This window comes from Mesoplodon bidens, assembly GCF_964165515.1.
Source record: "Mesoplodon bidens genome assembly, chromosome: 20".
NCBI lineage: Eukaryota > Metazoa > Chordata > Mammalia > Artiodactyla > Ziphiidae > Mesoplodon > Mesoplodon bidens.
The window spans coordinates 30,979,566-31,113,866 of record NC_138181.1 but is presented as its reverse complement, the minus strand read 5'-3'; the positions used below and the strand labels follow the sequence as shown (position 1 = coordinate 31,113,866).

Genomic DNA, 134,301 nt, shown 5'->3' with positions numbered 1-134,301 from the left:
TAGCCCCCGCCCCCCCAATGAAATAATGTAATTTAGTGTTTATGATTTGGAAAATTAGGGATGATGCATTGTTGAAATATTTCGTGGTTAAGAAAACTGCCTGCATCCTTACAGACTCCAGAATAAAAAGGAAAACATTCAGAACACCCAAGTAGAGGAAGCGCTGAAACTTGTTCTTGTATCTGGAGACGTGGCCCCCACCAGCTCCAGGTCCCTGCAGCGGGATCGGGGCGCAGGGCGACGAGGGACCGCCCGAACCTCGAGCCACGGTGAGAAGGAAGATACCCAAAGACCTGACAGCGGAGAGGGACGAAGTGCCCTCCGACCTGGGCTGCTTTCTGTTCCTGCGCACAGCTGCTTCCTGCCGGGTCAGCTCTAGTTAAGACCGGACCCCTGATGGTAAATGCTATTTTTAAAGGTTTCATGAAAAAGTGATTAAATTTCCATAGGCACAGAGAGCCTGAGCCTTTAGTTCTTTTTCTTTTTATAAATTTTGCCTTCAACAGTCTCTGCCAGTTAAATGTTATGGGCCCTTCGGTTTTCAGTACCAGAGTTAATACCCTGAGAACATCCTTAAAAAACATCTTTGTTTACTTGCTAAGTAGAATACATCAAGATTTGGGTTAAAGGAAGCAGAAACTGAGCAAACTATCGGGAAATAACTTTTTTAAATGATTAGTTAGGGACTTCCCTGACAGTCCAGTTGGTTAAGACTCCGCCCTTCCAATGCAGAGGGCACGGGTTCCATCCCTGATGGGGGAATGAAGATCCCACATGCTGGGTGGCCAAATAAATAAATAAAATTGAAAAAATATATATCAGTTAACTCTAGCGGAAACAGACCTTTTGGAGGCTGAAATAATTCCCATCATGCGCCATTTTTATTTTACCCATTGTATGTCAGAAATATTTTAGAATCTACTGGGATATTTTCAGTGCATCTCTCTTTACCTTTTTACATGGAGACCGCATGTAACTAGCTTACCCTCATGATTTAAAGATGTCTGGAGGGGAGTTTAAATGCATTTCCCCAGCACCTGTGCCGTCTTTTCAAGAGATACATTGCGCTGGCCCACAGCATCAGGGCTTCATCTGGCCTCCCCGCCCACCTTTGTGGATAAGCCTCCAGTGACCACCCAGCTTTCCCCAGTCACAGGTGCTGTCCCCACAGAGGTCCTGGTCGGTCCTCTCCACCACTCTGCCAGCTTCCAGTGGTCTGCTAATAAGTCATATTTAACTTCTCTTCCCACTGGATTTTACAGTGCTTGGCATATACTAAGTTCTCAATAAATATTTATTGAAGGAATGAAAAAATAAATGAATTAACTTAAAACATCCATGCAGCCTCTACACCATCTAGTAGAGGAGTGTGGGGAACCCCATTTATTTTCAGACTTTAGATGTTTTATTTTTAAAACTGCACTCTGGCCCCAATATGGTCAATGGAAACTGCAGAGGAACATGACATTTAATTAGGAGTTCATTCAAATGCCAGGGACCTCTAGATTTCCTGAAATTGAAGCTGGGGTATAAAAATGTCAAGAAGAAGGACTAGCTATCTTAAGTATTTTTTAAAAACATCCATTTCAAGAGTATTTCAGGGGCTTCCCTGGTGGCGCAGTGGTGGAGAGTCTGCCTGCTAATGCAGGGGACACGGGTTCGAGCTCTGGTCTGGGGGGATCCCACATGCCGTGGAGCAACTACGCCCGTGAGCCACAACTACTGAGCCTGCGCGTCTGGAGACTGTGCTCTGCAGCGGGAGAGGCCGCGATAGTGAGAGGCCGCACACAGCGATGAAGAGTGGCCCCCGCTTGCCACAACCAGAGAAAGCCCTAGCACAGAAACAAAGACCCAACACAGCCAAAAGTAATTAATTAATTAATAAACTACCCCCAACACCTTCTTTAAAAAAAAAAAAAAAGAGTATTTCAAGAAAACTATTTTACTGTTTAAATCCTCCACAGCTCAGGGAGAGCCTGCTCGTGCACGGTAGACTTGAAGCGTGCAAACATCGCCACGCGACACTGTGCCCAAAAAATGGAACCGAAGCTCATGGAATCATCCTGGGCGTGATGGTTTACAGGCCCCTGAACGCAGAGTCTGGGGACCCGGGTTCCAGGTTCGGGGGACTCTGAAGCTGCCTGGAGCAGTGGAGAGAGCAAGCCTTTGGAATTCGGCCGGCTGGATTTCCAACACCAATTTCACCACTCCAAGTCCTGTGCATTTTGGACAAGACACTGTGCCCACTGTCCTTCTGTGTAAAGTGGTGGTATGGCTGCCCTCCCCACGGGACAGACCGAGATGATGGGCACAATGCACTTCGTGCCTCGGGTCTTAATCTTGGGGGAGCACCACTCACACTTGTCGCTTCTGTCACTGCCCCCCTGGGTGACCTCCAGCAGATATTTTTACCTCCCCAGCTGTGTGCCCCCCATAGAGTTTGCATCGTGCGCCCAAGGGGGACTGCTGGTAAGTCGCAGCTGCTTGTTCCGAGCCCCGTTAGGACCCTGGATGGTGTTTTCCTACGTGTGCTACTGCCAGATAACAGATCATTTCCCCAAAGTTTTAACAGCTCATAAGAGTTCATGCACCACCCCCACTCAGCCTTCCAAAGGGAAAAAAAGAAAAGCAATTAAATTCCAGTAGCTGTCAGGAATTGATCCAACTGCTACAAAGCACTTTGAGTCTCTTGGCATGAAAAATTAATTAGAATATCTGTGTGTTGTCGTGGAAACCGCATTCCCTGGTTCATCCTACCCATTTTGTACAAAAGGAAAGCCCTCTTCCCCCCAGTGCCCCCCTATATTCACCCAAGCCCAGCCTGACTACTCTCTTCGGCTCTGATGAACTCTGGGTGCGTCTGCATCCTTTCGTAAGCTGCTCCTGAAATACTGGAAGCTCTTTTTCTCATGTCTGAGTGTTTCCAAGTATCTTATAAGCCGGTGCCTGAGAACCCTGTGCTCAGAATAGAGGATGCTGCCCAGCTCTCTGGAACATCACGGACTCTGGACTGCTAACGGTGCACATAGATGGCACCGTGCACCGGTCGTGTCAGCACAAACATTTCATATACACAGTCCCTGGTCCAAGCTAATGCCTTAGTTACCCTGATTGGAACAGGACAACAGAGGCCTGTCTATTTAGCCTCATGCAAACGGCCAGTACTGTGATGGGGCAAAGTCATCCTCAGCCACTGCCAAATCAGTGATCAAGTGATGCCTCGTTGGGCTGAGCGCCACTCTCTACTGCGCTGCACCACAGTCTGCGTGGACTCCATCAGGCGGTCCTGCACGCACTTTTCCTCAGCAGACTGCAAGCTACCAGGAGGTGACAAATTCTCGTCAATGAGTCAATATTACTATCATTAAACGGCCAATAAGTTTATTAGTATCGATCCTAGTAAATCTTCTTTTGGAAGAGAAACAAAAATTGGGTAGTTATTTTAAAGTATTTTCAAGGTATGCATTTATAACTTTAGAACAAGTTATCTGCAATTAAATATGACTTCACAGAAGTCTCTATATAGTGTATCTATAGGTAAGTGTAGGCAGAGTTCTGCAAACTACTAGGTGTAGACACACACACACACACACACACACACGCACGCACGCACATGCAGGACCCCAGGAGGAGGGGCCTCCTCCCATTTGACAGCTGAGGAGATTTAACTCTCAAAGGGTGTAATGTAACTCTTCCATTCTGTGTGAGGTGGCGCAGGAATTCCAGCCCATCCCCAAAGCCCTTGCTTATATTCACAGTGAAACACTGTCCTTCCAAATGAATGAATGACTCCACGCTTCAGAGAGCAAATCCAGAAGGCTTATGAGCACAAGAACCATACTCCTTGTCCCAGGAATCCGTGTGTTAAAAATAAAATTGGTGTCCCAGCGCATCTTGTTGCTTCCTTTTACCACACTGACTTCCGCCCCGAGCCCAGAGAGGTTTTGTGCTGTGAGTTAAAGGTGAACCTGCAGGCTTACACTGCCCTTGGGGGGAGGGGCGCTGCATATGCATCTTGAGAGGAGTCTTGCCCTAGATGTCATTCGGCTCAAGACTCCTACTTCAGACTGAGCCTGGAGGAAGCTTCCACACAGGAATGTCATGATGCTTGCCCGTAACTCTAGTAGGAGACAGAGTGGGACAAAAGATGCTCCGGCCAAGGGGCCAGCACAGCCTGCAAACCTGGTGCTGATGCTGGTGGGGCTGGAGGACCCCAGGACTCGGGCTGCTGCTGTTATGCCGGAAAGGGGGTCCCCAGAACCGGGGTAGGTCTTGTCGTCAAATAATTCTGTTCTCAATCACACTGCTGTCAGCTAGTAAGGGATATGAGTGACGGCTTTGATGACCTGCAAGGTTACACAGGACAGAAATCCAAAAATCAGAAGCTGTGCGCTGTGTTACTGAATGCCCCGCTGATTCTACAGTGACTGCAAAACAGTTTTAATTTTTCAAGTCACCTTTACATAGTAAAAGCCTAACTAGTAAATCCTTCAAGGTATAAACTAAATAAGCACCGCCACCTGATAGCACATTCTGGTTAACCCCAACTGAAAGGTTCCTACAGGTGAACTGTGTCCCTCTCCCCGCCAAAAAATAATGTTGGAGTCCTAACCCCCAGGACCTCAGAACGTGACCTTATTTGCAGATGGAGACTTTCTGAAGGGAGCCAAGTTAAAATGAGGTCCTTACGGTGGGTCCTGATTCAATAGGACCAGCGTTCTTATAAAAAGAGGAGATTCAGGGCTTCCCTGGTGGCGCAGTGGTTGAGAGTCCGCCTGCCGATGCAGGGGACACGGGTTCGTGCCCCAGTCCAGGAGGATCCCACATGCCGCGGAGCGGCTGGGCCCGTGAGCCATGGCCGCTGAGCCTGCGCATCCGGAGCCTGTGCTCCGCAACGGGAGAGGCCGCGACAGTGAGAGGCCCGCGTACCACAAAAAAAAAAAAAAAAAAGGAGATTCAGGCACACAAGAGACACACGCAGAGGGAAGCCGTGTGAAGCCTAAGACGGATCTGAGTTGTGTGGCCACAACCAAGGGATCAAGGACATCAAGGATGCCAGCGAACGCCAGCCCCTGGAAGAGGCAGGCAGGACCCTCCCCTGGACCTTCAGAGGGAGCGTGGCCCTGTGACACCTTGATCTCAGACTTCTGCCCCAGGCTGGGAGAGGATACATTTCTGTTGTCTTAGCCCCTGTTTGGGGTGCTTTGTTCCAGCAGCCTTGGGCAACGAATACAGAGGTTTTGTGTCTTCTCTACATAAGCACTGCTTTTCAAACTGTCTGTTGTAATGAATCAGTTATTTCTTTCCTGTTTTCAATCTATTATAGCCTGACCTTTCCAAAATACAGTAAAAATGAATTTCTAGAAAATGTTTTAAATGACATGCAAAATGCAAAGCCACATTCTTAGTGTTCAGTTAGACACACGATCTTTCTGTCCCACTGCTGTACACGTTTCCACACACTGCTTTCAGTTTTCGTCCTGGCAGGGGGTCGGCACACGGGCAGTGGGCCACATGCCACCTTAGCAGGCCAGCTCCAAGGACGCCTGGGGATGGTGAGTGGGCAACTGTCCCTGGGAAGCTGATGCTTTTTCATGCCCCTGCTAAGACCACAGCACACAGGGTGAGCATTTCCCTGTCTTCCCAAACAATGTCTTATTGTGGAATTAAGCAATGCACCTGTGAAAAATTAGTTGGGGGTTGGCCGTTAAAATGTTTGAAAATGGGCTCTAAACTACTTCCAATAAATCTACGTGGAAATCTAACAGCCGGCCAGGCGGGCCTCTCTCTCCTGCTGATCTGGGATTCAAATGGGCGCCAGGAAAACACTTTTGAAAAACCGCTAACATCAAACTTGTAGGGCCTCTCTCTTTGAAACCCCCAGGCCTTCTTCCAGGAGGTGGGGACGCCCTTGATGTGTTTACAAGAGCGCTGGACACGGATTACTTGCTGTTTCCCTCAGGCCCCCAGCTTCTGCTCTCAGCCTCCTGGGAAGCAGGCCGGCAGCTCTTGGCGGGGAAGGATGGGCTCCCCCGACCGGGGACAGCTGCGGGCGCCAGGAGTGTGTCCCAGCAGCCACTTCCCCTCCGCCACCCCACCTCCACCCAGCGGTTTGCTCTGCAGCAGAAGGTCCAGGCGGCAGAGAGAAGGGAGGGCCGGCTGGGCTGGGGCTCCCTCAGACCTCAGAGCCCCCGGCCCATCTCCTGCTGTGTCTCCCCCCTACCCCAGGGGTCCTGTGGCCTCGAGGTCTGAGGCCACAAGGGCAGAGGACTCGGTTGGTGGGAGGGGACACGGGATGGCTTGTCTCCTCACCATCCTGGATAAACAGATAAAGGCCACCCTTTCCTGCCACCCCGAAGGTGACAGTGCCACCCAGCCTGACCTGTTCTCCCTGGAAACCACCCGTAATCCTGTACATGCCGCTGCACACTTTCAGCAAGGCCCTGTCAGGTGCTTTCCAAGCCATCAGATAAACTCCTTGTTTATCTGAACTTTCAATACAGAAAAGAGGCTTAATCTCGTGGTGGGGGCGGGGGGAGGAGGGCCGGCCTCGCCCTCATCCCCACCCCCATCCTCCACCCCCAGGGAGCATCTCCCAGGCCTCATGGCCCTTCTGCAGTCACCACTTCTCCCAGCGGGACCACCACCCCAGGGCCCAGCTACCCTTCTCCCACCTCTGCTCAAGGCCCGCCCCCTCGGTGAAGCCGCTTCTGGGGGCTTCCCACCCGCTCTGTGCCCACATCTCTGTTCAGAGCTTCACTGCTGCATTGGTGCGCCGGCCCAAAGCTATCTGGTTCCGGGTCCGTCCCCCCACCAAGGTCTCCTCTGCAAACCCAGCTCCCAGCACACAGGTGCTGCATGGACAACACTTTTTAATCCGTGTTTGTAGCTGCATATCTACATCACACCCTCTCTTCGTCGGCTCAGGCTGCGGTAAAATACGACGGTTTCTTCTCGTTCTTTCTCACGGTTCTGGTGGCCAGGACCAGGGTCCTGGAGGTCTGGATGGCACCCTCTCCCTGTGTCCTCACGCGGCAGGCAGCCAGCACACTCCGGGTGTCCTCCTCTTCCTCTAAGGACACAAATCCCATCATGGGCCCCCCCTCATGACTTCACCACCTTCCTGAGCACCCCCCTCCTGACACCATCCCACTGGGGTACGGACTGGGGGACACACACAGGCCATAGCTCAGCTTTAGAGAAGAGCTGAAGGTCGTACACCATATAGGACCATCTCTGCCTGAGTATTTTGTTCTCTGTGCTTTTTCTTATCTCCCCCTGAAAGTATGTGGTTTTGCTTTTATCACTGGAAAGAAACAGTAAATGTGCTTATTTTTGACAGGTTTGTTTGGAGAATAAGCCCCACGGGAACGCTGCTGAGCATCCAGTCCCTCAGCTGTCACCACTCCCCGAATCAGCCCCCAGTCAGCAGGCCTTGCCTTACGCCCCGTCTAGGAACCCCTCCTCGGGTCCTGCTGCTGAGCAAGGCCTCCCCCTGCCCAAGACAGCAGCCAGCCTGTCCTTAGGCCCCCCAGGAACTGGAGAGTCCATAAAAGGACCCACTGGGATCTGACAGGCCCCCCGGGGTCTCCCTGCGGGTGAAACGCAGCAGGCGGGGCTGCGGCGCTCAGGGGCTGGGGGTTCGGGAGCCTGGGCAAGCTTCCTGATCACACCTCCAGTCTCAGGGACCTCAGCCTGCATCCGGGTTCTGGCCTTGTCCTCAGGCACCGGACATGGGCAGGGCCAAGGGGAGCTGTGTGTGCCCGGGGGCAGGGCTGGATGCCCTCGGGGTGCCCTGCTGCCCTGGGGCCCCCACCCCCTTCCTCGCTGCAGAAGGCAGGAGGGTAGGGAGCAGTTCCCGAGCCTGGAAAGACCCCGGCCCACGGCCCACGTTAGCAGAGATCAAGTGAGCCGCCCCAGGTGCACCTGTACCCGCAGGTGAAAGCAGCCCCCCATCCTCAGTCTTCCACCCGGGCCTAAGGAGGACACGTCGGACAACGTTTCCTGGTGGCAGGCCTCCCTCCACCCTGGCGGGTTTCTGTTCTCAGCAACGGTGCAAAATGGGGGCGGGGGCTTCCCCAGAGTCCCCGGAGAGCGGCCCAGTGTGGCCCCGCTAACTGCCCCTACATGGTGTCTATTCCTATGGAAACGAGACTTTTTCCTTAGTCTACAGGACTGTATGGTTCCCTGTGGCTGCTCAGACAAACTGCCAAGAATTCAGTGGCTTAAAACAAGATAAATCTATTCCTTACTGTTCTGTAGGTTAGAAACCCAACACGGGTCTCATCGGGCTGAAATCAACATGTCGGCAGGGCCAATTCTTCTTGGAGAGTCTGGGGAGAATCCGTGTCCTTGCTTTTCCAACATCTAGAAGGGCCTGTAGCACCTCCATCCGTATCAAAGCTGGCAGGCAGCACCTTCAAAGCTCTCTCTGACTTGTTCTGTCATCAGGTCTCCTTCTCTGGCCCCGACCCTCCCGCCTCTCTCCTATAAGGACCCCGGTGCTGATACAGGACAGCCAGATGGCCCAGGATCAAATTCTCATCCCAAGATCTGTAATTAGTTGCAGCTGCAAAGTACCTTTTGCCACACAAGGTAACATATTCACAGCAGTGGATGACGAGCATGTGGACACCTTTGGGGCCATCATTCATCCAGTGCAAGAAGTTACTGAGATGGGGGTTGTTCAAGAAGTAAAGTGAACAGCCCAGTGGGGACAGCACGTCACCCAGGTCAGGGAGAGGCCCACCTGCCCTGAACACCCAGCACAGGGACTGGCCCACTGCACACAAATACCATGTATGTGTTGAAAGGGTGAAAACATCTAAATAAGGGAGAAACGGATGGGCTCATGAGGATAATCGTGAATTATAGGACCTCAGGTCCGGAGGAGAACAGTATGAAGAGAAACAGCTGCGGGGCTTCCCTGGTGGCGCAGTGGTTGAGGGTCCGCCTGCCGATGCAGGAAACACGGGTTCATGCCCCGGTCTGGGAGGATCCCACATGCCGCGGAGCGGCTGGGCCCGTGAGCCATGGCTGCTGAGCCTGCGCATCCGGGGCCTGTGCTCCACAGCGGGAGAGGCCACAGCAGTGAGAGGCCCGCGTACCTCAAAAAAAAAAAAAAAAGAGAGAGAAACAGCTGCTACGTATTGATACCGACTGTATGCCAGGCACTGAATGAAGACCCTCCAGCCGTTGTTTCATCTAAATCTCCTGCCAACTTCATAAGGCAGCTTCTACTAACTCTGTGTGCAGATGAGAAGACGGAGGTTCTAAGAAGTAACGAGCCCCTGGCTGGATGTACAGTAAACACAGCAGTAAAGCCTGTGCTCTTACCCCTGGTTTGTGTTTCTAGAAAACTAACTGAAATGGAATTCAGACGCAACACAAACTTCACGCACCAGGAAGGTGGCTTCACATAGTTTCCTGATCATCAGTTTGGACAGTGGGATGGACCTTTCTCCCGGGGGGGAGGGGGGGAGGCGGGGGCGGGGATGCAGCACAGAGCGCGGCGGTCGGCATATTCTTTCTGGAAATTCACAGCCCCTGATGTCAACCGTGGACCCTGGGGAGACACGAAGTCTAGGCAGAGGATCCTCGTCTAAACACGTTCTGTGCTTGAGGAATTCAACAGCGCGTCTGTCGTGAGTGTGAGTATGTGGGCAGCCAGAGCTCACATCCGTCGCTTGCGTAAATCTGGATACGCGTACGCTGAGCTTGCTTAAAATATCGTATATTAAGGTGTCTCCTGCCAACACGGGTTTCTCTTTCTCTCTCTTGGCCAAGTATGAATCCATATCTTCTTCAGGCTATAGAGTAGCCATTACAGTGAATCTTGCTTAAAGACTAATTTAAGTAAGGGTGTTTGAATGTGGGCTGTTTGCCCCTGTTCACCCCTGTTACTCTGTAGGAAAAGTTCTGTTTCAGGACCTAAACAAGGTATTTTTATACTCAAATTAGAATAACACTGCTCAAATGAGACAGACCAGTGAGAAGTCGGGGACATCTGGGAACAGAACGGGAATCCTGTGTGTTCACATCACAAAAGACACCACACTGTGTGATGTCTGCAATGGGCCTCAAGGAAACAAGGAGGAACCTCCGGGACCTGACCTCAGCCCCGGGGATGTTCGGGGCGTCCTGTGCCCTGCGGGGTGCCTGGCACCATCCCTGGCTGCTATGCTCTGGATGCCTGTGGCACTCACACCCGCACAGCTGGTGACCAGACACTGCCCCATGGCCCCCGGGGCGGAGGGCCAGTTCACCCCGACTGAGAACCACTGAACTGAAGACAGAACAGGAATCCCATATGTTAGCACCAAAAAAGAAAAGAAGCAATTATTTTCAATGAGCAGAAGAAGATAAAGGTAACTCCCCATTACGTACGGACTGGAGCATCACACGCGCTGTCCCCTTCCTTGCCTGGCGCAGGTGTCCGGCCCTGACAGCTCACCTGCGGACGCCAGGGAAGAAGGCTTCCTGGCTGCTTCTCAGAGGCTTGCACCATCCCTTCGGGGGCTCCGCTGGCTCTGGGCAGGCCCCCACCACCTAGGCCTCAGCTTTGCTGCCCCCAGCCTGCTGCCCACGCTCCACACACGCCCTGGCTTTGCCGTCAGGCAGCAAACAGCATCCCGGACACTCAGGAAGGTCATCCCCTAAAAGGCAGCCCTACATCCTTGGCTGTACATGCCAGACAAGGTGGTCAATGTGACCCTGACTTACCAAGACCCCCTGGATGCAGGTGGACGCAACCGGGTTCGGAATTTCCAGGAGGCAAGCCGCGCTAATGGGTGCTCGATTATCGCAGCAAGTGGAAGGAAACACTGAGGGAAGAGCTCCTGGATCCCTGATTTCTGTGGGCGGCTTTTCTGAGGTCTGTGCTCCCAGCCCTTGGTCTCCCTGCTCCGTGCCCTGGCTGGGCTCCAGGCAGCCGGTCACACAGTCCTGGCCATTCCCTAGCCTCCCAGTAGAGGCTCCAGCCCTTGTCTCCCTCCTTCCTCCTCTGTGAGTCCAGCCCCGTCATCCAAGATCTGGTAACTTCGGGGAAGCACGCGGGCCTATTCCAGCCCCTCTGCTGGCATCTCCTGCAGCCTCAGTGCACCCGCCAACTGGCCTCCCCGCTGCCCGGCCCAGCCCGCTGGCCCTTCTCCGAGCCGGTGTCCATCTGCGGGGGGACGTGAGCACAGCGGTCCTGGCCCCGTGTCTGCGAGGCTGCAATGAGCTGCCCTGGGCCCCGCACTGCAGTGGGGCCCGGGGGACAGGCGAAGCTCCAGGGTCACAGCCTTCCATGTACAGGTGACAACACCGAAGTTTCTGCCCTGACTCGGCCCCTGTCTACCTCGGAACCAGGACTCGGCCTGTTCTTACCAGAACCAGGCAGAAGTGTCACCAGATACGGGCCTGGAAGGCGAAGGAGGCACCAGGAATCCACCTGGAAGGACCAGGATGGCATTTCCCCCATTAAGATGCTGCAGAAATGTGCCTTCATCTCCCAGAAGCTGTCAGGCAGCAAAGAACTCACTAACCCGCTTTGCAAGGGTTAATTCTTTCAGACTCTGAGGGCAGCCCTGCCAGCCCAACAAACGCGCTGCTGGGGCCTTGGGCGGGGGCCACAGGGGTGTGTGTGCCCGCCCGCAGGGTGGCGGAGGGGATGAAGGGAGAAGAGGTTTCCCAGGGAGCAGGAAACGCCCTGGGCCTGGATTAGAACCGACACACGGGTAAGGAAACCTCCAGAAGAGCACCATGCAATCATCTACTCATTTTTATTTCCACATTCACTCAGGTTTTTTTTTTTTTTTTTTGCGGTACGCGGGCCTCTCACTGCTGTGGCCTCTCCCGTTGCGGAGCACAGGCTCCGGACGCGCAGGCTCAGCGGCCATGGCTCACGGGCCCAGCCCCTCCGCGGCATGTGGGATCCTCCCGGACCGGGGCACGAACCCGTGTCCCCTGCATCGGCAGGCGGACTCTCAACCACTGCGCCACCAGGGAAGCCCTCACTCAGTTTTTTTTTTTAAAGAAAATAAGTGAAGTGGCTGCAATCTCCACACACTGCTTCCCTCAGGAGCCGTGACTTGGCATCTGATGGCGGTTCTATGTCAATGCAGAGCTCCCACTACTTTGAAAGCTTTATGCCTGAAAAATGTCCCGTTTTATGAAATGCTTTCATGCATGTATAAATCTAAAAGCCACCCAAAAAATGTGCAGTCGCTAGGGCTTAAATTATGTCCATTTGACAGATGAGAAAACTGTGGCTATAATTATCCCTCTGTCCCCAGGATCTAGAACATTTTTATCAAATTCAATATATGAAAATATTTACAGAAAAAGATACTTTGGGACGTGATTTAGAGAATCAAATCAGATGATTCCACTTGCAAAGAATCCCCTTTCCTGCAGCGTGTCAGAGAGAGAAGCAGTTACATGTCCTAATTCAGGGAGTCCTCCAGCCCAGCATGAATTCTGTTCAGGCCCGGAGTCCTGTCACCGGAAAGAGACCGTCTGGAAGGAAACCTCCTCTCCGGGCTCCAGGGTCCGGACTCCTGCTCTGAGCACTGCAGGTTCAAAAGGCACAGCGTCCCTCTCCCACGCTGGAGCCAGGGGCTCTCAGCAGGGCCGGGTCCCGGAGTGACTGCTCACACTTTAATTAGAAGATGGGAATAGAATAAAGTGATGTTGAAAGCTTCACCACACAGCTGGAAAGTAAAAGCTGGTAAAGTGACAGATGGGCGTGAGTGACAGCAAGGCTTTCCTAAATACGTCACCAATATTACAATGTAAGTGGAAACCTCGGCTGGCACCATTTTTATTTTTTACTTATTTATCCCATAAGAAAATGTAGTAGTGGTAAGTTGAGTTTTTTGAGGTATTGATGAAGACCGAACAGTCTTTGAGCATCAAGGTTTAAGTAAAAGGCATATCCAAGTACTTCTGTTTTATGTGGACACTGAAAACATGGAGAAACTGTATATTTTTAATCAGTGCAAACAGTACGGAGCTGACTTTAGACACTTCTCTTTATATTTTATATATTTTAATATATAATATATATATTTATAATTTAAATATAAAAAATATAAAAATATATAAAATATATATTTATATATTTTATATATTTTAAACTAATTCAACTCATGATGTCACTCAAAATAAAAACAGGCAAGTACACGCGCCTCTAGAGAGTTTCTCAGCACCGACTTGGAATTCAAAGCACTCGTTCACACGTACATTGTGCCCGTCTCTGGAATCCACACGTAAACTCCCAAACCAGCACGTGGGGATGCCACATTGGAAAGGACCACCTGACCGTCCCTCGAACCTAACTGCCCCTTTGCGTTTCACAGGAAAAAAGGCAACTCACAATATTGTATTTTTAAATAAAAAGACTTTATTCATGAAGTAAGATAGCAGCTAATAGTTTAAGGAAGGCTGGGGGAGATATTTCTTTCACATGGGGGCACACATGCACCTTGGAAAATATTTGGCAAAGTCATAAAATTAGCATTTTTAGTCACCTGTAAAGTGCTGAGACATTCATCTCGGGTGGACCTGCATTGTTTATTTAAACATCCCGTAAGTAGAACATTGATAGATAACTACACGTGGAGCATAGCGAACTCACGGATCACTCGTGCACGACGCCCACAGACGGGGCCCTAAGTGCCCGTCTACCGACCAAGGGCCACCTTTCCTGTGTCCTGTGTCCGCCGCCAGCACCGGCGCCCACCCTGACCGGCACCGTGCGTCCTTTAGAACATGCATTCAAAGCTAGAAGCGTCCCCGGTCGACAGATGCAAACACAGCAGGAAAGGATGGACCAAGACACCTTCTACATCTCCTGAGACACTAAAACACACACATCTCCAACGTGGATATTTTGGCATTGACGCTTGAGTCTAAATGTTGATAGGCACAGAGGATTTTGGTTCAAAGCAAACATTATTTGTGAAATGTTACAGATAACATAGTGGCTAAAACTTCGTTAATTTTTTTAATAGAAAAATGCGATATAAAAATACTACTTTGTTAAAAATATACAGTACACGCATTATACCACTTTGGAAAACTCAGTTCAACTCAGAAAGCATATAACACCACCTGGCCTGGTATGTGTTACCTGGCTTTCCTCATTGTTACAAATTCTATTCTGGAGTTAAAAGATATACAATATAAATAAAAGTAGTGAATCTGAATCAAGTACAATTACTTTAAGAATTGTTAATAAACCCCTCCACCAGTGAATATGCTGTATTTCCCCATGAGCTCTGAGTCTGCAAGCTCTCTAGGCGACAGGCTACGAGAACAGGTCTGCAGCGTCCTGTGTTTATTAAGGACCACGGGGGTCAGAGGTGCAGCATCCTCCCGGGACCCCCACCCACTCAAACACGGCGTCCACCCCCCTTCCTCATGCGCGTTCACACGGGGCTCCCCTGCGTGGGGTGGAGGGAGGCGCTGCCGGAGAAGCCTCCTTGACGATATTGCACTTTTCGGCCCCGAGACGGCTGGCGATTCATGCCCAGGCAGCGCAGATGTGGCAGGACCGCTCCGGGTGTGTGACTTGGCTGAAAGGCCACCCCCGGATCTTGACCCTGGCTCACACATTCAGCAGGGGAATCTGCCAGACCATGACGGACGAGGCCAGCTCCTCCGGCCGCTGCTGCCTGGCCTTCCTGCTCACCCGCCGGTGGCCCTGTCCCCCGCAGGCCACCAGCACGGAGCTGGCCTTGGCCTTCCTGGCCCGCCGCCCTCGGCCCGGGGAGCTGCAGGGGAGCCGCAGGGGGTCCTGGACCAAGCTCTCCTCTGAGCGGGGCCCCAGGGAGCCTGAGCCCTGGGAAGGCGTCGGGGACCCAGACGTGGAGGAGACGTCGCTGGCCTGGGCGAGGGAGCCAAGCGAAGACCCCAGCCAGCTGGCGTCGGGGCCGCTGTGGCTCGGGCAGGGCCCGGGCCCCTCACCGGGGAGCGCGTCCCTCTGGTCTTCATCCTGGGGGTCGGCACCGGGGGGCGAGCTGTCCCTGGGTTTGTCTCTGTCCGCTTTGGGGGCGGCTGTGGCCACGACCAGGAACTTGACGGGCCCGTTGTGAGCATGGTAGGAGACCAGGCCTCGTCCTGAAAGGGCACAGCGCTCAGCAGGGCCCCGCATGCCAGGCAGGGCCCCGGGCACCCCCCATCCACACGGTAAAACCCAGCACTCGACAGCTCAGAGTGAAAACAGCTTCCAGACCACGTTCTCGTGGATTTCTAGTGAAGTCCAAGAATGCCCTCAAAACCATGGTCTAAAATACAACCGTGGTTTTCGTCAGCGGTTATCTCAGCTCTGGTACTTGCATTGTACTTTGAAAGTGATAAAGTAGCTATTTTCCTGTTCTCTGTATAAATGCCTTCTCGCCTGCTCTAAGATAATGTATGTAGGAAAAATTTTCCTAAATCTTGGTTTTAAAAACTTAAATGGGGGGCCTCCCTGGTGGCGCAGTGGTTGAGAGTCCGTCTGCCGATGCAGGGGATACGGGTTCGTGCCCCGGTCCGGGAGGATCCCATATGCCGCGGAGCGGCTGGGCCCGTGAGCCATGGCCGCTGAGCCTGCGCTCCACAACGGGAGAGGCCACAACAGTGAGAGGCCTGCATACCGCAAAAAAAAAACCCCAAAAAACACAAAAAACAACAACAACAACAAAAAAAAAAACTTAAATGCCTGAAACATGTCAATGTTAGGAATAAGATGCCTAAACTAGTTTCCTGCCATTTTTCATTTCAAAAAGATTCTGTGGTTTAGAATAAGTTAGTCCTATGGTATTGATTAAAATGGGGGCTCTTCAGTTCAAGGGTGATGTGAATTGAATTTTAAAAGGAGCACCAGAAACTCCCTGTAGGTCTTTTTTATGCAATGCAGACTCCCCCATAACACCGAGACTCCAAGGGCCAGGCGGGAACGGGATGTCCATTTTTAAGCACCTCGTAGGTAAGGTGACAGAAATGGGGGGTAGATGCCCTTTTCACCAAATGCTTTGAGGCTGAAACAGGGCCCTGGCGCCTCCCTCCCACTCTGGCCGAAGCAGAGGACATCACAGGATTCCTCAGCTGGGCGAGGTGACTTCCTCAATGAGCTGAAGGACAAGTCAAGAACTCCACCAACAGCAGGTACTGGGGGAGGGTGAAGGGATGGGGACGCCCAGACACCGGGCATGGAGGTGTGACCTGACGCGACAGCCCAGGGGAACATCCCAGCATCACCTGGTGAGCCTGAATGTGAGTGTTTCCTACACACCTGTGGTCCCCTCCCGGACACACAGCCAGAGGAACCCGAGTCCCTAAAAGAAGGGGTGGCCAGAGGAACCCCCACAGAGGCACAGCACGTAACACACAGAACAGGAGACAACTAAATACCCACTGTACGTCACATGGGGAACAAAGCCACGCTACAGAGCAGTGACACGCATGAGCTACAGTCACGTGACCAACAAGGATGCGCCTCAGAAATAATGTGGAAAGAAAGCAGTTGGAGAGGAATACCTACACTATGAGACAATTATAGAAAATGCGGAAATGGCACAAGTAAAGACTTCTTTTTTTAAAAAGGTACAAGTTAGGGCTTCCCTGGTGGCGCAGTGGTTGAGGGTCCGCCCGCCGATGCAGGGGACACGGGTTCGTGCCCCTATCCCGGAGGATCCCACGTGCCGCGGAGCGGCTGGGCCCGCGAGCCATGGCCGCGGAGCCTGTGTGTCCGGAGCCTGTGCTCCGCAACGGGAGAGGCCACAGCAGTGAGAGGCCCGCGTACAGCAAAAAAAAAACAAAAAAACAAACAAACAAAAAAGGTACAAGTTAGCAAAACTATGGAGAAAAACCAATGGAACGGTGACGTGAGACCCAGCAGGAGATCAGCTGTTTGGTTGTCGGGGGAGGAACGTCCCCCCAGCTGTGACATGAAGGGCTTCTGACTCCTGAGCCTTTACCACTCAAACTGCCCGTAGTCACCATGTACAGCTTCTGCGTGTATCACAGGCAGGTCATAACGGAGAGAGCAGTTAAGAAATGAATACACCAAGTTGGAATTCCATGATCCTAACAGGTGGATCATGACAATAGGAATTTATCTAAAGCACAGACCTATTTGCAGTAGACCCGTGAGAGCTTGTTGAGGGAAGGAAAGGCTGCCTGCAGTCAGAGTGAAATCCTCCAGTGTTGACAGCAGGAAGAAACTATAGATGGAGATCTTTATTAACGTTTCAATGAGTTTCCTACAAATCTTTTTCTCTGAGAGTTATTACATAATCGACATAAAATTTTAAGATCTTGGTTTTACTTAACTTACGGAATTAACATTTCTCTGTATCATTCCAAGCTCTCTGCAAACATCATTTTCACTGGCTGTGTTACGTTCTAAAATGGCAACGTGACCACTGTCTTAAGCGTCTCCCTACTCCTAATTTTGGATGTTTAGGCTGTTTCTTGTTCTTTCTGCATCATGGTTTATTCCTAGATTTGGCTGCTTCACGAGACAGACTCCTGAATCGGAAACCCTGACTCCTGACGCAAAAGCATCTTCAAGTCCTAAACGCCAATGTGCTTTCCAAAAAGGCTGTGCCCGTTTGAACTCCCCACAACACTGCAAAACAGCACAACTGAGCTTTCTCAGATGCTGGGCCTCCTCCTTTGCAAAACATAAAAAGCATCCATTTTCACTGAGCAAAACTGTATAGAATGATCAAAACCAACAGCTGGCAAAAAAGGTAACGTGCAAACACGTCTTGGGGATAAGGGTCTCCCTGGACCACTGACGTCAGAAACGGGAAGACAAAAGTATGACCTGATGATTCAAATTAATAGACATAGTCTTTATAGTAGGAAAGAAAGGAAGGAAGAAAGGAAGGGAGGAAGGGAGAGAGAAAACCACCTAAGTAATTTACACTGTTTAAGCAAAGACACAGCTGACCACAGACCCAGGGGCTTGACGAGAGTACAGTACAGGACAGAGGCCTGGGAGATGCAGGCGCTCAGGGGGTGTACTCACCAGTCACCTTGGGGATCCCCTGCAGACGAGGGACGGGCAGGGCCACCACGACGCCCAGGCTGGTGCCGACCATCAGCAGGCCGTGGCAGACGAGCAGGCTGGTCACAGACAGCCGCTGGTGTCCTGGGGGACAGGAGAGGCTTGTGCCCCACAGTCTGGCCTCTGCAGCCCACACGCTGGGGCAGGGGCCCTGGGAACTGCCCGGAAACCCTACAGACCCGCCAGAATGCTCCCCGGGCAGCCCCGAGCCCTCCCGGCCAGCGGGTGTCACCGGAGCCCTAGCCACACACTGTGACTCCTTCAGCCGGACGAGCAAGAGAGAGATCTGGGGGGCGTCCTGGCTGCACCCCGGCACAGCACGGCCACGGCCTCAGGACACATGCACGGTGCTCTCAGCACCGCTGGGGTGGCCCTTCCAGAGCCGATCACACACCCCTGGCCCGAACCCTCCATGTAAATCATCCACTTCCTAGCAGAGCTGCACACACACACGTATACACATGCGCACACACGCACATGTCAGACAGCAGCCCTGTGAGAGCAAGAGCCCCCCTAGGCAGGTAAGAGGAGACCTCACAGGTAGGACGGGCTCCCAGCGCAGCCCGTGCTCAGCATCACAGGGGAGAGACGCAAGCGACCACCCAAAGGTTCCGTCGGACGGAGACCACTCACAGCCTCGGTGGGGAAGTCCAGGAAACGCGGATACCAAACACTGGAGTCCAAGGGCTCTGGAGCTTCTGGCTGTTTGCTCTGCTTTGTTTTGTTTTGCAGTCGAGGCTCTGAGGCCCAGAGGGGTGGGTCAGCCTGACAACGTTAGGAAGTGGAGTGAAAGGTGCGTGTCTCCCCGTGACTCTCGTCTCAGGGACTGAGGCTGGGCCCCGAGCATCCCACCCCTGCCCTGACCCTGCCCACAGCACCACCACCTTCGACAGGGGCTTTAAGCCCCTCCTGGCATCTCTGCTCAGCACTGAAGCTGGAGAGCAGAGAAGGGTCGTGCGGGCTGACTCCCAGGAGGGACTGGAGGGCACTTCAGAACAGCTGGATCCTTCTGCTCTCCAGAAATGAGTCATTTTCAGTATCTCTGCGTTTGATCTAAGTTCATCTCAGATAAAAAGCATGAAAACAAATGGTCTAAACACCAAAGCCAAAGGCAGGTCACCATGTCCACTGAAGTTATTTTATGGTTATTTAGGCAACGGAACACTGAAACCAAATCGAGACAACGGCTACAAAAACTAAAGATATGGTTTTACCTCTAAATACAGGCATATTTTTTGAAGAAAAGCTAATGTATTAAGTTCCCAGGAACCCAAATGCGTGCCCATGGGAGCAGCTGGGGCTTTAGAGACGCCTGGGACCTGCGTGTCTGTCTACACCTGGGCCGGGAGCTGTCATTTCCAAACGCCAGGGAGAACTGCAGAAGCCATTTAGAAACACGGCTTTGGGCACAGCTCACAACGATTGCTATCCAGGGGCAGGTGGTCCCATCGTGGGGCAGCCCTTTGGAGAGGAGCTCCATGGACCAGGGAACGTCCCAGGACACACGGGTGTGCCTTCCAGAGCAGAAGCCTCACCTGATGCCACGTGACCTAAAGATTCCCCACAGCTACGCTCGAGACAGAAAGCAAACCCGCAAAGCTGAGACCCTCCTCTCCAACCCTCCTGGAACCTTTGGTGGAAGCAGCTGGTGGAGGCGACTTTTGGAACTGGCTCACTGCTCTGTGTTTTGTTTTGTTCCAGGGAAGTACGGCCTCCGCCACTGCCCTGGTGCACGGGGGCAGCAGGTTACTTTCCATCTGGATATCTTACTTTTCAACACCAACGTGGAGAATGTCATGACAACAGGATGGACAGGGGACAGAGCTATTATTTCCCTTCTGCAGCCACTTTCTGAAGCCACCCTCCTGGAAGGAATATAGAAACTGGGGCAGTGGTATAGCCCTGTGGTCCTAGATGTGAATAAATTTCCTTTTTAACACACGAAAGTATTGGGAACAATAAAAACAAGCAGACTCTCATGACGTGGTCTCAGGGCTCGGTTCAGAGGTTGGCTGTGGGTTTTTATATCATTTAAGTCCACCCACACCCTCATTTTGGCAGCCAAGTCCTGCATATAAGCGAAAACTGTTTGTATGAATAAACTGTTTTGTGATTTATTTGATCGTCCTGAAATATTTTGGTCTGGGAAACTGAGTTTCCTTTAATTCTTCTCCAAAAAAGGAATTTGTGAGTTATATTTTCTTTCACAGAGAATATATCATTTTTAAAATATTGGCCTAGGACTACTAAAGAAGCAAATGAAATACTTTTAATCTACCACTTGCCTTTAAAGAAAACTAATGAGGAAAAGGGAATTTCAAACAGCCCACCTCCACAGTGAGGGTTAACAGATCCTCATAAAATATGATGTGAAATATTTCCAACCACTAATAAAAACATTAAGAAGATCTTACTTTCAAATTACAAAGGATAAAAGTTTACTACTTATTTTCATTCATAAATGCATTCTGAAAGTGACCTTTTATCCCCCTTAGGAATTTTCCCGCCTCTTTGCCTGTAAATAGCATATTAGGAACATCTGACTTTTCGTCCTGTCTCCAGCTTTTACATCTGTGTTACGTTATATGCAGTGAAAATCTGGGAAACTCTCTAGTCTTTGTAAAGAAACTCCTCTCTCCAGAAGTGGATCTTTCTAAAGAGAAAGGACAAAACAATTCAAAGGCACAGAAGGTGCCCTGTGTGGAGTCGGGATGGGGAAAAGTCAGCATGTGGGGAAAGGTTACGAAACATGACGAGAAGGGGAAAAACTACACGGTCGGTGGGAAAGACCAAGGGAAACAACCCCGGGGCTTCTGGGAGGTGCTCCTGGGAGGACACCCCCAAACCTTCACTTCATCATAACAAACGTGAAGGCAGGGAAAACCGGGATGTTTTTCTTTCTAACTAGTTTGAAAGCCTTCAGTTCCAGCGAATGATGGTTTGTTCCATTTTCAAAGTGGTCTAGGATTCATCTTTAATTTCACATATGAAAGTTTAACTGAATGGTAATTAGGGAACGTGGACATTTTCCCATTCTGGAGGGTCTGCAGACAGAGCTGCTGAGAGGTGTCCAGGCTACTCCTTGTGGAAGCGCCAGCTGGGGCCTTCTGAGCTGGCCAAGCTGCGGGCAGAGGGGCCACCCACTGAGCATCAAAGGGGGAGGTGGGGCGGGAGGGGCGGGGCAGAGACGCCTACAAAGGCTGCAGTTGGCGTGGGGCGGAAGTGAGTTAGCGACAGGAAGGGGCAGGGGGAGCTGGCTGCTGTGTGATGCGCGCTCTCCGGGGACCCCACTGTCCTCTCACACGGGGACACAGGAGCACGGGGAGGCCGGCCAGGTTTATTCAAATGCTCGCAAGAAACACACAAACAGGGGAGAGAGTAGGAGAAGCAGCCAGCCTTCCAAGTGTGCTTGGAAAGGCTATGACTGGAACCCACTCCCGGCTCCCACCCGGGACAGAGACCAGGGAGGCGGGCAGCTTAGCGCCAGATCAACTGCTGGTTAAGGAAGCTGCCGGTTAGCTCAGGATCATCTGCTGGTGAAGGGGCTGCTGGTTAGTGCAGGATCAACTGCTAGTGAAGGGGCTGCTGGTCAGCTCAGGATCATCTGCTGGTTAAGGAGCTGCTGGTTAGCTCAGGATCAACTGCTGGTGAAGGGGCTGCTGGTTAGCATGGGATCAACTACTGGTGAAGGGGCTGCTGGTTAGCGCGGGATCAACTGCTGGTTAAGGAAGCTGCTTGTTAGTGCAGGATCAACTGCTGGTTGAGTAGCTAGTAGCTGCTGGTTAGCACAGGATCAACTGCTGGTTAAGGAAGCTGCTGGTTAGCTCAGGATCATCTGCTGGTGAAGGGGCTGCTGGTTAGCGCAGGATCAACTGCTGGTGAAGGGGCTGCTGGTTAGTGCGGGATCGACTGCTGGTTAAGGGGCTGCTGGTTAGTGCGGGATCAACTGCTGGTTAAGGAAGCTGCTAGTTAGCTCGGGATCATCTGCTGGTACAGGAGCTGCTGGTTAGCAAAGGATGGCACCAGAGCCCAGGGGACACGAAACCCACTCCTCGGTCTGTTCCCTAACTCATAATTAACCTTGAGTCTAGTTTAAGTTGCTGAATTCCCTTATGATGTGGTTGATGGTTCTTAGAAGTTACACTGACTTTTGTATTAGATAGAAAACTGTGCTACTTCATTTGGTTACGTCACCCCTGGAAAGCAACGTGCTCACTCGGTGGGGACCAGGTAAGGCTACTCTGACGGGGGGTGGGGGTCTCAGCACTTTTTCATCCAAATACCCCCTCCCCTGACTGTTCTGGACGAAGAGGAAACAGCTGCATCCTGACGTGACTCATGCAGCCTCATGACCCGGAGGAGATGCCGCCCTCTGAACCATGGGCTGTAACCACCTTGGGGGCCGGGAAGGTTGACCGACGGCCCCTCGAAACGTGTGTGCTGACCCCAGGCGTCGTCATCCACTGTGTCTGCCAAGTATGATGTGGTTTATGGCAAAGCGCTCGAGCTAATGGTGCTCAGAACAGAGCTCCACACCGGACAGAAAGATGCAGCTCATCACACGAGTCACAGTCCACAGGGGAAAGCACACTGAGACCTCTAGGGAACTAAACAGGGTTCTCAATTCTGCTACAAAAAAGGCATGAGTTATAGTATAGTATAGTAAATTTCTTTTTCAAATTGTGTTCTTTCTGGCCGGGGAAGTCTTCATCTCTAGAACCTACTGGAATTTTGTATTCCAGTGAGAGCACGAAAGGACAGTTTACACGTTATTGCCGTATATACGTAAAAAACCCATTTGGGCAACGTCACGAACACAACTCTAGAATGAGGTTTACATACGTGTGTCCAGGATGATGGTGGTCCAAGGACCTGCAATTCCACAGGCTCACACAGGGTACAAACACGCACTGACACAAGTATCTAAGTGTCAGAGAGGACACAATGAAACACTTCTCACCGTGAAACACTGGCCCAAGGGTAAGACGATTCAAAGAAGGACAGACAAGACATGGGTGTCTGGCCTCCCTGTTACCAAAAATGTAAGAAAATCAGACCAACGTCAGACGCCTTTCTGAGGACCACATTCAAGAGCAACTGCCCGGGCGCAGCAAGAGGACTCTCATTCTAAGTGTCCCTGATTTCTGCTCTAACTGTCCACCTTCCTCACAGTCCACCAGGTCCAGCAGCTACAAACCTGGGAGTAAAATATGAGATGCAGACAAAGCACAAAATCCCCGGATATTGGTGAACTTGGAGGTATTTCGCACACAGCAGGCAGATGTGGGAGAGCACGCCACCCAAAGGCTCCTTCTGCATGGGACGTGGGCTCGGGTGAAAGAGCCCTAAGTCCTGACACAGGGGTAGGAGGCCCAGGGTGGCGGGGGCCCCGAGGAGGGAGGCAGGGACTGTGTGCAGTGATGGTGACAGCAGGCGGGGGCACACCTGCCAAGGGGCCCGGGGACATGGGGCCACCAGGTGTCACCACCTGACCACACGGTCTCCTGGCTCCACAGGAACCCAGGCGGATCCTGACCTGAACAGTGAAAGCCACGCGGGTGGATGAGAAACAAGGGAGTCGTTAACTGGGGGGTGGAAAGAAGGAAAGAAATCAAGGTGAAGCCGGTGGCCCAGGTGCAAACAGGTTATGTGGTCACGGGTACGTGACCGCTGGGCTTTGCTCCAACGGGGACTGGGGACTCGAGCGCCCTGGGAGGGCTTCCTGCACAGGTCTGTTCACGTGGTGTGGGTGGGAGCCCACGCGCTGCACACCGGATCTTTCTCTTCTCCAGCCGGAAGCCGGGAGATGAAGCCAACGTGGGAAAGGAGGGGAATGCCGTGCAGCGTGAGCCTGGTCCTTAAAAGGCCTGTGCAGATGTGGGCCAGTACACACCAGGCACACACACCTGTACACAGCAAGCAACACATACACATACGAGTTACATACACACACACATTTGCAACATGCTTATATACACTAGCCACACGCCCGTACATAACAAGCCCACACGTGTACATACTAGCCACACACCCGTACATAACAAGCCCACACGTGTACATACTAGCCACGCGCACATACATAACAAGCCCACACGTGTACATACTAGCCACGCGCACATACATAACAAGCCCACACATAAAAAGCCCACGCGTGTACATACTAGCCACACACACATACATAACAAGCCCACGTGTACATACTAGCCACGCGCCCGTACATAACAAGCCCACACGTGTACATACTAGCCACACGCCCGTACATAACAAGCCCAGGTGTACATACCAGCCACACGCCCATACAAAACAAGCCCACATGAACATACTAGCCACACGCCCGTACATAACAAGCCCATATGTGTACATACTAGCCACACGCCCGTCCGTACCTAACAAGCTCACGCGTGTACATACTAGCCACACACCAGCCACATGCAGCTCCCACACCCCACTCCCGCACCTTGGCTGGTTTGACACCCGCTGCCAGGAACACCCTTCCCGCGTGGGGCTGGCGGAGCCCCGTGGAGCCCCCCAACCAGAGAGTCTCCTTTTCTCTGACCTTCAACCTCAGATCCTTGCCCCTGCCCCCTGCCCCAGTGCTTTATTAACAGCACTAAACCGTCTGCGATGGGTGGCTCTGACCTCTAAGAAGGGCGCTTTAGTTCGGGTCACCCGACAGCCCCGAGCCCCGGCCCCGGGGGATGTGGCACCGCCCACCAGCGCCCCAGGGCTCACCTGGCAGCATGTGGTGGACGGGGGTGGCGACGTTGACGTCCTGGAGATGTTTGAGCGTCTCTGTGTGGAAGAGGCGGAGCGTGGACCCTGAGGTGAAGGCGATCCAGATGCCCACGCCGGCAATGGCCATGTGTGAGACCACCATGCCCTCCTCCTGGTGGGCCTCCAGCTGGCTCTGCGGAGACCAAGGAGAAGGCGATGGCGGGTCGTCGGGGGTACAGCACGGAGCTGCATCCCATGTCGCCGTCACGGACCTGCCCTTTGGGCTGTGCATGAAGCCTCGGGTGGCGCTGTCGTCCCCCCCATGCCAGGGTGTCCAGCTGGCGCCGCGGATCTTACCTGCCCTCAACCACCTACAGCAAGGGCACCATCACCCCAGATCCGCAGGTGCTGAGCAGCGCCCCTGGACACCTGTGGACCATCAGCACCCCCAAACCTGAGCAGGAATGAGGGCCACGTCTGCCTGCGAGGAGGCCTGTACGGGCAGCTAAGCCCCGGCCGAGCTCTCAGGGTTCCCTCGGTGTCCAGCCCCGTCCGGTCCCCGGGTGGCCACCTGCTGCTTCTCTGTTTGACCAGGTCCTTCCCGAGCCTCCGGGCTGTGCTCCGCCCCAGGTCTCCATCCTGACAACCCTGCTCCACGGGGCCCCCGAGAGGGAACTTCTGGAACTTGTCCCCATGGTGGACGGGCCGGTGCTGGGCAGCTGTGGTCCCTGCCTACCAGGGATGGGGGGGCAGGTGGGGTGAAGCTTGGAGACACAGTGAGAAGAAACACTAGCCTCAAAGAAGTCCTCTTAGCCCACAGCAGGTCACAATCCTGCACAGCTCTCTAGCCTGAAAAGAGGTAACTTAAAACCCCCTAGGAAAACAGGCTTACACCTCTGTCCCCTTCCTCAAGGACTGAGAACAGTGCGGGAGGCCCTTTACGACCCACTACGCGGACAAGGGGGCCGAAGGCGCCGTCCTCGCACGCCTACCCGCATGGAAAGGGCTCGCCGGTTAGCCCCTCACGCTGCACCCACGCCGCGCGGCACTCCCGAGCTGGACCGAGGCGGACACCTGAGTCTCTGATTTTATCGGAAGGGAGGCTGCCCGTCCAAGAGCACCACACCTTGTTTTAAGTGAAGACTGCAGCTGGACAGGCAGGGCTGGAGAGCGGCATGGGGTTGTCCTGAAGCCGGGACTCAGGCGTGACAGTGATTCTGGAGTTTGCAGACGCCCCCGACGGCCTGAGCGCCCAGTCCTGCCATCACCACCTGCCCGGGGCCACGCGTTCCCTCCAGAGTCCCCACGCACCTCCCGGAAGGGAAGACGAGGACCCTGCTCTCGGAGTGGGCAACTGGCTCGGGCCCTCGGCCCCTCCCGCAGCCAAAGCCGGGGGGCCACCGTTCCCTCTGAGACGCCCGTGCTATGCTCACCTCCACAGACACCTCCCTCCCCGCACGTGTGCACCCTCCCACAAAGCGACCCCGATCGTCACAGGTCTAATGTAAACACGCGTCAGTGGGGACGGGCCGGTGCCGGCGGCTAGGAAGGAGCCCCGAGTTCTTACAGAGTGAGTCCTCCTGAGTAAACACGTATGACTGGAAACGCTGGGCCACACGGCAACTCCACGTTTCACTTTTTCAGGAAGGACAGACTGTTCTCCAGCAGCTGCCCCGTTTCACGTCCCCACCAGCGATGTGTGCAGCTCTCGACTTCTCCACGTCCTCTCGGCACTTGTTAATGTCCCTCTTCTATTGCTGTCATCCTCGTGGGTGTGACGTGGTGTCTCATGGTTGCTTTGGTTTGCATTTCCCTACGGACTAAGGATGGTGCACACCCTTCCCTGTGTGGCCGACTGTGTATCTTCTCTGTAGAAATGTCCGTTCAGATCTTTGGTCCGTTTCTGAACTGGACTATTTTTCTTTTGATCGTTGAGCTGTAAGTTATAGAAGCTGTTTGTTATGCACACTTGGCAGATACAGGATTCGTAAGTATTTTCTGCCATTCCGTGGGTCGTCTTTTCACTTTGTGGACAGCCTGTGGAGCTGGCTTGGGCTGCCCTGTACCACAGAAACAGACATGGCTTTCCTCTCTGGCAGGCTTCAAGGGGAATAGCTTCCATGCTGTTTTGTGAACCGGTACAGAACCCCTCGGAGGAAGCCCACTGCCGAGACCAGGGCTGCAGGAAGCGGGAGCACAATCCCGCGTCCCACTGCCCCGTGTATCACCGAGCAGTTAAGGTTTCAGTAGCAGAGCGGCACCCCCCACCCACGTGTGCTGAGACTTGGCCTCACAGCTCTGTGTCTCTGAAGAGGAAAAGCCCGGCTGGTCCTTCAGGTCAGCTCAGGACAAAGCGCTCACGGCTCCCGGAAGGCCATCTCTGGCAGAGCAAGGCGGCTTCCAAAGAGAGGTTAAAAAGGGAAGAAAAGGGCTTCCCTGGTGGCGCAGTGGTTGAGAGTCCGCCTGCCGATGCAGGGGACACGGGTTCGTGCCCCGGTCCAGGAGAATCCCACATGCCGCGGAGCGGCTGGGCCCGTGAGCCATGGCCGCTGAGCCTGCACGTCCGGAACCTGTGCTCCGCAACAGGAGAGGCCACAGCAGTGAGAGGCCCGCGTACCGCAAAAAAAAAAAAAGGGAAGAAAAACGTCACATGACACTGAGAAGTCCTTGTGCTACCTGAGCGTAAAGGAGCACAGGTACTTGCTCTCCTTCTGGCTGCTGGCTCTTTCACAGTTACTGTTGAAACTTCTTGTGGAAGAAGCGAGAAAGTCACGGTCTGCTGGTCCTCAACCCCAGTTTCTTTCTAAGAACTCAGCAAGCCCGGGGAGGAGGGAGCCCAGAGCCGCTGCTGGTCGGGGCCCACCCGCTCCCTGCCCTCCGGTGGCTCCGTTCGGTTACTGCCTTGGCCGATCCACTCCCATCCTCTGTCTTGCGGGCCATCTTGTCCCATGCGTCCTGCATGCTGCTTCCCAGCCGTCCTGTGGCCACTTCCACCGCTGCAGCGTCTGCCCGGATCCACCATTGTCTGCTCACGGGTCTTAGGCGTCTCACAACTGGCTGTTTTGCTTTACAGAAGTGCCTCATTCGGCAAGATCTACCTCAGATTCTCCCTCTCTGTCCTCCACCCACGGGGAGTGGAATTTTCCCGATAGAGTTCTGGAACAACCTTCTCAGTGAGTCTTCAGTCCCCAATCTCACCCCCCTTTCAACTCCTTGCAAAACAAAGATCCTCGGAGGAGACAGATTTCCTGGCGTCTGTCCCTTGGTTAAATCCCTACACGGCTGCCGTCGTGCACAGCATGGCGGGGCTCAGGACGTCACACGCCGATCTGCCTCGGGAACGGAGCCAAGCGCAGCTGCCCTCACGGTCACGGCCTCGGCCTCGGCCTCGCCAGCGCTGCCCAGACGGGCCCCATGAGCGCTCACGGCAACAGAGGCTGAAACCCCGGGAACCGAGGAGGGGCCCGCACGCTCCTGCGTGCGAGGGACCAGGTGCCCTCTGACCACACCTGCGCCAACCCCACGTCCCCACACTCGGACTCACCCTGTTTCCGGGCAAAGGTCCTCCAGGAACCGCCTTCTCACGTCCTGACACACAGCACTCCTCCTCTGAGATGTCGTGCGTTTCTGCCACCTGCTGAAGTCCTCCTCTCCCCGGACAGGGCGGCTTTACGGGCCTGTGACCCTCGTGGGGTCTCAGGCTCAGAGGGCTCCACACCTGGCATGATGCTCTGGCTGCTGGCATCTCGGAGTCCGGGCTAACTGACATTGGACGTGGGGCCCTGCAGACGCCGCAGCCAGTCCTGACCCCAGACCTGCCCCCAGGGGCCAGGTAGCTGGTGTTGCCCTCACCTGTTCTGGCACCGCACCTGGCCTGTGAGTTCTTCTTGGGCTTTGGGTTTTTTCTACAGGACCTGTACTTCTTAAATGCATGACACGTTTGTGCTGGATGATGGGTGATGTGAACAATAATTTATCTCTGGGATGCTGGCCATTGTCTCCCACCTTCTCAGAGGCTTGGTTTTCTGTGTGCAAACAGGAACTTTGGGCAACAGGGTGTCTGAGTCTCCTGCCACCTTGAAATCACGCGGATCTGAAGGTCTCTGCAGAGGAGCAGGGCCGGGACCGGCAGAAGGTGTTCAAGAACCGGTCTGCCTGCCAGCTTGGGCCTGTCGCCTCTGTGCCCTGCATTCGTGTCTTTCTATACGATGATGGGAATTTGTCTCATCAGGAAAAAAATGCATCAACTCAGAAAATGCTCTGCTACTAGGTCACCTTTAGTATCTTATGCATTGCATTCTTTCATTCTACTTTTCTCTTCAACGTCGGGGGTAGGGTTGGAAGGAAAGTTTTTTCTTCTTCTCCTGTCCTTCTGTCTGTCTGTCCTGAGTCAGGAACACTGCACATTGCAGAAAATCGAGAGTAAGGAAGAACAGGTCTTACTTTAAACAGCTCCAGTAATTAAACCGAAACTACCTGTGAAATCGGGGCTCCGAGGAACAAAGCTGTGAGGGCAGCACCTGCAGAATCCACAACAAACTGCCTGCTCCTCAACGTCAGGTTGCTTTCAGAGCTGCGTCCGTGTTCCTAAAGCTCAACGCTTTCTTAAAAAGCATGAAATAAACCCCGTGAAGAAGGCCCTACGTAGCTGGAAAGGAAGAAAGGCGGCACCCCCCACCCCAGATCCAGGTGACTGCAGCTTCATTACGTGCATTTAACACTTACGCTTCCCCGTCTGCTTTCCCTGACCTGGCGGGAAGGCGGGGAGTTTTATTCCTGCCGCGCTGGGCACGCACAGCCCGCCTGGCTCGGCATCTCTGGGTGAGGTGCTCAGCGCTGCCCCATCAGAACGCCAAGCTGGCACTGCAGCCCCGCTGTCCCCGCTGCAACTGTGCCAACCACGAGAACATTCACGCCCCTGGACCTCAGACCTCACACCCTGCTCAGCCCACCGCAGAGCGAGCGCAGCCTCGTGGCCCCACGTCGCTGGCCCTACAGACAGGGCACATTCAGGGAGTTTCCCTGTAGCAGCTGCCCTCACCCCAACCAAAGAGGCTGCAGACACATTGCGGTTTCAAGCCTGCAGAGCTGCACCGGTACCCCAACTGTGGTTTCCCTGCCCGGCGGAACTACTGGATAAATTACGTTTTTTTAATAACAGAGTAGATTTTGCTTCTCTCTCTATAAACACATTTACTCATTTTGGTACTAAAAATGCACAGAAAGGAGGCTTTTATTTAAATCCAAATATGTTACTTCTGAGTCTTCAAGATTTACAGCATATACATCCTGTGGAGCATGTGGAAATAACCCTTTAAGCTCATAACGTAATGTTAGTCTGGAATCGCCTTGGTGGCAGCTACAGAAACCATCATTCCGGCTTTCAGTACGAATTTACGGCAAAATTAACGTATTGGTTTTGGAGAGATGTTCTAAAGAAAAATTGTTACGTTATTATTCTTTCTCTGTGAAAAGAAACAAATACAGACTAACAGAATGCTATTTCTGGCTCTTGTATATTTACTCTAATAATAATTGATTCTAGTCATAAATAGCAACCACTACTGGGGCACTCTTTGCTATAGCAATATTACCTCTCATTTTGATGAGGAAGTTGGTTGATTGCCAGCTTATGGATCAGAGCCTGAGGCCTAGGTAAGCGGCTCACCTGCGACCACCGTGTAGTGCAGGGTTGAGTTAGGATCTGGACTCTGACCCTCACTACGTCACCGATAAGGTGCGATACTGCAGGTGTACAAGGCAGTGGAACACAGCCCAGCAGTGGTTACAGCATCTATAAAGTCCCCTGCACAGGGGCCGTGGTTAATGACCCCTCCACACCCCACTGAGGGCTTCTTATTACTCTGAGGCATGTGAAGTAAAAAGGAGCAGGTGGAGAGAAGTAGAAACAAGAAGTTACCATAAAAATACTAGGCAGGGACTTCCCTGGCGGTCCAGTGGTTAGGACTCTGCACTCTCACTGCCAAGGCCCTGGGTTCAATCCCTGGTCAGGGAACTAAGATCCCACAAGCCACGCGGTGTGGTGGGGAAAAAAACAAAACAAAACAAAAATAAACGAGGAAAAGCAATTTCACAGGTTTGTCTCCTGCCTCCTATTCTGGACATCAGCCCCATCTCCTCTACGGCTGGCCAGCTGACCGGCTGACCCTCTGTCACTTGAGGAGGCTCCGTCCTGCGGGCCCCTGGGGAGGTCACGTCGGAAACAACACAGATGGAAGAACAGTTTGCGGTCTGACAGCAAGAGCGCCAGCCTGGAGTCCACGCAGGACCGAGCTCCTGGCCGCAGCACCTCGGCTCCTGGGCTTGGACCTGCTCCCCAAGCCGCCCACAGGGATTCGGGGCAGCATCTGAAGAGGCCCCGGATCCACAGAGAGATGGGCCCACCCCCTGCAACCCTCACCTGAACACACTTCTCTTCCCACTACCTTCCTTGTGAGGGTCGCGAGATTTTCACTTGTAGTTCACTGGCTGCAAAAGCACCCGTGTTATAGGAGTTTCCTTAGGGCAGAGCGGAGCGATTTCCTACCTGATGAACAGGTAGGAAATAAGTAGGTCTGTCTCGTCTTTAACAATAGAAGGACTAATATGGCTAAACATATTACACGTGTATCGCATGTTTTAGTAATGTGGCTAAAACATTCAAGAGGTCCAATGAGAAGTGAAATTCATCTTCTCCATGTGTACATATGTACATACACATATACACGTGTATGGCTACATGTTTACGTACACCCACGTGTGAGTACACTATCTGTGTGTGTGTATTGTGAGTACGTCGCCTACTTGTAGTTCTTCTTCTGTGAGCTGCCTTTTCAGGTCCTTTGAACGTTTTCTATTAGCTTGGTTTCTTCTTCTTTTTTTTTTTTTTTGCAGTACGCGGGCCTCTCACTGTTGTGGCCTCTCCCGTTGTGGAGCACAGGCTCCGGACGTGCAAGCTCAGCGGCCATGGCTCACGGGCCCAGCCGCTCCGCGGCATGTGGGATCTTCCCGGACCGGGGCACGAACCCGTGTCCCCTGCATCGGCAGGCGGACTCTCAACCACTGTGCCACTGGGGAAGCCCTCTTCTTTTTAATTTAGCAAAAATTCTCTTTATATGAGAACACTTGGTGGCAGATGCAGCAAATATTTTATCAATTTTCATTTACGAGAGTTTCAATACAAACAACACATAGTAGATGTTAAAAAAAAAAAGGTTCTAAAACTTTACCAAATTTATCATATTCTTTACCATGGCAACTTCTAGGTATATGACGTATCTGGAAAGTTCCCTCCACTGCAAAGTAACAGCACCATCCTACTGTTCGTACCTTGTAAGTCTGTGGCTTTGTTTGTATTCTAACACCCCTCACTCCGGAATGCCTACGACGATGAAGAGCTGGGGCTTGAGATACAGTTCTGGTTTCTTCCAATGACTATGATCTCTACTGAATAATCCATTTATCACACTGACTTGAAATGCCTCTTCAATCAAACACTAATTTTCCACATGTCCCTGAAGACTTACTAGTATGTTCGTACTGAATACACCTTTTAAAGTAACGTTTGTATTAACAGCAGGTAAATAACGGACAATCAGTCCATGGATGTGGCTAGACAAGGGCTGTGGGACTTTTGAGTTAATCCTTCCTTCTAAGCCACACTAGGAGGGGTTTTCTTTCAGCACAGAGCCGCAGGCAGGACACTGCCTGAGCTTTCTACCTGCGAGAGGCGATCCTCGACATCAGCCTGGGAAGTTAGTCGGACTGGTTCTGAAGTGCGTCTTCCCGCACTGTGTAGCCACGTAAAATGACTTACCTCCACGGCATGAGTCTCCACGCTGATTACAGACACTTGACCTCCAGACGCTGCCCACAGTGTGTCTTCCATCATTAGCAGACTTCGAACTGGGAGGACGCCTAATTTTATCACTGTTTGAGGTTCGGAATTCCAGGATCCATCTTAAAAGAAGATATTTCTTTCAATTTCATTCAAATCCAGTTTCTCAAACAGACATTTCTCCAAAGAGGAAATACAGATGGCCAACAGGTACATGGAAAGGTGCTCAACGTCACTCATCATCAGGGAAATGCAAATCAAAACCACAATGAGATATCACCTCGCACCTGTCAGAATGGCCATCATCAAAAACACAAGAAAATACAAGTATTGGTGAGGATGTGGAGAAATGACAACCCTTGTGCACTCTTGGTGGGAATGTAATAAATTGGTGCAGCCACTGTGGAAAACAGTATAGAGGTTCCTCAAAAAACTAAAAATAGAACTGCCGTATGATCCAGCAATTCTAGTCCTTGGTATATAACCGAACAAAACGAAAACACTAATTTGAAATGATACTTGCACCCCAATGTTTAATGCAGCACTATTTACAGCAGCCAAGACCTGCAAGCAACCTAAGTGTCTATTAACAGAGGAATGGATAAAGAAGATGTGGTACCTATATACAATGGAATATTACTCAGCCGTAAAAAAGAAAGAAATCTTGCCATTCGTGACAACACGATGGAACTTGAGGGCATTATGCTAACTGAAATGAGTCAGACAGAGAAAGACAAATACCGTATGATCTCACTTCATGTGGGATCTAAGAAAGCCAAACTCATAGAAACAGAGAGTAGAAGGGTGGTTGACAGGGGCTGTGGGTGGGAAAATGGGAGATGTTGGCAAAGGGTTCAAACTTCAGTCATGAGATGAATCAGCTCTGAGGATCTAGTGCACAGCATATGATTACAGTTAATGACACTGTATGATACACTTAAAAGTTGTTAAGAGACTAGATCTTAAATGTTCTCACCACAAAAAAGCAACAGTAAGTATGTGATGTGATGGGGGTGTGAGCTGCCAGACGGCGGTGATCATTTTGCAATATGTGTCAAATCAAGACACTGTACACCTTAAACCTACACAATGGTATATGTCAGTTATAGCTCAATAAAGCTGGGAAAAAACGTTCAAATACCCCCCCTCCCCAATTAAATAAATCAAAATAAAGCCTAAATAAATTCATAACACTGGAAGAAATGGACACAGACACTCCAAATCAAGTTGGGAGGCTTGCTGAACCAGACATATTACAGTAATTTCAAAATTTCAACTAGTTAATAATTCCCATGAAATTTAACCTCTACCGGAGCAGTGGGAAAAACAACTTGAATGAGCAAAGCCGTGCTACCAAAGCCGGACAAAGGTCGCAGAGAAGAGAAACAGAGAATCCCACGATAAGCACTCACATGATTCTAAATAAATGTGTATTTAAACACAAATCACATCCAGCAGGAGAGAAGCAACGCGTCCTCGGCAGAGTAATCATGCCCCGAGGTGCCCCTGATCCCGACACCCACCCCCCGCCCCCCGAATCCACCTTTAGAAGGAACTGCTTCTGCCCGTCCAGCCCCTCTCGTCCCAGGGACCTGCAGCAGCTCCAGCCTCAGGAGCCCCGGGATGGACGCTCATCCTCCAGGGCTCGCTTGACTGCCGTCCTCCAAAGAGCCTGGACCCCAATGCCTGCAGGCGCTCCTCCCAGGGCTCCTGAACCTCCCAGTCTCCCCACCAAGCTGGCCTAAGCCCTAGTTTTATGGTCTGTTTATGGTACAACCCCTCAGGGTGTAAGAAGTAGGATTCGCTCGAATCTGTGGCCACAGGGGATCAGCCCAGGGTCTCCTGAACCAAGCTGATAATCAGATTCTCCCTGTGGTGATGATGACACTGGGCCCCCAGCCTGGGGTGGGGGTGTCCCAGGCACCAGGCTGGTGACAGCCACACCACACCAAAGGGGCATGCACCTCACTCCATCCCAAAAGAGAAGCCCTGAGGGCCTTGAGCAAGGGCAGGATGAAGGCCTGCACTGAACTCATCACTCTGGGGAACACAGAGAAGCCAGCAGGAGGGCTGACTTTGCAACGATGCTCTTGGCGGGTGGCTCTCTATCTCACACCCTCCTTTAAGGACCGAGCGAGGCACAGGTGCCTCAGGATGAGGGGTGATAAAAGCTGATGAGCCTCGCGTTCTGCGAGGCTCGGTGCAGAGTGAAACTCCCTCAGCCCACCCCAGGCGCGGCGGTGACCCCTGCCACCCTGCAGATGCGCCTGCGTCACGCTCACCGTCTGCTCTGGCGTAGACAGCCACGGCCCCGTTGACCAGACCGGCATACAGGCTCTGGGGCGTGCAGGCCAAGCTCATGACTGTGGATTTCTCGGGAGTGAAGAAGTGCTGGAGCCGCACCTTCTTGGAGCCTTGGCTGCTTTTATAAATGGAAATGCTGGAAGAGAGAAATGTCAGCTCATGGGTACATTTGCTCACAAGGAAAAGCGCAAGCCTGCCGAGCGGGAGAGCCACGTCCAACCCTCCTGTCCGTCCCCCGCATCCTGCCACTCCTTCCAGAAACATCCCACTTGGCCATATTGTAAACACTGCTACCACTTTGATCTCTCTTTTTTCTTTTAAAAGAGAAGTTCTGCGTTATTAAACAAACAAACACCTTAGTTCTTCCTATAGATCTAGGAACTTCACACTTCACATCAGGAAAATCATCGTAACTCTCCTTTACACTCTGACCACTTTCCGTGTGAGAATAACACAGAACCAGGCTCTGTTTCATTCCAAAGTGTAAGAGTGACGTGCACTTTAAAGCATGAACAAGAATGAAGCGTGTCCACGGCAAAGGGCAGGAAGAACTATAACTTGCCCCGCAAGGAGTTGCTGCCCCCGGGGTTTCCTAGAGTGACTTCCTCACTCACTGGCTCCTTCAAAGTCCTGGACTCAACAGTCTCCACCCACGTCCCAACAGAGTGGGGTCAGGGAGGGGCCGGCGGACTCCGCCGCCTCGCGGCTGATAAAGCCCAGGGGCCCATGTGCGACGCTCACCTCCCCTCCTCCGTCCCCAGGCAGACGGTGGGGACGCCCAGCACTCGGCCCCCCATGCTCTCGGGCTCCCGGGGCCTGTGCTCTGCGGGCACGTACACCATGCACAGGACGCGGGACTCCACGTTGAAGCACTCGATGACCTTGGGGCAGGAGTTTTGAAAGGAGACGATGGCTATCTGACCCATCTGACTGGTGCAGCTTCCGATCTGGGGGGTTCAGGAGGGAAGAAGTGGGCTGGAAGGGGCGCCACAGCATGTGCACGGCCGACACCCCACGGCCACGGCAAGATCCGGCTCCCACGTGGGAACCAGCTGGCCGCCGATGACCAAATAACCTTTAAAAAGTCTGCTCACAGAGCCCCGCTCCCTCTGCAACATGTTTGATTAGGTCATCTTTTTCTTTTAATTTTAATAACAAGAACACAGTTTTGTTTTGGTAAAAGTCACATTTATATCCTTTAAAAACCACAAACCTAGCACCACAGGATGGTAAAGGCCTATCGGTTCACAATTCAAAGTCTGAAAAAGCAGGCTGGTATCAATTTTAAACCAGGCCTTGCCTGAAAAAACAAGGACTTAAAAAGAGACAAAAGGGGGTGAGAATAGATCTCAAAGTGGGTCCCCGGCATTTAACACGTCAGGGAGTGTTGTTGTTTTTCTAGAACTTGTACTACCGCTGCCATGATATGTATGAGCCCCCTGTTTGCTGGATCACTTAGGAACACTCAGCAAGGTTTGTTTCCCAACTTAAACCTAAATTTGATTGTCTTTTCAGTGGGAAGGAGCCGGATCCTGTTACCAGGAAGAGCTCTACATGAGAACGCTCGCCTGGTTCCGGGTGGTGTGCACTCTTCACAAATTCCTCTCCTTTTCCATCAATATTGAGGATGTCGTGACCCTCTCCTTATTCTAACGGATTTTCCCCTTCTGATCAATAAGCATCCCGCCTTTCCCGGGACAATGTCAAACTGCCAAGCCCGCCCGGGCCAACAGGAAGCGGGGGTCTGACCAGGTGCAGGTCCTGAGATGGAAAAAACCTCCTCTAAAATTCAAAAACCCTGAGGGAATTCAGCCCATCCCTTCGTTCTGGGCTGAGTGCAGAGAGTTATCAGCTCATCAGGCTGTTTTCTTTCCAAAACTCAACCAGGGACTCCAAGCAGGCCAGCGCTCCGGCTGTGAGACGGGGCGGGGTGTGGGGGGAGTTACGTGGGGTCAGGACACCCGGGAGAGAGCCAGGTGGGGCTGGAAAAAGGATAGAGGGCCCATGGTGGAGGAGGTCTGGCAGCTCCCCGCGAGGGGGGCACCAGGAGACCTGAAAACGCACCACACGCGCAATGCCTCTGGTTTGCACGAGCCAGCAATGTCTACTGCAAACGCAGGACCGTTCAAAGGCAGCGCTTCACTTGGAAGAAACTAATTTTAACTGCTAAGTTCCCAGAGTAAACAGCCAGCACGGTCTTGGAAGAGAAAAAACTCCATGCCGTTTAACCGCTCAAATTGAAAAAATATTTCAGTGATTCTATTAGTTAATGGACATTGGACTGAATTTAATCTGGTTACGTTTTACAGGAAAAAGAGAAGAGAGAAATGTTTTAATGCCTTAGAATTCGACACCTTTTCCAAAAGTGATCAGCCCCCTTTCCTGTTTGTGACCCCCATGTTTATAAACACAATTTGAGACACATCAGCCACTAACAATGAGCTATCGGACCACTCAAATCTGTCATTTCTCATCTCATTAGCTGTGGATATGGATTCTTCGTGAACTTGCATTAAAAACAAACAAAAGGGGCTTCCCTGGTGGCGCAGTGGTTGAGAGTCCACCTGCCGATGCAGGGGACAGGGGTTCATGCCCCGGTCCAGGAAGATCCCACATGCTGCGGAGCGGCTGGGCCCGTGAGCCATGGCCGCTGAGCCTGCACGTCCGGAGCCTGTGCTCCGCAACGGGAGAGGCCACAACAGTGAGAGGCCCGCGTACCACAAAAACAAACAAACAAAAAGCAGACAAAAGCATCTTACCCACAGGAAACCATGAGCCGTGGAAAACGAGTCTGGCTGATTCTCATTATTTAGGTAAGGCTCAGGATTATAAACGGCACATTCGATCTAAAGGGGAGAAAACCACCAAAGGCCTGAATTTAAAATGGGCCTCCAAGGAGGCAGAAGGCACGTCTTACACGATGACAGCGTCCTGACATAAACCACAGCAACTCCAAAGGCTAAGAGAGGGAAAGATCGATGTATGAGTCTCAGAAATTTGCTTTTTAGAAGCAACACCTAAGTGTGCTCCGGGTAGCTGCAGCTCTGGGTTAAGGCCACACCGACAGGGCCCTTGCCTCTCCCGGGGAGCAGGCTCTGCCAGCGGGAATGGTCCCCATCAGCTGAAGGAGCTCCAGGGAAGCCCAGGTTCCAGGACTGAGTGTCAGCCAGAGACCAAAGTGAGAAAGAAAAATGTGTTTCTTAGAGAAAGACACACCCACACGTCTCTGCAGTCTGTGTGGACACCAGCCGCAGTGCTTGAGTCCACTGCACAGGGACACTGACAAAACGCCACCCGCAGACGGGGTCTGCTTCAGCCAAGAGTGGGCAACATGCTTCAGGCCACCGGAAGCTCTCCAATTATGACCACGTGGAAGCCGAGCTGCCCAGCGAGGGGCACGGAGCTGCCGGACCTGAGCCGTGGGGCCTGATCGCAGGGCCTCGGAGGAAGGCCCAGCACCGGCTCCGAAGAGCAGCCTCTGGCTTCAAACCACCACCCTCCTAAATGACTTCTGCACAAACGGGCCCTGGAGGCGCCACGCCCAAGGCTGCCCCGGCACCCCTTCCTGGTAACAGCCCTCCGCCCGTCACCTTGAACTCCTGCTGCTTGGCCACGGTCACGGGCATGTGTCCCACGAGGAGGGGGTGCCTCTCTTTCTTGATCTGATTCCCGTCGTCCTCCACGTAGAACCAGCCCAGATGGTTCTCTTCCTCTGTGCCCGCGCGGGGGAAGGGAACAGAGGTGGGCGACGAGCACAGGCCCGGGGGCAGGGGAAGAGTCTGGCCCCTCCTTTGGGTAAGACTGGAGAACTGAGGGTTTTCCTTCTGGAAAACAGCGCAGCCTCTTCTCACGGGGGAGGCTGCAGACTTGCGGCTTTATGAGGTAAGCGCTCTGGCCCGAGTCTAATGGACGCCCACCGCCCCGTTCTCGCCTTGTGCACCAGCCATCGGCTGGGGGGGGGTCACCACGAACCATCAAAGCGCAAACCACCCGGGTCTGGTCTGTTTTCCTCTGTCCCTTTTTCAAACTAACTGAGACGTTTAGATTCAAGCACCAGGGACAGTGAGAAGTCCTCTAACATGGCACAAAACCATGGGCTAAAAAAGTACGACGAAGTGAAGAAATGTTTTACTACAAAGCAAGTCGTCCGTCTCAGCTTTGAAAACGTGACGCATCTGAAGATAAACGGGAGCTTATCCTCAGAGCATATCCGTGTCCCTGTTCACGGGGTCACCCTGAACCTGGCCTGATACACCACTGAGTCATTCAGGGAGGGAGGGAGCCCTGTGCCGAGGATCACAGGCCATCCTGCCACCAGCCTCAGATCACAAGGCCTATTTCTCTTCCGTATTTTATTTTCGGTTAACATTTCGGATTGTTTTGCACCTGAATGAGAGTTTTACACACACATGGATGCAGGACATCCCCGTGTTCTGAGTAACAGACCTGTGTGTAAATAACATCCATGTATCTTATCCCACCCACCCATCTATGTAAACGTTTGATACACGGATCAAAAGAAGGCAAGGCTAAAGGGATGTAGGGACAAGAAAATAATCAGAGTCACTCCCATCTCTGATAGGACCACAGGACTTATTTTTCATGCTTAGAGGGTCTTCTGGGACCATTCGGTCCACTCCTGTGTCACCTGATCGTTTCTTTGAGGTTTCTTTCACAGGTGAGGGGTGAGGAAACAGGCTGAGATGAACCGTCACTTTCTCATCCCGTGGGCCAGACCCAGGGCTGGGTCCTGCGTCACAGGCCACAGACTCAAAGGGCTTTCACTTGGGTTGAAGCAGCTCAACGCATACTAATGTTTTGTTATCATAAAAGTGAGTCTTTTTCCCTACAACCCTTACATTATAACACAAACGTCTTAAAAATCACCGCACTAGGGTTGATTTTTCCCACGTGGAAACGTTCTTTCAGGTGAATGGATGAACCTGTTGTAAAGTTTACTGCTCAGCCGTGACCGTATCCTCTTGGGCGCGCATTTCATCACAGAATAGGAACGGACACTGTGTCTTGTCTGAACACGCCTCATTTAGCTGCCATCAGCTGGCTCTTACCTAGGGCGAGCTTGGCCATCTGCAGGTTGTTGATCCAGGACTCCTTGATGGCAGCGGTGAAGGTATTGAACACGGCAGTGAAGAAAGTCGGCCGGCCGGACCTGCCGGGGAGAAGACAAGACAATGCCTGCCACGCCATGGGCTCCATCGTGTGAAACCCAGTCACGGGGCCTGCCCCTCAGATACAACCCCCAGACCGCCAAGAGATGCACGTCGTGACAGAGGGCCCTGTTCTTAGCGCTGGCCCGGAGGCTCCCTTCCGACGTTTACTGACTTGTCCTGCTTCCCCGGGAGCTGTAACTGGATTCGACAACAGTCGGCCGCTCGGACCTCCTCCTCCTTCTTCACAACAAGTCTCTGTAAACCCGAGGCCCAGCCGTGCGCTGCCGACTGGTTCAAGTTCTAGGACGGAAACACACGAGCGCACGTAAAGATGTGACGAAGACGAGGGGAAAAAAGTGATGCCGAGACATGAAAAACCCAGGGAGACCAGTAACACTCATCCGATCGGGAAAAAAAACACCCTTGGGAGGCAGGTCACGTGGTGCAGGGCCATCCCTAAGGGAACTGACACTCCAGTCAGCCTCCGCATGAGCAGGAGTTACACCAAAAGCGCTTCACCTCCTCCGAAATCGGAGAAAAGACGCCATCAGGTCGGATTCTGAAAGTAACATCAGTTCTCGCTTTTGGCAGAACTGGCAAGTGGGAGCACATGCCGACAACGACTTAGAAATTAAAGGAGAATTGTAAGCCAGGTGGCTTCGACTGTTACCTGATAGTTTCCTTTGAGGGTTCCAACCAGTTGAGTGATTTGACCGATGACATTTAAGTCATGCAGCAAGTTTTGTAAGTCTTGATACAGCTGCCCCGGCCCCATGTAAACTCTGTCTGCAAAACAAGACAAGGAAAAGAACACAAATCTCAAGCGTGTTCACGCCGGGCCTTGAGGAAGGAGACACAAGAAGGGACTCTAGTTCATCCAGATTTTTCTAAAAGTGAACGTTTTCAAGTAAGCAGATGCTTTTCCCTTTTCGACCTTTCATTTTGACATAATTTTACACTTTACAGAAAAGCTGCAACAGCACAGAGTTCCCTGCACCAGGTCTTGGATGTTAAGCTCATAGAACCACAGAAGCATCGTCCAAAGCAGGAATTCACATTGCTGCAGCACCACCAGCCAGCGTGGGCTCTACTCAGGCCTCACTGGCTTCCCCATGGAGGCCAGTTTCCCAGGGACCCAAAGGCGGGTCCCACGACGCATGAAGCTGTCACACCTCCTTAAGTCTCCTCCAATCTGCTAGGTCAGTGCCACAGGCCACCTCTCCCTCATGACCTTGACATTTTTGAAGGACGCTGGTGAATTAGTCCATCGGATGAGTCACAGTTTGTATTTTTAAAGCACTGTTGATGTAATCACTATTAGTAAAAGGTCCCTGGTCTCTAGAAATGACCTTTAATCGCAACCAAACTTTCAACAACCGCGCTCTTCCCAACGCCAACGTGAGCGCCCCAGTGAGCCTTCTTTAAACGCTTTTTTAAAACGATGGAGAGGAAGCCTGCAATGAGCTGGGTGGCTGCACAGGCTCCCAGCGCCCGCGAGAACAGCACCCACCGCTGACTCGGGCTGATCATTTAGCCAAATGATCTAAGTCTGGGGGGACATTAAGCAAGCGGTTAGCACACAGAGAGCTCTGAAGCTACTGGAGGGTTTCGGGGATGAAGTGGGTGGATGGTAAGGATGGTGACTTTCTTTTTTTATTTTTATTTTTTGCGGTACACGGGCCTCTCACTGTCGTGGCCTCTCCCGTTGCGGAGCACAGGCTCCGGACGCACAGGTCAGCGTCCATGGCTCACGGGTCCAGCCACTCCACGGCATGTGGGATCTTCCCGGACTGGGGCACAAACCCGTGTCCCCTGCATCAGCAGGCGGATTCTCAACCACTGTGCCACCAGGGAAGCCCTGGATGGTGACTTTCTACACACCTCAGTGTAACTCCTGCCTGACCGGTGGAGTCATCTGGAAGCCCTGTGTGAGCAGCCATCCCAGGGGGACAGTGCAGAGATTTGGAGCTGATTTAGAACTCTGCCTTCTGTGTCTGTAACCAAGAGGATCGTAAATGAATAGGTACCTGGAAAGCCTCTTTACTCTTTATCAGAGAGTAGGTAAAGTGCAAGGTTCACACAGAGACGGCAGAACAAGAAAGAAAAGGAAGGAAGGAAGGAAAGCGCGGATTCCTCTGCGCAGCTTCTGAACACAGGGACGCCCCGGAGGTGGGCGGATGGTCCTCGGTGTGACAACAAGAAGGGCCCGGGCAGCCCCAGGGCAGCCGCACTCGGACTCCTGGGTCACCAGGAGCCTCCTGCCGACCCGACACACTGGACTGATGCCATCCACCGCTCGGCCCAGCCTGTCCAAGCAGAGGGAGGGCGGGGTGGGAGCCGGGGAGGACCAGGCCCAGCGTCCAGGGTGGTCTAGAGTCACGTGTCAGAGCAGAGAGGTCGGCAGGCGCCCGGGACAGGCTCTGGAGACGGGGAAGGACAGGAAACGGGAGGTCACAGGACCGGGCCTGGCTCCTCCTTAAAGCTGCGTTCACGACGCCCCACCAGCCCCATCCTATCTCATCAAGGGTAAAACCAGCGCTGCCTGAGTCACCCCATCCCCAGAGGAAGAAGAGGCCTTTTCCTGGCGGGTTAGAGAATCTCCCTTATCGGGACTAGAGTTTCTCTGCCTTTACGCGACGCGAAAATATCTCAAAGTGCACACATGTGGTGAGTGTAAGAGATGCTTTATGGAAGGGCACGCTGGGGACACAAACACACAGACAGCAAGTAAGATGCTAATGAACCCAGAGGACGTGCACGAAACACCAAAGCATCCACTCAAGTCACACAAAACGGAACAGAGAGCTGTCGCTCTTTTCCCAAACGCTACTTTTAGTTGAGGAAAGAATCTCTTTTTCTGGCTAAATTCATATAAACAACAGATCTGCAAATCAAGATTTTTGTTGGGTGGATTTCCCACCATCTGGTCACAATGCCCAGCACCCTGGGTTTCTGGGAGCAGACGGTTTCTCACTGCGCCCGTCTCCATGGAAACCCCTGCAATTTGGCTCGAAAATTCAGGGTTTGAAAGCTAAGTGGAGTCCATGTGGCCAAGGAAACAGCAACACTGTCTAGAGACTCCCCGTGGTGCGGACTCAGGCCCCGGCCGGTGGACCGGCTACAGCTCTGAGGCCGAGGCCCCTGTGTCACACCAGCCACCTGGGTGGTAGGAGAGTCCGGGGCTGGGGGTCTCCAGGCCGGAGGCGTGGCGAGGAGGAGTAAGCGGGATATGGAGACACTGCAGACGGAATCCAGCCCAGAGACAGTGGGCGGTCCTGGGGTGGCGAGGGGGACGCAGGGCGGGGGCTGAGTAAACACCCCACTGAACGAGAGAGGCAGACCTGCCCCACCCAGCAGTCAGCAGGCCTCGGGACAAGCTCTCCTTTCCAGAACTTTCCGTTCATTCAGAAAAGTTTGATATCTTACAAATCAAGGACTTTTTTTTTTTTACCGAGGAAGAACGGACTGTTAAAAATTACACACCTTCAGGGCACAGTCTGGCGACTGGATACGCACATGTCTGTGGGAGCCTCTCTCCCACCCTCCCGCCTGGACCGCGCGGTGGCCTCTGCCCGGCAGACCAGCCCCCGCCGAGCACCCTGTCCCTCTCGGGCAGCTGCTTCCGCCTGGGGAACACACTTCTCTGCTTCCTCTGATGGCGAGGCTGGTGCCTACAAAGGAGCCCGGGTCTAACAGGGAACTTTCCCTCCTTTTCCTTCCAGAAGGGAGTTGACCCGAAGTCGCATCTGCAGTTGAAAGAAAGCTTGACGCCCTGCAGAGCGAGCATCAGCTCTGGGCCTGGACCCTGGGTCCAGGGCCCCTCCGTCTGCCTCTGAGAAGCAGCAGAGCTGGCCTCACGTGCAAGGTTAAAGCCGACCCCACGCAGGTGTCACTTCTGTTTGTATCACAAAGAGCACCTCCCTGCCCGAGCACTTGCTTCTTGTTTATTCTTCGCACTTTGTCCTCAGCTGGGTTCACTTCTACGGTCTTCGGTTTTATCTGCCCTTCTCCCACCCCGGCCTCTGCACTTGACTGTGGAGACCCTCCCTCCGTCCCCAGAGGGGCTCAGTCCTCCTCATCCCCTGCCTGGATGCTGCTCCCTGGAGTGTAAGGATACTTAGGTCTCTTCCAGCTTTTGTGTTTTTTTTTTTGTTTTTGTTTTTGGCGATATGTGGGCCTCTCACTGTTGTGGCCTCTCCCATTGCAGAGCACAGGCTCCGGACGCACAGGCTAAGCAGCCATGGCTCACGGGCCCAGCCGCTCCGCGGCATGTGGGATCCTCCCGGACCGGGGCACGAACCCGTGTCCCCTGCATCGGCAGGCGGACTTCTAATCACTGCGCCACCAGGGAAGCCCTTGTGTTTTTTTTAAGATTTTTTTTTTTTTTTGGATGTGGACCCCTTTTAAAGTCTTTATTGAATTTGTTACAATGTTGCTTCTGTTTTATGTTTTGGTTTTTTGGTCGAGGAGGCATGTGGGATTTTAGCTCCCGGACCGGGGATCGAACCCACTCCCCCAGCATTGGAAGGCGAGGTCTCAACCACTGGACCTCCAGGAAAGTCCCTATTCCAGCTTACTTTTAATCATGGCAGTAGCCCCCTCCCTCATTCCTGAGCTGCTGTACCCACTGCCCCAGCTTCCCCCTTCACAGCCAGATGGCAGGGATCCGGGCACCTGTGTTAGATTTCAGCCTACAGGGGGCACGCAGTGAATGCTGCAGGATGGGAAGTGACACTGGTCCAGGCAGGCTGTCAGGCTGGCCTTCCATTCTCTCTGCAAAGTTCCTGATGGCAAACAAGGGGCCCATTTCCAAACAGGGGCACCTGGCTCCCTGGAACTGCCATCTGTTCCCCTGCAGGCTGCCGGCGGGGGGGGGGGGGGCACAGGGCAGACCACCGCCGACACGCACGTCAGCGCCACGTCCACCACGGTTCTCCCTGGCCTGCGTCCCTGCCCCACGACAGGAAAGCTCCACAGCTGGACGCTGGTCCAGCCGCTCAGCGCCCCAGAGCCCAGGCCGGTCCTGTGCCCCTACAGTGTGTCTCACTCTGCGACAAAGAAGCCCAGCTACGCGTCTGGCTTTTACTGCCCATTTTAAGGATTAAGTAAGAAGTGGAGAGCCATGGGCGCGATTTTTACAAGACGGCACGTGTCAGTATTTGCACATGAAAAAGTGCTTCCCTTGAAACCAGATCTAGCTGCTTCTCACCTGTTGAAATGTTTCAGGAACCTCTCCTTGGGAAGCGTTTGCTGCTGGGTGGTGAAGGTTTCTCCTTCTTGTGTACGTGACTCTCTGAGGGTCCGGCAGCTCATCCTCCCTGCGGAGCCGGCACTGTGGCCACGGCCCCTCACACCCTCCACAGCGCCCACCTGGCACAATTCCTTGCAAACTGGGGGCGCTTTAGGGCCCACTTGTGGGAACGAAATGAAGAAAACACTCTACAGCGTCACCTTATTTCTGGCAAAAGGGAAATTTATTTTCTCATAAACCCACCTCCTGAGAAAGCATGGAGCAGGGTGAAAATAAGACGCTATTAGCACAGAATTTTGCAAAGTCAGTTCCGGGGGTTGGAAGCTTAAACCAACCCAGGGAGCCCAGCTTGCAGGGCCCTGCACTAGAGGGAAACGTTTAAGGCCATCACGTGTCACCACTCAAGGACACGGAGGGTGCAAAGCAAAGGCACGCAGCAGGGGCCACGCTGTCTCCACCACTGAGTAACAGACCCAATCTTGCAGCACTGAGCTTCAGAACAGAGTCGTTCAAACAGCAGAACAGTCACATGAATATCGATGGGGAACAGGAGTTCTAACTTAGCTGATGGGGCTTGAGTCCCGTCTTCTAGCACATACAGAATTAACATGGGGCTTGAGTCCCGTCTTCTAGCACATACAGAATTAACAAACTTTAGTTTGTTAAAAAACATTTTTTTAAATCTAGAAGGCATTTTGAAAACCATCTACTCCACACTCCCCTTTCACAGCTCAGAGCTAAAAATTAAACCCACTTTAAGGATGAGGAAACTACAGAGGCATGCACTAAACCAGGATCCCAGGCAAACATCTGCGCCCACGGCGCTGACTGCGTCTGCCAGCATCGCCCCTGATCGCCAGACTCGGTACCCAGAGCATCCTGTCCCCCGCCCCCCACCCCCGCACTGTCTGTCCACTTGGCACCTCGACTGGTAACACCCTGCACTTAAAATGGGTGAACTGTGTTCATCTGTATCATTTTTGGGGGGATTCCGCATATAAGCGATATCATATGATATTTGCCTTTCTCTGACTTACTTCACTCAGTATGACAATCTCTAGGTCAACCAGAGGGAAAGAATCGGGGGGAAGGATCGTTAGGGAGTCTGGGATTGACATGTACACACGGCTGTATTTAAAACAAATAACCAACAAGGACCTACTGTGTAGCACAGGGAACTCTACTCAATATTTTGTAATATCCTATAAGGTTAAATCTTACAGGGAAAAGAACAGATATATGTATATGTATAACTATCACTTTGCTGTACACCTGAAACTAACACAACATTAGATTGTTCATCAATTATACTCCAAAATAAAATAAAAAGTTTAAAAGAAGCAACATGTAACTAGGACTATTAAGAGTTTCAGACAACGTGAACACCAGGATGGGCAGTGGCTCTGCGAAGCGCCCTTCCCAGGACACCTGGACCGAGAACATGTCCTCCCCGGGACTCTCCCCACCTGGATACCTGCACCAAGACACCAGCCAGTCAAACTCCCACTGTCACAATCTGCTGATGATACAGACCTGCTAAGGGATGAATGGGCACCTTAATTCTTTCTCCTCAAGAAGCCAGCATTGCCTAGACATTAACAATCACCTTCAGTCTGATCTCCTTTATTCCAAGAGACAGATATTTTACTGTGTTACCAGCAACTGTTTTGTTTTCCTTCTCTGACCTTAGCCTTTGTTCTCCTGGCGTCCGACCACACATGTAATGGAAACCGTAAGAGTAAGAGGATCCTCGGATGGAGACGGATCAAGGGCCCCCGATTCTACAGCAACTTCTCAGGTCTTAAGATCTATTTGGGGACCACTCAGTGGTCTCGGTCCGGCCTTTAAGGACTTAGCAGTATCACCAGTTGTAAAGCCAGAGTAAGCAGCTAGATAACCTGGAAGCAAAGTTCTCCTTAAACTCAGAATGAAGAAAAAGATGTACTCTACAGAGTGACACACTTTCTTTTGATGGACAATGCGGACTACGTATCTGCATTTGCCATAGCTGACAGGAGCTCGTGACGACATCTAGGGCTCAAATGCAGCAGTAAACTTATCCAGGTTCTTTCTTGCGTGTAATGTTTTACAAATTAAGTCACCCTGCTTTCTGCTTTTTAATACTGCTGACTTGAATCTTATTCTAAGTTGGCTCAGTATGAACCATAAATTAGAAGTCGAACGTGAGAACGCAGTTGTTCCCTGTAACACAGCATCTATTTCATGGATCGAAGGCATCCTTGGAGATCTGAACACAATGAGACAATCTTGATCACAAATCCACCTTGGGATTGCTTCCATCGTAATACACACAAAGGCATTATTTTTGTTCACAAAACCAAGACATAAATAGGATTTGCTATACTTCCAAGTAATTTAAACGGATTTTTAAGAACATTTAACACACAAAATCTTCACGTTGCTCTTACTAAGTAAAATTTTAATCAGTCAAGTCAACTGGGAGACCACCTCTCCCTCCCGCCCTTTCCCACTCTGTCCCCCTCCCAAAACCACTCCTCGGCTGGTCCCTCCTTACAAAAATCTGTGATAGTTTGGTATTTCGATCGTTAGTTGAGACGGTATGCATGTTATTTAAACAGGAGCATGATTTTTTCATTAGCAATTCAGGAGTTCAGGAGCATGTGCTCAAGGAACTAGCATCCCAAGCAGACACCAAACCACAAGACTGTTAACATCAGGCGAAGAAGAAGCACGAACAATAAGAGAGACGCCCAATCAGATGGGACCCAACAGTCACCGCGACCTGTTCCTGTAAACCCAAGTGAACGTGCAAGTTCGCTCAGAAAAGCTGCACCTTTCAAAAGCAGCCTCCTTCTGCACGTGTCAGAAACAACACAGTCTAAAAGGTTATTGAACGCACTTTTTTCTTTTCTTTTTTTTTTTTTTTTTTTTGCGGTATGCGGACCTCTCACTGTTGTGGCCTCTCCAGTTGCGGAGGACGCACAGGCTCAGTGGCCATGGCTCACAGGCCCAGCCGCTCTGCGGCATGTGGGATCTTCCCGCACTGGGGCACGAACCTGTGTCCCCTGCATCCGCAGGCGGACTCTCATCCACTGCGCCACCAGGGAAGCCCCACACTTATTGTTAATATTATAAATTTAAATATAAAGGCTCATTTTATATATAAAACAATTTATGGAAAGTTCCCATTCACTGTACTCTAAGTGCTCCACAATTCAGGGGCCAAGGCCAGTGAGTAAAATTTAGCCAGGCTTTACTTGGATAAAAGCAAAGCAAAACAAAAAGAAAACAGAAGAAGAAAGTGATGATTATGACACCAAGTTCAAAATCTAGAATCTTCAGACCATTTAGTAACAATAACTGTATTATAAGACTGTTGAGCAAGTGCTGGGACCCTCTTCCCCCGATTCTCTGTGAAAGGCACAGGCGGGTACCACCTCCGTGGAGACCGAAGGGGAAGGGGCGGCTGAGACCACCACCCAGGCCCACGCTCTCTGGGACCTTCTCTGCATCCACTCAACACGCCCTCCGGAGAGAGCAGGGCCCCCGCCGCAACTGCTGGCGCGAAGCGCAGGACAGGACGCGAACCAGGAAGAAGGAATGCATCCCAAGGGCAGGGCCCCCGCCCCCGGACCCCGACAGGGACAGGCTCAGAGAGGAGCCTCCCGGCCGGCACGTATGTCCATGTGCGCCAGCCAATGTTAAGCACAGGCTCTAGGACCGTGTCACCCGACAGAGTTACCGTCTTAACCAGGTCTCCTGACACGGTGAGGGGCTGAGGACCGAGCAGGTTACATCAGAGCTATGGTGGCCCCAGACCTGCAAGCGCGTCCGAGATGCATCACTCACTTGGCTTGGTGCTGGCCACCACTGCCAGGCTCTCGGGCGCGGGCACCACGGGACCCCTGCCATTCTCCCCCGCGCCCTCGCTGCCGCCGTATTCTATCACTTCCACGTGCCCGAGAGGGACGCTCCACTTCAACAAATACCTCTGGCCGGTCGATGTCAGGGCACCGCTGTCATGGGAGGTGCTGCAAGGGGCAGAAACCCTCGTGTCAGGCACAGCCAAGGAATCAGTCATGGGACGCCTCATCCCTTGGAGACTCAAGAGAGACGCCTCTGAACTGCGGGCCTGAGTGCTTCTGGCGTTCTCACCAGGACTGACCATGCGGTTCCACAGTGGGTTTTCACAGAGAATAAATATACCCAAATTTTATAAGAAAAGCCATCAAAAACATATTTATAGAGAAGCAACTAATGAGAAAGGATTTGAACGATGATACGGACAGGAACCATAGCTGATTCAGGATGGCTAGAAACGGAGTTCGGTTCAGTGTCCAGCTCTGACATCTGCCTGACGTTTACAGAGAAAACCCACCCACACGCCCCTCAGCTCCACCAGCAGTGAGTCAGGGACCCTCCCTGGACCCATGCAAGTCACAGGGCGAGAGGCTGAGCTCTGCATACACATCTGTCCAGAGTGAAGGGGAAGTGAAGGCATCCACTCACCGAGACACAGACCGCCTGTGACCACGGAGCTCCCCGCGGGGCCGTGCATCTTACTGGACACTGACCTACTGTGCGCTGACCTGCCAGGTGCTGACCTACTGGGTGCTGACCTACCCGGCGCTGACCTGGCGGGCGCTGGCCTACTGGGTGCTGACCTGGCGGGCGCTGACCTACTGGACGCTGACCTGCTGGGCGCTGACCTACCGGGTGCTGACCTACTGGACGCTGACCTCCTGGGCACTGACGTACTGGGTGCTGACCTGGTGGGCGCTGACCTACTGGGCGCTGACCTGGCGGGCGCTGACCTACCGGGTGCTGACCTGCCGGGCACTGACCTACTGGGCGCTGACCTGCCGGGTGCTGACCTACCGGGCGCTGACCGTGGCGCACATGAGCACATCATTCAGCATGAAAAGCCGGCGCTCCTTGGTTTTCACGATCTCCCCGCGGTCGTTGTAGACGGTTTCTATCACGTCGTCAGAGCGGATGAGGTAGCGACTCCCGCTGCTGAGAAGCTGGACGTTCAAAGACCACCGAGAAAAAGAAGAACAATGAGAATGAAGCCTGGCAAAATACACGCGCAGACGTCAAGGTTTTACGGATTCTTTTTCCTCTACAGATAATCCCTATATCCCCAATCACGCTTCGTGCACGTATGGCATAGAGTTCAAAAAGTGGCTTTTTTAAAAGGAATCTACACAGTGGCAGGGATCTAACTTCCTTACGCGAGCAGTTTCTCTAGCTATGAGATACTGACGCGGCCACGAGGGCTCCGCTGGTTTTCACCTGTCACTCAACGTGCTCTCTTTCAGTGACTCCTCGGAATACACGCTCCGACCCTTACAGACGGTCACCCCAACCTTTCTGTTACTTATTAGGACACCGTATCAACTGGGAATGTCTGTAAGTGAAAGTCATTATTCTGTGATTTTACTTTTCCCAAGGACGGCATATGGAAGAAAACATCCTGACTGCTCATGGTTGGCCATGTTTTACTTCTCTGAGCCAAACAAAGTACTCTTAGTTCTTTGGAAAGTAGCTTCATAATTATTAGTAAAGTGACATAGGTCATACAGAACTTATTTTAGCCGTTCAGCCCAGCAGGAAATCCAGAGTCCTTGGCCCAGACGTCCACACTGGCCGGCCGAGCTCACGGGGATGAGGCTGCATCCTCACTAGCGCAACAGTAAGAAATGCGTCACCGCCGAGGGCCCTCGGACTGTCGGGGGTTCCCAGACATTCGGGTACCATAGGGAAGCAGGATTTTAAACGACGTGAACCACCTCGAGAATATCAGTGAAGGGAATTTTCTGCTTATAAAAATTCCTGTACAAATCCTTTGGAGAGTCAGGGAAAACCTAAGCTTAAAACATATGACAATAAAGTTCTTGTAGTTAAATCACTGGATGTCAGTATCCAGTAGGAGAGTACCCCTGCTGACAAAACAAAATTATTTAACACAGCTCATATCCATTAACCTCTTCCTGTGGACTAGAGCTTCAGATGAAAACGGCAAAGCCTATGTGAAATTGGATTATGGTGGCAGGAAAATGGCTTTGTCAATATGAAGCTGGGGTACAGCTTTGCTGAGGAACTGCCTGCATGCTGTGTTCTGCGTTCCTGCTTCATGATAAATACAGCCCAGTCCACGCACCGTGGATACAAGTAAGAATGCATGTGAATATCTATGCTTCCAGTAGGACTAAGATGAAACACTGCATTTTGAAAGTAAAATTCGGCTAAAAGAGTGGCTCTTAACCTTTTTGGGGTCCTGGGTCCATTTGAGGACCTAGTCAATTTGCGAGCCCCTTTCCTGAGAAAACGCACAGACTACGAAGGCTCTGTGCACACTGTGCAGCGTTCGTGACCCCGAGGCTCTCCATGGAGCCTCAGTCAAGGACTCTGGGCCAAGGGACTCGCCGACAGGTTCCAGGAGGTTAGTAATAAGTGGCTCAGACAGCGAAGGCTCATTAGCACGAGGCAGAACAGCCTCTGCGCAGAGTGGAAAACTCTCAACCTTGTTCAGGTACCGCTCGTTTATGGCTTTTGCTATTTGTTTGATTTCGCAGCGTTGATCAGCGTCCCTCTTCCTCTCGTTTAATTTCTCTGCGAGTGTCTCAAGCTCCGTCAGCGCCATCTGGAGGGGCAGCCGGTCGGGGTGTCCTCGGGGCGTGTTCTTCAGCATGTCCTTGAGGAGAAACAAGGCAGAGGGGAGGCGGACGTGTGACGCGGGGGTGGGCGCAGCGGGCGGTCACCACGCACCCCCACCGACAGCATCCTGTGACTCTGGCAGCCAGAGGCTGGCCCTGGCATCCGCTGCTTCTGGGGAATAAAGTAAGCCCTGGGAAAGGGTAACAAACTCAGTGAGTCACAATTTGGCTGAACGTTCAAAGCTCCTTTTGCAAAAACAAAACCGCCTTATTAAACGGGGATGGGAATGGAAACAAGACACCCTTTTCCAGGAAGGGACCCATCCCTACTGCGAGCTCGCCAGGACCTCAGAAAGCTCTGCTCGCTGGTAACGGTCAGGCTGCTGCTCTCAGCGTGAGCCAGACCAGTGGACCCACAGACGGCCAGAGTCCCCTTCCCGCCGGCGGGTCTGCGTCCTGAGCGCCCGGCTCTGAGCCGTTGGTTCGGGCGGAGCGCGGAGGCGCTGCAGGAGCACAGCACGGGCACCGACGGCACCGCGGGCGTGGTGAGAGCCAACTCCAGGCTCTGAGTCAACTTTCGAGGGGGACGTCTAAGCGCCGAGTGCAGTCACCTTGCCGGATTCGCAGAGGAGGGCGAGCAAGACCAAGGCCTCCCTGCCCGGGCCACCCGGCCCACCCGCCCCCGGGAGCTTCAGCAGCAGAGCCCTGTCTTTTTAAGCTTCCTGTTCTCTTCGGTCTGGAAAGAACTCGCCTAACGATCGCACATTCCCTGTTTGAATGAACAACACACACTGCTCCACGCGATGGTTTCCCTGTGAACCACATCAAACCCTACAAGGCAAAATGAATCATCTTCACAGGAGCTCTGGTAGCTAGGTCGTGCCCGCCCGGATCCCAGCACCATCTGCAGAACCAGCGCCGCACGTGGACGGACAGCTGAGCGGAGGAAAGGGGGGTGTGCAGCGGCTGCCAGGCTGTTACTTATTGGGGTACAATACGGGGGAGGAGAACACGGGAGTCGGGATGAAGACAAAGGCTCCTGGGGGACCACGTAGTGGAAACCGGCAGGCCCAGAAAAGCCAGGGCCACAGCCTGATCCCGAGCTCTGGGGGATGGCTATAGGGTCCTCGCAACTACAGGTGACAGGCCCCGAGAGCTAAGGAGGGTCAGGTGTGGTGAGACGCGGAGAGGCAGGGGAGCGGCCGGGGGTCAGAGGCACGGGCCCCTCCACGCCGCCCCCCTTCACCGCCCCCTCGGCGCGCGCGGACGCGGCAGGGCTCGGAGCTCGGCGGGAGGGGAGCGCCTGCCCCATCTTCCACCCACTCCTCTCCGGGACCAACTCCCAGGAGCATCTCTCCCGCAGAGCGGGGTCCCTGCACGCGGACCTGTAGGTACCTCTGACGTACGGAACTACAGAAGTGCAGACACGGCCCCTCTCTGATGCCGACCGCGTTCTCCTAGGAACCGGCCCTGCTCTGTCTGAGCCCCCTGCCCCTGTGAACTGCCTGCGCTCAGACAGCAGGAGGGACCGAACACCTGCCCGCGGGAACCGCGTTCACACAAACCTGGGACCAGCCGTCTGGGTGCTGTGCCGCCATCAGGCCGGGGTGAAGGCTGTTTTCTGCCCTGGAGGGTCGGGGGCTGGCGCCCAGGTGGGGCGGGGGAGGTGGGAGGGGACGAGCTGTACAGGAAGCTCTAAGGAACCCGGGAAGGGCCAGGCCAAGCGGCCGCATCTGTCCACGAGGACGTGTGCTTAAACCAAAAGCCTGGAGTCTATCGTAACTGGATTCGGACTTTAAGAATTTTCATCTGTTCCTCAGCAAACTGAAGCATTTAGAGGTAAGTAAAAATAAAAATGAAAGGAAGGAGCAAACTTCTTACAAGAAGCAATTTTTAAAATTTGGAGCCGTGTGACGGGTGGGCCCAGCGAGGCCTCAAGGCCTCTGATGCACCCTCCCTGTCCCTGGGGATGATTTCACGGTTCACCCGTTCATCACTTTCAATGACCCGGCGAGCCAACAAGTCGCCTGATTTAACTATAGAAACGAGCTGCGTGTTCACTGAGAAACCGGAAGAGGCGGAGGCCACTGCAGACCCTCCTGGGAAATAACCGATTCAAACGCCTGACGCTCATCTAAGGAGGGTGAGCCCTGAGCCCCCAGGGCGCGCGGGCCCCAGGTCCTGACAGCACATCACACGGCAGGGCACGGCCCTCCTGATCCGACGACGCTTTATATCTGCACTCAAAGCCACTTCTACTCTAAATGAGCGCACGTGCCTAACTGAGAATTCTGAGTCTGAAAAAACACAGGGTCGGAGTATCTGGGAAATCTCTCTGCGCAGCTCCCGCTCTCCAAGCAGCGGGCCGGCTCCGCGGCTGAGCGGCGGCTTTCTGGGCCTGCCCCTCCCCTCTGGGCACACACCTGACCCCAGAGCAGGACCCTGGACATCTGGTGTCTACCTGCCTGGTGACCAGCCCGCCCCCCCCAGTGCACGAGCGTGTGTGGTTAATGAAAACTCACTCGGCTTTGCCCCAGTTCAGGTCCCTGGCCCGGGGCCCCTAAAGCCCTCGGAATTTCCTGAGTGATGGCGGGAGGGGCGTCTGGTGTTCATAACAAGTCCCTCTCACACCCCCAGAGTCTATGCTGATGAGGGGGGTCCCGACGGGCCCAGGAGAGGAGCTCAGCACGGGTGGGGGCCAGAGGGACCGGCAGCTGCAGGCTGGGGTCTCGCCGCCCCCGGCGCTGCCCTCATGTAAGCGACCTGGGAGCGGGGGCAGCTGAGAGCCTGCCGTCTCCACGAGGAGATGCTTGGTCACGGAGGGACGGACGACGGCAAGACGGGACCACTGGCCGAATCGCGCAGGAGGCCTCACCTGGAGCAGCAGGATGCCTCACCTGGAGCAGCAGGATGAACTGCGGGAACCTCTGGATGGGCTTCATCATCAGGCTGTGCAGCGTGACGCGGTCAGGGCTGGCTTCCTGGCACTGCTGCGGGGTGACAAAGGGCCAGCACTCGCGGCTCCCGCCTGGACGCAGCCCCCAGGGGGGGAGCTCGCACCTCCTCCCCTCTATGGAGAGGCTGCCTCCAGACCTGCTCCAAACACCTTCTACACCTCATACACCGCCAACGCACACTGACGTCATTCAGTCTGCAGCGAGCCCTGGCTGGTTTCTGAACTGGAAGCTTCAATGTTTTTATTTGATGTTTTAAGAGCCATTTATGAGCTAATTTCAATACTCTAAGAGTCAAACTAGTTTCTAAGATTCTACAATCACAACAAAGTGCAGCTACAAAAAAAAAAAAAAAGAAAGAAGAAGAAAGTGACAAAATCCCAAATTGGAGTAGCACGGGCCCCTAAAGGCACCTGCCCTGCACCTGGGGCACAGTCCCTGCGGCTGCCACGGCTTGTCCTGCATTGGGACAAACCTCCCCACTTCAGCCCTCGCTCTGCCGTGGAGATTCGGGGAGCGGCTGGGGCGTGTCCGTGTCCTGGCAAGTCTCCCCAGGGGAGTCCAGGGGGAAGGGAGTCCAGGGCCAGGCGCCCCCCTCCCTCCGCAGGGGAGGCTTCTCTGGAAGGAGGGGATGCCCCAGGCTGACCATTTACAAACTGGGGAGGAGTCCCCAGCTCTCTCCAGCCGAGGGGCCACATGGTGCAGAGCCTGGAGCCCGGCTTGACCTTGTGGACACCAGGCGCCTGGGGTAGGCGGACAGGGGACTGGATGGCCTGCCTTCCCAGGCCGCCGGGGGCTGGCAGCCTGACGGTGGGGCTGCGGTGGCCTCCTGTCAGGTACTGTTGGCACCAGCAGGACCACAACAAACTCCTCAGAAAAAGCAGACTTTTTTTTTTTTTTTGCGGTACACGGGTCTCTCACTGTTGTGGCCTCTCCCGTTGCAGAGCACAGGCTCCGGACGCACAGGCTCAGCGGCTGTGGCTCACGGGCCCAGCCGCTCCGCGGCACGTGGGATCCTCCCGGACCGGGGCACAAACCCGCGTCCCCTGCATCGGCAGGCGGACTCTCAACCACTGCGCCACCAGGGAAGCCCAGAAAAAGTATACTTTAGATCATCCCGTGTTTCCTTTCTCCTGCTGTGACAGGGGAAGGCCAGAGCGCCGACCGCAGCTTTCCAGAGTGGGGTCGATCTAAGGACGGGCCACCTCCACCCAGGTCCTGCCTCAGTGGGAACCACCATAGCACATGAGAGGGAGGGGGTGTAGCTCAGCCTAAATAAGCCTTCACCCTGGGCGAGGATACCCCCCAGGGTTCACTGTGCAGGTGGTAGAACCTTCCAAGAACACAGTTCAAGTAACAGGAACAGGCTTTGGTCCCAGGTCGTAATGCAAACCGGAGCCTCAGGCAGATGAGACTCCGGCCCCGGGGACTCAGTCTCTGAAGGAGAACTTTATCCTGGTTCCACGGGCGGCGAGCCCTCCGGGCACGTTTACGTCCCAGCCTGTGACGGGCGTCTTCTGACGGGGATGCCGCTGATTCAATGTCACCCATCAAAACCCACCGGGGACTCTCCACAGCTGCCCTTCCCGGGAGGATGGGGAGCCCCCCACCCGATGTCAGAGGAGGAGCGGACCATGCAGCCCCCCTACCCACTGCGGGGGCTCATCTTTAGGGGGTCTGCTCACTGCCTGACCCAAAGAAGCCAAGGAGCCCCTGACCGACTCCAAAGGCCCCTTCTAACCCTGTGCTGAGCAACAGCTGGCCACCTGGTTTGGGGTCTGAGCTCCACTTTCTGACCCCTCCCACCTATCCACATATGTCTAAGGATGTGCAAATGAAGGTTATTTTCAAAGAGCTATGTTGTCACTAAAAACCTCATCATCCTTTCCAGCATTGATCCAACACCTAGGGTCCTGCTGGTGCTAAAATCTTTACAATAAATAACATTATACATTTAGAGGGAAGGTTTGGTGAAATTTCACTACAAAGTATTTTGACATCAAACCTGTTATCAGAGGGTGATAAAACACACAAAAAATGTTTTAAGTGCCTACCTTTAAAAATTCAAGGAAAGCAGGTTTTGTAGCACACGTTTTCTTAAGGATGGCCACAGCTGTGCTAAAATTATTCACATATTCACTGTAAGCATCCAGCACCATGGACTTAGAAAACTGAAATACAAGAGGAAATTGAGAAATGTAAATAATGCAGAGTCCAACTGCTTCCTCCCCATGCTTACAATAAAAGGGTGGAAACCGTGCCAACGATAACCTCTCGGTCACTGTGATGTTTTCATGGGATAAACTTCACTATGACTGTGTGTGATCACTGTTTTCTTTAAGCAGACTTGCTAGGAATTTTTCAACGGTTGGCTGATCTTATTTCCCAACGCTCTTTAAGGCTGCCCTGCTCAAAACTGTGGCAGTTTGGGTTTCAGTTAAGAAATGTTCCTGACTACAGTCGTATAAAGATGGTGTTTACAGACATCCTCCTTTAAATTCCTGCTGACTAGCACTCTGCGGATTTCACCTCCAGGACAGAATGTCCTGCACCTCAGCATGTGGGGGTCCCAGCATCCTGGCCTGACCATCCCCTGGAGATGCTCAGGGGAGGACAGCTGACCGCACCTGTTTCCCCAGGCTGAGGGGCAATGCCACATAGGTCCACTGCCCAATTTTCCCAGAAGCGCAAAGGTTTCCAGAGGCAGAGACATTGGCCTCACTCCCTTTTATTCTTCTAAGATCCCACATATTCTTGAGGATGGACAGCGATTCCCGTAAGTAGATGTGGGGCCACTTAGAGAAAAAATGCTTTCATCTAAATTATATATATGTATATATATATACATATGGGGTTTTTTTGTGTGTTTTTTTTTGCAGTACGTGGGCCTCTTACTGTTGTGGCCTCTCCCATTGCGGAGCACAGGCTCCGGACGCGCAGGCTCAGCAGCCATGGCTCACAGGCCCAGCCGCTCCGCAGCATGTGGGATCTTCCCGGACCGGGGCACGAACCCGCGTCCCCTGCATCAGCAGGCGGACTCTCAACCACTGCGCCACCAGGGAAGCCCTAAATTATATATTTTTAAAAAAGATTTTCTTCTACATTAAAAAAATGTTCCCAAGGTAAACATTTTAAGAAGGATAGACTAAGAGTTGAAACTAATATATAAAATAGGCAGAAATGCAATAAAAAAGTAAATGTCCAGTATCTCTTTTTCGTTTTTCATAAAGATCACTGAAGGGGATTATGCAAATTAATTTTAGTAAGAACTCTCTTTCCACGTTATGTTCAAAGCATACTTTATGTAACTCATTAAGCACACACACAGAATATATAGAAAAAAGGTTTCACGTATCACATTACAGCATTCCTCTAAGTATACAGACACTTAAAAATCTTTCAAGCTCTTGTCCCTTGACAGCGCTGTCCTCAATCAACTTCAGAATCCCTCTGCTACCTCTAGATAGGCAACTAGCCAGTCAGTCCACAGTGTGGACGATTCACAAATGGGCCGAAGATAAATGGCTCGGAGCCACCCAGCGCTGGAGCTCAGGACTGCGGCGGCTCCTGCTGGGAAAGGTCAGCGCAGCTGCGGGACCAGCTCATGTCCCCTCGCGTCCTGTGTCACCGCGGGGCCTGGAGGCTACGTCCGCACAACGGGACACCAGGTCAGGGAGCACAGGGCTGAGGGAAACAGGTGGGTATCTTCCCACAAGGCGGTTCCCAGGAGGGGTGAGACCCTGTGAGGGCTTAAAGCCGACAACCCCACAAAACCGTTCACAAGCAGGGCCCTGACTCGGCGACGAAACCATCATCAAATTGCCTGTGATGCCTCCCAAGCTTGACGGTGTATAGCCCGAAGTGTTCCAGGGGCAGCTCCACCGGAGCCTCTGGACGTTTCTCTCTACATCCTTCCCCTGGGCGCACACGCGTGCTCAGCTTCCCGACCTCAGACCGGCCCCCACGGAGAGCTCCGCAGTGTTGGCCGGGGTGTTGTGGGGTGCAGCTGGGCTCGGGCCGGCAGGACACCCACCCTGAGGCATCCGTGGGAGAAGGGAGGGGCCCTGAGCCCAGGGGAGCCCCGCAGACCCTCTGGGCACGCCGGCTCGGTTACCGAGGCCACGAAGACGTCTCCGATCATCTCCACAGAGTCCCACTCGGCCACGCGGCTGGCCAGCGCGATCTGGAACATGCAGTGGCACTGCAGGACCTCCTTGACCCGGTAGAAGACCGTCTTCAGCTTCCTCTCGCTCAGGATCTTGGGCTCCATCTCAGACAGCGGCTTCTCGTATTGCTGAGGCAGAAACGCACAAGGATGGCCCAGGCTTTTCCCAGGGTTCATGAAAGAACACGGAGAAACTCACCTGTGCAACTACGTTTGTGTCCAACAAGCCACGCGACTTTTGATGTCAATACACAGACACAATTCTCAGATTCTTTTAAGAATTTTGCCAATTTGAGTATTTTATAATTCATAGGTTCACAAAACATACCATTATACAACGTGGCATTTAGATACCTCCAAAATCCTCGTAAGAGCATCCACGTAGCTCTTTTCACTGTCGACAACCGAACCCAGAATATATCTTCTTACGACCTGTTGAGAATTTGAAAAGACAACAGTCAAAACCTGCCTCAGAAAACACAACAGATACATTTGACTTCTGTTGAGGCTTGTGGACAAAAAAGTTTTTTGTTTTCAAGACAGTACATAAATGAAAACTCCCAAGGCCTTAAAATATATTAGTGCATTAACTACCTACCATTATGGGCACAAAACATTGGTTCCCCATCACTACAATTCTGTTATTTGTAAACCTCAAATTATAAACCACAACTACAGTAACACAATTAAATTATGGCATTAACAACAATTTCATTCACTCATCCAACAATAATGAACTGAATTAACGGATTGTATTTTATGTGCTGAGCATGGAATTACATGGTATTTCATGTATACATTAAGCATAGAAAGAAAACCTTCCAGTCTTGACTCAAAGAATGCTATTACCGACACATCTAAAATCATTATTCCAAAGTTATTAAAAACAAAACAAAACAAAACTTTTGGAAGGTGGAGGTATAGTTTTGTTTTGTTTTGAGGCCATTCGAAGCCTACAAGTCTAAGAACGCAGAGAGTAAATTACCAATGTCAATTCCAAGTGCAAAAACTCCTCCAGACCTGAGATGCCTGCATTTCAAACAGTGACATCACTTTGGGATTTGTTTTCATGAACAGAGGACACGCAAGCGCAAGTTTCTGGCTGTAAGATGCCTGTTTAAGGCCAATGACGTCACTGGGCACTTTTGTCCAGTTTACACACCGTTTGCAAATAAATGTCAAGTGGAGCATAGAAATGACAAGGCTGCTCCTAACCCCACCCCCGGCAGCCCCATCCCAGGAACCGCGACGCCACCTGGCGGCAGAAGGCACATCCTCCGAGGGCGCGCCTCTTGTCAAGTCACCGACATCCACAAGGGAGCGACTCCACTCCTTACAAAAGGGCTGCTCCTTCACAAAATGAAGGCAAAAAGCAACCTTCAAGGACACTTAAGGAAGAAAGTGATGTGTGTAAAAGGTAGATGAGTCCGGAATTAAAGCACAAGCACATGCGGCCGCAGCGATGACCCCTCCCTCTGAAACGAGGGTGGCACCCCACGACCCAGACACCCCCAAACTGCGGATGGTCAAATTTGGACCAGCCTTCTCACAAAATTCAGATTCCCACACACTGTCTCAACTCTGGGATCAGGATATTTGAGGATTTGGGGGGCGTCTAACCTAGGAATTAAATATGTTTTTTTAGGTCCTGAGATGACACTAATGTATCAGGTCAAAGGACCTGGAATTGGTATTACTGAAAAATACAAAATAAAACCCCAAATCTCCCCCAGATCCCAGGGCTCCCGCAGGTCGGGTCGGCCCCTCAGTTAAACTCAGTGCGTGGACAGCACAGCCAACACGGGCCCCCAGGCCTCAGGCTTCCCGGGACCCTGACCCCAAGGCTGCAGGGAGACCTCAGCCCTGGATCAGCTTTCCTAGGAGGCCATGGGGACCCGCAGGAGACGTGCCTGCACCAGGAGGTAATTAGAGCAATGGAGGAGGAGAAGGAGGTGGGGGGGGCAAAGGGGAGGGGAGGGCAGGGAGGGGGAGGGGGAAGAGGAGGAGGAGAAGGGGGGTAAGGGGGGAGGGGCAGAGGGGGGGAGGAGAGGGGGAGGGGGAGAGGGGGAGGGGGAGAGGGGAGGAGGAGGAGAGGGGGAGGGGGAGGGGTAAATGCGAGGGGAGGGGAGGGAGACGGGGGGGGGAGAGGAGGAGGGGGTAAAGGGGAGGGGGAGAGGGGGGAGGGGGAGAGAGGAGGAGGACAGCAGCCCCTCCCTGTGCCTGGACCCTGGATCAGAGGCCAGACGGCAGAGGATGCTGGCCTCATCCTTCAGCTTCAGTGCCACCTTTCAAGTAAATGACAACCCAGGAAATAAAGGTTTTCCTCCCACCAAACAGGGCATGTAAAGAACGCTTCATATGCAGCATTTTTCCTGACAGTTATGTTACCTTATATCAACTTTGGAAGAAAAAATTCAAAGAGCACTGACATCCGGGTTTAATGTTTTAATGGAAAACTCCCCGGAGAACAAGCAGTAACCAGTGGGGAAAGCAACCTCTGTGAATCAGGGGGTAAGGAGGAAGCCTGCGGGGAGCGGCGCAGAAACCAAAACACAAACCCTCTCCGGCCGTCGTGAGCCTGGCGTGGCGCGTTCAGCCGAGGGCCACCACACGCGTCGCGTCACTGTCTTGTCGGGCCACGAGGAAGACACCGCCGACGCCATGTCCCCGTTTCAAGGGAAGGAGGACGGCGCTCGCGGAACAAGTGAGCAGCCTGGCCGGAGTCTCCCCTGCCCCAGTGCAGGGCCCGGGGTGGGAACTGGGCTGGAGCGGTGGCGCCTACAGAGGTGCCCTTTCTGCACCAGGGACCCGTCCTCGCTGTCACCACCCGGCCCTCTGGGGGACAAAACTGACTGGCAGGTGTGTGTGTCTGTTGAGAGACCCTGCGGGCTCAAAACTCCCTTGTCCCCCGTCCCCTGGCCGACCCGCATGCCCCTGCCGTCTCCAAGTCTCGGCCTGGCCGGGGATGCCCCGCGGCCACATGCATCTGCACGGCGGCCACAGTCCCTCACCCGCGGGCCCCCCACGGGGAGGCTCCACGTGCCTCCCGACCACGTGACCCCCACACTGTCCGGGAAGAGGACCCAAGTCCTGGAGCCCCAGGGGAGGCTTTCCAGGAACATCGAGAGTATTTCTGAGCAATCGATGCCCTTTTTCAGACTTGCGAGGCTAAAACTAGGTGGGCGAGCCAGGAACTTGGGCAGCCAGCAGGGGGCAGTGAAGAGCAGCCTCTCTGCTCCTGCAAAAACCGTCGGCCCGTCCCTGCCAGCAACGCGGCCACATGTCAACCCCAGAAGCACGAGGGAGCTGAGGACACGGGATGCAGGGGGCACAGGACCCGGACACGCCCGCCGCCCAATGCCGCCTGACCACGAGGCCCCTCTGGGCCTGGGTGTCCTCCTGTGACTGTGCTCCACAGGGGCGCACGCAAGGATGAGGGGGGTGACCTGTACACCTGCCTGACATGTCCCCTCCCGAGCACACGAGCCTGGCCTCTCACAGCCCAGCACCCACACACCAGACACTTCACCAGCACCTTCAACCTGCTCTGCTGCCCCCTGCAACCCAACCAAGTGCCAGCTTCCTACTCCAGCTTGACCTATGGCTAAGAGCCCCTTGGCAGCCTTTTCAACGCAGCTTGTCATCTTTCTTACTAGACTCTGAACTTACCACAGAGGATTTTTATGTGGTTCTGTCTGCACGCCACATCTGTGCACGCGTGTCATGTGTGTGATGCATGCATCTATCAACCACCTTGTATACCTATCACCCACCTACGTCTATCTACCTACATCATCTGTTTACAACATCTGCCATCTCTCTCAGTCTCCATGACCGGCATCAGGCTGCCCATGCGGGAAAAACTCAAATCACACCCCACCCAAAACCATCAACCCCTGCCCCCAATCCCCCCAACTCTGCGGTACACCCTTGTCTCTGACGCCCTTGTTTCTGAAGTTTTCCTTTCCTTTTACCCAAAGATAATCAAATGGAAACCACGGAATATCTTCCCTCTGCTACCTACAGTACTTTCATAGATGAAGAAATTTATTGATATTCGGCTAACTTCGTGAGTTGCTGGAAATCTATCTTTTAATCTCAGACTCAGGCACTATGTACACACACACGCACTTTACACAGTCACATCTAGTCCCTTTGTAGAGGGGACACTGTCCCATCAGTGTGAATGAGTATACATGACCCTCACAAAGAATGCAGACATTCCACGCATTTTCACAATTACACTGGGGCTGATACTCAAAATATTTAGGCCCGCTGCTGGGTTAACCCCTTCCTTGCTGGACCAGGAGAGGCCAGTGGATGAGCCCAGGTGGATGGAATGGCTGCGAGTGTGTGCCAGCAGGTAACTCCCAGCCAGCACACCCGTCCTGGTATAAGCATGGGGGTATTCGCCCTGCGCATCCTACCTGCTGCTGAGACAAGCCTTCGGGCATCGGGGTGAGGATGGCTTCTGGGTGCTTGCAGTCCACGTCAATGAACAAGTTCTGCTCCTCTTCAAGACAGGATCTGTGGTCTTAAAGGAAGACAGAATGTGCTAGTTTCACACTGAAACAGGATATAACATCACAGCGCAGTAAAGCTGCTGTCAAAGCAACACCTTGGGCAGACACCTCAGTTCCACGTCTCCTTTCCGCCCAGCAATGAGTAAAGTAGTTTTAACAAACCCAAGAAAATATCCTTCCCACAAGAGGAATGTGGTGTTTGTCGATATTTGAGATTTTCAATACTTGAAGTCTAACTTCAAAAAGCCGAGGTGTCATTTGAACACCTAGATGGCAGGGTAGAAATACATATTTCAATTTCTTAATCTATAACATATCAAAGTCAGAAACAAAGAAAAGCAGCTATGAATGACTAAGAACCAACACTCCATAGTCAGGGAAAACGAAGGTAACTTCCTGACTTTCTCCCTTTCTCACTAGAAATCTGAAGAAGCACAACTTCCCCAAGATCAAAAATTCTAGACCAAAATTAAATTCATTTCTAAAAACTTAGATGTAGCTAAGTAATCTAAAGAATTCACAAAACAGCTAGAAACCAGAAAAGCACAGGAATTTTTAGGTAATAGGAACCTAGAGATGATCTAATTTAAAGATACAAAACCCTAGCTGCACAGAAGAACTGTCAGAGGAGCTTTAAAAAGCCTACAGTGTCTATACACCTATTGGAACGGCCAAAATCCAGAGCACTGACAACAGTAAGTGCTGGTGCGGATGTGGAGCAACAGGAACTCTCATTCATCGCTGGTGGGGATGCAGGATGGTGCAGCCACTTTGGGAGACAGTTTAGTGCTTTCTTATAAAACTAATCATACTCTTATCACATGACCCAGCAGTCACGCTCCTTGGTGTTCACCCAAAGGAGCCAAAAACTTATAACCACACAAGAACCTGCACACGGACGTTTACAGCAGCTGTATTCACAATCGCCAAAACTTTGAAAGCAACTAAGATGTCCTTCAGTAGGTGAGTGGATAAAATAAACTGTGGTCCATCCAGACAATGGATATTATTCAGCTAAAAAGAAAGGAGCTATCAAGCCATGAAAAGACACGTGTAGGTTCACAACTGTAACACGTGGGCCACTTGGTGGGGACGGTGACAGTGGGGAGGGGAGGCTGTGCATGAGCGGGGCTAGGGGTTTGGGGGAAATCTCTGTACTTTTCACTCAGTTTTGCCGTGAACCTAAAACCGCTCTAAAAACAAAATAGTCTTTAAAAAACCCACAACATCCCAGCGTGAGGACGTCTCCCACAGAGGCCCACTGACGGTCTGGGGGTGGAGGCCTGGCACCGCTATTTGTAAGAGCTCCCGGTTCCTCCCTGTGAACTCCAGGGCTAAGAGCCGCGACTTTATTAGCCCAGGCTTCCCACCCGACAGCTCAGGAAGCTAAGGCCGCAGGGCTCAGGGGTGTGTGTAATGGGTCCCCCTCCCCCCAAACCACGGACGATCCTGTGATACTCTGCTCACTGTCCCCCTGGAGCTGGCTTCCGGCCTGCCCCGTGCACCTGGACCCCGTTCCCTTGCGATCCTGGTTCAGGGGTCCCGGGTGGGCCCGAGTCGGCATTTCTGAGCAGCCCCCCAGACTCCGGGGCCCCTAACCCCAACCTCTGCACCTGTGGGGCTCTGCCTGTGTGCCCTCCCACGAAGGGCCCCCTCTGGGGCACCTGCCCCGCTGCCAGCTCCTCACCGGGGAGCACACTCTATCTGAATCCACATCCCCGTCTCAGCCCCTGACACACTCTCCATCCTATGTGAAGAGGCTGGCGGCTCCGTGAGGATCACACCTTCTTTAAAGGCACAGGTGGCTTTACGGCCAGTTACAGTCTTCCTGGGCCATTCGTAGGGGAAACACATGACCTTAAAGTCCTCTCCCTGCACGGTTATCAGCAACCCTGCACTGAGCCAGCACCGACTTTGCACATCAGAAGTTCGTAGCGGCAACAAAGAAACATGCTTCTGAAGGACCAAGTCAGAGTCAGGACGGTCATTCCACACGTAAACCCTCAGCTGCCCGCACAGCCGGGTACCTCCTACCACACCAGCGCACAGACGTGCTCAGACGCTGGAGAACCCTCGCCCGGAGCTTGCTGCCGACGTGAACACACCCAGACAGGCTCTATCTTTCTGACACACAAGCGCCATGGGCTCCTGCCCGAGTGAAATGTTTCACAAAACCTGAGAATTCTGGAATCCTCTCACCGGCACAGAGGATCCTGAGTCCCCACTTAGAGCCCACCGTACTCAGCCTCAGCCGTGAAAGGTCAGGAAACGTGCCCAGGAGCCCCAGGCACCGTGAACGCACCCCCGTGACTGTGTTCTATTATCAACGACCCTGCTGAGAATCCAGGGGCTCTGTGGGGGGAGAGCAAGCCCCCGGGGGGACCCCCGATCACCCGACCGCTGGGAGGAGCCTGTTAAGGGGGGGTGCGAAATCCACCCCCTGCGAGAATTCACTCAACTTCCTGCCGCCCCCGGAGCCCCCGCTGCCCGCGCCGGCCCTGAGCCCAGGCAGCCTCCCGAGGTCGCACCCCGCAGACCTGCAGAGACGAAGGACTTGGTCCTGATGAAGGAGCGGCCCCGCTTCACCACAGCCTTCGTCTTCTCCAGGCCATCCTTGGTGCCCTCCTTGGCGGCCTTCACGAGCTTCTGCATCTGCGGGGAAGGCAGGCTGGGTGAGGGTGGGATGACTCGGTAAAACCTCCTTGTTGCTTTTACTCCATTTTAAAAGAATACTGTCAAGTAGTTTGCTCTTGAAACATCATCTGAAATTGGCTTTTTGATCTGGGAGAGCTTTCTTGGCTGTTGTGAAAGTGTGTGTGGGGGGGTGGGGGGGGTTTGGGGCTGTTTGGTTTTGATTTTGCTGGTTAAAAAAAGAAGAAGGAAAAACAAATTTACAAACAGAGCCCTTCCTTAACATAGTTTTAAAAAAAGTCTCCTGCTGTGTTTAAAAGTCAGTCTTCGTTTTTATTACAAACACTTGCAAAGAGCTTTGCAGAAGCCGAGTGCAGAGAGCTGAGGCCACAGGTGTGAACAGTTTTGCCCAGGCCAACGGACAGACGGCAGGAAACAGTGGAGCCCCTGGCTGGAGACCCACCGGCTGGCTCAGCCGCTGGGCACTCCCCAGCCTCCCCCGGACTCCCCGTGGAAGCTGGTCCAGCGGCTCACGGGCCCTTCGTACTGATGGTCGCAGGAATGGCCAGATGGAGAGACCTGCCGGGATACAGACAGAGGGACGGCCCGCGGGAGGGGTTGGCAGACCCCCTCCTCCACGGAGACTGAAGGGTTGGAAAGACCACCGGCCCCCGCCGGTGGTCCATTCTGGTTCCCTCAAGCCAGGGTCCTGGCATAACGCTTAGACTGGCCGTTAGTGCCCAAAGCTTCCAATGACGTGCTTTGGCATTTCACCCACATTTCTTATCCTTAGACTCTAACGTCTGAGATATTGGCCACTGGGTACCGAGCGACTGATCCTTTAGAGAAAATCCAGATGGCCTCTTATGACACAAGCCAACACCCTTCGGGTCTGTCTAGGTGCCGGCCTCCCCGCCCTCCTGCGATCCTCCCCTGGGGGAGAGGCTTCAACACCCGCCCGCTCCCCTCCAGGGCTTCGCCCGGCCTCCCTCCGGCGGCCCTTTCTACGGAGGGCCACTGCCCAGTTGCACGTTTGTGCAGAGCAGCGCCGGCTGAAGGGCTCTCGGGGGCTGAGTGGGCACCCTGGACTCGGGAGCTGTCCCCGTGCCTTAGGCTGCGTCCCTGAGGATGTGCCCCTGGCCCACCACCCACCTCGACAGACACCAGATCCACGTCACACTGCCTGGCTGACCCCGACTCGGACGCCCAGCCACTCACCACCGCTCTACCCGCCAGGTTAAACGTGGCAAAGCCACTCTGCCTGCTCCGACTCCTGTATCCCTTCATCCAAACGCAGCTTTGTCCGCTGACAACCCTGGATAGCAGCCCGCCGTCCCCGCTTCTCCGCAGCCACCGCTGGTGCCTTGCGCCGCCTGTGCGCCCCTGCCCGCCCGGCTGCCGGGCGCCCCTCCTTAGCTCCCTACCCCCCCGTTGTCCACATCCCGCCGCCCAGACCCGGGCTGCACGTGCTGTCCATGCTCCCTCCAAGGAGTCAGAGAACTAGGGACAGACGGATGGCCAGGGAGCCTGCAGGGGCCCGAGCCCCGGCTCCAGGTGAAGCCACACAGGTGCTGGGTTCCGGGCAGAGGGAACGGCCACCCAGGGTCGCAAGGCTGCAGCAACACGCCAGGCCCTGCTTCTCCTGCGGAGGACGGCAGCACGTAACCGGCCCCAGACGAGTCACCCTACCTGCTTCCTTGCCGCTCTACCGCCATCTGATCGTGCACATTCCCCTCTCTTTGCTGAGCTGGCCTGCCTCGTTCCCCTCCCTGGATCACCTGGCCCTGTGCTCCCTGGAAACCCCCGCCCCCCCGGCCTCCAGATTATCCCAGGGGCTCCGCCTGTTTCCTGCACGGAACCAGCCCGACGCTGTGCCGGAGGAGATGCCATGATTCCGGGGGCTTCACTCCTGCACCAAAAAGCGTGGAACAGCGCCGTGACGTTCCAGAGACGTTTCTGAGTGAACACCTGCCTCAGGTAAGTGCCTTTCAACACGTGTGAACAAATCACAAACGTCAGAAGGACGAAGATCCCACTGAAGGAAAGGTTACTTGACAGTGCCCTTTTAAAACATCTCAAACAGTGGACACCACGACATTCACACCCAGCAGTTCTCGACTTTGTGGTCTCAGGAGCCCTTCACACTCAGAAAAGTCATCGAGCAGCCCAAACGGCTCTGGTTTACCTGCTCCATCTATGTTATACTACATAAGGAGTTAAAATTGAGAAAAATGTTGAATATTTTTATTAATATTCATTAAAAAAATATTAAACCTATGACATTTTGTCTCAGGTAACGTTTGATGAAAAATTACTACATTTTCCAAAACAACAAAAAAAGTGCATTGTTTTGCACGTGGGGGTAGCTGCCTCGTGTCTGGCGTGGAGACGGTGGATCCCACGTCCCAGCAGGCGTGGGTCACGCCCTGGGGCCTCCGTCCACACGTGGGGGGACGGGGGGGGACAGAGGCGAAGGATACCCCGGAATTGACAGGAACTCGCCACTGCCCGGGTGGCCCTGGGGTTCCCTGGACCGCACCGTGAGAACCACCACCCCGGCAGAACTGGGAAGCTCTGGGGCTGAGTTTTCTCGTTAAAGGACAGTCTGTTTTTGCAGAAGCGTTTTCAGCGTGAACCACACTACCTTCAGTTCATGTTTGTGCTTTAGCTGCTGAATCTCTACCGCGCCCACCGCGTTTGCCACCAAATGTCTCATCTTTTTCTCATAGTGCTCCTTTAAGCGGGTTAGGTCATGGGAAAGCTACAGTACAAAGAGATACAAGCTTTTCACAACACGCTCTTCCCGGTGCTTTGAGACAATCTTACATTGAAAGGACTTGAGCAGCGTCTGGTGGGTGATGTTCACGCACCAAGGTCCTACTGCCCTGGGCCCCCCCTCCTAGCCCACCGGCTCTCGAGAAATAAACACATGAGTGAGGAAAACACATCATCAGAAGACAGACTCCAGGTGAGGCAGACTGGAGACTCTTCTATGCTAAACAAGGGCAAATAAATGCACAGAAAAATGTGGGCACCATCACGCCTTTACGTTTTGGTGAAACTAAAATGATCAAAACTGTAGAAATATATATAAAATTATTCCATTGTGTCAGCACCAAAGCAAAAGAAGCTTGAATTCAAGATTGCATTGATGGGGGAAATGATTTGGGGATGACCACGTAGATGTTTCAGTCTCCAAACTGACATAACTTTCTCTGCAGCCCACGGGGATGGGGTGAAATCTTGTAATTCACTCCTCACATGATCACAAACGTCTCCAATATGCAAACCGCGGCCCCTGATCCTTAATGAGTGTTTCCCATGTCAACCCAGACAAGGACACCTCAGCAATTTTTTAATAAAATCTGAGACTATGAGGTGAGTCTTAAACGACTTACAGTGTCATTTTGGCAGCTTCTGAAATACGACTTTTTAAACTAGGAAACTTGGTACTCCTTAGAGCTGCCCTCAGGACGCTGCCCCACAGGACGGACGTGTGCTGGACCTGGTGAGGACTCTGCACTCACAGCCGCCCGGGGCTGGCCCTCCACCGTCTCTGCTGCTGGGCCACCCGGCCTCCTCTGTCGGCATTGCTAGTGGTGCATCTGGGAACACGGGTCCAGCTGGACGGCCAAGAGGGCAGAGTCTCCACTCAGTAATCATGCCCACGGCTCAGGGGCCATCGCCTGACCAGCCCAGTTTGCACGTCATCCACCAGGCCCGCTGAAGATGAAATTTACGAGCGTTTTAACCGCTCTCCAAGGCCCCACTAGCTGCCCCATCCTGCTGAAATCAGGCCCCAGTGCCGTATTTAAAATCTCCATTTAAACCTGGAATGTTGGACTCGGCTGTAACAAGCCAAGTGTCACCTTAGTTACCGGCTCCGTTTAAAAGTACAGCTGTAGCTTCATTCGCTGCTTAAGTCTCGGCTGTAATAACTCTGGTGACAGAGACAGCTAAGTTCTGGGGAAAGCTTGTTAATAATATTGAGTAGCTGAGTTGACCACCACCAACTGGTAGAGTCTTCTTGAGTTTCAGGACGAGATTCCAGACTATGCGAACACTACGCGCCCGTAGTAATCTGTAAGCCGCACCGATGGGGAGGCCATGTCCAGGGGCCCAGCGGCCTGGTTACGCAGCTGCAGGCAGGGGGAGGCGTAACTGATCGATCGTGCCGTGACTTATCGATTCTGCTGTGATGACGAGGCACTAGCCACAGCATCCACCAGCATGCAGCCTGCATCTAGACCTCACGCAGAAAGGACATGGAGCGCGCTGACGTGACCGTGGACGGCAGTGTGAATCACCCTTTTACCAATAGCCAAAACACCCAACGACGAGTATTTGGGGTGGCCAGTCACCCCTGGACACCGGACACCTCAGTGGGGTGATTTCCCTCAGCAGAGCCTCTCTCAGGTCCCCACCCTCCAACCTCCAGCCCTGGAATCCACTCCTGCAACCTGGAGCTTCTCCCTGGACCCTCATCTCGGGAGCTTCACACACACACACCCTCCCTCCCTTTAAGGCTGCTCCTGGGCGGCTCGGGCGCTTTCGTCCTGTGACATCCTTTTGTAACATGTTCTATTTTTATATCTTCCTGTTTGTGTCGAGAACACTGAGGTTCAAAACATCCCGTAAAGGACAGCAGGGCTGTGCTGTGTCCCACCCGGCCAGGCTCCATCCATGCAGCGGGCTGGGCACAGACAGCCTTATGTGTACGCAACACAAATATCCAGGGAATGCTTATTTACGTAAGTAATTCAAGATGGCGAACTCGCTTAGGGCCTCTGGAGGGATTTAGTTTATATAAATTTAATTTTCCCATCCTGCCGAGATTCTATGATGTGAAATAAGGGGTGCCTTCTCTTTTGCCAACACCTCGTGCTTTTCTCAAAGTACATATCAACGGCTTAAAAAACGACCGTTTAAAATAGTATGTGAATGAAAATGACATCTTAGAGTCCCGTCCGCACGTCCACGTGAGAACGTTTTCTCTCTCAGGCGCACAGACCGGACTCGTACCTGCTTTTTGTGGTCGCTGCGCAGGAAGGACCGGGGGACCCCGTTTCTGCTCTCTGAGTCACTCTGCTCCCCGTAGCTCTCGAATTCGCTCGAGCTCCACCCGTACTCCAGGGAGCTGTTGCCACCTTCGTCTCCATTCTCAACATCATCATAAATCATTTCATCTGAATGCATAAATGCCAAAAGGAAATTTAAAACATAGACCCTCACTGGCTATTGTTCTGTTTGTGCAGGTTCGTCATCTGACCACATCGCTGGGAGCTGGCACCTCAGAAAAGCTGGGAGGAACGGAACCTCAGGTGTGGCGCCCCCGCCCCGGAAAGGCGCTGGACTGATGGGCGTGGGGTGGCAAAGCTCTGATAAACCCCCAGCCCCATCCGCGTCCTGAGGACCACTGGTCTATGAGAAGCCACCACAGTTATACCAAATGACGTCTTGCCCATAGAGAACTTCTGACAAAGGAAGATTTTTCTTTAGATAAACGTATGGAATAGAAACGGATTAGACATACAGACAGATTAACAGATCACAGACAGATGGATGATAGAGATATTTCAATATGAATGCAAGTGAAGCTTACCGCAAACAATTACAATTTTTGCTTTCGTGCTAAAACTAGCCCATAGTACCTATAACCTGTTAACTGTATTTAAGTATCTTCATCACATCAGTCGTCTTAGAATTAATGAAGAGCACATCTGTATACGCCGCCAGATACGATGCCAAAGGCACTGCCTGCAGAGGGGACACGCCGGTCTAACGGAACAGCTGTCACCTTCAGCAGGGGCACCGCCAGCCCGCCTTTTCTTGCCGTTTGGTTTCTGAGACCCCAGATCAGCCCATCTGCGCTGGGAAAGGTCTACCAGGGAGGATCATTCACTCAAAAATGCATTTCAAACTTGGTTTTACAGCAACCTGCCTTTAGTCTCCACGTTATTTGCAGCAGGGACTTAAATAACTACCCCGGAGCACACTTACTCTAAGGACCTGGCAGGTTTATGTAGAAAGAGGGCCGAAGGTAAGCACGGGTCTCCTGTCACGTAGGAATCTCGGGAGGAGGCCTCTGTTAGCTGAGGCCCTAACAGTGCTGGGGACCTGAAAGCGTCCAAAGCATTTGTGGGATGAATACGTGAATCCACGCTTTTAATTAGGAAGTTTGCCGTCGGTTTGAAGAACATGTCCTCTATTGGGCTGGGAAAGTTCCCTCCTATCAGGAGTTTTGAACACTGGAAGGCATGGTACCAAGTACCTTCTAAGCGTGTATCAGGATGAGCGTATGGTTTGTGTCCTTCGCCTGGTTCTGTGGGAAATGACACCTAAAGAACCAGCCGATGTTGAAAGATACCTGAACTCTGGAGACAAACCTCCAGGGTTAGGATGGGCTTTGGCTTGTTTGCTGAGATGCTGCCAGACGTGCTCTCCTGACATTTCATTTGGGGTGCTCCGCATCACGCCTTTCGGGCAAAGGGGGCCCTAAGCTTGTGCTAACACCCTCAGGGGGATCAGAGGGGGTCAGTTCACTTGCTCACTACTCTTTCCTGCCTTCTATGGGGTTCAGTACCCCTTTCCTTGAACTATTCCTCTAGGGTCTACAAGCGGTCAAGCTCTCCAATCTGCGTCTGAGGTTGCCTGTTTCTCTCTTGTTAAAGGACAGGACTTTAGTTGGATGTGAAGATGTGGGCCAGACACCAAGTTTTCTTCAGCATTTTGGGAACATCCTGCTGTGTCCCAGCCTGTCGAGAAGCTGCTGTTTTTCCCAGACTGCAGTTCCTCCCGGGTGACTGTGCCCTCGCTCCTGTTGCTGTTAAGATATTCAAGTGGGCTGTGCTCGGCAGTTGGAATTGTACATGCCTCGCGGCGGATTCATGCTCAACCTGCTTTGAATTTGTATTTCTACAATCCGGGAACTTACATCTGTAATTCTGGAAAATTCTTAGTAATTCCTTCCTGCATGACTTCCTGTGTATCATTTATTAGAGACATGCTGGTACTTCAAGCCTCCATGTTTCTTCCCTTCCCATTCATATTTTTCACATCTGTAACTCCTCCTGCTTCTTTTTAGGGTAACTGAGAAAATTACCCTACCTTGAGGGCTGGGATATAAACATGTGCACACACAAAACTGTACTGCACAGCATCGGTGAGACACCGTAACCTTACAAAACGTGATTACAGACACACACAGCTGTGCACCTAAGGCTTCTGCCTGCCTGCCTACATCCGGAGGGAAAGACGGTAAACTGCATCTCATAAAACTCCACCCCAGACAAAAATCAAACCTGGCTCAGAGTCTGAATTTTCTCTTGGCACGTCATCATAAATGGCTTCTTCCGGATCTGGAAGAAAAGGAAGGGAAACTTTAAAAACCGACCCCGACCCAGGGAGAACATCCTGCACTTCCTGCACATCCTGCATGGAGCTACAGACTCCTGTGATGCTACAGCTACTCAAGAAGTTAATGTTATGATAAGGATGACTCATGGGGCCTTACCAAAGCATGAGCACTGTTTTTAGGGCAGAACATTTCCTTGGGATGGAAGGACATCTCTAAACAAAGTGGTTGTGAAATGTATCCAACAGGAGTTTTATGGTCTCCAAGCCAATTTATTCCATGATTTTGCATTAAATTACACGTCTCTACGCGGCTCTTTATAAACATTTTTAACTTTATGCAGTTGATGTGTTCTGATACACAAAAATTACAAAGGTGGCGTGCAGTCTCAGAAACAAAGGGACAGCTTCACTGCCGCTGTCAGGTAGGAAGCTTTAAAGTCAACCGATGGCTTCATCTCATTTTTCACCCCTGCAGATGAAACGTGGCCACACACGTGTATAAAAATGCTGAACTTTGGGGCTTCCCTGCTGGCGCAGTGGTTGAGAGTCCGCCGGCCGATGCAGGGGACACGGGTTCGTGCCCCGGTCCGGGAAGCTCCCACATGCCACGGAGCGGCTGGGCCCGTGAGCCATGGCCGCTGAGGCTGCGCGTCCGGAGCCTGTGCTCCGCAACGGGAGAGGCCACAACAGAGAGAGGCCCGTGTACCACAAAAAAAAAAAAAAAAAAAATGCTGAGCTTTGAGGACAAAACCTGTCAAACTGCATTACGTGAAACGTTAGCATCCTAGGAAACTGTAAGGTGTTTTCTTTAAAAAAAAAAAAAAAAGGAGGGATCCTCCCCGGGCAGATACTCCATGTGAGTGTCAGTGGTCCTCCAGGAGATCAATGGGGTTTGAAGTTCATGCACGTATTCGTAAGAGCTCCATGCTCTACAGGGAGGCCAACCAAACTACAGGGTCCTCCATCCTGGAACCCACGAAGGTGACTGGTTACTAACCAACGCAAGCCAAGATGACATAAATACAGCCTCGCCCTCCTCTGACGTGCGGCCACCATCCCCTCCCCACATTCCCAGGACCCAGCTTCTTCTCGTGCTGTGCTCAAGCTCCCACGTCAGAGAGGCTTGCTGTCCCGGAACAATGTTTCTCGACTGTGACCACGGTATTTGCACCCCCGTTAGACAGTGTGGGGGGCTGCTGATGTACAGACCTTACTTTCAAATACAGCTGTTCTACTAATAAGAACGAGTCATGGGAGAACGTCAGGTTTTACTTGGGAAATAAAATTGCTTGAGGATAGTGAGGTGACGACTTAACCCTGTAAGGATCCAGAGGTAAAAGCCCCTTAGTAGAAGCATCTACTTATGCTGAGTTGTTTGTTCTGACAGTGTCATGATTAAAACCAGAAGGAAACATTCCAGGGGAGAATTGAATAATTAGGAGATTAAGATGGTTCTACCTTGTAAGTCAATCATATAAGATAATTACACAGCAATTAGTGAGCCAGTGGATAGTAAAAGGGATAATTAGAAAAGCCTCACTTAAAAAAAAATAATAAAAAACAAAATTAGCTCTGCTTTCTACACCACACATGGAATAGAAGGTCTGCTGTACCACCTGGTCAGTGGCCTGGCTTAAGCATCCACCACTCCCTCTTCAAAACGGCACCATGAGAAATCATCTCATTGGGGATCACAAGAAAGAATGTCTTGTTAATGCCTCAGTCCCCAAATCTCTAACTGTTATGACAAAAACCAAGATCTGTACTAGAAAGAATCAAGCAGGAAGAGGGAGATGCTGGGATGCAGAGAGCAGAGATGATCTGATGGGAGACAGAGTGACAGCTTCACGGGGCCCTGGGGAAGCATCTACACAGTCAGCTCTGGTCAGTACTTCAGGTGAATGGACGCAGGACAAGAGAATAATTGGCTGAGGCTGACAAATATACACTGTCCCAGGGGGGCTCAGGGGTGGCCCTCCAGACTCCCGGCGGCCGTGGTACTCACTTTCCATCCAGGCTGTATTGGCCGGATCTGCAACCCACCGGGCGAGGGCACTGTCCTCCTTATGGACTGGACCTTCACTTAAGGAAAACACACCAGAACATCAGGATGTTGACAATCCCTCTAGTGATTAAAAAGTCACTGTGCATGCAAATTGGGCACTTTCCCAGGTAGCATTACGGGATATGCCAGGTTCAAGAGTTCCTCCACAACCATGTATAAATAAGTGCTTTTGAACGCCTACCACACACACACCACATGTCTAGCACAGCATCCAGTGCAACAGGACATGAAGAAATGCAGTCCCTGTCCCAAGAGGCCTGACTCGTCCTCCTGTTTCTCAGATCTTGCAGAGGGTCCACTATGTGCCCCAAACGATGCTGGGTTGTACGGACACACCCAAGTGAGACTTGGGCCTCTCAGCTCCAGCAACAGGGCAGACTTCAGTACAGCACTTTCAATAATGGATAGAAAAACCAGGCAGGAGATCAATAAGGAAACAGAGGATGTAAACAGCACTACCGACCAACTGGACCCACCAGACCTCTACAGAACACACCCCCCAGGCTTAAGAGCTACAATTATAAAACTCTCAGAAGTAAACGACGAAAAAGCTTCAGGACATTGGTTTTGCCAATGATTTATTGGACAGGACAACAAAAACACAGGCAATAATATGAAAAAATAGATAAACTGGGCTTCAACAAAATTAAAAACTTTTGTGCCCCAAAGGACACTACCAAGAGAATGAAAAGACAACCCACAGAAAGGAAGAAAATTCATGAATCACTTATCTGATAGGGGGTTAATATTGAGACTATATAAAAAAATACCTACAACCCAACAACAAACCTAATTCAAAAATGGGCAAAAGGACTTGAATAACATTTCTCCAAAGAAGACATGCAAATGGCCAATAAGCACAGAAAAGATGCTCAACGTCATTAGTCATCAAGGAAACACAAATCAAAACCACCACGAGGTACCACTTCACACTCACCAGGATGGCGATGATTTTAAAAAGCAGGAAATACGTTTAGTAAGCTTAGAAAAATTGGAGCCCTCACACACAGCTGGTGGGAATGTAAAATGGTGCAAGCTGTGATGGAAAAAAGTTTGGCTGTTCCTCAGAAAGTTAAACATAGGATTACTGTGTGATCCAGCAATTCCACTCCTAGGTATGTACCCAAAGGAATTGAGAGCAGGGACCTGAATAGATACCTGTACGCAAACGTTCACAGCAGCGTTATTTACAGTAGCCAAAAGGTGGAAATGACCAAGTGTGCATCAGTAGATGGGAAGATAAACAAAATGTGGTATATACACACAATGGAATATTACTGAGCCTTAAACAGGAAGGAAATTCCAACACACACTGCAATACGGATGAACCTGGAAAACATGGTACCGAGTGAAATGAACCAGACACAAAAGGACAAATACTGTACAATTCCAATTGTATGAGTTACCTAGAGTAGGCAAATTCATGGAGACGGAATGCAGAATAAAGGTTACAGGAGCTGGGAAGAGGGGGGATTGTGGGTAGGGTTTCTGTTCGAGATGATGAAAGAGTTTCAAAAGTAGATAGTGGTGATGGTTGCACAACAATGTAAATGTATTTAATGCCACCAGATTTTAAACTTTAAAATGGTTAAAATGGCAAATTTTATAGTATATATTTTTGCCACAATTTAAAAATGAATAATGCAATATACCAAAAACCACAGAATGGTCCACTTTAAATAAGTGAAATGTACTATGGTATGGGAATTATATCTCGATAGAGCCGTTTAAAAACAAAAAAATAAACACACCTACCATGCACCAAGCATGTTCCCATGCTAGGTGGTAGGTGCTCTAAGACTTGGTAAAACCTGGTCTTTGTCTTTGAAGAATTCAATCTAGTAGCAGAAAGGGACACAGAAATAACAGTGAGAGCACAAAGCCATCAATTAGAATGCAGGTGTGTGCACACAGCTCTGGAAGCGCAGAGGAGGACAGTTTCATGAAACGAGACATTTAAGCTGGGTTTTGAAGGGTGAGTAGGAGTTTGCCTAGGGGAGGGGATTTTCCTGGGAATTTCGAGCAGATGCAACAGCATTTGTGAAGGCAAGTGGCATGAAAGAAAGGCTTAGAATCAAGTCAGTTTCAAGAATTTTAGATGAAAGCTGGGTTAGACAAAGTTAAAGATCCTTTCTCCCCCTCAGGATTCTGAGAATCTTTACAAGGTTAAGTACTCTGAACGTCTCTGGCAGGGAGACGGGAGTGGCGCGTCATCCAGCTCTCTGTGGCTGTGGACCCGCAGTTTTCTCTTTTTCTGCAAAGCATAATGTTAACGTCTTAAAGAGTCCTAGTGTTCAGGAAGACCCGATCTGGGGTCCCTGGGCGAGAGGGCAGAAAGACCACGGGGCGGGGGAGGGGCCTGGGCAGTGAGAGCCTTGGAATCACTGCGCACGACATTTCGGGAAAAGGTCTGGGACTCAGAACATCCGTGGAAAATTAGTAAAGATACCTGTTGGTTGGATCCTCAGAACTCAAGGAATTCAACTGGCTGTCTTCTGTTCCTTCCTGTGTCTCTGCCAGGAAAGAGAAAAAGTTCACATTGTTTTATGCCCGAAAGAAATGTTGAGGAAGTTGTTTTTTATCCTCAAAATGGTTTCGTATTTTCCTTTCTTATCAATGAGAGGTTTACCTTATTGTGAAGATGATCAACTGATAGATTTAAGATTTTCAGTTTTTAGATCAAACGTATTCAAAATAGGATTATGATGAAGAGTGACACCCAAAGGTCTTATGAAACTACCTGAAATAAAATGGTGCCCAAAGAAACCAAGCTAGAGAAACACCATAATTCTCTCCTGTTTCTTAAGTTTTCATGGGAATTTGCAATTGTGATTTACTTGAAAATGTGTCTACATGACAAGCTCAAAAGATTCCCAAGGAAGAAGTACTGACGTTGGTGGTACCTGACAACCAAACTCCCTGTTTCCCTCAATTGTCTTAACTGGGAAGGAAAGAACCCTCTTACTGAAGTTTCACACAAATATGTCCTGATCATGCTTCTGTGACACCAGTGTCCTCGGGGCTACTCCTGCCCAGCAGGACGTCCACACCTGGGACAGTCCTCACGGTGCGTCCCAGCACAGAACACGGAAGCAGAGCAGGTGAGAGAAGGGAAAACTCAGCCGAGGTGCCTTTACTGGGCTCATAGGTTCAGGGCCCTGATAAAGGACCCCAGAGAGCCCCCAGCCCTTCCTCCAAGGGAGGACACAGAGAGAAGACGGTCTATGAACCAGGAAGGGACCTCACCAGACACCGCACCTGCCGGCGCCTTGACCTTGCACGTCCAGCCTCCAGGCTGTTGTCCAGAACCGACTACCCTTCTCCAGAGGAGGGATGGTTTGTGTCTTCAGCTGCCCTCCTGACCTGGACGTGCGGAGGGTGGGAGGGGAGGAGGGAGTGGCAACTGCCCACGGGCTTCGGCCGGGACAACGGTGAGCCGCACACTCGGGCCCCGGCTGCTCCCACAAAGCACCGCCGTCTGCACAGCTTATGGACAACAGCCTGGAGGCTGGACGAGCAAGGTCAAGGCGCCGGCAGGTGCAGTGTCTGGTGAGGTCCCTTCCTGGTTCATAGACCATCCCTCTGTGTCCTCACTTGGAGGAAGGGCTGGGGGCTCTCCGGGGTCCTTTATCAGGGCCCTGAACCTATGCATGGGGGTCCATCCTCATGACCTCATCACTCCTGACACCGTCACCTTGGGTGTTTGTTAGGTTTCAACATGTGACTTTCGGGGAGACACACACTCTCCCTTTAAACCTAAAAACTCAAGCCCTGCATAAGCAGCTGATGCTGAAGCAACGCAGCCAAGGGTCATCTGTGCAGATGACGGAGGCGGATGCTTAAACCACGTCCTCGAAGCTACACACCTGCTCCTTCCCGCTAAGTGGAGGTGAAAGCCGTGACTCACTGAACCAAAACCCCGGTCACGGAGCTGGGCCCCCTCAGCACCGCGGCCCCCGACAGCCGGTATCACAGGTGCCGGGACAGGCTCCCTGCACCTGCCCGGCTTCCCGAGGAACCTCCTGATTCTCCCGACTCCTGCCCCTCTCCCGGGTCCTCAGTGTACCTGCTACACACGCACGCACACGCACGCCCCAGGTGTGCAGTCTGCCCTGAGACGGAGCGTGCCTTCTGCCTTCCCCCACAACGCCCCCCACCCCGCCCCGTGAGGTGAGGCACAGGTGCAGCAGCACTACCTGCGGGGCCTGCGGGGGTGAGGACAGGGCTGGAGTAGGCGGGCAGCAGCAGGGGCAGGCCGGAGGGCACGGCGTAGCCGCAGGGCACAGGCACCGAGTACCCGCTGGGCACGTGCAGGCCCCCGCCCTCCCCCTCGGCCTCCGGGTCCGGAGGCGGCGGCTGGTCCTCATGGAGGGGTGTGATGTCGATGACGGAGTAGGGGTTGACTCTCGTCGGGCCCCCGGGTCTCAGTGGTTCCGCCAGGGCGTCTGTGTCGGCTCCCGTCCCATTTTCGTGTCCTGAGGGTGAGAGGAGACCGTGGCAGACACCCGGCCGTCAGGGGCACGGCCGACACGCCCTGCTGGGCTGGGGGCCCCCAGGTGACCCCCAGGCGACCCCCAGGCCTGGAAGCACTGTCCTTTGGGGCATCGGTGGGGTCAGCACAACCTTGGGGGCGGGGCACGCAGCCTGGCTGAGCCCAGGGAGTCTCCTCCAATGAGGCGAATGGGTGACAAGCTGCCAGAAGTGGGGGGGTCACTAACCACGTGGACAGGTGGTGACGGTCCCAACCAGACCATCGGTGAGTGAATGAAAGTCACCAACTCCACCCCCAAATTTTAAAATATCAATTAAACCCCTACATTTCATCTCAAATGGCATTATTTTGAAAAAATGTTTTATGCAACACAGTGACAAACTGGTGAGGCCATTTTTATTAGAAAATAACAATACCTGTTTCCTCCAAAATATAAATAGAAAGGTAGGTAGACAAGACTGAAAATCATGGAAAATAGAAAACAAATAAGAGAATCTCAGCCAAACTTGAGTCATTTCAGCTCACATCGTATCACAGAAACATCACACATCTCGGGCTCCCAGACCCCACCTTCCCCAGGACGTTCCAACCCGCAGGTGGGCCGGCTGGTCGCTGGGTAGCCCGAAGACGCACCTGATCCGGCCGCGGTGTTGGTGGCGGGGACAGTGGTGTTGGCGGCGGGGCTGTCTGCTCCTGTGTCCCCGGCCTCGGTGGCGCCCGGAGCCCGTCTGTCTGCTTCTGGAGCCTCATCTACGCCGTCGAGATCCAGCTGTTCCCCCTCCTCTTCCTCGTTGTTGTTAGTGTCGTACTTGGCTTCATTCTCTGAAGTTTAAGGTAACGTAAACCACAGTGTTAGCATTTGTTACCGGGAAAACGGCTTCCACGCTCCTAAACACACAGCAGCCAAAGTCAGCCAGCGATGAGCACCCAGATGGGCACCCGGAGGTGCTGGCGGCGCCAGGACACGCCCTCCCCCCATCCTCCACCGGGCTGGCCCACCGCCTTTCTTTTGTGTGTGTGTGTGTGTGTGTGGTACGCGGGCCTCTCACTGCTGTGGCCTCTCCCGTTGCGGAGCACAGGCTCCGGACGCGCAGGCTCAGCGGCCATGGCTCACGGGCCCAGCCGCTCCGCAACATGTGGGATCTTCCCGGACCGGGGCACGAACCCGCGTCCCCTGCATCGGCAGGCGGACTCTCAACCACTGCGCCACCAGGGAAGCCCTGGCCCACTGTCCTTCTACTGGGAAGAGTTTCGTGCCATCAGGCTTTGGGGCAGCGATCTGGGTTTCCTCTCAAAAGGAACCACAACTCAGTCTGGAAAGAAAAAAGCAGGAGAGACAGAAAGGAAGAGAAAAAGCACTTCCCACATTTTACACCCTGGACTTAGAACCCCATTAGTAAAAATCAACTTGGAATAACATTAAATAAACCACCAGGCGAGGAGCAACGTGTAATTCAGCAGTTCCTACGCGATCAGTATAATGATTTCACCCCTTCTGTTCATCCCAGCGGGCGGCGTACCATCCTCACGGTTAAAATCCACAGCTGTGGGCTACCCGTGTCACCTTGGTCATGAGAATTCTTTCCAACACTGCTCTCTTTGAGGGAAAGTGAGAGGGGATGCAAGAATTTGCTGATATAAGGACTTTTACATGACAAACAATAAGATCCCTCATGCAGACTTTTAAAAGAAAAAAAAAAGTCAGTTGAATTTAAAGGATCAGAACATTGTACCTGCCATAATCTCAAATCACTAGGGGGTGACCTTCTTTAAAAATCTTTTTCAGGAAAAAAAAATGCATACGCTGGAATTAAGATGTGAAATGGCATTAAAATCCTCTGTGTCTACCTGAGTTTTCTGTACATTATGTATATAAATACTAAATAAATTACACTTACGAATAATTTGTTCTAAAAAGAAATGGGTGAAGGTGGTCACGGGAGAGCCTGTGTCTCGGGTCTCATGGCTCGTGTTTCATTCCGTCCCCTCCAGATATTTTAGAACCTATTTAGTGCGAGATACTGTAAAGCTTTTTTCTAACAATCTTCATAAATTCACTTGTAGGTGTATTTTATCTAATTCTCGAAGTCCGGCAGTTGTGCGATACAATCTCAAACAAGACGTTTGACAAGAGGAAACCCCAGCGTGTAGTTCGGAGTCCGAGCTCTCAAGAATCTCAACCCTGCCCGGCGTGATTTGTTGTTACTAAGTCAAAACATAAGCTATTTTTTCCCCATCACTTTTGTCAGGGTATTTGACTGGTATTATTTCCCTGTCACATGCCTTTGGCAAACATGAATTTAAGGAAATGATGACAAGTGTATTTAGAAAATGTTCTGGAAAATTTTATTTTTCTGTTGAAGAGATGTTTTGCTCTAATATGTGTTCACCGGTTTATTTCAGTGAATAAACTGAGTACCTAATGATTTAGCAAAAAAAGAAGGAAAGAAAAAGGCAGGCAGCTGCAGGGAAAGCGGTGGGGAGGGGAAATCCGTCAGTCCCAGCCCAGCCCGGCAGCTCGCAACTCCTGGCAGAAGTTAGGACCAAAGGCCACACACAGTCCACACAACTGACCAGGAGCCCCGGGCATCAGGATGGACTGGCTGGGGTCCCTGGCACTCCCAGCGGGAGAGCGCTGGCCGCAGGGGTCACCCCTCCTCTGTGAGCAGACAACCCTCCAGGACAGCTGAAAACCCAAGAACACCTTTTAAAGATGCACCACAAATTAACACATTAAGGGAAAAAAAATAAAAGAGTATTTGTAAATTCAGAGATCCGGAGCTAGGCATATCGTTCCTGGGGCTTGTAAGACCATAGCTGATTATAATATGCAAGCTTAACCCGAGATATGTTTCTCTTTATTTCAAATGAAGGGTATTTGTTTCTTAACTCCTTTTACTGTTATGAAGGCGAGCTTTAAGAAGCACCAGGCTGCGAACAGCCCCACCAACAAGGGGCTATTCACAGCCGTCCTCTGCTGTCCCTAGGCTCTGCGTGTCACAGCTGGGAGCAGGTCCCAGAGCAGCAGGGTCGCGGAACAATGCCGCCCCCGTCACCCGCTGGCACACCACCCGCTGTCCTTCACTTCTACCCGAGCTTGTCACTGTCACTGGGCACCTGGTGAGGACTGTCCCGAAACAGCAGGAACATGGTGACATTGCTGACTTCCTTTCCCCACCACGACTCACTTTTTTTTTGTTTTGCTATTAATTATAGAAAAGCTTTAGCTGGTAGTGACTTTACCATCATCAAAGTGTTGAGTTCTGCATCCTGAGACATCCTGGACCATCTTGTAATACAGTGTTTACATCCCGGAGCATCTTCTAACTTGACTCTCCGAGGGCCTCCAGGCGCCCCGCCTCTAAGAGCTTTGCGGATGTTACCTCCTGAGGGCGGGGCTGCTCCAGCTCTGTTATCCCAAAGGAGAAGGAAACTGAGGCCTGGAGAGATGCACACATGCCCCTGGTCATCCGCTTGCACACCTCAGGGACCACGCTCAAACCCGAGCAGCCATGTGCAAAGCCCTCGAAGCCGCAGGTTTCTCCGCCGCACCCCACTTCCTCCCAAATCCTGCTTTACCCGGACGATTTGACTTGTCGTCAAGGAAGCTTCTGGAAAAGGCACAGGTGCCTGAGGACAGGTAACGATGGACATGGATAGAGTTACCTCACCTGAACACGTATGACACTGTGCACAGGGTACTACGCAGCCACTGAGAATGACAGCTGTGAAAGCTATGTGGTGACATGGAAAATACTTGTAAAGTTTCAAGTATGACACAAAAATGTATACTCAACAATCTTAAAAATGTAAATTCAATGGCTGCAATTATGCAGAAAAGAAATATGAGGGAAAAGACAGAACGGATGAAAACACAAGTGTCCCAGTGATGCTGGGGAGAACGGACCTGGGTGATTTCCAGCCCCTTTGTCATGTTCAAGGGAATTTTTTAAAAAAGATTTAATTTTATTTATTTTTGGCTGCATTGGGTCTTTGTTGCTGTGTACGGACTTTCTCTAGTTGCGGCGAGCGGGGGCTACTCTTTGCTGCTGTGCTCGGGCTTCTCCACGCGGTGGCTTGTCTTGTTGTGGAGCACAGGCTCTAGGCATGCGGGCTTCAGTAGCTGCGGCACGCAGGTTCAGTAGTTGTGGCTCACGGGCTCTAGAGCGCAGGCTCAGTAGTTGTGGCACACGGGCTTAGTTGTTCCACGGCATGTGGGATTTTCCTGGACCAGGGCTCCAACTCGTGTCCCCTGTATTGGCAGGTGGATTCTTATCTACTGCACCACTGGAGAAGTCCCTCAAGGGAATTTTTAAGAGGACAGTTTCATTTTCACAATGGGGGAAATTATACCTAAAGCATCACTGAATCATCAAAAACGACGCCAGGCTGTTATCCCCATTGCTAATCGTCACAAGTGTTAACTACCCAGAAAATCTTGTATCAGAGTATAATCATGTTTAAGGCATGGTACTAACATGTTTAAATCGTGGTCTTAGCCCTGGGCTGTCAGCCAGGAAACAGCCATTGGTCCGGGGAGATGATGGAGCTGGTCCTCTCCCAGCATCCTCAACACCCCACGTCGGCGGGACCTCCCCAGGCTCCCCAGAGGAAACCTCCCAGGCGGCCCATGTAGAAGGTGGTCCACGTAGAAGGTCCCACCTCCTCCCAGCTGCGAGTCATCTCCCAGCTAAGAGGGGCCCTGCCTGGGGACAGGGTCGGGGGGAGTCACCCGTGAACAGCCTGGCAGGACCGGCTGCGCCCCAGGAGCGACAGGCCTCGCCGGTGAGACTCGATCGCGACCGTGAAGACAGCAGGCAAGCAGGGCCCGGGAGCACCTGGTGCTGGAGCAGCAAGAGGTAGGGTGGGAAGTGGCCCACCGCGGGGAGAGGACGGGGGGTGCTCGTGGGAAAGGCGGTGAACTCTGCTCAGCCCTTAGCGCCCCTCCAGCCCCCCGAGGGACTCTTCGCTTTCTGCGCCTGTCCTCTTCCATCTTTATTGAGGTATGAATGACAAATAAAAACTGTGTATTTATGGTGCAGACTGGATGATTTGATCCACCTGTACTCTGTGAAATAATCACCGCAATCAGCTAGTTAGCCTCCAACCCACACAGGTACCGTCTTCTCTCTTCTCTGCTTTTCCCGCAGGCAGAACATGTAAGCTGCCCTCTCAGCAGACAGGCCTAAGCATCTCATCCCTGCGGCTGGACCTCGGACGCGGCCTCCTGCCAGCTGAGTCCCCGCACAGGCCTGGCTGCCACCTCGTGGTGCCCGGGCGTCTGGCCGTGTGCCCTGGGCCGAGGCCTGTCCCAGGCTTGCAGGCCCGCCTGCCAGGACACAGTGCTGCTGGGCCAGGCCCTCTCCTCCCGGGACCAAGTGCAGAGGTGCCTCTGGGGGTGAAGGTGGACGGGCGTTTCTGCAGAACTTGGGGCATGACTGGGAGGCTGAGTCCCTGGGGGGTGGGCACCGGCCGACACCGGGCGTTTGCCGAGAGCAGGGCAGGCAGGCGTGGCCTCCTCTGCGGAAAGCAGACCCTGTGTCCTGGAAGGACGATGCACCTGGCACCAGGTTTGAGCAGCGCGCACATCACCTACAGTCCTAAAAACCAGGTGCAGGTGCTTCTGGGCCTGCCTTTTGTATTCTGATGCCCCCAACAGCCGATGCCCCCTGAGCACCTCGGAGCCCAGCAGCTCCCTATCCTGCATGGGTGCTGAGGGTGCTGGTGCCCCTTAGAAACAGCGAAATGGCACAGAAGACAGCGATGGCTGGTTTCAGTGAAAGGCCAGGAAGGAAGGAGCGGGAGGGCAGTCAGAGGGTAGGAGGGAGCCCACTGTCCGGGCCACGCTCGGGAGCGTGCGGCCAGCACCAGGAGACGGCCCAGTGCACAGGGGGCCGTGGGGACCCCAGGCCTGTCCCCAAGAGGCCACGCTGCCCGGCATCGTCTGGGCATCACCTCCTTGACGGGGATGAAAAGTGGTGAGCGGTGTTGGTCTGTCTCACTTTCAGTTCCAACAATCAAAGTCGGGTCTAGCCTGGAAGACCCCAAAGGCCAGCCACTCACACTCAGATCAAACTGCGGCCCAGAAACAGGCCCCAGAACCCCTGGCAGACCTGGAGGGAGCCGAAAAGGAGGCTGCCTTAAGCTCCGCTGGCAGGTGCCCAGTGGCCGCAGAGTTTGGCCTAAATCTCGTCTCTGAAATGGGCCGTCACACCCCTTACCACCTCCAGGGGGTTCTGATGGGTCGGGTGAAAGTAAACACAGGAGACCCACTGCAGGGACGGGTGGCGGGGCTCGGCCAGGACCCCCAGGCCTCTGCCCCAAGGGTCTGGGTAGACCCTCCTCCTCCCCAGGAGCTCCTAGCCCAGGCCCCACCCCAGAGGCCACGGGTTAGTGATGCCCAGAGCATGGAGCCTGGGAAACAGCCCCAACTCACCTGCCCCGCCACCGGCCTCCAACCTGTTACCTTCCCGGGCAGGAGCCAGCGGGCCTGGCTGGTCCATGCTGCCGCGTCCACCTCGCTCCTGGGCTCGGAGGATCTGGGACCTGCGAGGATGAAACACGCTGTCAGGGCCGGGGGGAGGGTGGCCCTGGACGCCTCTGGGCACCCCGCCGACAGCCTGAGAGAAGGAAAACGCAGATTCTATCCATAGCGGCAGCGAAGGTCTAAGGACGTGAGGACCGCAAACCGCCTCGAAATAACACTCAGGGCCAAGCCAAATGGAGACTGCCGGTGTCTTGACGTCACCTTGAATTGCAGCCAGGGGTTGATTTTTGCAGCTGGATTCAATGGCTGGACCCCTCCCGGCCCAGGACGCCTTGATTCTCTGCTTAATTTCACACATGTTCTAAGGGGAGAAATGGACACGAAAGTCCAATGGTTTTTCTTCCTCCTTCAACTAAATCTTTAACAGTTTTGAGTGAAGGATTAATTTCTGAGGATGAAGGAGGAGGCTGACCGTTTCCTCAAGCCCTTTCGAGCCAGCGGGTCAGTAAACCCTTGGGTCCGGGCCGGATGCCTGCATCCTGCTTTGTTTTCTTTCTCTTTTCTGCTCTTCCTGTTTCCTCGCAGGCTGGTCTAAGAATGAGTGTGAACCACCAGGCCGTGAGAAGGCTGGTCCCGCACCCCTCCGCATCCTGTGAACCAAGGTCCCTGTTTATGGGTGTTGACACCACCAACACCTGCCTGGATTCTTCCAGAACGGTCGCAGGAAAGCAAACCTCACTCGGGAAGCCACACTTTGCAGAAGCACCTTCTTGGTTCTCGGGGTCCCAGATGAGGCCCAGGGAAGCCCCTCGGTGACACCCTAGCCCCACGGACGACACATGACACTCAGTGACGCCAACTGAGGCAGTTCACCCTCTTGGAGAGAAACTGCAGTGCGGTTTCCAAACCATTTACGACAGACACGTTCAGACCACAAGGGTCAGGGAACTCGAGTCCCGGAGAACCTGGAACAGTAAGCGGACGACCAAACCTTTCTCCACGGGGAGACATGCCGCCTCCTGAGAGCGAATGTGAAACGACTGCTTCCGTTTCAGTCAACAAACCCTCCACCAACACCTGCCACATCCTGGTCTGCGAAGTCACAACAAGGGGACACGCATGCACACGTGCACGGCCACATGACCGAGGTGTGTGTGTACACACACACATGCTCACACACGTGCACACACGTGCAGAGGTGAGTGCACACACATGTGCACACACATGCACAGAGGTGAGTGCATGTGTGTGCACATGCGCGCACGCGCGTACACACACACACACGGAGGCCCAGGGGGCTGCAGGGAAGGAACAGGAGGGAGGACGGGAGGATTCAGGGCCTCAGAAGCACAGAACCGGGGCGATGTCCGCCGCCGTGTCCTCTCCCAAGAAGTAAATCAAAATACCCGAGTGCGTATGTAACATCCCGTTGGATTCACATCGGCTTCATGTGGCGCCAGGCCAGCAGTGACATGACACAGACACACGGACCGCGCCCACGGTGCTGAGCCTTAGGTGACGCCTGAGAAGGAAGCAGGTGGGGCCGCTGGGCGGCCCTGGACCCGGTGGTGCCAGGACCCCACAGGCACTGCTGGGCAGGACAGACATGGGTCCGCTGGAGGAAGACAGTGCAATCCCCGCCCTGGGAGGAAGCGAGGAGGAAGAAACTGGTCGGGGCTCCGGGGCGATGGGGGCTCCCATGTTACTTTACATCCTCACCACCGATTGAGGACGGAGGTTCTGCCTCGCTCCCCCAGCATGAACCAGCCAAATCCAGAGCAGTCCGAGGACCCGCCAGGTCGGTGAGAACAGGGCCCAAGCTGCCAGGGAGCTGGGCGTCAGAGCAGACCACCCCCATGCACCCCTCTGTGTGACCCCAGCACCGTCCCTCGCAGACACTGCTGGCACGTTGCCCGGGCTCGTCCAGAACAAGTGGGATGCACAGGCATGCGGGACCTGACGGCCACATGGCTTTCCGTGTCCTACAGATTCGGGTTTCTCAATCACGTCATTTACTCACCTTAAACCATGCTGGACAAATCTCATTACTGCTACTTGTTTCTACTGAAAATGCACAAAACAGAGTCAAATTGACTTCTCGTTTCCCACTGCTAACGTGTGGGACAAAACAAAGAAAGACTATGCCTGTGCTTTTTCTTACTCTGATGCCTGATCCTATTAAACCACCACCGCTCACCCTCAGAGCGCTCCCAGGATGCCAAGATGGACCTCGCAGCCATCCTAGTCATCCTACCCGAGGGTGAGAAGCTGAGAGAGCACGGCTCTCGTCTCCAGAGGCAGACCTGGGACTGGAACCCAGGCCCCTGGTGCCTCGGTCTGTGTGTGTGACTGCGTGTGAATTTCAGTCAGAGCACGACACTCAGGGACTGTTTTCTTCCAAAATCAGCATCCATGGGAAACTGCCTTCCTGGAAGCTCACACACACGCACATACACAGGATCTGCCTCTGGATTTGGGGGGCCTGGGTGTCCGTGATCTGAATTCCACTGCATGCAGGCATCACCCAGCACTGAAGTTTCAGCCCCTGGACGTCCCAGCAGCCCTAGGAAGCCTGCTCCCCGAAACTGGGCACCTGCCGTCTCCCGGTTGCCCTCCAGGTGTTTTTAGGGACGGGATGAAGCCCGATCGGCCCACGACCGACCTTGGGACGGAGGTCAAGTCTCGCTTTCACAGGGCTCCTCCCCGGCAGACGAGCAGCAGGAAATAATGCCAACCTGGGCTGCAGGGCCGTGGGGATTATCACTGTCATTTTCCAATTTAAGCATCCTAAGGAGAGATTTCATTGTGCACTCAGGTTGTGGTTTCCAACAAACAGATGACACATGCGGTAGAAGCCACAGCCCGGAGAGACGGGCACAGAGGTGGTCCCTGCCGTGCGGCTGTGACTCTGCCGCAGAGCCTGGGCGGCGACGCAAGGGCCCCAGTCACTTGATTTTTTTAATTTCATGGAAATAGCCTGAGCCTTTGCTCCAGTGAGGTTTCCAGCATCTTGGCCGTCTCTGCAGAGCTGCAGGGAGAGCACCGTGGACGCGTGGACGCTCTGAGGGGCGGGACCCGCCGCCCCTCCCAGCAAGTATTCCCTGAGCAGGGGGCTGGGATCCTGGACTCAGGAGCCAGTCCGGGGAGACCCTGCTCGGGTCTGACCCTCCAGCTGGACAAGCTCGGTGTCCTCGCTGTGAACCGAGGTGACAGGGACATCTCTGCCGGCGGCCATGGGACTGGGAGCAGACAGTGTACTGAGGTTGGTTCCCCAACTCCCACCCCGGCCCCCGTGCTGTCCAGACACAAAAAGTTGGGGGACAGACTGCAGGCTGAGCCTGCCCCTGACCCACTCAGCTGGGACCCGTCGAGTCCACGCACCAGGGACTGCGCCACGGTAGGTCAGGGGCACCCGGCGTCCCGCACGAGGGCTGGCTGTCCACTTGGAGCGCAGCGGGAGCCAGTGCACCTCAAGCCCGGGGACAGAGCCTGGGGTCAGAGACCGGCGATGCAGGGGACGCAGGAATCCTCACGGCTCACGGCCGCTGGCGCTGGGTCCACCGTTGCCTAAAACCACGAGCTTCCCAGCGACCTCACGTCAGGAAGGTTCTGTCTCCACATGGAGATGCAGGAAGGAAAAACGAAAAGCTCACAGGACCTACGGTATGAGTCCTGTTGGAAAGGCTCCATCTAGGTTTAACCAAACACCAGGGCAAACCAAGCACACCAACCCTTTGCACTGAACACTGTCATAGATTTTTAAGTAGACATAATGCTCACAGAAACAAGAAGGAAGGAAGGGAGTGGGGAGAGAAGGAGGGGAAAGAAAGAAAAGCACAGCTTCTCCCTAAGCCGAGCACAGAACTTAGCCGTCAGGGGCGTCTATTTTGTGCTCATCGAATCTGGACCGCAAAGGGCACAGCAGTGCACAGCACACGTGGGGCCTCGCTGGGGGTGTGTCCTGGTCCCGCGTTTCTCTGCTCACGTCAGACTGAGGCCACTTCCATGGGGCCTCTTCCCCTCCCCTCAGAAAGGAAAAAAGTGAGTAGAAGTGATTTATTCCGTGTGGCAATGGCCATTACACAGCATCCAACCCACAGATGTTCACCTGCTCACCATCTTTTCCAAATGGTCCCCTGTCCAGCGGATCAGCCCCTCAGAACTCCTGGCGGGGTGCTCCCCTGGACGGAGACTGGGAATCGTGTCCGCCCCGCCCCAGGCAGCGCACGCCCTGCCGTCCACACCCACACTGCCTCGGCCCTGCTGCCCTGCCCGCAAATCTTTACGAACCAGCTCCCTCCTGCACACTCCTGACCCGAACTCTCACCCTGCGAACAGCTCCCGGGTCACCTATGCATGTGTGTGTGTGTGGTTTGTGTGTGTGTGTGTCTCTGTCTCCCTGTGTCTCTCTCTCTGTATCTCTGTGTGTCTCTGTCTCTCCATGTCCTCTCTCTGTGTCTCTGTCTCTCCGTGTCCCTGTCTCTCTATCTCTGTGTCTCTGTCTCTGTATCTCTGTGTGTGTCTCTGTCTTTCTCTGTATCTGTGTGTGTGTCTCTCTGTGTGTGTGTCTCTCTGTGTCTCTGTCTCTGTATCTCTGTGTGTCTCTGTGTCTCTCTCTCTGTCTCTCTCTGTGTCTCTGTCTCTGTATCTCTGTGTGTGTGTCTCTCTGTATCTCTGTGTGTGTCTCTCTGTGTCTCTCTGTCTCTCTCTGTGTCTCTCTCTCTCTGTATCTCTGTGTGTGTCTACCTGTGTCTCTCTCTCTGTCTCTCTCTGTGTGTCCACCCCCTGGGGAGTCCACGTGGCTTGGGAGGGGGATACAGCCCTGGAGCCTCCCCAGACACTGTCCCTGCAAACACCACAGGCCGCGACACATGGGCCCAAAAGAATGAACACGTGGAAGCTTGGCTGATGCCCAGGCCATAATCTGCACTTTTATGGGGTGAAAACATGCATTTAATTATTTATTAGGGCCTCCTAATAAGGAACAAAACGCATAACTGTGCCTGACACGGGGTCTGCTTTCAGAAGAACACTTGTGGGGGACAGGGGTGGACAAGGGGGAGGGGGAGGGGGAGGCGGGGCGATGCTCCTGCCCCCACTCTCCCTTACCTTCTCTGCCCCTCACTCTTCCATCCCTTGAACACCTGGACAACAGGCCTGGCCTGGCCCAGACCAGACTGGCCTGGCCTGGACCGGACTGGCCTGGACCAGACTGGCCTGGCCTGGACTGGCCTGGACCAGACTGACCTGGACCGGACTGGCCTGGACCGGACTGACCTGGCCTGGACCAGACTGGCCTGGACTGGACTGGCCTGCACTGCTGCTGTTCTGTGCCAGGTCCCTCCAGAATCCAGCAGGCCCTGCCCCCAGCCGCAGGTCCACATCAGCCGGGATGCATGCGCCCCGAGCCAGACTCAAGCATCAGGAAGACAGCTACCCCGCTGCCCCCCGAGGACCAAGGCACCCAGAGACTCACAGCACAAACGCTTCACGCCCCACGGACTCCTGAAGCCTGCCCGCATCCAAGGCCCCCAACACGGGTGTCCATGGCCACACAATCCAGCCTGAGAGCCTTCTCTCAAAACCTCAAAACCACCTAGACAAAAGCACAGTCGCTTCATTTCAAAACTTACCAAGGACGAAGTTAATTCTGCCTTTAATTGGCAGTGTCTTTGAGAAATTTTTTCATCAAAGGGGCTGTTATATTCATAAAACAAAGCAGAACAAAGTTACTCTTGCGAGGGGGTCATCACCGGACTGGCCTCTGTGTCTCCGTGTGTGACATTCTGTGCCCTCTCAGTCAGCTGGTGGGCATCTCTTCCTCCGATTAATTCTTGGGCTGCAGCCTGTCCTCTGTCTTGTCCAGGCCTCCCTGTCACATCCCCCGCCACACATGCTCCTCCAAGGACAGGCACAGAGCACCCCAGCCGCTGGCAGTTCAGGACTTGACCAAGGACGCAGAGCAAACAGGCACCAAATCACCCCAAGGAATCAGGGGAGGAGGGCGGCAAGGGGGGGAGATGGCAGGGAACGCCCCTCCCCGCTCCTGTGACCCACACACGCAGCAATTTCTTGCATGATGTGAACCCCAACTTTCAAAAACAATCCTTACAGACAAGGACATCCAGCCTCAGGAACGGAAGGAACTTGGGAAAACCCTGGGGCTGACATCCATCCCCCTGCCTTCCTTGCAGGGGCACCTGGGTCAAGGTCAAGGGTGACGGACTGTGAGGGCCCTGGCCGAGGGGCTCACATTCCAGCAGGAGTTCCCGTTATTTACAGGAAACACAATGCAATTCCTCCACAGAGAAGGAAGTGTGCTGTGCGAACGTGTAATTACATCAGTCGGATGCAGACAAAGCCACTGTCCCCGCAAAGCTCCCTGGAGCCTTTCATCACGTGTCCAGGGGGAGCAGCTCAGCCCAGGTGTGGGGCTGCCTGGCTCCACCTGGTCCCACCCTACAGACGCCGTCCCCTGGGATGCTGGCACTGCCCACACACCCAGCACTGGCTTGGGCCACACTGTGGACCACTGGGGGGCGGGAAGGAGGGCTGTGTCCAGGCAGCATCTGCAACCACATCTGCCCTGCTGCAGGGGGGCTGAGACTCCCCTAGGACGGGAGGGAGGAGGGCAGAGCCGGAGTGCAGCCTCAGTGTGGGGAGCGGAGAGAGCAAGACTGAGGGGAGAGCAGCACAAGGCGAGGGCAGGCCGAGGAGGCTGGGCTGAGGTGGGGACCTGTCCGGGGCGGAGCCCTGTCCTCAACTCGGAAGGCGCCACGGAAGGTGTTTGATCAGGGACTGATGTGGCCAGAGTTGCCTTTTCAAAAGGCCACGCTGGCATCAGGTGGACAGGGCATCGGGGAGGAGGGCCAGGTGGATGGAGGCCATCCCCCAGGAGGCTGTGGGGCAAGAGGCTAGGCTCATGACCACGAGGATGATGGGAATGAGGAGGGGGAGGCAAAGGAGACGGCACAGAAAGCGCAACGATGGCAGCCAAGCTACAGGGATGGGCGCCTTCTGTGAATTTTCCCGCTTTCTTCTGGTGGTTGACGAGCAGTTTCACACCATCGTGGTCAGAAAAGATGCTTGATGTGATTTCAGTCTTCTTAAATGTATCAAGACTTGTTTTGTCGGCTAACGTGATCTATCCTGGAGAATGTTCCATGTGTGCTTGACAAAAATGCCCATCTGCTGCTTTTGGATGGAATGTTCTGTACATATCTCATAAAATTCACTAAAGTTGCAGAACATAAAGATGTCACAAGAAAAGAAAGTTATAAGCCAATATCCCTGATAAACACAGATTCAAGAATCCTCAACAAAATACTGGCAAACCAAATTCAACATTATGTGAAAAGGATTTATTCCAGGAATGCAAGGAAGGTTCAACATCTGCAAAATCCACCAATGTGATGCACCATATTTAAAAAAAAATGAAGGACAGGGGCTTCCCTGGTGGCGCAATGGTTAAGAACCTGCCTACCAATACAGGCAACACGGGTTCGAGCCCTGGTCCGGGAGGATCCCACATGCCGTGGGGCAATGAAGCCCATGCACCACATCTATTGAGCCCGCACTCTAGAGCCCGCAAACCACAACTACTGAAGCCCACGTGCCTAGAGCCCATGCTCTGCAACGGGAGAGGCCACCGCAATGAGAAGCCCGTGTACCGCAACAAAGAGTAGCCCCCACTCACGGCAACTAGAGAAAGCCCGAGTACAGCAACGAAGACCCAACGCAGCTAAAAATAAAATAAATTCTAAAAATATATAAAATAAAAAATAAATTAAAAAAGGATAGAAATCATATTATCATCTCAATAGATGCAGAAAAAGCATTTGACAAAATTCAACACCCATTCAAAACAAAAATTCTCAACAAAGTGGGTACAGAAGGAATGTGCCTCAACATAATAAAGGCCATTTATGACAAGCCCACATCTAACATCGTACTCAAGAATGGAAAGCAGAAAACTTTTTCTCTAAGATCAGGAACAAGACTAGGATGCCCACTCTCACCACTTTTATTCAAAATAGTATTGGAAGTCCTAGACAGAGCAATTAGGCAAGAAAAAGAAATAAAAGGCATCCAAATCAAAAGGAAAAAGTAAAACTGTCACTATTTGCTGATGACATTATGTATAGAAAACCCTAAAGATTCCACCAAAAAAATTGTTAGAATAAACAAGTTCAATAAAGTTGCAAGATACAAAATCAATATACAAAAATCTGTCGCATTTCTATATGCTAATAATGAACTGTCAGAAAGAGAAATTAAGAAAACAATCACATTTACAATTGCATCAAAAAGAAAAAATCTAGGAAAAAATTTAACCAAGGAGGCGAAAGACCTATACACTGAAAACTATAAGACACTGATGAAAGAAACTGAAGAAGACACACATAAATAGAAAGATATTCTGTGCTCACAAACTGGATGAATTACTATCATTAAAATGTCTATACACTACTCAAAGCAATATACAGATTCAATGTAATCTCTATCAAAATTCCAATGGTTTTTTTTTCCACAAAAATAGAACAAACAATCCTTAAATTTGTATGGAAACACACAAATAGCCAAGAGAAAGAAGGACAAAGCTGGAGGCATCACATTTCTTGACTTGAAACTGCACTGCAAAGCTACTGTAATCAAAACAGAATGGTGGGCCTCCCTGGTGGCGCAGTGGTTGAGAGTCCGCCTGCCGATGCAGGGGATACGGGTTCGTGCCCCGGTCTGGGAGGATCCCATATGCCGCGGAGCGGCTGGGCCCGTGAGCCGTGGCCGCTGGGCCTGCGCGTCCGGAGCCTGTGCTCCGCAACGGGAGAGGCCACGGCAGTGAGAGGCCCGCATACCACAAAAAGAAAAAAAAAAAAAAAAAAAAAGAATGGTATTGGCAAAAAAATAGACACATAGATCAATGGAAAAGAACTGAGAGCCCAGAAATAAACCCATGTGTATATGTTCAATTAATCTGCAAGAAAGGAGGCATGAACAAAGAGGAAAGGACAATCTCTTCAATGATTAGTGCAGGGAAAACTGGGCAGCTATATGCAAAAGAATGAAACTGGGTCACTACCTTACACCATACACAAAAATTAACTCAAACTGGATTAATTACTTGAATGTACAGCCTGAAACCATACATCTCCTAAAAGAAAACACAGGTGATAAAGTCCCTGACATCAGTCTTAGTGATGAGGTTTTGGATTTGACACCAAAAACAAAGGTAACAAAAGCAAAAATAAACAAGCGAGACCACATCAAACTAAAAAGTTTCTGCACAGCAAAGGAAACCATCAACAAAGTGAAAAGAGGACCTACCGAATGGGAGAAAATATCTGCAAATTATCTATCTAATACGGGGTTAATGTCCAAAATACATAAAGGAGTCATACAACACAACAGCTGAAAAACCACCAATCTGATTTTTGAAAACACGGGCAGAAGAACTGAATAGACATTTTTCCAAAGAAGAAATTCAAATGAAAAGATGCTCAACATCACTAATCATCAGGCCATCAAGAGACAGACAAGAAGTAACAAGTGTTGGTGAGGATGTGGATAAAAGGGAACCCTCTTGCACTGTTGGTGGGAATGTAAATCGGTGCAGCCGCTATGGAGAACAGTATGGAAGTTCCTCAAAAATATAAAACCTAGAGCTACCATATGACCCAGCAATCCCATCTCTGGGTATTTATTCAAAGGAAGTAAAAACAGGATATCACAAAGATATCTGTCCACGCCCCCTCTCTCCTCCCCCTCCCTCCCTCCCTCCCTCCCTCTCCCCCCACCATCTAATCCACCAGCAAATGATGTCAGCTCCACCTTCAGAGCACAGCCCCAATGAGGTGAGCCGTCTCTCCCTCCCTCCATGGCCACCATCCGTCTCTTGCCTGAGTTTCTGTAAAAGCCTCGTACCTGGCCTCCCTTCCCCCATTCCTGCTCCTCTGTAACTTTCTCGAGGCTGCACCCAGCAGGCCCCGTGAAAGCACAGTCAGCGTTCGCACCCCTTTCTGTCACTTGTTTCCTCCCCAAGGTGGAGTCCTGCCTCAGCCTCCATCACTCAGCACTGCGGCCACCAGCCTTCCTGCTGCTCCCAACACACTCCTGCCGCAGGGCCCTTGCACGGGCTGCTCCTTCCGCCCGCAATGCTCTTGGGTGGACGTGAGCACGGCTGTCACTCTCCATCAGGTCCTCACTCGAACATCACCTTCCCGGTGAGGCCTTACCTGCCACCTTTGTGAGTAGCAGGCCCCTCCCCCCAGCGCCCCCAGGCCTGTCTCCTGCTTTATTTCTATCATCATCTAAAGTACTGTCTGCTTTCCTGTCAATAGTGTCTCCCGGGCACAGGACACAAGCCCCATGAGAACAGGACCTGGTCCATCTGCTCACTGCCTAGTCTTGGGACTGAGGGCACTTGGTAGTCAGCACCCAGTAGGTGCTCACTAAATATCCATCAAATTAATAAATCCCTTCCAGATTTGCTGCATCACGTGACCACCTGCACCTCTTCCCATCTGTAAAAAGGTTGTTCCTTTTCTTTGAAGTTTAAGTACAAGAACTTGATTTTTAAAACGCATGAAAACAAAATGACATTGAATGTATTTCATCAGGGGAGAGACGGAGGCCTAAGGCGATGGCCTAACATTGGATTCCCTGCTGGAAGCTCCGGACAGACGGCAGGCGCGCCCAGGGAACGGGGCCACGGAGCACGCCCAGGCACCGGCAGGGAATGAGCCGTGGGCACAGCACCCTGGTGTGAACCCTCCTCACCTTCCCCGGGGTCCTCACCCTCCTCCCACAAAGGTGGAGAAGGCGGCGGCTCTTCCGGGGCAAGCAGGAGATAAGGCAGGGTCCCGATGCCCTCCTGTCGGCCCAGACTGGCTGCAGCGGCCGCACACCCTGCAAACAATCTCTCCCGCCTGCAACTACCTGGGATTCATTTCCAAAATACTTCTGTTGTCTGGCAGATGCTGCACCTTTCATTCCTTCCTATTAAATCACCAGGAGCAGCACGTGTCTAAACGCTCCTGCAGAGCAGAGGCCGGCGGCAGGCCCAGTGGGCTCCCTCCAGACCCCGGCTCTGGACCTGAGACGGGGACTCTATCCTCCGCAGAGCATGGACCCCAGCAGCCTGAGTCTGATTTTAGTTCCAACTGAAAAGCGATCTAGGGCATGCCAGCCGGGACAAGAACTCTGAGACGGAGGCCCATGCCCGGCACTGCTCTGGGAGAAGGGCCCCACTGGCTGAGTCCCTGGCCACGGAGGTGACGTCCAGCCCAAGCTTCCCTGATGGACGTGAACTGGTGCTGCCCATGTGGCCGCTTCCCAGCAACCTGCGGAGTCAAGTGCTTGAGAACAAAGCATGAGTCAACATCTTATCACTTTTGCAGCAAGAGGGCCGGCCGGCCAGGGCCAGGGGCCAAGTCTACATCCTCGGGAGGGAGCAGGCGGCCAGCCCCACGACGAGCTCCAGCCCGGAGCAGGCGCCGCTACCCGGCCAGGCTCAGACCTGCACACACAGGGAGGGAAGAGGCACGCCAGATTCCTGCCCTTAGAGTTCAGCATTCCTCACCCAGAAGCAGGCTCTGGCTCCCAAAATGGGATCGCAGTTAACTCTGGAACTCCTGGGCAGTATCTACAGTGGTCCACACCGCATCCCATCCCCACCACTAGGCAGATGCCTACACTTTTGAGCAGCCCTTGCAAGCTGCTGCTGAAGCAAGGCAGAGCCTGGCCCGAGGGCAGAGCAGCCAAGCAACTCTCCTACATCCTTCTGGGGGTCTAAGGCCTTCCAACCCCAGTGGAGATGGGCACTGAGCACGGCCTCAGCACAGACGCTACCCCTTGTGCTCGATGTTCTCCGTTCCTTCAAGTCAGAAACCAGCTAAAGTCACCCCATCTTCCCTTCAGAGAAATAAGGCAAATAGCAGAATAAAACACTAGGTGTGCACAGAACACTTTCATCAAAATACAACTCCTCAGCTTTTCCGGTACTGTCTGCTCCCATTCTCCACACCACTGAGAAATGACTCAAGTTCAACGTTCGTATCTGTTTGACTTTGGACTGTGAATGTCCACAGTGCTTTCTTAAAAAAAAAAAAAAAAAAAAAGATGATGTCCACACATGAGGCTCTGGTTCCCCACAGCCTGCTGGCCTCCAGCCCAAGAAAAAGAGCGAAACCTCAGCCCAGGAAGCAAAGCCTGCCCTCAAGACCCTGACACACCTCGCGTGTGAAAAGGTCCGCTGCTCCATGTAGCTATCAGTGTACAGAGTATTGGGGAATCCTCACCTATTCCTTTTGTTTTCTTCCTAAATGCCCAGTTCAGGGTCACAGGTGACTCACTGAGCCAAGACCCTGGAGTCTCGGACAGGCCACCAGGTCACTAGCCACCCCCACCCCGGTGGAAGGCTAGCTCAGCCATCTGTGTGGGAGCGCAAAGCATCACCCTCACCCACCCATGACCTTTCTTCACAGCTCCCTTTCCCAAGGGCACTGCAAGGCTGGAGAAGCTTTTGGCAGTGCATTTTACTTCAAAAAGTAATTTCTAGTATCAGAACGTAGCTCATGGAAGAGAAACACTTTAAACCTAAAAAAAAAGATAAAAACTTTAAAAAAATCTTTTGAACATTCTTTAATGAAACCATAAAACATCAACAACTCAGAGAAAGCACCTTCTACTAGCAGGTACGCATTACTTTCATGATATAAAGAAGAACAGGAAATGAAAGAATAACACCAGTGCCATGACAGCTCATTTTTATAATCAAAGTTTTGAAACCGTGCACACAAAAACAAAGCAGCAGCAAAAACAAACTTTGATGTCTGGATCTTTGAAAAGCCTGAGTTGGGAAGGAGAGACAACGAGCGGGGGTATGGTCGGTAGGGGCTGGTGGCAGATAAGAGGGTCCTTTGCCGGCTCTCCTGTGCCTCACTGCTCACAGCCATCACCCCAGAGCTGGCCTTGCCCCCCACCCGCAGACCTGCACGCCCCTCTGTACCGTAAAGCTCCCAGAACTTCCCGCCTCGTTTTCTCAAATTACACTTCCAGAAGGCTTAACTGAGAGAGCAGTAACCCTACCCCATAAATGTTTAACATCTATGTTCCCCTTCTATCTTGTTTCACTCCACGTATGTTTCTACCTGTGCAAACTATGAATGATGTATGACGTATAGATGAATATGCTCTGAATATCCCAAGATGTGAATTTTTCATTGCAGCTTTTCTATCATGCCCTGTGCAATAAGAACATTGTATTTTTCAACAGGGGTCTATATTATTGATATTACAGAGTAATACAGCCAAACTCACAGCATTTTTATTTTGCTCTAACTTATGCAGAACGTCCTTATTTTAAAGCGCATTTCCACACACTTGCGTTCCAGCAATTTCCAAAGTGAGTAAACAAATTCTGTGGGGACCTGACTCCCCAGGGTGGGGTGAGCGGTTCCAGAACTCAGCCCAGGGTCCAAATGCCACCAGAATCCCTCGATCTCCAAGAATTCCCAAAGAGTCAAGAAGTTCTTCTAACCCCGCCCGAAAAGCTGCAGAGAAAACGCGGCACGTCAAAATATCAAGATGACAAATTTGGTAAAATGAGAAAGTCAAGTTCGACTTTTAAAAGATAAAAAGCTATATTGAATAACTTTGGATTTTACCTCATCCCTAAACGTCTATAACTGCTTTGATAGAATCTGGCCTGTATGGAGAGACTAATCTATTACGAAATACCACTTTCTATGAGTGACTTTTCTTATGGCGTGAAATCAGGAAACCATAAAGAGTCACTGAGTCACCTAACTGCACGTGTGGCCACTACATCATATCCCAAGGCCAATCAAGTAAACACTGTGCGAGCTTAAGGGGTAAATTATATTTTAAAATTACACAGAGTATATCTCATCTTTCCATTATAATAAAAGTTATTTCCTAGAAAACAATTGTCCAAAATATATTTTTAAGCAATAAATGAACAGTGAAAACGTTATCCCTCCCAAAGTTCTACCTGAAGGGATATCAAGTAACTCTTGCACAAAATCCAGAACATTGATGACTACTTTATTTTTACTTTGTGGCTCAACCAAAGAGCTAAAAATCCATTGCATTTTGAGTTAATGAGAATTTTTACCTCTAGTAATTGAAAAGAATATTACATTGCACCGAGTACGTCTGCTGCTTTCTCAGAATGTTCACGTCCTATTAAAAGCTGAAACATTTACTCAGATTTTTACGTTCAAACCGAGGGTCTCCCAGAGGGGAGGTGTGGCCAGGTGGGGATGAGCAAGGCACCTGCCGACCACTGGCAGCACACCCGCTTCAGTCTCCCCGGCAATGGTAGATGGGGGGAGGGGTAGGAAACACGTACGGGTTTTTTAAGTACAATAGAAATTATTTTCACCCTAAAGTGGGCCAAGGACTTTTTCCTCTATCGGAAAATATACATGACTGTTCCCCACCTAAACACCCCAACTCGCCACTCCTCCTGCAACGTCACTGGGGCCCCGGCCTGGGGTCCCTCCTGCACCCTCCTGACAGCCGGCGGGGTCTCGACCCGGCTCCCGTTACCGCCGGGACTCGCGGTAAATGGAGGCTGTCCCGGGCCTCAGCTCCGCCACCTGCACGGTCCATGCCCGGGGGCAGGGTGCGCCCCGAGTGGCCCTCGCACAGTCACCCAAAACCTGGGGCGGGCGGGCAGCCTGGACTTCAAGGAGCGGTGGGATCTGGCCAATTCGGGGGAGTTAGGCAGAAGTGCAACTTTCAAAGGAAAAAAAGGAAACTCCGAATCCCCGCGATAGGTGGGTTCGCTGGAGGCGCCGTTCAAGGACCCCCGCCCGCCTCCGACCCGGTCTCACCCCGCAGGACCCCCACCCGCCATCCGCCATCCGCCCCCCGCCCGCGCTCAACCCACAGGACCCCCGCCCATCCCCGGCCCACACTCACCCTGAAGCCGGGATAGGACCCCGGCCCGCCGTCCCTCCGAGGACCCCTCTTCCCTCCTCTTGTCCGCGGCCCCGGGATGCGCCCGGGCCCCGCCCAGCCCACAGGGAGGCCGGCCCACCCGCACGCCGTGATTGGCCGGATTGCGCGGTGCCGGGCACCCATTGGCTGCCGTGCCTGCCCTTTCCTCGGCGGCGCCCCGCCCCCGCGCCCGCGCATTCCTGCGGAGCCACGTGGCCACTCGCACCCCCTCCTTCGGCTCAAAGCCCAGCCTGGCTTCGCCCACGTCGGCTGGGGGCGCCCGACAGGACCCCTAGACCCGTGTCTTTTCCCCACGGAGCCCTCGGGCTGCTCACTCGTGGGCAGGGGGGCGCCCGGCAGGGCACCCCCGGACCCCCAGACCCCCATCACTTCCCCGGGGAGCCCTCGGGCTGCGCGCGCGTGGGCAGAGTCCGCCAGGCAGATCACACCCCTAGATCTCCCCACCCCCCTCGCTGTCCCCAGAGCACCCACCCCTTCCCTTCTCTCGCTGGCCCTGCCAGCAGGGGCGTTCCTGGCTCTTCAGAAGGTCAGCTGCCCCAAGGCCCGCCAAGTGTTTGGAGTTTGGAAATGCAATGATTTCACATATTGCCAAGACAATTTTTAAAGCTTGCCTTTTACTGGAAAGCGCTCATTTTCACCTTTCCCTTGACGGTGAACATGGGTTCTAGAATTCCGTATCTTGTAAGAGCCAAAAAGCAATGCTGTAAGAGGGAGAGCTTGACCCTGCGTTTTCACCCTTCAGCGCTTACTGGGCCTAAAAATCATCCTTATACTACGAGCCCATTTGAGGTTAAAAATCCACGCATATGCTTGGTTCCTCACAGAAGCGTCTAAGATAAACAAGAATTCCCTTCTGTGCTGTTGGAATTGTTTGCCAGGAGCATTTCTTTGTTTTATAATTTAAAAAAGGAAGCATAGGGCTTTCCTGGTGGCACAGTGGTTGAGAGTCCGCCTGCCGATGCAGGGGACACGGGTTCGTGCCCCCGGTCCGAGAAGATCCCACATGCCGCGGAGCGGCTAGGCCCGTGAGCCATGGCCGCTGAGCCTGCGAGTCCGGAGCCTGTGCTCCGCAACGGGAGAGGCCACAACAGTGAGAGGCCCGCGTACCGCAAAAAAAAAAGGAAGCATATTATTGCTCTAATTTTTGCTATAGGACAAAACTCGAGACAAAGCATCTTTAACAAGAATACAAACCAAAATGACAGCTGAAGAATGTTGCCTGTTACCTGGTGAACAAGGTAAACAGATGAATCATGCCCTAAGCTCCTCTCCCATCTCCTGCCCAAATCTCTCAATCATAGAAGTAATTTAAAGTCAGAACGTTAGAACTGCCAGACACCTTAAAGATCTAGGGTACCATTCACTAGGTTTATAGAAGGAAGACAATGTAGCGAAATGTCAGAAAGCTTATTTGAACGTTGAGTGCCTTTAAAGCCCCCATGCTCTGTAAAATTTCTTTCCCTGCAAACTGTGATTCATATAAATCATAGCTACCAATATAAAGACTACAATGGTTGGGAAAAAAATAATAGTAGGTAAGGGAATATTTTAGCAATGTTTATTATTAGCATTCTCTGATTTTATGGGAAAAGACTGAGCTGTTTTTAAATACTATTTCAGACCTATCTTAGAGCACCCTGGGGGCTCTTTGAGTAGCTTATTCAAAGTTCTCCTACCCAATTTTCTTAGTAGCCATGGTGGACAGAGGTAGAAAGACCAAGTGAATTAGTTCTGTTCACCACACAACAAGAAAATCCTGTTACATGTTGTGTTTCTGATCTAGTGGAGCAGAGATAAGAGGGAAATTATACTGTATATGGATGAAACAAGGGATTGGGAGTCGATTTGGGGATCCTATTTTGGTTTCTAACATTAACAAAATCCTGTGTGACTTACACAGGTCTCTGAGCTTCCATCTCACCATCTAGAAAATGTGACTAATAATATCTACATCCTAGATAAGATGTTTAAAAGGGAGAACTATACAAAGAACGCAGTATGATGTCTGGAAAGAGTAGATGCTCACTAAGCCATAATATAAGTTGGATCTAACTTTTTTTTTTCAGGAGCAAGAAAACATATTGAATCACTATTTCTAATAGATGGCTCACAATTGCATTTTAAGAAACTTAAGGAAGTTCAGGAGGCTGCTATTGTCATCATTTTTCACTCAGAAATCATGTTATTTTGGACCATGGGGACAATACAGTAGCAGCATCATAACTAGAAGCACAGAGTGCAGCTTCCCCATTTCCACAATGGCTGTGTTGACCCCCTAAGCTCAGGGCCACCAGGAAGGGCAATGCTGAAGTGGGTGGGGCATGGTGCTGGGGCAGAAAGAACTCTGATTGAAGCCTCCAGTGCTGTCTAGTTTATTCTAGTGTTCTTCAGATATAGCACCATTCCCTGTAAGCCCTGATGTGGAAGAGGATCAGAATTTCCACTGCAATTTCCTCTTTGACCGGTGGGATATTATATAAATATATGGAGAGAGGGAGAGGGAGAGGGGGAGAGAGAGAGAGAGAGAAAGGGACTGAATATGAGGAAGTGGCTCACACAGGTATGGAGGCTGACAAGCCCCAGGATGTGCCATCTGACTCAGGAAAGCCAGGGAACCAAGGGAGCCGATGGTGTGAATCCCAGTCGGAGGACAGGAGAAGATGACCTGAGATGACCCAGCTCATCAATGAGGCAGAAAAATGGGGAATTCCTCCTTCCTCCGTCTTTTGTTTTTTTCAAGCCCTCAGTTGATTGGACGATCCCCACGCACATGGGGTGGGGGCCATTTACTGAGTCCACGGGCTCAAACGCTAATCTTCTCTGGAAGCACCTGGAAAAAATGTTCAATCTGGGTAACCCATGGCCGTCAGTTGCCCCATAATATTAAGCATCACAACTACACATTGTTGATGGGAGTGTAAAACGGTACAATCATTTGGAACATTTGTTTTGCAGTTTCTTGTAGGACAAGCACAGCAACCCCCCTCTTAGGTATTCCTTCAAGGTACAGGAAAACATAAGCCTGTAAAAAGACCATAAAAAGAATTTTTTAATTCGTTAACAGTTCAAACTGTTCAAAACAGTGCACATAGTTCAAAACTGGGAAAAGTCAAATTGCATCAAAGGGTGGCTGTAGCCACGAGGTGTGGTCTGGTCCCACAGGAGAGCGCTGCGTGTAACAGTATCAGAAAGGACGGGAACAGAAAGGAATAAACTGCACGCAGTGGCTGAGATGAACCTCAAACACACTGCGTTGCATGAAAAGAGAACAGACCTGGAGCACACCCTCTGCCCAGAGCTGCGTGTCCGTCTCTACAGAAACGATCGCCGTGGCGGGTGTGTGCGTGCCTTCGCTCAGCCCCAAACCAGCGGGCTGGGCCGGAGGTGGCTGGCGAGTGGGAGGGGCTCCCAGACCCTGTGCCCTGATCGCGGCCTGCCTGCAGCATCTCCACTCCGCCCCGCCCCTACCCGCGTCCCCTCCGAGGGCCGGCAGCCCAACGGGACACGAGGGGGCGGGGGAGGGAAAGCAAAGCCAAGAAGCGGTGACGAGGCGGAGGAACCCGGCAAGATCAGTGAGGCGGGTCCCGCGGCTGCTGTTCCTGGCGTCACGGGAATCTGGAGGGCGAGAAGGAAGCATTGTTCCAGGCGGAGACAGGGCTTTTCTGTTCCCAGAGCCCTTGCCGCGAGGCCCGAGCTGTTTTCTCGCTTTGCTCCGTGTCCAGCGGGGGAGGCGAAGGGCCCCGAGAAGGGCAGGCATCGCCCACCAGCCGCAGACGTGGGTCGGGAGCTGGGTGCAAGGCCTCCATCCCAGGGCTTCAGGTTCACATGCAGGCTCCCCTGAGGCTGGCAGGTGACACCTGGACTTGTGTGGGCTGGAGCGCTGTGTCTCTTCCCTCCCTCCATCCCGCCCTCCCCTCCTCTCCTCTGGTAGGACGGTTCGAAGTTTGGGGAGCTGGAGTGGAAAGGAATGTCCAAGAAGGGACAGAGAAGGAGGACGGGTGAGTTCTAGAAGCTTCTTTCCTGCTCGGAGAGCCCTAGTCCTGCCCAGAATAAGCTCTGATTCTCAGCAGGGTGAGCACAGGGGTCGTCGGTGCCGAGACACGCAGTCAGGAAGGTGCCATGATTCGAGGAGCCCAAAGGAACGCCCCGCACCCCACTCCTGTGTGTAGGTACATCTGTTTTTCTGACCTGGTGGCCTGAGCTTCTCTGCCGGTGAGAAGTAGGGCATCTGCAGCCCCTGCCATCCTGTAAGAGGCCAGCACACCTCAGGGTTGGGCAGTCAGCCACCTTGACCTTATTATTGTCCAGGACTGCTAGGAAGAGCAGGGGGAGGGGGAATGCAGGGGGTGGGGGAATGCAGGGGGAGGAGGAATGCAGGGGGAGGGGGAGGACCGTGTCTGGGCTCTGGGAATTCTGGTGCCGAGTGGTCCGAGCAGCGGAGGAGAGGAAGGAGGCTGCAGTGGACAGAGGGGCTCAGACCGACCCCACCTGCAGTCCCGGCTTCTAGTTCTCCCCCCTGTTTCTGGAGCTGCGTCACCCAGGACGAACCTCGAGGATGTTTCCTTCGCTCAGGTTCATTCCCATCCCCACAGGGATGATCCCAGCCTTGACCATCCCACGGGGCTGACCCCCCGACCGCCGCTTCTCCCTCTCAGCAGGACGCTGACAGCCATTGTATCTAGAACTGCTGAGGCAGAGGGTGACCTCCCTTTGCCCACACCAGAAGGACGTGAACGCCGTTCTCAGAGACACGTCGCCCCGCTCCTGCCCAAGGCCCCCGCGGTTACTTTGTAGTCCAGGTTCAGACCTCTGCTCTCTCTCTGCTTCCATCCACCCCACAGATCCGCACCCCAACTTCCAGACCTTCATCACGGTGCCTGCAGGCGGGCCCCACCTCTGTTTCTGGGACCCTTCACGTGAACTCTGAACGAGGGTGTGTGTCTGCAGAACCCGACCTGAGATGCCCACCGCTTCAATTCCCAGCTCCCCTGCCCGCTGCGCCCCCTCCCGCCTGGCTGTTGTGACACAGCTGTGACCTAGCGGACAGATGTGTGTCTGCCCCCAATGCCCGACACAGAGCTCCGCAATCCCCTGGGACTTCCTGGGTGATGCGAGCATGTTTGTTCTAGTGAGGCCGCTCCAGGATGGCTCAGAAATACTGAGCCAGGATGAGAGGCTTGGAACTTCCAGCCCCACCCCCATCCTCGGGGAGGGGAGAGGGCTGGAGATTGAGTTAACAATGGATCGTGCCTACGTGATGAAGCCTCCAAACAAATTCACAAACTATGGGGTTCGGAGAGCTTCCAGGTGGATGGACACATCCCCAACTCCCCAGGACGGAAGCTCCTGCCCCCGGGACCCTCCCAGACCTCGCCCTCTGTGCCCCTTCATCTGGCTGTTTGTCCGTATCCTTTAATCTTATCCTTCAGTAGGTAATAAACCAGAAAACATAAGCAGTGTTTGCCTGAGTTCTGTGAGCAAATCACTGAACCCAAGAAAGGGCTTGTGGGGACCCAAGTCAGAAGTGTGAGAGACCTGGGCTGGTGTGTGGAGCTGGGCATCGTGACACCAAGCCCTCAACTGCAGGACGTGATGGTAACTCCGTGTGGATGGTAGCACACCCAGCTGGTGTCGGAGGATTGGTTGGAGTGCGGAAAAACCCATGCGCTTGGTGTCAGAAGTGTTGTGAGTAGGAGTTCTTTCTCTGGCCATCACTCTGCTGAAACATCTGGCTGAGGACCCGGTTGGTCCCCGGCTGCTGCCCCCAGGCAGCGAGCGGGCAGCTCTGTCTCTGTGCCGAGCTCTGCACCCTGAGGCCTGGCTGCTCAAAGCTGCCTTCTCCCTTACCTGACGCGGTGCCTTCCTGGTTAAGGTGTTTTCAGACCTGCCCGTTTCTCCGCCTACACTCTCTCCTGCCCTACAGTCAGCTTTCAGGATCAGAGTCTGGGCTGTGTCATGTGTCTCTGTGTTCCCTTTTTAAGTTCATCCTCCTGATGGCCAGTCTCTACACAGCAGCCAGAGGATGCACAAAGCAGATCAGATGCAGTCACGCCGAATCTCAGAGACCTAGGATGGTTCCCTCCCGAACTCCAGCAGAATCAAGTCCCAACCTCTACTTTACAGAAATGTAAGCTCAGGTGAGCAGACGGATGCAAAAGCAGGTGGAAGGTGGCTTGTGCCTCTGCCTTGCTCTTTACCTGCAGGCTGCAGTGATCAAGGGCAGCTTGGAGTGTATAATTGCAGCTGACCCTTGAACGGGTTTGAACTACAAGGGTCTGCTTATATGTGAATTTTTTTTCAATAAGCGTAGTACCTGTATTTTCATTTTACAGATTTTTAAATTGACTAAGTTTGGGGAAAGTTTGTGTTTGATTAGAGATCACAATATGTGGAATCAAAAGAACTAGGGGTTGAGTCCTGATCCCATCCAGACTGTTTCAGCTTCCTGCCCTTGGCTGAGTCATGGACCATTTCCTTTGTTTTTGAGGCAGAGATAGCAGTACCCATGTTTTCGATGGCTTGGGGGTCAGTGCTCCCACCCCCCCATTGTTCAAGGGTCAGCTGCACTGGTTTCTGCCTTTCGCACTAGACCATGTTAGCAGATCACACTACAGTTTAATTCTTGTAGTTATTCGAAAGATTAACTCATGAGGCAGCTCCTGGAATGATAAAGTGGCGAATTCTGACAACACCAAGTGTCAGCAAGGCTGTGGGACGACTGGAATTCTTGTATGTTGGTGATGGGGGCACAGATAGGACATTGTATTGGGAACACCACCTGCAGTCTCGTAAATTAAGTGTATAAGTGCCATCTGACCCAGCAATTCCACTAGGTATTTATCCCAACTACATAAAAAGACTTGTACAAGGAGTGTTCTTGGCAGCTTTATTCGAAACAGCCCCTATGGAGACAACCCATCAATAAATAGGTGACTAGATAAACAAATCCTGTTACATCCATACAACGGAATGCTACTTGGTAATCAGAAAGCACAATATTGATAAATCTGCAAAGGTTAACTGAGTGAAAGAAGTCAGACACGTAGGGTTGTCTATTCCCATGTATATGAAGTTCTGGAACAGGCAAAATAATCTACAGTGAAGTCTAGGGCAAGGCGGGGATGGCTTAGGAGGAGCCCCCCCGCTGGGCACTTGGGGTGATGGAGATGCTGGCTGGCGTACCAGTGACATAGGTGTATGCATTTTTCTAAACTCATCTCACTGTATATTTAAAATGAGTCCATTGACTTTATAGTATGTAAATTGTACCTCAAGGGAGTTCTTTTTTTTTAAATAAATTTATTTATTTTATTTATTTATTTTTGGCTGCGTTGGGTCTTCAGTGCTGTGCGCAGGCTTTCTCTAGTTGCGGCGAGCGGGGGCTACTCTTTGTTGCGGTGTGCGGGCTTCTCATTGTGGTGGCTTTGCTTGTTGCGGAGCACGGGCGTGCAGGCTTCAGTAGTTGTGGCTCGCGGGCTCAGTAGCTGTGGCTCACAAGCTCAGTAGCTGTGGCTCGCGAGCTCAGTAGTTGTGGCTCGTGGGCTCTAGAACACAGGCTCAGTAGTTGTGGCGCATGGGCTTAGTTGCTCCGTGGCATGTGGGATCTTCCTGGACCAGGGCTCGAACCCATGTCCCCTGCATTGGCAGGCAGACTCCCAACCACTGCGCCACCAGGGAAGTCCCTGAAGTGAGTTTTAATGTGACAAAGAAACACTATGAATGTTAGAGTTCATCATCCTTGTGGCCTCCTTTCAGACTCTCAAGGCTCTCCCTCCTTCCTCTCTAATTAAACTTACTTCTTTGGGGGCAGCAACATTTGATATAAAATTTAAATAATTTCATGTTCAATTCTATTATTTTTCTCTTTGGTTTACTTATGTGGATAGAAACACTGTGTTTTATATTATAGTTCCAAATGCATGGTATTGTAGCTTTGTTAGGTTTTGTGTGCTTGCCTGGGTATAAAGCAACAATCAGAGCAATACTGTCACAGATATTAACTTCAACTAATGATCAGGATAAGTTCTGTGTCACAAACCACCTTCAGCTTAGGGACACTCAGTCTACCAGACACTCCCCCATAAGGTGCCAATTTTACTGGCAAGCCTTTAGTACCAATAGATTGTTTTCTTACTACATCCCAAATCAGAGATTTTAATTAGCTTTTATCACTTTTTACCTTTTTTGGTTTTCACCTAATTATCCCCCAATTTAAATCTGACTGAATTATTTAACAAGCAGACAACAAAGAAGCTATTCTCCAAAACAAAGAGCCCCACCCTTTCTGGTCCTTGTCCCCTGCTGGGTCAGATCCAGCCAAGATTTGAAAGCATTTGTGGAAAAGCTATGACTCAGTGTATGCTCACAGTATTGTTGTTTTCCTATTTCCTTCTCCAATGAAACTTAGACAAGACCACCATGTTGCCGAAGATGAAAAAAATCAACAAAGTCATTCGAGGGGGAAAATGATACCATTTTCTAAAATCTCCTAAGCATTTCCTTTTCTGAAAACAGACATGGGAATCTTAATTGAAAATGATAAGCTAGTTAAACATTACTCATAAGAAGCAACATCCTGTGGTAATAAAATGTGCATTTGGCTGAAAATAGATGTATGTCTTCACCTTAGCCATGCTTCAACTAGTTGGATGACTGGATAAAGTGTTTAATTTCTCAGCCCTGTGAGTTGGGATGGATGATCTCACACTTCCCGCCAGTAATACAATGGGGAATAGATAGCCTCTTTTTCTGATAAGGGGTTTAATACCCAAAATATATATAAAGGACTCATACAACTCAGTAGCCAAAAAAACCAGACAATCTAATTAAAAATGGGCAGAGGAACTGAATAGACATTTTTCGAAAGAAGACATACAAGTGGACAACAGACATATGAAAAGATGCTCAACAGCACTAATCATCAGGGAAATACAAATCAAAACCACAGTGAGACATCACCTCACACCAGTTAGAATGGCTGTTATCAAAACGACAAGAAATAAGTGTTGGTGAGGATGTGGAGAAAAGGGAACCCTTGTGCACTGTGCGTGGGAAAGTAAATTTGTGCAGCCACTGTGGAAAATAGTATGGCGATTCCTAAAAAAATTAAAAATAGAACTACCATATGGTCCAGTAATCCCACTTCTGGGTATTTATCCAAAGGAAACAGAACTGCTATCTGGAAAAGGTATCTGCACCCCCATGTTCACCACGGCATTATTTACAATAGCCAAGATATAGAAACAGCCCAAGTGTCCATCAACATATTACTGGATGAAGAAGGTGTAGTGTGTGTGTGTGTGTGTGTGTGTGTGTGTATATATGTATATATACACACACACACACTTATGTACACATATATGTGTATATACAGAGATTGTATTGACAGTTGCCAGAGATGAGGGTGAGGAATGGGCGAAATGGGTGAAGAAGGTCAAAAGCTACCAACTTCCAGTTATAAGTTCCAGGGATGTAATGTACAGCATGGTGACTAAAGTTAACAATATTGTATATTTGAAAGTTGCTGGGAGAGTAGATCTTAAAAGATCACAAGAAAAACATTTTGTAACCATGTAAGGGGATGGATGTTAACTAGAATTACTGTGATGATTATTTCACAATATACACATATATCAAATCATTATGTTGTACACCTGAAACTAATACAATGCTATATGTCAGATATATCTTTTTTAAAAAATTGAAAAAAACCAATAAAAGTCAAGCCTGAACTTCCTTGTAAATATAATGAAGTCTTTCATGACACAGGGGAAGAAAAAGAGTGGTGGTGGTTGTGCTCTTATCCCTTGTATCACTATTTATTACTTGTACTACTATTTATTGCTTTTATCACTATTTATTACTTACACTATTTATTGCTTTTATCATCACTATTATACTACTATTTATTTCTTGTATCCTTATTGTATCACTATTTATTACATATACTACTATTTATTGCTTGTATCACTATTGTATCACTATTACATATACTACTATTTATTACTTGTATCACTATTTATTGCTTGTATCACTATTGCTTGTATCACTATTTACTACTTGTATCACTATTGCTTGTATCACTACTGCTTGTATCACTATTACTTATACTACTATTTATGGCTTGTATCACTATTGTATCACTATTGCTTGTATCACTATTTACTACTTGTATCACTATTGCTTGTATCACTACTGCTTGTATCACTATTACTTATACTACTATTTATGGCTTGTATCACTATTGTATCACTATTGCTTGTATCACTATTTACTACTTGTATCACTATTGCTTGTATCACTACTGCTTGTATCACTATCACTTATACTACTATTTATGGCTTGTATCACTATTGTATCACTATTGCTTGTATCACTATTTATTGCTTGTATCACTATTTATTACTTGTATCACTATTTATTGCTTGCACTGCTGTTACTTGCACCCAGCTGATGCTGAGGGATTGTTTTGCCAGGCACCGCAGGAAAGCAGGGCGGATTCCTACTTCATCTCTGCTGAAACTGGCCCCCAGTCTGCTCCCTTCTCCCTCCATGAAGCCCCAGTTCTAGAAGGTGGTCCAGCCCTTCTCCTTAAACCCACACTGATAGATACTGCCCCCTGAACGAGGTTCCTCACTGCCCTTCTCCTACTGGTCTACAAAGTGGAAGTACAGGGCTTGGTGAGTGGAGTTCTTGGCTTTCAGCTGCCACAAGTCCCTCGTGCAGTCAACAACCTGCAGGTCCATACAGGCCACACCTGTGCTCTCAGAGCTCCCATCTAACTCGGGGCTTAAGACTTGTCTCCGTTGTAGCCCCCGCCGCCTAGCAGTTTCTTCTTTCTCTGAACCCCTATAGGTCAGGTTGTTTGCTTATGTGATGCTCTAAAACGCACTTTAAACTTGGGTTGTATGATTTTTAAGGCCACTTCCGTTCCTGAGGTTCTGATCCTCGGAAGAGCTGGCTGTCAGTTTAAAATATGAGAGTAAGTCGAGATATTTGCTTTCCTATATTAAGTCATTAAACACTCGTCGGAGGCATTGCCCCAGGTTTCAGGAGGAGGAAGCGGGCATGAGACACTCTGTGTCCCCACCCAGACCCTGTTATTAGTCGGGCCAGGTTTCAACCCCGGACACTGACCGTGAGCAACTGAACGTCTCCTAGCGGCTCTGTTTCTGTGAGCAATCTCATTTTAAAACCTCATAAGTCAAGGATCACAGCCACTTCCCTCGTTTGAGGCTCAAACTGAAACCATGGGTAATGAGTCAATCCATTGCACCTGCCCTCACTAATCAAGGTCATTTTAAGACTTCATGTCCTCCAAGCGGCAGGGAGCCTAAACAGTAAGCTGTTTGCCCGAGCTGTTTTCCAGCAGCTTGGAGGCTCAGCTGCCTCGAGCTTAGGCTGAGCTGGTTGAGTCTGGATAGGAGCACTGACCCCTCAACTACGCCTGCCCAAGCACTGGTGACCTTTGGCAGGGCTGGCGCCTAGTTACGCCTGCGCAGAAGGACCATTACGCACCTTCTCCTCCTCCCTTTCCCCGCGCCCTCCCCGCACCGCCCAGGCCCCACACCTGCCCCACGCCCCACCCAGCCTCAGCCCGCCCCCCCCACGCCCTCCACGCCCCCGCACCTCAGCCCGCCCTCCACGTGCCCCACGCCACCCGGCCTAAGCCCGCCCCCCACGTCCCCCACGTCCCCCACCTCAGCCCGCCCACCACGTCCCCCACGCCCCGCCCCCCCGGCCTCAGCCGCCCGCAAGTCCCCCACATTGACCCCCCCTGCCTCAGCCTGACCCCCACGTCCCCCACGCCCCGGCCCCCTTCCTCAACCCGCCCCCCATGTGCCCCCACCCCCAGCCTCAGACTGCCCCCCACGTGCACCACACCCCCACCCCGCCTCAGGCGGTGCCCCACGCGCCTCACGCTTCAGCCCGCCCCTACGTGCCTCACGCCTCAGCCCGCCCCCCACGTGCCCCACGCGCCACACGCTTCAGCCCGCCCCTACGTGCCTCACGCCTCAGTCCGCCCCCACGTGCCGTACGCCGCCCAGGCCCCACCCCTCCCAACCGCTTTATTCCTGACCGGGCGAGGCCTGGCTTTCTCTGAGGTGGGCTTGAGGCTCCATTTCTTCTCCTGGTGTGGCTGTGAGTAAACCTCTCCTTGCTTCAAACCTCAGTTTGCTGTGCGTGGAGCAAGACGACCTTGGTTTGTTAACAGATTTGGAAGCCGGCCGGAAGGGAGTCCAGAGGAACCTTGGCCCGAGGGTCGTGGCCCCTCTTGGGTACCGGGAGCCGGTGGCCGAGCCTGAGCCTCGGGTCCCTTAGCTCCCTGGCCGTCCCCCAGTTCCCCACCAGGCACCCCGACATTTAGTTCATGTTTCGTTTTGTGCAAGAAAAACGGTTTTGGGGTTTGGATAGGAAGACATCTTCTGGGTGAGTGAGTTCGTTAAAGAAACGCACCTGTGTCTCGATTGTTGACCCGCTGGTGGCTGGAGGCCCGGCTGGCGGGCGTTTGGGGGACAATAGAAAAAGTCGCGACTGCTGAGGTACCGGGGCTGGAGGCTGGGGCTCTGGTTTCTCGTCTCATGTGTTCATGTCTGTCTATGTCTGATTCTGTTTTGGCGGTTATTTGTTTGTTTGTTTGTTTTTCCGGTACGCGGGCCTCTCACTGCCGTGGCCTCTCCCGTTGCGGAGCACAGGCTCCGGACGCGCAGGCGCAGCGGCCACGGCTCACGAGCCCAGCCGCTCCGCGGCATGAGGGATCTTCCCGGACTGGGGAACGAACCCGTGTCCCATGTATCGGCAGGCAGACTCTCAACCACTGCGCCAATTGCCTTGTTTTTAATCGCAGGGACCAGGTTCAGGAGAAAAGGGAACAAAGGAGAATGAAACAGGTTATTCTGCTGGCGGCCGCCTGAACCCAGGGAAGAGCCGGACCAAACGGAGGCCCCCATGAGGGACTCGGCAAAAGGTAGGAGGCCTCAAGCCCCCCCCCACCGCTTGCATGCGGAGCCTGATAGTGGGACCGCCCCCAAACGTGGATATTGCAGGCAGGAGGGACGCTGGAAGAGTGCCCCATCCTGAGACTCTTGAAGGTAAGCAGGTGGCACCTCAGGTGCCCCAGATAACGGATGATGCCAGTGACCAAGGATGATCGCTCCGAGTCCATCATTGTCTTCCATATGGGTGACGTGGCAGTGGGAAGTCAAGGGTGGGGCTTATCAACACAGGAGGTGGGGGGAAGTTGGTTTTAAATATCCGGCTTTCTAAAGTTTGTTTTGAGACTGATAGTAACAGGGGTGTGTGGAGAACCCTTGAGAGAACCTTTTCTCCGGCTGGGGAAGAACCACTGGTAGCTTTCCATCCATCCCTGATGGCCTCAGTCCCCTTCGGGGATGAGACGGACTAAATGAAAAGCCAGGGTTGCCTTTGCAGCTGGACGCTGAGTGGACATTAAATCACCAGCAGAGGAGACCTGCACGCTGCAGGCTCTAAAACTCTCACCTCAAAAACAGCCTGCAGTGATTCTGGGAGCGATACCACAGAGGGTGAGTCTGGGGGATGGGCGGGTGGGGGGCGCTGGGGAGAGCGGAGTTGGCCACACCTGTGAGGGTCAGGCTCTGCAGGGGGGCAGACATTCCACACTGAATGCAGTATCCATTAAAGTAGCCAGCAAAGCATGGGATGAACTCGTACCAGCCTCCCTGCATTATGACCCAGTGTGCTCTTGCTGGTCACGTGGTGATTGACTGGTCCACAGGTGAATGTGATACATGATTGAAGAGCAATTAACAAGTTGTAGGAATTCATCCCTAGCCCCTAACCATACTCCGCTAATGACTCTTTGCACAGACCCTTGTTGGGTTACCATCTTGGACTCACACCCTTGAGTTTTGAATCCCAAGAGGTGTCCACTTTCAGGGCTGGACAGTGCTTCCTCAGGGAGTTAAAAATTCTCACAACACTTGGAGAAATCCTGGGGAGACGTGAGGGACCTTGAACTAAACAGGGGAGCCCTGCTCCAGGATGTGGACAATGCCCTGATTACCAGTGAGACAAAGGACTCCTGAGACCAAGGTACGGGTTTGACTTCGAACTTCTTGGCTGAAAGAGGCTGTAAGGTGTCCAAGAAAAAGGTAGATTCTCAGCTCTCTGTTAAATATTCTGGGGTTTTGAGCTCAAGGACAGAGAGCTGCTCCCTGCCGGGAAGGGAGCTCTAGCGAGGACTGCAGTTGCCACCAGGAGACAACTGTGGGATTCCTGGGAGCGACTGGGCGCTGCTACACCTGGACCCCCAAGTTTGGACTCATAGCAAAACCCTTTTTAATGAAGCTTTTAAAGGCAGTTCCACAGAAACCCTAGGCTGAAATCTTGAAGGATAAACATACAGGAGACCGGCTTCATCCCTGCTGGACGGGACCTTACGAGAAATGCGATGGGAAACGGAAACCAGGCTGCAGAAGGAAAACGGCGACCAAGTTCATCCAAACCGTGCCTGGTTCCAGCCCCCGACCCTGACTTCTTCCAGGGGCAGGTGAACCCCGACAGATCTTCAGGTGCTATTCAGAAGCCGCGAGAAAGAAATCAAGGTGAGTGGGTTTGCTGCAGTGGTGGCTTTGATCACATCCGACGCTTCAGAAGGCAATTTAAATAACTTGTTACAAGAAGGATCTCTTCTCTTGTTAGTCCTTTGTTTCTAACTTCCCAGGCTTGGAAGGACTTCTACTTTGGTTGCACTGGTAACCTATCAGGCTGATCACCTGACCCCTGTCTTTCCCTGGATCTGTAAAAGTCCTAAATGTGAGCCATGGCTGGTGTTCTCTGTGTCCCTGAGGGGTATGTCTTTGTAGTTTCAGTTACCAGTCTTGGTCCTGTGGCTGCCTCGACAGCTGGTGCCTGGGTGGTATTTGTTTATTGGAATCAGTATTAACGTCAAACCAGAAACAAGAAAATACACTCAAGTGAGTGCTTGACAGTTTGACTTCTCAAGCCCTTGTTGGATCTGTGCCCCTTGTGAGCAGGGAGTAGCCAGAAGCATCGTCACCCCTCTCCCTTGAGGTGGAGGCACGATGAGAAGATGGGGGTGCTGAACCTTGAACCCGTGGGTTAAACGCACTCCACCTGCCATCCCTAATGAGGGTTGTGAGGACTTGCGTGTTCTCCCGGCAGCCTGATCAGTAAGTGTTTGTCGGAGTTGTTCTCCAGGAACTTGGGGTCAGCTGTGTCGAGTTAGGGCTGAGCCAGTTGAGATGGGGTAGAACCACCGACCCCTCAACTGGGCCTGCACCAGCACTGGAGACCTTGTGAACGTGCAGAGGGCTGGAGCCTAGTTACGCCTGCGCAGGAGGACGAGTACACAGCTTTTTCCAATCATGGTAGGCCTATTCACTGTCCCATCAGTACCCCCCCAGCCCCTTGCCTTCTTGGAAGCAGATGTGAGATTTGTTCTCCAGCTTTCCTGCTTGGCTGCCTTGCAGTTAAGCACTTCTTGCTGCAGACCCCGGCATCTCAGCATCTTGGCTGGCTCTGCAGCAGGCCAAACGAACCTGGTTCAGTAACTGTGACTGATTGACTTGTGACATGTCAATTAGGAGGGTGCTCGAATGCACCATCTCCAGAAAGCCCCTGATGGGAAACCTGGTCCAGCTGGGCTCAGCAACCTCAGACGCCGGGCCTTCCCTGTTCGTGTAAAGACACAAGTGACTCGTTACCAGAAATAGGTAGTCTTTCAGTTGCTTAGTTCTCAGAACTCGGAGGCAGCTCCTTCCTCCCAGGCCCACAGTCCTCCCTTCCCTCTTGGCTAGAGCACTTCCTGAGTGGAGGATGACGGCTGGAGGAGCCCAGGGCACCGGATCCGGTGGATGTAGACCGCCCCCCCCTGCCGCCGGGATGGACACCAGCTGGTCCCATGGACCGGGCCAGCATCTCAGCTCCCAGGGAGGCGAGCCTGACCCGGAGCGAGGAGGTGACTGCCCGAGGTAAACATCTAGCTTTCGGCGGAGAGGACTAGTAAACGGCTCTCCTAACGACTAACCCTTCATGGCACGTGAAGCTGGAGGGGGAGGCTGACGCACTGCAGGCAGAGCTGTGGGCTGCAGGGAGGCTGTCCTGGGGGACAGAGGTCACCTGCTGAGGGAACCTCATCTGCGCTCAGCCCGCTTGGGGACCTGAGGCTTCTACCCATCCCCAGCCCCCTCACCCTCGACACAGACTGGGTCCTATCTGTCTGTCCCTGGCAGCACGGATACTCCTACCCGGCTGTTGTCGGGTGAGCCGAGGGGTGAGTCTGTGGAGCCAGAAACTCTGCGGCTGTGAGGACCAGGCTCAGCTCACAGATGGAGGAAGAAGCCGGAGGGAGGGCCAGCTGCCCATGGCCGCAAGGCCAGTCATCGCAGCTGAGATCCAGGCCCGGGGCGCCGGGCTGTGTCCCCATGCACCGTCCTGTGCTGTGGGCTGAGCGGGTGTGCCCTTGGTGCAGTGGACGGAGTGCGGGTCTCAGCCTGGGGCTTCAACACGGTAAGACGATGTTTGTGGATTTCATCAGCAGCTGTGACACAGGATTCCCTTTCCCTGATTGTACAGGTTTTTTTAAATTAATTCATTTTTGGCCACGTTGGGTGTTCGTTGCTGTGCGCGGGCTTTTTCTGGTTGTGGCGAGCGGCGTCTACTCTTCTTTGTGGTGCACGGGCTTCTCACTGCGGTGGCTTCTCATTGCGGAGCACAGACTCTAGGCGTGCTGGCTTCAGTAGTTGTGGCACGCAGGTTCAGTAGTTGTGGCTCACAGGCTCCAGAGCCCAGGCTCAGGAGTTGTGGCACATGGGTTTTGGTGCTCTGTGGCATGTGGGATCTTCCCGGACCAGGTCTCGAACCCGTGTTCCCTGCACCGCCAGGTGGATTCTTAACCACTGCACCACCAGCAAAGTCTCTGAAATGTAATGGAAGCCACAGGTGTACGTATTTCAGTGTCTTCTGAGCTACGAGGAAGTGGGGTCACTTCACAAGACATAGGTCGCCTGTGCCGCCACTTCAAAATGAAGATGCGACCGGCAGGATTCCCTCCGGGGTGGATCACGGTAAGGCACTCAGACTCTACACAGGGAACCGAGTCGTCACGTCCCGGCTGATCCCGGGGCGTTGTCGCGTGACCCCCGGGCCAGAGCTGGCAGGGGGTCTCACCCCAGCAAAGCCGTTTCCGTCGGGGGAAACTGCTCACCTTTAAAAGTGAGAAGCGGACCCCGTGCCGTCAGAGCACCGAGTTCTCTGGAATTACCTGGGGCAGCAGTGGAGAAAGGTGGCCCAGGCCTCTGGGGTCTGGAGGGCTGGCCCGGGTCTGGCCTGTGCCAGCCCCTCCCGATCAACCCAAGGGGCCGACCTGCAGGCTGGAGCCCTGAGGAACCAGGTATGAGGCAAACGGAGGGTCAGTAACGCTTTTGCAAGAGATGGCAGGCTGTGAACGTGAAGGACAAAGGCCGAGTCCCCCGACCACTGTGGGAAATGCCGTCGTTTGCAGGGCTGAGGGGAGGGCGGTGGGCAGCTGTGCCTCCTGCACTGAGGGTAGGTGCTCCTTGAGCGGGACCCTGGGTGACTTTGCTGGCACTGGGTCAGTTAACACATTTCTCCCAGGTAGCTGCTGCTCACGTTTCTGCTGTTCCCCACGGGCTCTGGCGACCACTGCTCTGTGCTCTGCAGATGCTGCTGCGTTTCTCACAAATCCAAGATGTGTGGCAGTCCTGCGTTGAGCAAACCTGGTGCCGATTCTCCAACTGCATGTACTCACCTTGTCATGTTTTAGTTATCCTTAGAGTGTTTCAAACTTTTGTCATTTGATGCGTGACAGTGATTTTACTGATTCCGACTTGGAAAACTCAGGTAGGTGCTGGCTAGTTTTTTTTTTTTTTTTAAGCGATGAAGTGTTAAGTTGTATAGGCTGTTCAGATGTCACTCTGTATACATAACACGTTGAAACACAGCGTGAGCAAGCCTTATATGCACCGGGACACCCACCAAGTCATGTGATGTGTGTGATTGTGATCAGTTTCCGGTGATGGAGAGATCTTTGGTTCACATCTGAGGTCTGCCTGTCACACGCCCCGGGGGAGCGTGTGGAGCTCTGGGAACAGGACTGGGGCCCCAGGAACACTGTGGCCCCCTGCACCCTGTAGAAGGGACAGCCTGGACCAGTGTGACAGAAGTGACAAGTGGTCTGGAACAGAGGAGGGCCACGGTCTCTCCTGGACCAAACCGGCTGGGCTCCTCTGAGCAGTTCCGAACTAGGCCCTGACCCTTCAGGCTTCAGCGTCTGGGTTTTCATTGTTCATTTTAGCAAGATTCCTGTTGTGTCCATTTAGCCAGAGCTCCCCAGGCTCAACCTCTGACCCCCGTCAACATCTGACTGGATTCCTCATCCCCCTTCGTCCCCCTAATGAGGTCTCACTCCCTCGTCCACCCTCAGCATGAATCCTGTACGTCGGTTCAGTGCTGTGATCTGAATGGTGTCCCTCAAACTCCTGTCGAATCCTACTGCCTGACGTGATGGTGTTGGCCTTTGGGAGGTGATGATGTGATGAGTGTGGAGCCGCTGTGAACGGGATCAGTGCCCTGATGCGAGCCCCCAGCCCCTCCCCCATGTGAGGACACAGGGAGAAGACGCTGTCTGTGAACCAGGAAGAAGCCTCACCAGACGTTGAATCTGCCGTCGCCTTGATCCTGGAAGTCCAGTCTCTGGGCTGTGAGGACTCGACTCGTGTTTAAGCCCCCAGTCCGGTCCTGTTAGAGCAGTTCAGACAGACACCTCGACCCCTGCTGTTTCTTCTGACTTCCCGTTGGGGGCACCACCCTGCTCCCGGCTGTCACCCCTGCAGTGGGAGGTGAGTCCGACTTGTTCCCCATGTACAACCCCAGGGCAGGAATGAATCCCTCTCGCCTGGATCTTCTTCCGTCTTGACAAGTGTTGGGTGACACAGCGACGGGACCTAAGGGTAGAGGGGTGGCTGCCGTGCGTCCTGTCAGGCAGTGTCCTCGTGTGTTTGGTCTCAGGACTGGACAGCTCCTGACTTTACAGAGGAGAGTGTGGAGCTGGGATTGGGTGGGCTCTATCGATCGTTCTCAGTTTTTATTTATAGTAATCAGTGAAACATAGTAAGCCCATTACATACTAACGTAAAACATTTCCTGTTTTATGAGAACTGCTTTCCAAAAACAACCCTCCACTGAGAAGAGTAAATTATACATTTTTATCATCTTATCCTCGACTGACAGAAGCGAGAAGTGTTAACACCTGTTTCTGAATTTGTTGTTCGTAATGGTACCAGTGCCTGGAACCCTGGCCTGTAACTGGGGGAACGTGAGTGCGGAGGGAATAACAGCCTGGGGCTGATGGGAACCCAGCTGTGACGTCTGGGGCCCCAGGCCACCCCCGGGGAACTGGGTCGGCAGCCTGGCCGGCATGTGAGGTCTGCAGCTCTGACCCTGAGGGCAGGGCTGCTGGGGGACCTTCAGCCCAGGGCGACCGTGTGCCCATTTTAGCAACAGGTTCGCTTTGCCGTGTTGGCCGGGCTGTAGGGAGCAACGTGACGACGGTGAGGCCGGGAAGCTGGGGAGACGTGGGTGGAGGTGACGGTGTGCCTTCCGGGTCCATCCTGCGGGCAGAGCCAGCGGCTCCTGCTGACGGAGTGGATGTTCAGGAATCAAACGGCGGAATCGAGGCCGATGCCAGGAGTTGTGACATAAGCAGGCAGGAAAGATGAAGCCTAAGGAAGACAGGCTGTTGAGAAAATCAAAGCCGGTTTGGGGTGAAGTGGAGCCCGACGCCTGCCCGACACGCCGGACGAGATGTTCGAGGGAAGCTGGCTGTGCAGCCGGGGTGGAGGTAAAACCTAGGAGCCTGTGGGGAACAGATGTGGCTGAAAGCTGGGTCGGGGGACCCCCGTGGAGGGCATGATGGAGGAGATGCTGGGAGACGGGGGAAAGCAGCGGGAGGACGGAAGGATGAAGACGGGGTCGTGTCCAGGACCCCCAGTAGGAGCCTCGCGGAGGGGAACGAGGAAGTGAACGCCGTCCGGGTCCGGTACCGGTGTGCATGGGGTGGGGACGGTGTGGCAGGAGGTGGTGAGGGAGCCAGGCCTGTCGATGGGGGGGCAGAGGGCGTGGGGGGCCGCGTGTATGGGAGATCCTTGCCGGGTGTTCCGTGAAGAGGGAAAGTGGCGGTTGGAGGAGTGAACTCCCGAGACCTCTCAGCGTCCGGAGCTGTCGCTGCGTTTGTGGGGTAACCTTCATAAAGCAGAAGAGGAGACGTCTGGTCAGGTGCAGGGGGAGGGCGGCTGCTGAGAAAGGCCCGGACGGGCTCCCGGCGCCAGCGCGAAGAGGCGTTAGACGGGGCGCGGACGGGGCCCTGGAGGCAGTGGGAGAGGTGGACTTGAAGGTGAGAAGATCTGGATGTTTTCTTCGGTGCAGAGGCTCAGATCCCCTCCCCGCCGCCTGGGCTCTGATCTCCGAGACCCTCCGGACAGCCTCCTCTTACAGGGCCGACTTGATCTGCCTCTGACCGTGGTGGGTCCCAACTCCTGCCCTGTACTCCCCAATCCCCAGCCTATATCCACATAGGTGCAGACTACTCCCGGGCGCACAGTCAACACTCGTGTACCCAGCAGCGTGTACACATAGGTGAAACCTTTACCTCTAAGATGTTGTTTTTTGTGTTCTACCCATAAATACCCAGGGGCAGGATTTCGGGGTCATGGGGCACGTCTGTTAGCTTCCTGAGCAACCTCCCCAGTCTGACAGAAAGCGACCAGGTGATGCAAGAGGTGGACACCTGGAATGACCCCCAGGCCGGGCAGCTCCGTGACCCTGCTGGGCGGGGCCCGGGGGCAGCTGAGCGGGGAGGGTGGTGGGATGCAGGAGGGTGGGCCGTGGGGCTGTGTGTGGACGGAGCCACAGCTGCGGGTTGGGGAAGCCCGGATCCTCCAGGTCCTGGTCGCGTCCTGTCCTGTGCGGACAGACGTGCACGAAGGCCTCCCGTTCTGCTCCGCGGGGAAGGATGCCGGCGACTGGGGTGGCCGGCCTGGGAACACGGCCACCTGCCCCTGCCCCAGCGAGGTGACCACACGCAGAGCTGGTGACTACTGTCCCTCGCCTGCTGAGGATTCTCCAGAGACACTTCTTCCACTGCCACTGCCGCGACAGATGCCATCACCTCCGTGCTCAGTTACTGCCTGCTGAATGCGTACCGCACAGCACGTGCTGCGGGACCTGGAGCGGGTCGTCCCAGGCGGCCTGCAGCAGCCCGTGTCACAGGGAAGGGGGGACCCGGCGGGGACCTGTCTCTGGCTCCCGACATGGCCAGGGCTGGCCCCAGGTCCCTGTTGCCGTGAGAGGCCCGGCCCCTCGCTGGCCGGCTCCAGTTATAATGCCCACCGTGCTCATGAGTCTGGGTTGACCTGGGCCGGGCTGGGTGGGTCTTAGGTGCCTCCTCACAGCCCGGTGGGTGGGTTAGCGGCTGGCAGAGCGAAGGTGGGAGCTCTGAGGCCGCCCACCCCCCTCTCCTGGGCGGGCATACAGGGCCGGGAGTCGCATGCGGCTGTGCTTAGACCTCGTCCATCTCAGGAGCAGGGCCGGGGCTGGAACCCAGGGAGCACGGACCTACCTGCTGTGCCACGTTAACGCTGGAGAAGGGTCACCTACAGATGCCCAGGCCAGGCTGAGTCCTGATCTCTGAGAGGAACAGCCTGAGGCAGACGAGAACTGCCTCCCCGCCCAGGAAGAAGAGACTAGAGAGACGGGAAGAAGACCCAGCAATGCCAGGACAGCGGGGACTGCAGGTGACCTTGAACAGTGTAGGGAATGGGTCCCCTACCCCACCCTCAGGGTCACGTCTGCATAACCGCACTGAGGTGTAGTCAGTTAGCAGTGTTCCTTTCGGATATGCAGTGTGGCGACTCCGAACTTTTACATCCTGCTCCGCTTACAGTTACTGTGCAGCCTCGCCTGTGTTCCCTGTGTCGTACAGTACGTCCTTCAAGCTTACTGTGTACGTAGTAGCTGTACCTCTTGATCCCCTCCCCCAGTGTTACCCTCCCCCTGCCTCTCCTCGCTGGGAACCACCAGTTCTCTGTTTTTTGTTCACGAGTTTTATTTTTTAGATTCCACATTTAAGTGAGACTCATACAGTATGTTTTTCTCTAACTTATTTCACTTAGCAAAATATCCTCCATTACATCCATGTGTTGCAAAATATCCTCCACTACATGCATGTTGAATGAGGTTTGGTTTAATCCACCTCAGCCCCCAGTTAAGATGGATAACAGGGCTGTAGAAAATACGAGGTTTAGGTTGACAGAGGGTGAGATGTGATGATGTAGTACTGACGGGGGTGCAGGTTTTTGTCGTGTTCAGGGCACTGAGCCTGCTATTAGCAGGAGGCACTGAGAGGTGGAATGGGGATAGGCCTGGTTTTATGGTTAGGGCTGTTGTTGCTGCTGTTGGATTGAATATTTGTGTGATGGTTCATTGGCCGGAGTGCAAGTTAACAATCACTGCTATTATAAGTGGTATTGACGTGGCAGCTTGTGTTAGAAGATGTTCAGTGGATACTTCTATAGCTCGTGGGTTAAGTTTTTTTTATTATAATGGTAATAATGGCTAGTATATTTATTTTGAAGCTGATTCAGATTAATAATCACTTGGAGCTGGTTATTACAGTTCCTGAGTTAATGGTTGTTAAGATGATACTGAAGACGATGGGATTTATTAGTGCAGGAAAGGCATAAACCAACATTTTTGAGGCCCAAGAGCTTCTTTAGCTGACCTTATTATAGAATACGGTGTAATATGGAAGCATGAAGAATTGTGAAGTGTAGGTTCAATTTCTATGATCCTAAAAATAAGAGGATTTAAACCTATCATTTACTCTATCAAACTCTTTTGTCAGACATATTTGTTATGTTTGTGGAGGGATGCTTGATATTATAATAGGTGATGAGATGGGACATGTGCATAGGGCTAGCGTTAGTGGTAGGAAATTTTTTCAGAGTAAATGTGTTAATCATATCAGTCGAGGATAGGATGCTTGAATTCATAGGAAGGAGACTTAAAAGTAGTTTTTTTTTAAATTTATTTTTCTTTTATTTACTTTTGGCTGTGTTGGGTCTTTGTTGCTGCACACGGGCTCTCTCTAGTTGCACTACATGGGCTTCTCATAGCGGTGGCTTCTCTTGTTGTGGAGCATGGGCTCTACAGTGCAGGCTCAGTAGTAGTGGCACATGGGCTCAGTAGTTGTGGCTCACTGGCTCTAGAGCGCAGGCTCAGTAGTTGTGGCACACGGGCTTAGTTGCTCTGCGGCATGTGGGTTCTTCCCGGACCGGGGCTCAAACCCGTGTCCCCTGCATTGGCAGGCGTAATTCTTAACCACTGCACCACCAGGGAAGCGAAATAGTAGTGTTTTGATGATAAAATTGGTTGTATAGAGTTCTGGTATGTATTGGCTGTGGAATGCTTCTAGTAGTAAGATTGTCGTGAAGATGTTTATGATAATAATGTTGGCATGTTCTGCTAGGAAAGACGTGGTGAATGGGCCCGCTGCATGTTCGACATTGAAACCTGATGCAAGATCAAGATTCTCCTTCTGTCAGGTCAAAGGGGTGTCAATTAGTTTCTGCTAGAATGGAAAGAAATTATATTGTAGCCAGTGGTCATGATGGGAAAATTATAATTGCTCCTGTGTTGTGATGAGGGTTGAAAGAGTGAAACATCCATTTATCAGGAGAACCGATAAAAGAATAATTGCTGGTGTTACTCCATATGAAATTGTGCTACTGCTCGTAGGGCTCCGATTAGTGTGTATTTTGAGTTGGAAGCCCACCGGGATCATAAAGCAGAGTGTACAGCGAGGCTTGATATAGCTAGTATAAATAATACTCGCAGTTTTTATTAATGGAGGAGTAGGGGGACTCGTGCGGATAGGGCTAGCTAGGATTGGGGCGATGATGAGTGTGGAGATGGAGGATGTAGCTGGTAGGAGCCGTTCTTTGATGAACAGTTTCACTGCATCAGCAATGGGTTGTAATAGGCCGTATGGTCCCACGATATTTGGCCCTTTTCGCAGTTGCATATAACCTAAAATTTTTCGTTCAGTTAGTGTTAGGTGTGCAATGGCTAAAAGAATAGAGATAACAAGCATTAAGATGTTGATTATAAACATTTTGCTGGGGAGAGGATTTGAACCTCTGGTCATAAAGGTTTAAGTTTTACGCCATTACCAGGCTCCGCCGCCTTAACAAACCCTGGTCTAGGTTGGCTATTTTGTATTTGTTAATTAAGATTATATCGTTAATTATTTTAAGGTGCTTATGTGAAGTGGGCCTTATTTCTCTTGTACTTTCATACTGTGAGAAATATGTAATAGAAACCGACCTGTATTACTCTGCTCTGAACTCAGATCACGTAGGACTTTTTTCTCAACATCTTTTTGGAGTATAATTGCTTTACAGTGTTGTGTTAGTTTTTGCTGTATAACAAAGTGAATCAGCTATATGTATACATATATCCCCATATCCCCTTCCTCTTGCGTCTCCCTCCCACCCTCCCTATCCCACCCCTTTAGGTGGTCACTTAGCACCGAGCTGATCTCCCTGTGCTATGCGGCTGCTTCCCACTAGCTAGCTGTTTTACAGTTGGTGGTGTATATATGTCTATGCCACTCTCTCATTTTCTCACAGCTTACCCTTCCCCCTCCCCATGTCCTCAAGTCCATTCTCTACGTCTGCGTCTTTATTCCTGTCCTGCCCGCTAGGTCCTTCAAAACCACCTGATCCAACATGGAGGTCGTAAACCCTGTTGTTGGTATGAACTCTGGAATACGATTGCGCTGTAATTCCTAGGGTAACTTGTTCCGTTGATCAGTTTTTGGATCAATAAGGGATACTATGTTTTTTGTTTGTTTTCTTTTTGTGGTATGTGGGCCTCTCACTGCTGTGGCCCCTCCCGTTGCAGAGCACAGGCTCCGGACGCGCAGGCTCAACAGCCATGGCTCAAGGGCCCAGCCTCTCCGTGGCATGTGGGATCCTCCCAGACCGGGGCACGAACCCGCGTCCCCTGCATCGGTAAGCGGACTCTCAACCACTGTGCCACCAGGGAAGACCGATTGTTTTGTTTTTAATCGCAGAGACCAGGTTCAGGAGAAAAGGGAACAAAGGAGAATGAAACAGGTTATTCTGCTGGCGGCCGCCGAAACCCAGGGAAGAGCCGGACCAAACGGAGGCCCCCATGAGGGACTCGGGAAAAGGTAGGAGGCCTCAAGCCCCCCCCCACCGCTTGCATGCGGAGCCTGATAGTGGGACCGCCCCCAAACGTGGATATTGCAGGCAGGAGGGACGCTGGAAGAGTGCCCCATCCTGAGACTCTTGAAGGTAAGCAGGTGGCACCTCAGGTGCCCCAGGTAACGGATGATGCCAGTGACCAAGGATGATCGCTCCGAGTCCATCATTGTCTTCCATATGGGTGACGTGGCAGTGGGAAGTCAAGGGTGGGGCTTATCAACACAGGAGGTGGGGGGAAGTTGGTTTTAAATATCCGGCTTTCTGAAGTCTGTTTTGAGACTGATAGTAATAGGGGTGTGTGGAGAACCCTTGAGAGAACCTTTTCTCCGGCTGGGGAAGAACCACTGGTAGCTTTCCATCCATCCCTGATGGCCTCAGTCCCCTTCGGGGATGAGATGGACTAAATGAAAAGCCAGGGTTGCCTTTGCAGCTGGACGCTGAGTGGACATTAAATCACCAGCAGAGCAGACCTGCACGCTGCAGGCTCTAAAACTCTCACCTGAAAAACAGCCTGCAGTGATTCTGGGAGCGATACCACAGAGGGTGAGTCTGGGGGATGGGCGGGTGGGGGGCGCTGGGGAGAGCGGAGTTGGCCACACCTGTGAGGGTCAGGCTCTGCAGGGGGGCAGACATTCCACACTGAATGCAGTATCCATTAAAGTAGCCAGCAAAGCATGGGATGAACTCGTACCAGCCTCCCTGCATTATGACCCAGTGTGCTCTTGCTGGTCACGTGGTGATTGACTGGTCCACAGGTGAATGTGATACATGATTGAAGAGCAATTAACAAGTTGTAGGAATTCATCCCTAGCCCCTAACCATACTCCGCTAATGACTCTTTGCACAGACCCTTGTTGGGTTACCATCTTGGACTCACACCCTTGAGTTTTGAATCCCAAGAGGTGTCCACTTTCAGGGCTGGACAGTGCTTCCTCAGGGAGTTAAAAATTCTCACAACACTTGGAGAAATCCTGGGGAGACGTGAGGGACCTTGAACTAAACAGGGGAGCCCTGCTCCAGGATGTGGACAATGCCCTGATTACCAGTGAGACAAAGGACTCCTGAGACCAAGGTACGGGTTTGACTTCGAACTTCTTGGCTGAAAGAGGCTGTAAGGTGTCCAAGAAAAAGGTAGATTCTCAGCTCTCTGTTAAATATTCTGGGGTTTTGAGCTCAAGGACAGAGAGCTGCTCCCTGCCGGGAAGGGAGCTCTAGCGAGGACTGCAGTTGCCACCAGGAGACAACTGTGGGATTCCTGGGAGCGACTGGGCGCTGCTACACCTGGACCCCCAAGTTTGGACTCATAGCAAAACCCTTTTTAATGAAGCTTTTAAAGGCAGTTCCACAGAAACCCTAGGCTGAAATCTTGAAGGATAAACATACAGGAGACCGGCTTCATCCCTGCTGGACGGGACCTTACGAGAAATGCGATGGGAAACGGAAACCAGGCTGCAGAAGGAAAACGGCGACCAAGTTCATCCAAACCGTGCCTGGTTCCAGCCCCCGACCCTGACTTCTTCCAGGGGCAGGTGAACCCCGACAGATCTTCAGGTGCTATTCAGAAGCCGCGAGAAAGAAATCAAGGTGAGTGGGTTTGCTGCAGTGGTGGCTTTGATCACATCCGACGCTTCAGAAGGCAATTTAAATAACTTGTTACAAGAAGGATCTCTTCTCTTGTTAGTCCTTTGTTTCTAACTTCCCAGGCTTGGAAGGACTTCTACTTTGGTTGCACTGGTAACCTATCAGGCTGATCACCTGACCCCTGTCTTTCCCTGGATCTGTAAAAGTCCTAAATGTGAGCCATGGCTGGTGTTCTCTGTGTCCCTGAGGGGTATGTCTTTGTAGTTTCAGTTACCAGTCTTGGTCCTGTGGCTGCCTTGACAGCTGGTGCCTGGGTGGTATTTGTTTATTGGAATCAGTATTAACGTCAAACCAGAAACAAGAAAATACACTCAAGTGAGTGCTTGACAGTTTGACTTCTCAAGCCCTTGTTGGATCTGTGCCCCTTGTGAGCAGGGAGTAGCCAGAAGCATCGTCACCCCTCTCCCTTGAGGTGGAGGCACGATGAGAAGATGGGGGTGCTGAACCTTGAACCCGTGGGTTAAACGCACTCCACCTGCCATCCCTAATGAGGGTTGTGAGGACTTGCATGTTCTCCCGGCAGCCTGATCAGTAAGTGTTTGTCGGAGTTGTTCTCCAGGAACTTGGGGTCAGCTGTGTCGAGTTAGGGCTGAGCCAGTTGAGATGGGGTAGAACCACCGACCCCTCAACTGGGCCTGCACCAGCACTGGAGACCTTGTGAACGTGCAGAGGGCTGGAGCCTAGTTACGCCTGCGCAGGAGGACGAGTACACAGCTTTTTCCAATCATGGTAGGCCTATTCACTGTCCCATCAGTACCCCCCAGCCCCTTGCCTTCTTGGAAGCAGATGTGAGATTTGTTCTCCAGCTTTCCTGCTTGGCTGCCTTGCAGTTAAGCACTTCTTGCTGCAGACCCCGGCATCTCAGCATCTTGGCTGGCTCTGCAGCAGGCCGAACGAACCTGGTTCAGTAACTGTGACTGATTGACTTGTGACATGTCAATTAGGAGGGTGCTCGAATGCACCATCTCCAGAAAGCCCCTGATGGAAAACCTGGTCCAGCTGGGCTCAGCAACCTCAGACGCCGGGCCTTCCCTGTTAGTGTAAAGACACAAGTGACTCGTTACCAGAAATAGGTAGTCTTTCAGTTGCTTAGTTCTCAGAACTCGGAGGCAGCTCCTTCCTCCCAGGCCCACAGTCCTCCCTTCCCTCTTGGCTAGAGCACTTCCTGAGTGGAGGATGACGGCTGGAGGAGCCCAGGGCACCGGATCCGGTGGATGTAGACCGCCCCCCACTGCCGCCAGGATGGACACCAGCTGGTCCCGTGGACCGGGCCAGCATCTCAGCTCCCAGGGAGGCGAGCCTGACCCGGAGCGAGGAGGTGACTGCCCGAGGTAAACATCTAGCTTTCGGCGGAGAGGACTAGTAAACGGCTCTCCTAACGACTAACCCTTCATGGCACGTGAAGCTGGAGGGGGAGGCTGACGCACTGCAGGCAGAGCTGTGGGCTGCAGGGAGGCTGTCCTGGGGGACAGAGGTCACCTGCTGAGGGAACCTCATCTGCGCTCAGCCCGCTTGGGGACCTGAGGCTTCTACCCATCCCCAGCCCCCTCACCCTCGACACAGACTGGGTCCTATCTGTCTGTCCCTGGCAGCACGGATACTCCTACCCGGCTGTTGTCGGGTGAGCCGAGGGGTGAGTCTGTGGAGCCAGAAACTCTGCGGCTGTGAGGACCAGGCTCAGCTCACAGATGGAGGAAGAAGCCGGAGGGAGGGCCAGCTGCCCATGGCCGCAAGGCCAGTCGTCGCAGCTGAGATCCAGGCCCGGGGCGCCGGGCTGTGTCCCCATGCGCCGTCCTGTGCTGTGGGCTGAGCGGGTGTGCCCTTGGTGCAGTGGACGGAGTGCGGGTCTCAGCCTGGGGCTTCAACACGGTAAGACGATGTTTGTGGATTTCATCAGCAGCTGTGACACAGGATTCCCTTTCCCTGATTGTACAGGTTTTTTTAAATTAATTCATTTTTGGCCACGTTGGGTGTTCGTTGCTGTGCGCGGGCTTTTTCTGGTTGTGGCGAGCGGCGTCTACTCTTCTTTGTGGTGCACGGGCTTCTCACTGCGGTGGCTTCTCATTGCGGAGCACAGACTCTAGGCGTGCTGGCTTCAGTAGTTGTGGCACGCAGGTTCAGTAGTTGTGGCTCACAGGCTCCAGAGCCCAGGCTCAGGAGTTGTGGCACATGGGTTTCGGTGCTCTGTGGCATGTGGGATCTTCCCGGACCAGGTCTCGAACCCGTGTTCCCTGCACCGCCAGGTGGATTCTTAACCACTGCACCACCAGCAAAGTCTCTGAAATGTAATGGAAGCCACAGGTGTACGTATTTCAGTGTCTTCTGAGCTACGAGGAAGTGGGGTCACTTCACAAGACATAGGTCGCCTGTGCCGCCACTTCAAAATGAAGATGCGACCGGCAGGATTCCCTCCGGGGTGGATCACGGTAAGGCACTCAGACTCTACACAGGGAACCGAGTCGTCACGTCCCGGCTGATCCCGGGGCGTTGTCGCGTGACCCCCGGGCCAGAGCTGGAAGGGGGTCTCACCCCAGCAAAGCCGTTTCCGTCGGGGGAAACTGCTCACCTTTAAAAGTGAGAAGCGGACCCCGTGCCGTCAGAGCACCGAGTTCTCTGGAATTACCTGGGGCAGCAGTGGAGAAAGGTGGCCCAGGCCTCTGGGGTCTGGAGGGCTGGCCCGGGTCTGGCCTGTGCCAGCCCCTCCCGATCAACCCAAGGGGCCGACCTGCAGGCTGGAGCCCTGAGGAACCAGGTATGAGGCAAACGGAGGGTCAGTAACGCTTTTGCAAGAGATGGCAGGCTGTGAACGTGAAGGACAAAGGCCGAGTCCCCCGACCACTGTGGGAAATGCCGTCGTTTGCAGGGCTGAGGGGAGGGCGGTGGGCAGCTGTGCCTCCTGCACTGAGGGTAGGTGCTCCTTGAGCGGGACCCTGGGTGACTTTGCTGGCACTGGGTCAGTTAACACATTTCTCCCAGGTAGCTGCTGCTCACGTTTCTGCTGTTCCCCACGGGCTCTGGCGACCACTGCTCTGTGCTCTGCAGATGCTGCTGCGTTTCTCACAAATCCAAGATGTGTGGCAGTCCTGCGTTGAGCAAACCTGGTGCCGATTCTCCAACTGCATGTACTCACCTTGTCATGTTTTAGTTATCCTTAGAGTGTTTCAAACTTTTGTCATTTGATGCGTGACAGTGATTTTACTGATTCCGACTTGGAAAACTCAGGTAGGTGCTGGCTAGTTTTTTTTTTTTTTTTGTAAGCGATGAAGTGTTAAGTTGTATAGGCTGTTCAGATGTCACTCTGTATACATAACACGTTGAAACACAGCGTGAGCAAGCCTTATATGCACCGGGACACCCACCAAGTCATGTGATGTGTGTGATTGTGATCAGTTTCCGGTGATGGAGAGATCTTTGGTTCACATCTGAGGTCTGCCTGTCACACGCCCCGGGGGAGCGTGTGGAGCTCTGGGAACAGGACTGGGGCCCCAGGAACACTGGGGCCCCCTGCACCCTGTAGAAGGGACAGCCTGGACCAGTGTGACAGAAGTGACAAGTGGTCTGGAACAGAGGAGGGCCACGGTCTCTCCTGGACCAAACCGGCTGGGCTCCTCTGAGCAGTTCCGAACTAGGCCCTGACCCTTCAGCCTTCAGCGTCTGGGTTTTCATTGTTCATTTTAGCAAGATTCCTGTTGTGTCCGTTTAGCCAGAGCTCCCCAGGCTCAACCTCTGACCCCCGTCAACATCTGACTGGATTCCTCATCCCCCTTCGTCCCCCTAATGAGGTCTCACTCCCTCGTCCGCCCTCAGCATGAATCCTGTACGTCGGTTCAGTGCTGTGATCTGAATGGTGTCCCTCAAACTCCTGTCGAATCCTACTGCCTGACGTGATGGTGTTGGCCTTTGGGAGGTGATGATGTGATGAGTGTGGAGCCGCTGTGAATGGGATCAGTGCCCTGATGCGAGCCCCCAGCCCCTCCCCCATGTGAGGACACAGGGAGAAGACGCTGTCTGTGAACCAGGAAGAAGCCTCACCAGACGTTGAATCTGCCGTCGCCTTGATCCTGGAAGTCCAGTCTCTGGGCTGTGAGGACTCGACTCGTGTTTAAGCCCCCAGTCCGGTCCTGTTAGAGCAGTTCAGACAGACACCTCGACCCCTGCTGTTTCTTCTGACTTCCCGTTGGGGGCACCACCCTGCTCCCGGCTGTCACCCCTGCAGTGGGAGGTGAGTCCGACTTGTTCCCCATGTACAACCCCAGGGCAGGAATGAATCCCTCTCGCCTGGATCTTCTTCCGTCTTGACAAGTGTTGGGTGACACAGCGACGGGACCTAAGGGTAGAGGGGTGGCTGCCGTGCGTCCTGTCAGGCAGTGTCCTCGTGTGTTTGGTCTCAGGACTGGACAGCTCCTGACTTTACAGAGGAGAGTGTGGAGCTGGGATTGGGTGGGCTCTATCGATCGTTCTCAGTTTTTATTTATAGTAATCAGTGAAACATAGTAAGCCCATTACATACTAACGTAAAACATTTCCTGTTTTATGAGAACTGCTTTCCAAAAACAACCCTCCACTGAGAAGAGTAAATTATACATTTTTATCATCTTATCCTCGACTGACAGAAGCGAGAAGTGTTAACACCTGTTTCTGAATTTGTTGTTCGTAATGGTACCAGTGCCTGGAACCCTGGCCTGTAACTGGGGGAACGTGAGTGCGGAGGGAATAACAGCCTGGGGCTGATGGGAACCCAGCTGTGACGTCTGGGGCCCCAGGCCACCCCCGGGGAACTGGGTCGGCAGCCTGGCCGGCATGTGAGGTCTGCAGCTCTGACCCTGAGGGCAGGGCTGCTGGGGGGACCTTCAGCCCAGGGCGACCGTGTGCCCATTTTAGCAACAGGTTCGCTTTGCCGTGTTGGCCGGGCTGTAGGGAGCAACGTGACGACGGTGAGGCCGGGAAGCTGGGGAGACGTGGGTGGAGGTGACGGTGTGCCTTCCGGGTCCATCCTGCGGGCAGAGCCAGCGGCTCCTGCTGACGGAGTGGATGTTCAGGAATCAAACGGCGGAATCGAGGCCGATGCCAGGAGTTGTGACATAAGCAGGCAGGAAAGATGAAGCCTAAGGAAGACAGGCTGTTGAGAAAATCAAAGCCGGTTTGGGGTGAAGTGGAGCCTGACGCCTGCCCGACACGCCGGACGAGATGTTCGAGGGAAGCTGGCTGTGCAGCCGGGGCGGAGGTAAAACCTAGGAGCCTGTGGGGAACAGATGTGGCTGAAAGCTGGGTCGGGGGACCCCCGTGGAGGGCATGATGGAGGAGATGCTGGGAGACGGGGGAAAGCAGCGGGAGGACGGAAGGATGAAGACGGGGTCGTGTCCAGGACCCCCAGTAGGAGCCTCGCGGAGGGGAACGAGGAAGTGAACGCCGTCCGGGTCCGGTACCGGTGTGCATGGGGTGGGGACGGTGTGGCAGGAGGTGGTGAGGGAGCCAGGCCTGTCGATGGGGGGGCAGAGGGCGTGGGGGGCCGCGTGTATGGGAGATCCTTGCCGGGTGTTCCGTGAAGAGGGAAAGTGGCGGTTGGAGGAGTGAACTCCCGAGACCTCTCAGCGTCCGGAGCTGTCGCTGCGTTTGTGGGGTAACCTTCATAAAGCAGAAGAGGAGACGTCTGGTCAGGTGCAGGGGGAGGGCGGCTGCTGAGAAAGGCCCGGACGGGCTCCCGGCGCCAGCGCGAAGAGGCGTTAGACGGGGC

At 52.7% G+C, this 134,301-nt stretch overlaps 1 protein-coding gene and 1 long non-coding RNA gene across 3 annotated transcripts; one reads left to right on the top strand and one right to left on the bottom strand.

Moving 5' to 3' along the window:
- Window positions 1-13,361: 13,361 nt before the first annotated feature.
- On the bottom strand, window positions 13,362-101,666 carry ARHGEF10 (Rho guanine nucleotide exchange factor 10). 2 transcript variants are annotated; one of them, XM_081221006.1, is made up of 29 exons: window positions 101,578-101,666; window positions 86,581-86,690; window positions 80,778-80,966; window positions 79,849-80,127; window positions 78,102-78,165; window positions 75,593-75,669; window positions 73,533-73,589; window positions 71,254-71,417; window positions 68,876-68,992; window positions 66,138-66,252; window positions 63,505-63,611; window positions 59,432-59,509; window positions 59,027-59,206; window positions 56,967-57,083; window positions 54,856-54,948; window positions 51,826-51,996; window positions 50,178-50,323; window positions 49,149-49,330; window positions 40,737-40,852; window positions 40,239-40,366; window positions 39,965-40,065; window positions 38,486-38,607; window positions 37,655-37,741; window positions 35,637-35,842; window positions 34,874-35,031; window positions 32,571-32,713; window positions 24,773-24,947; window positions 18,002-18,124; window positions 13,362-15,102 (listed from the first exon to the last, which is right to left on the bottom strand). In XM_081221006.1, exons 2-29 carry the CDS (start codon window positions 86,645-86,647, stop codon window positions 14,591-14,593), a joined length of 4,074 nt encoding a protein of 1,357 aa, XP_081077132.1. In that variant the 5' UTR covers window positions 86,648-86,690; window positions 101,578-101,666; the 3' UTR covers window positions 13,362-14,590. The 2 variants fall into 2 exon arrangements, with proteins under 2 accessions (XP_081077132.1, XP_081077133.1); XM_081221007.1 differs by lacking the exon at window positions 68,876-68,992.
- A 4,033-nt stretch (window positions 101,667-105,699) lies between these two features.
- Window positions 105,700-107,384, top strand: LOC308608170. The gene is made up of 3 exons (XR_014014101.1): window positions 105,700-105,781; window positions 106,458-106,549; window positions 107,203-107,384. It is a non-coding gene; the product is annotated as an uncharacterized lncRNA (long non-coding RNA).
- Window positions 107,385-134,301: the final 26,917 nt, after the last annotated feature.

Coding starts and splice junctions, on each gene's coding strand:
- ARHGEF10 (XM_081221006.1), bottom strand. CDS start 86,647: ATGGACCAGCCAGGCCCGCTGGCTCCTGCCCGGGAAGGTAACAGGTTG. Junction 38,608..39,964: donor GATGGCCAAGCTCGCCCTAG/GTAAGAGCCAGC, acceptor GCGCGGGCACAG/AGGAAGAGAACCATCTGGGC. Junction 32,714..34,873: donor TGTCTACGCCAGAGCAGACG/GTGAGCGTGACG, acceptor TCTTCTTTTAAG/ATGGATCCTGGAATTCCGAA.